At 44.7% G+C, this 143,846-nt stretch overlaps 4 protein-coding genes and 3 pseudogenes across 7 annotated transcripts; 3 read left to right on the top strand and 4 right to left on the bottom strand.

Annotated features, from left to right (window-relative positions):
• Positions 1 to 24,297: 24,297 nt before the first annotated feature.
• On the top strand, positions 24,298 to 25,419 carry LOC307063980 (large ribosomal subunit protein uL16-like; annotated as a pseudogene). The gene is made up of 3 exons: positions 24,298 to 24,354; positions 24,521 to 24,563; positions 24,837 to 25,419. The product of its transcript is annotated as a large ribosomal subunit protein uL16-like (transcript).
• Positions 25,420 to 28,941: 3,522 nt separating this feature from the next.
• NT5DC4 (5'-nucleotidase domain containing 4) lies at positions 28,942 to 38,719 on the top strand (the record flags this gene model as incomplete). Its single annotated transcript, XM_079720393.1, is given in 16 exon segments — positions 28,942 to 28,956; positions 29,282 to 29,341; positions 30,821 to 30,939; positions 31,021 to 31,116; positions 31,323 to 31,414; positions 31,886 to 32,015; positions 32,079 to 32,169; positions 32,412 to 32,478; positions 32,600 to 32,760; positions 32,764 to 32,770; positions 33,423 to 33,474; positions 33,856 to 33,916; positions 34,908 to 35,084; positions 36,796 to 36,873; positions 38,164 to 38,253; positions 38,693 to 38,719. Coding segments are annotated over 15 exon segments (1,296 nt in total). The 3' UTR covers positions 38,693 to 38,719.
• Positions 38,720 to 43,913: 5,194 nt separating this feature from the next.
• On the bottom strand, positions 43,914 to 74,152 carry CKAP2L (cytoskeleton associated protein 2 like; the record flags this gene model as incomplete). The annotated part of the gene is made up of 9 exons (XM_079720825.1): positions 74,108 to 74,152; positions 72,020 to 72,086; positions 70,656 to 70,707; positions 62,894 to 64,140; positions 59,094 to 59,301; positions 53,409 to 53,564; positions 47,818 to 47,881; positions 45,609 to 45,798; positions 43,914 to 44,139 (listed from the first exon to the last, which is right to left on the bottom strand). Exons 1-9 carry the CDS (start codon positions 74,136 to 74,138, stop codon positions 43,914 to 43,916), a joined length of 2,241 nt encoding a protein of 746 aa, XP_079576951.1. The 5' UTR covers positions 74,139 to 74,152.
• Positions 74,153 to 74,402: 250 nt separating this feature from the next.
• On the bottom strand, positions 74,403 to 91,086 carry IL1A (interleukin 1 alpha; the record flags this gene model as incomplete). The annotated part of the gene is made up of 8 exons (XM_079720392.1): positions 74,403 to 74,516; positions 77,581 to 77,710; positions 80,716 to 80,897; positions 83,096 to 83,217; positions 85,694 to 85,867; positions 88,244 to 88,466; positions 89,777 to 89,825; positions 91,040 to 91,086. 8 exons carry the CDS (start codon positions 91,084 to 91,086, stop codon positions 74,403 to 74,405), a joined length of 1,041 nt encoding a protein of 346 aa, XP_079576518.1.
• A 6,002-nt stretch (positions 91,087 to 97,088) lies between these two features.
• On the top strand, positions 97,089 to 97,691 carry LOC307064786 (5'-deoxynucleotidase HDDC2-like; annotated as a pseudogene). Its single transcript has one exon. The product of its transcript is annotated as a 5'-deoxynucleotidase HDDC2-like (transcript).
• Positions 97,692 to 110,732: 13,041 nt separating this feature from the next.
• LOC307064741 (large ribosomal subunit protein uL22-like) lies at positions 110,733 to 111,348 on the bottom strand (annotated as a pseudogene). Its single transcript has one exon. The product of its transcript is annotated as a large ribosomal subunit protein uL22-like (transcript).
• Positions 111,349 to 135,428: 24,080 nt separating this feature from the next.
• Positions 135,429 to 141,249, bottom strand: IL1B (interleukin 1 beta; the record flags this gene model as incomplete). The annotated part of the gene is made up of 6 exons (XM_079721021.1): positions 141,190 to 141,249; positions 140,600 to 140,648; positions 138,751 to 138,949; positions 137,796 to 137,957; positions 136,362 to 136,492; positions 135,429 to 135,641 (listed from the first exon to the last, which is right to left on the bottom strand). Exons 1-6 carry the CDS (start codon positions 141,234 to 141,236, stop codon positions 135,429 to 135,431), a joined length of 801 nt encoding a protein of 266 aa, XP_079577147.1. The 5' UTR covers positions 141,237 to 141,249.
• Between the last annotated feature and the right edge of the window lie 2,597 nt (positions 141,250 to 143,846).

The raw sequence follows: 143,846 nt of genomic DNA, 5'->3' as shown, positions 1-143,846 counted from the left end.
AACGTGCCATTGGTAATTTAATAGGGATTGCATTGAATCTGTAGATTGCTTTGGGTAGTATAGTTATTTTCACAATATTGATTCTTCCAATCCAAGAACATGGTATATCTCTCCATGTGTTGGTATCATCGTTAATTTCTTTCATCAGTGTCTTATAGTTTTCTGCACACAGGTCTTTTGTCTCCCTAGGTAGGTTTATTCCTAGGTATTTTATTCTTTTTGTTGCAGTGGTAAATGGGAGTGTTTCCTTACTTTCTCTTTCAGATTTTTCATCATTAGTGTATAGGAATGCAAGAGACTTCTATGCATTAATTTTGTATCCTGCAACTTTACCAAATTCATTGATTAGCTCTAGTAGTTTTCTGGTGGCATCTTTAAGATTCTCTATGTGTAGTATCATGTCATCTGCAAACAGTGACACTTTTACTTTTTCTTTTCCAATTTGTATTCCTTTTATTTCTTTTTCTTCTCTGATTGCTGTGGCTAGGACTTCCAAAACTATGTTGAATAATAGTGACAAGAGTGGACATCTTGTCTTGTTCCTGATCTTAGAGTAATTGCTTTCAGTTTTTCACCATTGAGAATGATGTTAGCTGTGGGTTTGTTGTATATGGCCTTTATTATGTTGAGGTAGGTTCCCTGTATGCCCACTTTCTGGAGTTTTTATCATAAATGGTTGTTGAATTTTGTCAAAGCTTTTTCTGCATCTATTGAGATGATCATATGGTTTTTATTCTTCAATTTGTTAATATGGTGTATCACCTTGATTGATTTGTGTATATTGAAGAATCCTTGCATCCCTGGGATGAATCCCACTTGATCATGGTGTATGATCCTTTTAATGTGTGTTGGATTCTGTTTGCTAGTATTTTGTTGAGGATTTTCACATCTATATTCATCAGTGATATTGGTCTGTAATTTTCTTTTTTTGTGATATCTTTGTCTGGTTTTGGTATCAGGGTGATGCTCGCCACATAGAATGAGTTTGGGAGTGTTCCTTCCTCCGCAATTTTTTGGAAGAGTTTGAGAAGGATGGATGTTAGCTCTTCTCTAAATGTTTGATAGAATTCATCTGTGAAGCCATCTGGTCCTGGACTTTTGTTTGTTGGAAGATTTTTAATCACAGTTTCAATTTCATTACTTGTGATTGGTCTGTTCATATTTTCTATTTCTTCCTGGTTCAGTCTTGGAAGGTTATACTTTTCTAAGAATTTGTCCATTTCTTCCAGATTGTCCATTTTATTGGCATATGTTGCTTGTAGTAGTCTGTTAGGATTATTTGTATTTCTGTGGTTTCTGTTGTAACTTCTCTTTTTTCATTTCTAATTTTATTGATTTGAGTCCTCTCCCTCTTTTTCTTGATGAGTCTGGATAATGGTTTATCAATTTTGTTTATCTTCTCAAGGAACCAGCTTTTAGTTTTATTGATCTTTGCTATTGTTTTCTTTATTTCTATTTCATTTTTTTCTGCTCTGATCTTTATGATTTCTTTCCTTCTGCTAACTTTGGGTTTTGTTTGTTCTTATTTCTCTAGTTCCTTTAGGTGTAAAGTTAGATTGTTTATTTGAGATTTTTCTTGTTTCTTGAGGTAGACTTGTATAGTTATAAACTTCCCTCTTAGAACTGCTTTTGCTGCATCCCATAGGTTTTGGATCGTTGTGTTTTCATTATCATTTGTCTCTAGGTATTTTTTGATTTCCTCTTTGATTTCTTCAGTGATCTCTTGGTTATTTAGTAACGTATTTTTTAGCCTCCATGTGTTTGTGTTTTTTACGCTTTTTCCCCCTGTAATTCATTTCTAATCTTATAGTGTTGTGGTCAGAAAAGATGCTTGATATGATTTCAATTTTCTTAAATTTACTGAGGCTTGATTTGTGACCCAAGATGTGATCTATCCTGGAGAATGTTCCGTGGGCACTTGAGAAGAGAGTGTAATCTGCTGTTTTTGGATGGCATATCCTATGAATATCAATTAAATCTCTCTGGTCTATTGTGTCATTTAAAGCTTGTGTTTCCTTATTAATTTTCAGCTTGAATGATCTGTCCATTGGTGTAAGTGAGGTGTTAAAGTCCCCCACTATTATTGTGTTACTGTCGATTTCTTCTTTTATAGCTGTTAGCAGTTGCCTTATGTATTGAGGTGCTCCTATGTTGGGTGCATATATATTCATAATTGTTATATCTTCTTCTTGGATTGATCCCTTGATCATTATGTAGTGTCCTTCCTTGTCTCTTGTAACATTCTTTATTTTCCAGTCTATTTTATCTGATATGAGTATTGATACTCCAGCTTTCTTTTGATTTCCATTTACATGGAATATCTTTTTCCGTCCCCTCACTTTCAGTCTGAATGTGTCCCTAGGTCAGAAGTGGGTCTCTTGTAGACAGCATATATATGGGTCTTGTTTTTGTATCCATTCAGCGAGCCTGCGTCTTTTGGTTGCAGCATTTAATCCATTCACGTTTAAGGTAATTATCGATATGTATGTTCCTATTACCATTTTCTTAATTGTTTTGAGTTTGTTTTTGTAAGTCTTTTTCTTCTCTTATGTTTCCCACTTAGTGAATTTACTTTAGCATTTGTTGTAGAACTGGTTTGGTGCTGCTGAATTCTCTTAGCTTTTGCTTGTCTGTAAAGCTTTTGATTTCTCCATCGAATCTGAATGAGATCCTTGCTGGGTAGAGTAATCTTGGTTGTAGGTTCTTCCCTTTCATCACTTTAAGTATATCATGACACTCCCTTCTGGCTTGTAAAGTTTCTGCTGAGAAATCAGCTGTTAACCTTATGGGAGCTCCCTTGTATGTTATTTGTCATTTTTCCCTTGTTGCTTTCAATAATTTCTCTTTATCTTTAATTTTTGCCAATTTGATTACTATGTGTCTCAGCGTGTTTCTCCTTGGGTTTATCCTGTATGGGACTCTCTGCACTTCCTGTAGTTGGGTGGCTAGTTCCTTTCCCATGTTAGGGAAGTTTTCGACTATAATCTCTTCCAATATTTTCTCGGGTCCTTTCTCTCTCTCTTCTCCTTCTGGGACCCCTATAATGCAAACATTGTTGTGTTTAATGTTGTCCCAGAGGTCTCTTAGGCTGTCTTCATTTCTCATCATGCTTTTTTCTTTATTCTGTTCTGCAGCAGTGAATTCCACCATTCTTTCTTCCAGGTCACTTATCCGTTCTTCTGCCTCAGTTATTCTGCTATTGATTCCTTCTAGTGTATTTTTCATTTCAGTTATTGTATTGTTCATCTCTGTTTGTTTGTTCTTTAATTCTTCTAGGTCTTTGTTAAACATTTCTTGCATCTTCTTGATCTTTGCCTCCATTCTTTTTCCGAGGTCCTGGATCATCTTCACTATCATTATTCTGAAACCTTTTTCTGGAAGGTTTCCTATCTCCACTTCATTTATTTGTTTTTCTGGGGTTTTATGTGGTTTCTTCATCTGGTACATAGCCCTCTGCCTTTTCATCTTGTCTATCTTTCTGTGAATGTGGTTTTTGTTCCACCTCAGTCAAGATTCTTGATTGGAAGCAACAGAAATCACTGTTTTCGGGTTTCCCTGTTGGCACAGTGGTTAAGAATCCATCCCGCCAATGGAGGGGACACAGGTTCAAGCCCTGGTCCAGGATGATCCCACATGGCGTGGAGAAACGAAGCCCGTGAGCCACAACTACTGAGTCTGCACGCCACAACTACTGAAGCCCATGCACCTAGAGCCCAAGCTCTGAAACAAGAGAAGCCACCACAATGAGAAGCCACCACAATGAGAAGCCCGTGCACCATAACAAAAAGTAGCCCCCACTGGCTGCACCTAGAGAAAGCCCGTGTGCAGCAATGAAGACTCAATGCAGCCAAGAAAAAAAAAAAAGAAATCACTGTTTTCTATTAGACAGTATTGGGTGCTTATGTAATCTCTGGATATCTCATAGCTGGGAGGCTCTGCAGATGAGACCACCCCCAAATCATGTCCCAGAGTTGGTGTGGTTAAAGTACAATGACCACCGACAACGGTGCTGGTGACTACAGCTGGCAACACCACCAATGCCCACTCTGGACCCTGGTTGCAACTGCCACCCTGGAGAGTGAATGTCCTGCCATCACGGCTGCTTCATGTTCCTAATTTCTGATTCGAACACTGGATGAGTCTGTCTGATTGGCGGAGCCATGCATGGGTCCACACCCTACCTGCAAGGTGAATTGGGAAAGTGATCTTCTGGCATCTTCTGCTTCTATTGTGAAGGGGATTCTGTGCCTTCTATTTCTTAAATATTTATTTATTTATTTGGTTGTGCCGTGCATCTTGTAGGATCTTAGTTCCCCGACCAGGGATTGAACCTGTATCCTTGGCAGTGGGAGCACAGAGTCCTAACCACTGGACCGCCAAGGGATTCCCAGGATTCTGCCATCTAAAGAGGAGGTTTTCTTGTCATAGACAGAAGTTCAGATGCTGAATGGCCCAAAGAAATGGAAATTGCCTTCTATGGTACCACTCTGCAAAACTCCTTAAAAATGCGGTACAGCATTATTGCAGGTAATCCAGACTGTTTCCTTGACTCTCCATCTCGCTCATCCCTCTTCTACTGCTTTGTGGGGCTCCCTTCTTCCTTAGGGGGTGCCGGGGAAACTTCAAATGCTTATACTTTTATAATTTTGTTCCTGCTACACACACATATGAGAGGAACAAAAGTTGTGTGCATTTTTTACAAAAAGTGGTATCGTACTCTGTACATCTGGCACCTTGCTTCTGATAGCACAGCTTGAGATCATTCCATTTCAATACAAATAGAGAACTGCTTGTTGCCTTTTGGTGGCCGAATAGTGAATGAACCATGATTAATTTCATACGTTGCCTCCTGATGGGCATTAAGTTGTCAGTCTTTCGAAATTCAAACAATGCTGTGTCCTTGTGCTTGTATATTACTCCCCTGTGTAAGTAAGGACATTGCTTAGTCCAGCTGGGGAAGAATTTTAGCCCTTCACATGCCCAGAGTGTGAAGTTATGGTGGGTTGGGTGGGCCTCCCAGGGGCTGCTTCCAGTCAGGGCTCCATATGCCTTGTGGGTGGATGTAGAAACCTGAGTGAGGTTTGGCAAGAAATCTAGTGAGAAATGTCACAACCCAAACAGTAACTATATGCACAGTGCTTTACATTTCTGGTTCCACTGTGACCAGCTGCCATTACCCAGAGCTAAAAGACTGAGTGAAATAGCTAGAGGAAGTGGTTGGAACTTGTTGGCAATTTGGCAAAATATCATTTGAACATTTGGATAGCCATTGAGCAATTCAAATTCTTAATTTTAGGGACAGATTCAGAGGTTTGTCCTTCCACTATCAGACTGGGATGAAGATTTTTGGTTGCTTGACCTCTTGGCATTCACTCTTTATTTTGGATACAGCAGCCCCATTTCCTTCTGGGGAAATACATGTCCAAGGTCGGGTGCCTTTAGGAAAGCAATCATCACTAGCCAAGGTGTGAGGCCATATGACTCCATCTGGGCCAATGAGACCGTCTCTCCTGGACTTTGACTCCTGCATGGGGTGACGTGAGAACCGGAGAAACGTGGCTGGTGCTGACCCATGCCAGAGGCACCCTGTTCTGGCTCCCTGAGCTGGCCCCTGCAGCTGCCCTTAGCCCTGCCTTTCTGACTTTAGTTTCTGCTGCTTCATTCTGTGAGCCCTCCTTCTCATCAATGCTTTTATTTTTGCTGAGGTTGCCCCTGTTGGCTCTGTTGCTAGGACCGGCAAATCTGAACTTGACCTCTGGCTTCTGCAGGGAGGCAGCAACAGTGACCACAGGCACCCTTCCCCCAACTCCCCATGGTCTGTATCCATCCTGCTTCTACCCTTTGGTCCAGCCTGGTCCACACTCCACCTCTGCTGCCTGCCCCGCCCCTCCAACATACCAGCTTCTCCCTCCTCGCAGCAGGCCCTGCTTTACCCGTCCCAGGCCTCCCTCACTCCTGCACCCAACCTGGGGACTGTGGTCAGAGCCAGCCTTGACCATTTTCTTGCGACCCCCTGTGCCTGCCTTTGCTCTCCCTCCAGAGCCCCAGTCTCTTGGACCTCCCCCAGATGAGATGCTGGGACCATCTAACCCCCAGAGATCGGGCTCAGTTTCTCCCCAACGCTATGGCTTTTCCTCTGGGCACTCTGAGGCTACTGTGGTCAGGCTGCTTGGGGAGCAGAGGGCAGAGCTGTGGAGAGGGAAGATGGAGGGACAGTGAGTCATGGGGAGAGGGACTGAGCCCCTAAGGAAGGAAATGAGTGTATACACGTTGGTGAGCACCAGGATTCTGTGATTTGAGGGTCCAGAAAGCTCTCCTTACTTAGCACTCTTTTTTTTTTTAAACATCCTTATTGGAGTATAATTGCTTTACAATGGTGTGTTAGTTTCTGCTGTATAACAAAGTGAATCAGTTATACATATACATATATCTCCATATTTCCTCCCTCTTGCATCTCCCTCCCACCCTCCCTATCCCACCCCTCTAGGTGGTCACAAAGCACCGAGCTGATCTCCCTGACTTAGCACTCTTTTACTAGCCTGGATTAATACAGGATCTTCATGCAAATGAAAATAGTGAAATGGCGAACCCATTAAACTCCAGACACTGTCATTTGCATTTGTTTATCATTAAGACCTAGCAAAGAGCCAGCACGAAGAAGATGGAACACAGGTGTTTTGAAAAAAAAAGAAAAATCAGAAAATCTGGATTTGAGACCCAGCCCCCCACTTACTACTGAGCCCCCTCAACAAGGTATTTAAACCTTCTGGATACCACGCTTCCCTGCCATACCAGGGCTATGATAATTATGTGTGTTCTTTATCCTACTGGATACTTGGGGGGGAGGCGGAGGGGATCAAATGGCACAGGAGCTTTGAGCAGCTTAAAACCGCACAGCGAGGTTAGTCATCGCTGCTATTTTTCTCCTGGGAAGAGACACAAACTCTCTGTCATCCCCGCAGGAGTGGGTGCGTGTCAACCCCTACTGCCGGCCCTGGTCCTTGGGCTTGTGGCTGGGGGTAGGGGGACAGGAGGGTGGAGGAGGGAGTTTTCTGGGCAGGATTTTCCGACAGGGTTGAGGAAGAAGAACTGGGGTGGGTATTCAGACCGGAAGCCTGTGGGGAGACTCGGGGCTCACAGAAACCGGTGCTTTGTGTGGGTCGGAGGCTCTCCAGACTGTCTCTGGTTGTTCTGTTTCCAAGCGTAAGTCCATTCTGAGGCCGAAGGGTTGTGAACGGGCCCTCAGGTCCAAAAGGGGAGCGCCCACAGTGTTGAGATTGGAAGGGCCCCCACTGCTCCGAATTTGGTCTGGACCACAGAGCAGCCCTGCCTGTCCCGAGGCAGAGCGCGGGCGAAGACCTGGGAGGGCTGGCGAGATCCCTGCCTGGAGCAGGGAGGAGTAGGTGGTTTTAATGAGCAGGAGGCCTGAGTGGCTGGAGCAACGTGAGCAAGGGGAGATGGGGTGATGAGAGGGGGCAGGGGCCCGGCTGGGAAGGGATGAAGCCGCCTACGGAGGTGAGGCTCTAACAAGTTCTTCACTGGGCTTTGGCAGCCTCTGCGGCTCCATCTGCAAAATGGGTCGAGGCAGGCGAAGGGAGCAATGGCTGTGCGGGGTGACTTGGAAGTGAAGCCGGGAGGAAAGGCGGGAGAGGCAGCCCCTCATCCACCGCCCATCCCCGAAGGCCCCAGCCTCCAAGCCCCAGCTGGGTCTCCAGGGAAATGAGGCAGCGAACCCTGCGCAGGCGCTCTGGGTTTTCCTTCCTCTGCATCTGTCATTGTTGGTGAGATGGAGAGTAAAGACCCAGCAAACTCGCAAAGCGCCTCCTGAAGTTCAGCCTGGCGGTGAAGTAGGGGGTAGGTAAATAGGTAAAATGCGGTAGCCTCAGGAGAGAGCTGCTCATTCTCATACGACCCAAAAGGGCCGAAAAGATGCCCCACTTAATAAGAAATCCGGCCGCTCGGCTCTTGGTGCCCCAAGCGGAGTCCTTTTTTTTTTTTTTTTTTTTTTTTTTTTGCGGTACGCGGGCCTCTCACTGTCGTGGCCTCTCCCGTTGCGGAGCACAGGCTCCGGACGCGCAGGCTCAGCGGCCATGGCTCACGGGCCCAGCCGCTCCACGGCATGTGGGATCTTCCCGGACCGGGGCACGAACCCGTGTCCCCTGCATCAGCAGGCGGACTCTCAACCACTGCGCCACCAGGGAAGCCCCGGAGTCCCTTTTTGAACCCATGGGACCCCAGGCTACTCAGGCAGATCCCAGCGGGGCCCCGGCAGCCGGCTGAGTTTTGTGCGCCCTGAGTTTCCAAATCTGAGAGTGTCCTGGGCTCTGGAGCACCCGCCCGGCCCCCGTGAGACCCGGCTGCTCAGGATCGCTGGGGGTGTTGGCTCCGGGGTGGGGGAGGGGTCGCCGTCCCGAGGTGCCCATGTTTTGCAGGTTTATTGCGCCTTTCTTTTCTTCTGCCTCCACTGACTGCAGTTTTTTTTTAACAAATGGTTAATGCATTAAAAAAAAGTTGATCCCTGATCTCCAGGAATTTGTAATCTAACAATATTTTTAGTGAGAGGAAAAAAATTAGAGACTTTCTTATTGAAGTAAAACGGTGGGATTCTAAAAATTCAATACATTTTTAGTTATAAAAGTAATACATGCAATGTGAAGAAGTTGGAATCCTTGTGTGTTGCTGCTGGGAATGTATCAATAAAATGGTGCAGCCACTTTGGGACTCAGTATGGAGGTTTCTCAAAAATTAAACATAGAATTACCATACGATCCAGCAATTTCACTTCTAGGTGGATAGCCAAGAGATTTGAAAGCAGGAACTCAAATAGACGGGTATATACCCATGTTCATAGCAGTATCATTCATAATAGCCAAAAGGTGGGAACATCCAAATGTCCATCCACAGATGAATCGATAAATAAAATGTGGCATATCCCTATAATGGAATACTACTCATTCATAAAAAGGGGTGAAATTCTGGAATCTAAAAAATAAAACTGAATTAATATAACAAAACAGAAACCGATTCACAGGTATAGAGAACAAACTAGCGGATACCAGTAGGTAGAGAAGGGTGGAATAGGGGCAAAATAAGGGTAGGGAATTAAGAGGTACAAACTATTATGTATAACATAAATAAGGTACAAGGTAGTAATGTGTAGCACAAGGAGTATAGCCAATGTTTTATAATAACTTTAAATGGAGTATAATCTATAAAAATATTGACTCACTATACTGTACACCTGAAACTAATACAATATTATAGATCTACTATACTTTAGTAAAAAAAAGTGTTATAACAGTGTCCTCAGGCATAGTCATATGAATAAAGTTTTACAGCATAAAAAGAAGGGATAGGGAATTCCCTGGAGGTCCAGTGGTTAGGGCTTCGCGCTTACACTGCAGGGGGCACGGGTTCGATCCGTGGTCCGGGAAACAAGATCCTGCATTCCACACAGCGTGGCCCAAAAAAAAGAGGTAGAATTCTGACACACGCTACCACATGGATGAACCTTGAAAAAAATTTGAATGAAACAAGCCAGACACAAAAGGACAAATATTGTATGTTTCCGTTTTCATGTGGTACCTAGAATAGGCACATTTATAAAGACAGAAAATTGAATAGTGGTTACCAGGGGCTGGGGGACAGAGGAGATGAGGAGTTATTGTTTAATGGGTACAGAGTTTCATTTTGGGAAGATGAAACGTTCTGGAGATGGATGGTCATGATAATTGCACAGCACTGTGAATGTACTTTATGCCATTGAACTGTACACTTAAAAATGGTTAAAGTGGGGCTTCCCTGGTGGCGCAGTGGTTGAGAGTCCGCCTGCCGATGCAGGGGGTGAGGGTTCGTGCCCCGGTCCGGGAGGATCCCACGTGCCGCAGAGCGGCTGGGCCCGTGAGCTCTGGCCGCTGAGCCTGCGCGTCTGGAGCCTGTGCTCCGCAACGGGAGAGAGGCCACAACAGTGAGAGGCCTGCGTACCGAAAAAAAAAAGTTAAAGTGGAAATTTTATATTATGTATATTTTACCATTTTACCATAATGAAAACAAAGTAATACATGCACATGGTAAACATAATCTGTTCAAAAGACTAATGTTTTCCAATCAGTCTTCCCCATCTCTTCCCCTTTTCCCCATTCTCAGTCTCACTCCTCTGAGTGACCCATTATTGGCAGATGTCAGTGGATCCTTCCAGACAATTTTTATAGACATGCTTGTCCTTAATCATATTTTATCTTTACACAAATAGGATTATGGTGTTTACTATGCTGCAACTTGTTTTTTCACTTGCTAATATCGCAGCCATCTTTTTGTTTTGGTGTAGACACACCTACCTCATTCTGTAGAGGGTTGCATTTTAGGGCACCTCATAATTTAACCAGTTTTCTATTGGTGAATATTTTTTTTGCTCTATAAACTATGCTGCATTAAAAATCTTTATATGCCGCATTAATTATCTTTTACATAGCTGTGGGAATATATCTGTTATGTAAATGCCCAGAAAAGGGAATTCTGGGTCAAAGGACATGTGTGTTAAAAGTGTTTATAGATATTGCAGAATTGCCCTGCAAAAAGGGTGCGCCAATTTACATTCCTATCCGTAGACTCATTGGTCCTCCATTTGCCCTTCCTCAGTTCCTTCCCTTCCCTTTCTCCCTCTCCGCCCCGCTTCCTTCCACGTAACAAACAGACAAGCAAACACTTTACTTTTTCCATAGTAACATGACAGGAATGAAAATAAAATGTATATCACAGTTTCTCATAGTTTGTTGGTCCAGCTGGTTCTCTGGCATCCAACTATTGACTATATTCATCTTTTTGCTTTAATTCACATCATGTTATTACTCTAGGAATAGGTTATCTTGAAATGTTTGGGTCTTATGTATGCTTTTTGTCTTGTCAACATAAAGTTAAAAATATGTCTTTCATTCTAAAGAATGACTGCTGGGTTCAGGGTATGATTTTGTTTTTGGTTATAATTGCACTTTCTTTATATGAAAATTGCCCTGTAGTTTTTAATTTAATTTTATGGCTCACAATCCAAAAATATGAGCTGGTGTCCTATGAAAAGTCTGTCTCTTTTCCTTATTCTCCACCTCTGGTTCCTACCACCTTCCCTGTCCTCTGAAACCTTGTTTTTAGTTTCTTATATATTTTTCCAGTGTTTCTTTATGAAAATACAAGCAAACAAATATGGATTCTTTTCACTCTCTTTTTACACAAATGTAGTACATTATTTGTTCTGCAATACATTGGAGATCTTTCCTTATTAGTAGATGGAGAGCTTCCTCATTCTTTTTCATGGTTGTGTATATATATATATATATATATATATGTGTGTGTATATATATATATATATATATGATATTCCATTATGGAGGGACCTTATTTACGTAACCAGCCCTCTGTTGATGAGTATATCCTATTTATTTTTACTATTATAAACAGTGTTGCAGTGTGGTCCATGTCCTTGTCCATGTGGTCATTTTGGATGTGTACAAGTCATTCTGAAGGGTCATGAGGAGCTGATGGGTCAAAGGATTTCTCTTAATTTTGTAGATGCTGCCAAATTGCCTTCCTGAAGGGGCTGTACCAGTCTGCACTATCACGAAGAATGTGTGAAAGTTCCTCTTTCTCCACAGCCTCACTGCATGTATTATCTTGTTGGAGTTTTGGCAATCTAATAGGTGAAAATTGGTATCTGTAGTTTTTTTTTTTTTTTTTTTTTTTTTTTTTTGCAGTACGCGGGCCTGTCACTGCTGCGGAGCACAGGCTCCGGACGCGCAGGCTCAGCGGCCATGGCTCACGGGCCCAGCCGCTCAGCGGCACGTGGGATTTTCCCGGACCGGGGCATGAACCCGCGTCCCCTGCATCGGCAGGCGGACTCTCAACCACTGCGCCACCAGGGAAGCCCGCATGTCTCTTTTTGAATTATGGTTTTCTCAGGGTATATGCCCAGCAGTGGGATTTTTTAGTTTTTTAAGGAACCTCTGTACTGTTTTCCATAGTGGTTGTATTAATTTACATTCCCACCAACAGTGTAGGAGGGTTCCCTTTTCACCACACCCTTTCCAGCATTTATTGTTTCTAGCTTTTTTGATAATGGCCATTCTGACTGGCGTGAGGTGATTCCTCATTGTAGTTTTGATTTCCACTTCTCTAGTAATTAGTGATGCTGAGCATCTTTTCATGTGCCTCTTGGCCATCTATATGTCTTCCTTGGTGAAATGTCTATTTAGGTCTTCTGTCCATTTTTTAACTGGATTGTTTGTTTTTTTGATATTGAGCTCCATGAGCTGTTTGGATATTTTGGAGATTAATCCTTTGTCTATTGTTTCTTTTGCAAATATTTTCTCCCACTCTGAGGGTTGTCTTTGTCTTGTTTCCTTTGCTGTGCAAAAGCTTTTAAGTTTAATTAAGTCCCATTTGTTTATTTTTCTTTTTATTTCTGTTACTCTAGGAGGTAGGTCAAAAAAGATCTTGCTGTGATTTATGGCAAACAGTGTTTTTCCTATGTTTTCCTCTAAAAGTTTTATAGTGTCTGGTCTTACATTTAAGTCTTTAATCCACTTGGAGTTTATTTTTGTGTATGGTGTTAAGTAACGTTCTAATTTCATTCTTTTACATGTAGCTGTCCAGTTTTCCCAGCACCACTTATTGAAGAGGGTGTCTTTTCTCCATTGTATGTTCTTGCCTCCTTTGTTGTGAATTAGGTGCCCATATATGTGTGGGTTTATTGCTGGGCATTCTATCCTGTACCATTGATCTATATTTCTGTTTATGTGCCAGCACCATACTGTCTTGATTACTGCAGCTTTGTAGTATAGTTTGAAGTCTGGGAGCCTGATTCCTCCAACTCCATTTTTCTTTCTCAAGATTGCTTTGGCTATTCAGGGTCTTTTGTGTTTCCATACAAACTGTAATATTTTTTTGTTCTAATTCTGTGAAGAATGCCACTGGTAGTTTGATAGGGATTGCACTGAATCTGTAGATTGCTTTGGGTAGCATAGTCATTTTCACAATATTGATTCTTCCAATCCAAGAACATGGTATAGGTATATTTCTCCATCTGTTTGTGTCATCTTTGATTTCTTTCATCAGTGTTTTTTTAAAATTTATTTTTATTTAATTTATTTTATTTTTGGCTATGTTGGGTCTTGGTTGCTGCACGTGGGCTTTCTCTAGTTGTGGTGAGTGGGGGCTACTCTTCATTGCAGTGCGAGGGCTTCTCCCTACAGTGGCTTCTCTTGTTGCGGAGCACGGGCTCTACGCGCACGGGCTTCAGTAGTTGTGGCTTGTGGGCTCTAGAGCGCAGGCTCAGTAGTTGTGGTGCATGGGCTTAGCTGCTCTGCAGCATGTGGGATCTTCCTGAACCAGGGCTCGAACCCGTGTCCCCTGCATTGGCAGGCGGATTCTTAACCACTGCACCACCAGAGAAGCCCTGGGAGGCTTTACTGAAGATTTGGAGCAGACATGGGGATGTAAGGAGGATGGAGCAGGGGTCTGGGCAGCCGGTGGCACAGCAGGCAGCCCTGTCTTTAGAGTGTCCTGTCTCGGGGGCACCACTAGCTTCCTTTGCACACGTTACTGCTTTCCTTTTGTCTCCTTTTCTCCCCATCTCTCCACCTTCCTCACAGGGGCAAGACTCCTGACTCCTGCAAGAGAATTATCCCTGTCCTTCGGTCTCACCTTACTCTGAGGGGCTTACCTGCTGGCCATAACAGAGCATGGCCTGCACAGCCATATGTGGGGGTGGTGTCTGATGCTATTTGCTCTTCCTGGGTTTTCCAGTGCTTTCTGGAAACTCTGCTTTTTAAGGCACAAGGCATGGGAATCTGGGCATGTCCCAGTGTGACAGCAATGAAGGAAGAACAGACAGAGAGACTGTGTAACATGGGTAAGAGCAGATTGAAAAAGGACCATTTAAAAAATTTTTAGTTAAAAAAATTTGGAGGCGGGGAAGCAATATAAACACAAGGAAAAAAATTCAAACTGTCAAAAAGTGTATGGTGAAAAACCTCCCCTCTTTGCCCTCAGTCCTTTAGTTCACTTTCCTGAAATAACCACTGTTACCAGCTGCTTATTGATTTTTGGGAAATGTTTTATGCATATATAAGCATAAATTATATGTATTATGTGTAAATATTCTCCCCCTTTTAACAAATAGTAGCCTGTTATACATAAGGCTTTTCTTTTAACTTTTGAAAATATAAGAATATATCTTTACTATTTTGTTTGTTTATTTATTTATTTATTTATTTATTTATTTATTTATTTATTTATTTTTTTTTGTGGTACGCGGGCCTCTCACTGTTGTGGCCTCTCCGGTTGCGGAGCACAGGCTCTGGACGCACAGGCTCAGTGACCATGGCTCACGGGCCCAGCCGCTCTGCAGCATGTGGGATCTTCCCAGACCGGGGCACGAACCCATGTCCCCTGCATCGGCAGGCGGACTCTCAACCACTGCGCCACCAGGGAAGCCCCAATATATCTTTACTATTTTAAATTGAGCTACTTATAAATACATGTACATAAATACACAGAGGCAAACACATATATATCAATATTTTCTTGTATTTGCACAAAAGGCAAACCTAGGTGACCTCCTTCATCTGTCAGCGGGAAGCCCTCTGGGGCACGGGAGTTTCCATTATGAAAGGGATTCTGGTTGCCAAACATTCCTGATGTCGTGTTCAGTCCCAGGATGTGATAACAAACACTAAGCACTGTTTCTGAGGGCTCAGAGCTGTGGTCGGTGGTATTCTTGCTCCCAGTTATTTTCTGTCCACTCCGTAGAGGGTTCTGCACACCTGGGTGTGAGCAGTGGTGCCTCCCTGTGGGAGGAATGTACTTCTTCCCCTCACTGGCACTGGACTGGCCACATCACCTCCCTGGGCCAACGGAAGTGAGTGGGAGTGATGCCTGCCACGTCGACATCAAAGCCTTAAAAGCCAGGGTGGGCTTCTGCTCTGTCTTTGTCCTTGGCCATGGGAATGGAGACAGGGCTTGTTCCTTCAGCCTGGGTCCCAGAACAAGAAGGCATTTGGAGTAAAGCCACAGCTGATCCACATCTTATGAGTAAAGTGGGTGAGAGAGAAAGCTTCCTCGTTGAAGGGTTGTTTGTTATAGCAGCCTCGCTTCCTGAAAGCTGACTCATGCTGGGGCTGTGCTTTGTTACAAGTCCAGGTGGGGCTCTGAGGAACTGGTATCTGCTAACACTGCCTCTGGGTTGGATCTGGATCTACCACCAGTAGGTAAAGGAGTTCTGGTTGTTATTACAGGAATTAAGATATGCCATGGGCACTATGATATCTCATACATTGCTCATAGCAGTGTCAATCACTTCCAATGTTCAGAAAGCTGTTTGGTCATGTATAATAAGAGTCCTAAATAATTTTTACTTCTGGAAATCTAGCCCAAGAAAAAAAGTCAGAGCTATACAGGGAGGTCCACTGTAAAGTTATTTTAAAAATTGGAAACAATGTAAATGCCCATCACAATGGAAGAATGTATACATTATCCTATATGATGGACACTGTGCAGTCATTAAAAATCAAATAGCTGAATATTTAATGAGGTGGAGGAGATGTTTGTGTTTTAATACTGAGTGAAAGAAACAGGATACAGAACTATATCCTTATGACAACCCTAACAAATTTGGGATCACACTGCTTATAATTTTGTATCTTTTTTCACTTACGTTATGTGAATAAACATTTCCCCGAAGGTCAAACATGTAAATATGTACAAAAAAAACACCATGAGGAAATAAGCAAAAACAGTGGTTATCTCTGGGTAGCATTTTTTTGTCTGTAATTTCTGTATTTTATAAACGTGCTATGATGAATATGTGCCACTTTAATAATCAGAAGTAAGTAACTGCTGTTTAAAAATAATTATTCCGGTTACTTCTAGAGCTGTGCCTTTGCACTGTGGCTGCCCAGGGGCCTTAATTGGGGCTCCTTGTCTAAGAATAAGCCTGTGTGTTTAATTAGGTCACTCTCCTGCCGACCTAGAATCTTTGCACAGGGCTTAGCTTGTGCTGCCCCGAACCCCTGGGACGTACCCTGTCTGAGCTGGGAGCCTCACAGGCAGGCGCCGGACTGCTGCCTGCCTTTAGCTTAGTCTGAATTTGAGAAATTTATGAACTGTCACCCTGATGCCTCTCTCCCTTAAAAATTAATTGAGACCTAGCAGTTTTATTCAAGAGAAAACGAAGACTCATGAAGGAAGCATTCCACCCGTTTGGGGTTGGTTGTAACCTTGGTGAGGACAGCTGCTGTGCCCGGCAGCCATTGTTCACTGTCCCTTGTGGCCTTCCAGGTCTGTCCCGTGTCACATACATGGAGGCCCTGGAGAGGCTGGTGAGCGGATGGGGGAATATCTCGTGTGTGAGAGCCAGAAGTCTCCTAAGGAAGAGCTCAATCCAAAGGAAATGGAGACCAGTATGACCAGGCTGACCCTAACCAGGGCCTCAGGTGTCAATGGGCCAGCCAGGGCCACTCTGTTCCTGTGGTGCCACTAAGCCTTTTTCCAGGTTTGGCCCTTGTAAGTGTGTGCGGTGTGTGGGCAGGTGGGTGTCCACAGTGTTTTCCAGCAGATGCTACAGTGGATTTGGGGACCAGACCTGGGGACAGACAGGGAAAGGGCGGCTGGGACCGACAGCCTCATTGGAACAGGGCCTGCGAATAAACTAGCACAGCACCATCCACTTTGCAAAATAGTTTTTCTTCACTGTTTCACAATCATTCACAATTGAATGACTTTCCTGTCCATGGGGCATGGGTTCCCTCCCCTCCCAGACTCCATCAGCCTCCCTGGGATCTGCTTCTCCCCTGCACCACAGGGCCTGGTCCTCTCCCAGGCTGCTCCCCATCTGCAATCTTCAAATCCCTCATCCTTAATTTTTTTCCTTGAGGTCTAATGTACATATAATAAAGTACGTGAGATTTTTAAAAAAATATTTATTTATTTATTTATTTTTTGCGGTACGCGGGCCTCTCACTGTTGTGGCCTCTCCCGTTGCAGAGCACAGGCTCCGGACGCGCAGGCTCAGCGGCCATGGCTCACGGGCCCAGCCGCTCTGTGGCATGTGGGATCTTCCCGGACCGGGGCACGAACCCGTGTCCCCTGCATCGTCAGGCAGACTCTCAACCACTGCGCCACCAGGGAAGCCCTATATATTATTAAAAATAAATTGATTTCTTTATTTTTGGCTGCATTAGGTCTTCATTGCTGTGCATGGGCTTTCTCCAGTTGCAGCAAACGGGGGCTACTCATCGTTGTGGTGCGTGGGCTTCTCACTGCAGTGGCTTCTCTTGTTGTGGAGCACGGGCTCTAGGTGCACGGGCATTGGTAGCTGTGACACGTGGGCTCAGTAGTTGTGGCGCATGGGCTTAGTTGCTCTGCGGCATGTGGGATCATCCCGGACCAGGGCTCGAACCCGTGTCCCCTGTGCTGGCAGGCGGGTTCTTAACCACTGCGCCTCAAGGGAAGTCCCAGTACATGAGTTCTTATGCTCGATATTATGTCTGTGAGATTCCCCCATGTTATCGTGGGTAGCACAGTTTATTCTCTTCCTTACCCCATTGGATGGATAGGGCGCCATGTATTTATCCTTTCTGGTCCTGATGGGCATTTGGATTGTTTCCAGTTTGGGATTATTGTGAATAAAGATGCCACGAACATTCTTATACAAGTCTTTTTGTGGACACACGTTATGTCTTTTAACCTGATTTCCATCCTTTGCCTTCTCTGTCATTTATTGAGACCCTTGGTCCTGCAGCCCCGAGGTCAGTCTGGCTCTGTAGCCCAGTCTCATTGCTTTTTTTGGCCAAGGCTCCTGCAAGGACAGGGCTTCACACGCTGCTCCCACCTCCCTGCCCTCTGCCCCCACGCGACTGTTGTCCCCTCTTGCCACTGATGCCCCACGGGTCCAGGTCTCCTGTGACCTTGGGCCTTTTCTGACCTTGGCTTTTCTGCAGTGGTGTCCCTGCTCACAGCTCTCTCTTTCTTCCCTGGGTTGCAGGGACAACTCTTCCTTCTACTTCTCCCCTGCAAACCTGGCAGCTCCCTCTCAGCCTCTTTTGTTGGATCTCTCCTGCCTCTGTCTCTACATGGTTGTTCCCAGGCCTCTGTTCTCAGCTCTCTTCTGCTCCCGTCTCTCCGAGGGGCCCTCCTGCCACTGGGTCTTCAGCTACCACGGATGCTGATGCACCATCCCTCTCCTCAATCCCAGGTCCCCAGACCCAAAGGATTCCAAACTTATTTGGTGGCAGCCTTGATCGTCTCCGACATGAGGTTGTTTATTGTCTTTGTGGACCCACTTCGTGTGAATGAATATTCATGGGTTGCCTGCACAAATGTCAGTGGATTTGATTATGGGCTGTTGCCCTAGACTCCACCCAAGGTGTGATCGTGCATATATACAGTAAATCATGTGTTACCTTCTTAAACTTAGAAAATATTGAATTCTGAAATATATCTCCCCCCCAGGGTTTCAAGTTAACGTCGGTGGAGCTGGAACTCTCTCTCCAGCTCGTGGATGAGGCCTTTGCTCTCCCAGTGAGCCCCTGCCCTTCCTGTGTCTCTGGGTTGGTGGCCACACACTCCTCTGGCTTCTCATTATCTCAGCCTCGTTCATCTCCGGGATCCCGTCCAGTTAATCAGTTTCCAGGTCCTGAATAACCTAATGACTCTCTGGCCGTCCCTCTCCTCTCCCTTCCCCACGAATTCAGGCGCTCACAGCTCCTTCCTGGGCCAGGGCTGGCAGCTCCCGTTGTCCTAGCCGGCCGAACCTTCCCTGCACTGACACCAGAGGCAGCTTTAACACCAGGTGGATCACGTCCTCATCCTGCTCAAAATGCTACTAGGGCTCCCCACCACCTGCTGGGTCAAGGTCAAGCTCTTTATTAGGACACAGGAGCCTTTGTAATCTCGCCTTCTCCCCTCCCCCACTCCCTTTGGGCCCCAGGAACGGTTGTGTGTTCATTACAGCCCTTCTCCCTTTCACGCCTGCAGTTGCTCTGCCAGGAATTCCTCATGTGGTCTCCGGGGAGCTCCTTTCACTTTTCAGAAGAGGCTGGTGGGCCTCACCTTCTCCTGGAGCTGCACTCACCCCCCCAGCAGATGTGCTCTCCTGTCCTTCTGGCTGGCTGCCTCTGGACATCACGGGCAGCGCCCTGCTGTGCTCAGGACACCCTGTGAGGTATCAGCTTGTGAGGTGGGGGTAGAGGTGAGGGATGGTACAGTCAGCACCGATGGGCTCATCCCTCAGTGCCCTGTGCCTGGCTCAGCAGGGCAGTGCTCATGAAATGCAAAGAAAAAAAAAAAAGTTTTACTCAAAAAAAAAAAAGGAATCAATGTATGTATCGTTTTGTGTTCTGCTGTTTTCAGTTCGCAGAAGCATTTCTTTTTTAAAATTTATTTTATTGAAGTATAGTTGATTTACTATGTTGTGTTAATTTCTGCCATACAGCAAAGTGATTCAGTTCTCTCTCTATATATACATATATATATATATATATATATACATATACACACACATTCTTTTTCATATTCTTTTCCATTATGGTTTATCACAGGATATTGAATATAGTTCCCTGTGCTATACAGTTGGACCTTGCTGTTTATCCATTCTGTATGTAATAGTTTGTGTCTGCTAATCCCAAACTCCCAGTCTAACCCCTCCTTCCCCCTCCCCCTTGGCAACCACAAGTCTGTTCTCTATGTCTGTGAGTCTGTTTTTGTCTCACAGATAAGTTCATTTGCGTCATATTTTAGGTTCCACATATGAGTGATATCATATGGTATTTGTCTCTCTCTTTCTGGCTTACTTCGCTTAGTATGATAATCTCTAGGTCCATCCATGTTGCTGCAAATGGCATTATTTCATTCTTTTTTTATGACTGAGTAGTATTCCACTGTGTATATAGCTTAAACATTTTTTGAAGTTTCTATGTCATTTTATGTACTTGAATCTTCATTATTTAACCACATGTCAGAAAATGTAGATACTGAAGATAAGAAGTTAAATACAGCCCTGCATTTTACCCAGACCCCTGGGGGATTCATATGCACATTAAGTCACTGTTCACTTGAGTTATTTTTTCCATCCTTTGTGTATGCATTTTGTAAATGGTCGACATGCCTGTGCAAACACAATTTTGGGTTCTGCTTTTTTCCCCCATGTGGGAAAAGCATTTTCACAGTTTCTGAGTTCATCTTCTTAACCACAATTAGCAAAGTTTGTGTAATCGTTTAAAAATAACAGATTCACTCTCCTCTAGTTGGACATTAAAAGGGCCTCTGTTTTTTCATGAGTCCTTTTCTTGCATTTAGCTTTTTCTATTTTCTATATTCTTTAAGGACAGATTCTTGGAACGAGATGGTTCAAACGAAATGGACATTTTCATGACCAGATCTGTACGTACCAAGTGGTTTTCTGAAGGGAAGCCTCATCTCCTCGGGAGAGTGGTTGATGACACAAACACTGTGTGCAGGAGGGGGTGGTCATTCTAGGAACATGACCCATGGGACAAGCCCAGGTCCCATCCTCTCTACAAGTCCTACCTGATTCAATAACAGATATGGAGCCCGGCCAGGCTTGGAGAGGATTTACCGGATGACAAAACATCAGGATGTGATCCCTCCCTCCTGCCCTCCGCTCATTTCTACCCTGAGCTGAGCTCCTGGCAATTGCTGGGCATTTCTGTTCTTAACCCTGCCCTGCATCTGGCTAATGGACCAAGTGTAAGAGGGACCAATGGCCCCAGAAGGGAGGTGACTTGTCTCCCTCCTTTGCCCCACAAACCAGGATGGGGTGGTGACTGATACCCAAGGGCAGACTGCAGAGAAAATGGCAGGAAGTGAATTTTCCTTCCTGAATCTTCCTACAAAGATGGTGGTGGTGTTGTCTGTGGTGGTGGCCAACCTTTAGGCGGAGGGGCAGTGACAGGACAGGTGAAGGCCCCAGGGAGTGACCAAGGTTTCTAGAGAAAGTCCTTCACCCAGCTCAGCCTTCGTTTCCTTCTCTAGAAAGAGGATGATAATAAGAGTAATAATATCTGTATCACAGGGCTGAGGTGAGAATCAAATGAGAAAATGAATTTAGGACACAGTCAGTTCTGTACAGATGCTGGATCCAGAGGGATGAGATTCCCAAGGCCTGGGGTAGGGCGGCCTCAGCTTCCTACTGCACCCATAACGTCTAGTGTTGGCTGGATTTGTCAAATGACTTTTTATTTTACTTTATGTTTTTAAACAGAGGCTATTTATTTATTTTTTAATTTATTCTGGCTGCACCGTGCGGCTTACGGGATCTTAGTTCCCTGAGCAGGGATCGAACCCATGCCCCCTGCAGTGGAAGTGCAGAATCCTAACCACTGGACCACCAGGGAAGTCCCTCAAATGACTTTTGAAAGCCAAGGTCCTGAAACTTTGCTGTACATTAGACTCACCTGGGGAGAAACAATGCCCGATGTCCGGGGCCCACCCTGGACCAGTTCCACGAGACTCTCAGGGAGGGAGGGGTCCCCCCACCAGGCTGTCACTCAGCCCCGGCTGTGGCCCTCCTTGGCTTGAATGTGCCCACCTGCCCTTGCCCGCCTGCTTCCCATTCATCAGAGGTCTTAAAGCTCCCCAGGTCATTCAAACGTGCTGGCTAATGCTCCACTGCTGTCACTGAGATGCGGTGAGACCGGCATTGCGCCAGTGATGATTTGGGCACTCGTTAGCAATACAGACTCCAGGGCCCCTCCCCAGACCTGCTGAGTCAGAAGCTGCCTTTTAACCGGACTCCCGGGTGATTCATGTGCACGTTAATGTTTCAGAAGCACTGACTGGGACTCTAAGAGCGCTGGTAAGTCTGCTGGGCACAGACCTCCTGTCCCGCTGGAGTTCAGCCTCCAGGCTCCATGGGGCACCTGCGAGGTGCCTCCCTCATGGGGTTTGGAGGGTCCACAGCTGCAGCCTTTGAGGGGCCCCCTCCTGAGGCCTCAGACTTGATATGGGGTCGGTCACCTGTGGTGTCACCAGGAAGGCACACGAAAGAAGCCACACCTGCACACGAAGAGCCATCCCTGGGAGCCCCTGAGCCGCCAAGGTCGCCAGCGAGGGGACCGCCGCCCTGGCCCTGCTAGTTCTCAGCCTGCGCAGCCAGCACAGGGGTTGGGCTGCCGTGCTGTCTGGTTGACGGGGTTTTCACTGCAGCAGTGCTGAGGCCAAGAACAGTCCCTGTCTCTACAGAGGCCTGTTTTTGGTGAAATACAGCCTCTCCTGTTGTCCCGCTTCTAGATTCTGCTCCCAAAGGACCAGGTCTGTGATGGAATGTTCTAGTAGGAGCTTTGTTCCTGCCACCCACCGCGGCGCCCAGCGCTCTGGGTTAATTCACTCCTGTCCTGACAACATCGTCACCGTCCTAGCCTGGAATCAGTGGTCGCACTTGAGTCTGGTACAGCCTCTCAGGCTCTGTCACCCCTTCTCACCCAGCTCACCCCAATAGCTCATGAATCTCGAGGCCTGTTTCCCAGGGGGCCTCTCAGTCTCCTCCATCACACCGTCTGTGTCCGGATCCCAACTCTATTGCCCTCCTCTGCTTCCCACCCCCGCCCCAGGAGCCGGGCCACCCCTGTGCCTTCAGCACAGACCAACGGGCTCCAGTCCTTATGTGCTTCCTCTCCTCGCCCTCATGGCTCATCCGTCTGTGAGCTGACCTGGTTTATTTCCTAGTGTTTCCCCCACCTCCTCTTCACCAGCATCACTCCCGTGGAGTGCGGGTTCAGGCGCTTAGCATCCCTTGCCCCATCACTGCACCAGGCGCCGGCCTGGCCTCTGCCGCCCGGCCGAGCCCTCTCACGTGTCTTCCTCCACCCTGAGCCACGGAAATCCACCCCTGGCCACGCGGGAGGGTCACTCTTCTCTTACATTCCTTCACTTTCATCACCTCCAAGAGAAAGTCCCTGCCTGTCAGTGTGGCCTGGAAGGCCGGCCACAGTGCGCCCCAGCTGACACCCCAACTCCCCACCGCAACCAAGCATGTCTGTGACCCCCACAGGCTCACCGGGCTGCCGCTCAGCGCCATTGGGGGCAGCCCTTGCGTGGCTGATTCCTCCTCCAGGAAGCCTTCCCTGACCTCCCCGGGTTCTAAGGGCACAGCTTTCTCTTTTCACTGTTTCCCACTAATGCATGTCGTCTGTCTCCTTTCTTGGACTGTCAGCTACTTAAGGGCAGGTAACACTTCCTCATAGTTTTAAACCCAGCTTCTAGCATAAGCTTGGCGTGAAGCGCATACTGAAGGAATGCGTGGTGTCTGACTAGATCGATTTATGTGCAGGAAAATACTGCACATAATACTGAAATACGCCCCATTCTGACTCCGGCGCAGCTTCCCTTTGCCCCGGGACCCTCTGCTCTGGCCTGTGCTCATCCTGCCTAGCCCCCTCCGGATTCTCCAGGTCGCAGCAAGGGCAGGTGTGGGTCTCTGTCAGGGACGGGAGGAGGGACCTGTCCCTGGCAGTGGCTCTTAAGGCCTCTGGCCAGGCCTCAGGCAGGTCTGGCAGGTCTCGGATGACCTTCCATCCTGTCCCAGACCTGGCTCGGGGCCATCGTGCACCTTCCCCACTGAGCTACACAGTTCAGGGACAGGATGGCACTGTCTCCCGTGCTTCAGGCTTCCTCTGCCTCCTGCCATCCTCAGATTCCCTGGGGACCCAAGGTCTGCAGGGCTGCACAGCTGCTGAGCTAGGGAGGCCCCCGGTTTCCCAGCTTAGGTGTAAATGAGACCTCACCTCACTCCCTCAGGGGCCCATTTTACCTGAAAGTGGAGCCCCAAAGTGTTGCATTGATGTCCCACAGGGGAGCCTTGGCCCCTGCCTCCCTGCCCCCATCCTGTGCACTTGCAGGACGGTCAGGTCGGCCGTGTGGGCCATCAGCGCACACACACTCACACCCACACTCACTCACACTCACATATGCACGCACACACCACAGACTCCCAGCGACTTCCTTTATTCTAATGGCAGGAGAGACAGGTTCTTGGAAGTTTCCTAACGTCTCACCCCAGATCTCTCCTTCCACACTGCCCCACCCATTCAGGGGGCCGGCCTTTGCCCTGGGTGGGGCAGGATTGGGGCGGAATTGTATGTGGGCCCTATGTCAGCCCCAGACCCTTCCAGCAAGTGGAGTCTACCCTCCAGTCACCGTCCCTCCCCATTCACCCCGGGACGTGCTCTTTGGCTGTGTGACGTGCCCTTTGGCTGTGTGGCCACATCGGAGGGGAGGAACCCTCCAGCCGGGATGGGCTCCCACGGCCACTGCCCTGGAGGCAGCTCCCAGCCTCTGCTGTTCCTGTGGGTCAGTTTCCTTCCAGCCCCTCAGCACTGGGCCGGCTGCCGGCTACGTGAAATCCCTTTCTCCTCTAAACTAACACAAATCCTACATTTCCTGAAGATCTCATCCAGGACGCCCCTCTGTTCAAAAGCCTTCCTGATGGCTCTTTCCCTTTGGCGCGTCACTGAAGATCCTGGTGTCGCTGTGGGCCGCCGCCCCTCCCGGTGTTACCGGTATGGTGAGAACAGACTGTACCCAAAGTCTCGCTTCTGCTGAGGTGTCCCTGATGCTAAGATCTGGATCTTGTTTTTTTTTTTTTTTTGCGGTACGCGGGCCTCTCACTGTTGTGGCCTCTCCCGTTGCGGAGCACAGGCTCTGGATGCACAGGCTCAGCGGCCATGGCTCACGGGCCCAGCCGCTCCGCGGCACATGGGATCCTCCCGGACCGGGGCACGAACTCGCGTCCCCTGCATCAGCAGGCGGACTCTCAACCACTGCGCCACCAGGGAAGCCCAACATCTGCATCTTTGACCTGGGATGGAAGAAGGCAAAAGTGGTTGGGCTCCCACTCTGTGGCCACATGGCGTCACACGAGGATGAGCAGCTCTCCTCCGAAGCCCCGGAGGCTTTTCCCGTATTTGTGCCAACGCGTATGTCATGAAAAGCTGTGGCAAAGATAGTTTTCACATCCGAGTGCAGCCCCACCCCTTCCACATCATCCGTGTCAACCAGATGTTGCCCTGGGCTGGAGCTGATAGGCTCCGGACAGGTAGGCGAGGTGCCTTTGGAAAGCCACAGGGCATGGTGGCCACGGTCCACAGTGGCCAGGGTCCACGTTGGCCAAGTCATAATGTCCATCCACACCAAGCTGCAGAACAAGGAACATGTGACTGAGGCCCTTGGCAGGGCCAAGTTCAAGTTCCCTGGCCGCCAGAAAATCTGTATCTCCAAGAAGTGGGGATTTACTAAGTTTAATGCGGATGAATTTGAAAACATGGTGGCAGAAAAGCGGCTCATCCCGGATGCCTGTGGGATCAAATACACCCCTAGTCGTGGCCCCTGGACACATGGCGGGCTCTGCACTCCTGAGAGCCTTGGTGCCGCCCCCTCCTTACTCACACCCACCGATAAATCCCACTTTCCTGTCCAAAAAAATCCAAAAAGCCTTCCTGATATACTGCTCTGGTCCCCGCCTCAGTCTCCCTGTACAGCCACCCCTGTGTGAGGAAGCCCCATCTCTGGGAAGCTTCTGGTGGTCTCGAGAGAGTTTCTCCAAGCTCAGGGGAATGAAAGGCCCCTCCAGGTCCTCGATGCTGTGGACCAGCTGTGCACCAGCTGTGTGAGCTGGAATAATGCCTCCGACTGAAGGTGGAGGTGAAGTGTGAGGGGCAACAGGTGCACCCAACACCCCGGGCACCTAGGATCTGGCCACCTCTCTGAGTGTCAGGCAGCCACGGGGAACAAAGCCATCACGTGCTGGGCCTGGACACTTTCTAAACAGGCACAGCCTGGGTGTGAGAATCAACAGGCATGAGGGCTGAGTGGTCCTGTTTCCACTCTGCCCCTGGGTGGATGGGAGGCGTCCAGCTGGGAGCTCAGAAGAAAGTGGGAGCCAAAGTGACTGTTCCTGGTGGTAACATGGGGGCCATGGGACTCCTTATTTAAAAAAAATATTTTTTAAATTTGGAAATAATTCCAAGTTTATGAAAAGTTGTAAAAATAAGACATAGTTCAAAGAACATCTTTATACCTTTTGCCAAGATTTACCGATTGTTAACATTTTACTCCATTTGCTTTATCATTTGTCTCCCCAAGCACGTACACACACACACACACACACACACACACACACACGGATGTCTCTATATGCATAATTTTTTCCCTGAACCATTTGAAGGTAAGTTACACTTTTACCCTAAATACTTCAGTATTTTCCAAGAATAGAGATTTTTCTTACGGTATCAACTTTACAGATTGACATTGAGCCAGTACTTTTAGCTGCTGTCGGTCGTCTAGTCTTATTTGTTGACCTAATGATGTCCTTGGGTTAAATCCTCTTCCCTGATTCAATATCTGAGAGCAGATACGGCATTCAGTTGTCACGTCTCTTTAGCCTCCTCCATTAATCTGGAACATTCCCTTGGCCTTTCTTTGTCTTTCATGCTGTTGAAAAGTCCAGGGGTTTTGTGAGGGCTCCTGGGCAGAGGTGGCTTCTCCCAGGGGTTGACAGCACAGATGCTGGCGCCTGGGCTCTGGGCTCAAGTCCACTCTGCCATTTTTCTTTGTAATGGTGGGCGAGATGCTTAGGACTTTGGTGCCTCAGTTTTGCCATTTGTAAATTCAGAGTAATGGAAGGCCTACCCCGTAGGGTTGTTACCGAGGCCTGGCACACAGTCAAAGTAATGCAAGGATTCACTTGTTGTTACTGTAACAAATCTCTTCTGGAGGGGGCTCTGAAATGTACCAAGTCCCACAAGGGTGCCAGTGGCCCAGGGGCCAGGCCGAGAGGGCCCTGTGACAGCCTGTGGTCCTCCCCAGCTGGACCTGCAGTCAGCCAAGGGGCACTGTGGTCTGGACAGGTGGCCACATCCTGGAATGGCACTACAGACTGGCCAGTTGAAGATCCAATGGGGATGTGGCCACCTTAGCACACAGCAGTGTGGGGATGTACTGGTTCCCCAGCTGTGCCAGTGCAAGTCACATGAGACCCCACCAAGAAGTGATGGGCAACTACCAGCTCCCAGCTACCAGCGTGTCTGAGTATAAACCCCATGCTGTTCAGTCAAGCCCAGGAGAGGGCGGGGAGTTACCTGGAGAGGTGGCCTGAGAAACCACTGATGTGACGGAGTGTATGTGAACATCACTGGGTGACTTCCTTATCCTCAGGTGGAAGAGAATCTTGGGATAGACCCCCGAGTTCAGCTATGGGAAAAGCAGGATACATTTTTGCACACTCACCATGTTAACACCCAGTGGGGGGGCTGAGGAAATTTCTGGTGACTTCCCATAACCGGGTATTCCTCCTTCTGTTTCTGACCCAGAGAGGAACTATGCACTTTTAAAAAGGTCTCCCTGAGATGAGCAGAGAGCACAGAATGGGTGAAAGGGACTCGGGAAATCCTGCTGGTTTCTGAAGCTTGATTCTCCTCTGATACCCTTAATAAAGGCTACCATATATAGCCCATCGGTCTGTCCATCCAACTGTCCTTCCATCCGTCCATCCATCCATCCATCCATCCATCCATCCATCCATCCACCGATCCATCCATCCATCCACCGATCCATCCATCCAACTATCCATCCAATGAGGTAATGTACCTCCTGCAGCCTCCATACTCTTGCCTCACCATCCTAACAGTTGCTCATCTGGAATTACCAAGGAAGGATCTATTTCACTGAAATACACTTTTTCCCCCAGATAATTTTTATCCCTTCAAAAGTGCCTATGGGCTTCCCTGGTGGCGCAGTGGTTGGGAGTCCGCCTGCCGATGCAGGGGACATGGGTCTGTGCCCTGGTACGGGAAGATCCCACATGCCGCGGTGCGGCTGGGCCCGTGAGCCATGGCCGCTGAGCCTGCGCATCCGGAGCCTGTGCTCCGCAACGGGAGAGGCCACAACAGTGAGAGGCCCGCGTACCGCAAAAAAAAAAAAAAAAAGTGCCTAACTTCATTAAGTTTGGCCATTTTGTAGAGAAAATTTTCTAAAATGTATCATAAACTGGTCTTCCTTTTTAAAAGAGGACATGCCACATCCTGTAAGTCTTTCTGGATGATCCAGGTCAAAACTCTGAATGGAAGTTGTTGTGCTTTGTTGCAAAACCAGCAATTGTGGACCCTTAGGGACTATTTCCAGTTCTACACAAAATGGTTCCAATTGCTCTGCTTTTTGACACTCACTTTTGTACTTTTTTTTTTCTGATTCTGAGATTCTAGTCACCTGCCACTTCTTATAGCTCCTGGTATGCTTCTAGCAATTACTTCTTTAAATGGCCTTGGGCTGGGAAGATTGATAACCAAGTGTGTTAGAATTGTGTGTAAAGCAAGAATCTTAAGTTCTTTCTTTCTTTATTAGACAGTTTTATTATTTTTATTTTTAAAATTAATTAATTAATTATATTTATTTTTGGGCCGCGTTGGGTCTTTGTTGCTGCGCACGGGCTTTCTCTCGTTGCGGCAAGCGGGGGCTACTACTCTTTGTTGCGGTGTGCGGGCTTCGCGGTGCGCGGGCTTCGCGGTGCGTGGGCTTCTCATTGTGGTCGCTTCTCTTGTTGCGGAGCACGGGCTCTAGTCGCACGGGCTTCAGTAGTTGTGGCACGTGGCCTTAGTAGTTGCGGCGTGCGGGCTCTAGGGCGTGGGGGCTTCAGTAGTTGCAGTGCTCAGGCTTAGTTGCTCCGTGGCATGTGGGATCTTCCCGGACCAGGACACTGGGATCAGCCCCCCAGACTCCAAGACCCAGGGCCTCGCGTGTGTCTGGGCACATGCGTGTGAGCGCGTGTGTGAGCACGTGCAGGGCTCCGTCTCGACGTGGGAGTGTGCTGGGGGCATCCCCGTGAGCAAGGATGTGCCGCTGTCTCTTTCCTGAGTGGGGTCACTGTGCCCAAGTTCAGACAGTATGCGTTTGTCACAGGTGGGCAGCACGTGTCACCCCGTCGGCGTGCGTGGGCGGAGAGCACTGCCTTCCCTGCCAAGTGTACACTGTCAGGTTTCCCTCTGACAGGTCACTGCCCACCTACAGAAGGATGTCCCCTTGTGAGTGCAGGGGCTTGCCTGTGTTCTGAGTGTCACCATCCCTGTATATGGGCTGCCGTGGTGTGTGGGATATGTCAGGAAATGGGGTGTTTGTAAGATCCCCCGACCTCCATCCCAAATGCCCATCTCACCGCTGGTGCCAGTCCTGCTCCAGGGCCTGTGTCTCCCCTCTGGGCGTCCCAGGCTCTCCCCTGTCCACACAGGCCATCACTGCCAGGAGTGGGGAGACAGTGGTCCCTTCCCCAGCTACTTGCCCGCTAGCAGTGAGGCCCAGCAGCTCCCGTCTCCCTCAAACACTTCAGACACCACTGACCCCGCTGGCGCCACCCTGGGCCCTCATCTCCTCCTTTGAAGGAGGAGAAAGCCAGGACAGTCTCTGGCATCCCCTCCCTTCTCTGAGAGAGAAAGTAGTAACGATCAAGGAAGAAGAATTCATCTATATTATGCCACCTCCACTTCTAGGGCTTATGCACCCAAAGACCTCAACCACCTAGAATGTAGCAGAGAACCCAGAGTGAAGCAAACATTGGGGTTACAAAGGCAGAAGACTCGTGTGCTTTAAAAATAAGAGTGTCGGGACTTCCCTCGTGGTCCAGTGGCTAGCACTCCGCGCTTCCAATGCAGCAGGGCTGGGTTCGATCCCTGGTTGGGGAACTAGATCCCACATGCTGCAACTAAAGCTCTTGCATGCCGCAGTTGAAGATCCCACACACGACAACGAGGATCCTGTGTGCCACAACTAAGACCGGCACAGCCAAATAAATACATACACATTTAAGGAAGAAAAAAAACATATGTCCACTCAAAATAGATCTTAAAGGACAAAGCAGTACATTGGTAGCTGTTAATAGCACAGGGCTAGCTCTGTCTATATAAATAGACAAATGGGCCTAGCCATAGAAGTTCAAACTATCTGGTTATCTCATGTATTAACACAAACTGGGTCTCAGTTCCAGTTGTATTTAATGTTTTATGATCTCTTAGACTTCCCAGGCCAGGCACTTTTTGACAAACCTTTGTCCTCAATTGAGGGGTTTTTGTTGTCGGGTTTTTGTGTTTGTTTTTGTGGGTATTTGCCTCATTCCATCCCTGAGCTTTGCAGCTAGACAGATGTGATTCAAAACTATGTTCTAAGGTGTTTCCTGTAGTGGAGTAATTGGTTTGCAATAGTCAGTCATGCTTTTCCACTAAAAGGGGACGGAGGCGTGGTAAGCCACGAGATAAGCTAAAGTTAAATTGTTAGAAGAATTCCTCGATCGGAAATTATAGCTTTACGTTTTGTTGCTCTATTTCCTGAAAATAACTTGGAGATGCCCCTGATTTGTCCATCTACTGCTTTGATTCCTTGGATACCACTCATTCTTTCACATTAAGCAAAAACAAGTAATTGTTGCAGAGGTCTCTGTATTTTGCAGCTGCCCTTTTGTAAGACGCACTTTTCCCAAATAAAACAATTTTAAAAACCCATTAAAAAATATGTCCACTCAAAAACCTGTATTTGAATCAGCTCAGGAAAGAGATAACGGTGCATCCTCGCTCACGGGGATGCCCCCAGCACACTCGCACGTTGAGACGGAGCCCTGCACACGCTCGCACACGCACTCACACACATGTGCCCAGACACACGCGAGGCCCTGGGTCTTGGAGTCTGGGGGGCTGATCCCAGTGTCCTGGTCCGGGAAGATCCCACATGCCACGGAGCAACTAAGCCTGAGCGCTGCAACTCAGCCCCCACGCCCTAGAGCCCGCACGCCGCAACTACTGAGACGCTGGCCTTCGAGTTGCTGCCGGAGCGCCTGGTGTGCGTCGGGTATCCACACGAGATCCTGCGCTGCACCTACGAACCTGCCTTCCCCACCAGGTGCGGGAGCCCGCGGGGCGGGAGGCTGGGCCCAGCCACTGGCCCTGGTGCCTCATCCACAACCTCTGTGCCCTCTCCCAGGGGGCTGGCGTTTGACGCGCTCTGTGGAAACCTGCTGAAGGTGGACGCCCGCAGGAATGTGCTGCTGGGCACCCATGGCTTCTCCTTCCTCCCGGAGTAAGGAACAGGGTTGCGGGCAAGGTTGCTGGAGGAAAGACAGTGGCGGGGGGGTGACTCAGGCACACCGCAGGGGCTCGGCAATGCCAGCTGGATAAGGAGGGCGAGAAGGATGGGTAGAGGTGGGAAAGAATGGCGGGGCCTGTCTGGGCCTCTGGGAGGCGCTGGGGAGGGGCATCACGGCACCCAGCCCACCCCTTCCCTAGGGCAGAGATCTGGAGCTTCTACCCCAGTAAGTTCATTCGGAGGGATGACCTGCAGCGGTTCCACATCCTCATCACGCTCTTCAACCTGCCTGGTGAGGGCTGATGGGGGTGGATGCGGCTGGATGGGGCTGGAGGGGCTGGAAGGGGCTGGATGGGGCTGGATGGGGCTGGATGGGGCTGGATGGTGCTGGATGGGGCTGGAGGGGCTGGATGGTGCTGGATGGGGGTGGATGGGGCTGGATGGGGCTGGAGGGGGCTGGATGGGGGCTGGATGGGGCTGGATGGGGCTGGAGGGGCTGGATGGGGTGGAAGTGGGTGAGGAAGGGGGTGAAAAGAGGTTGTAGCAGGCCTGGGGGGGGCGGGTGACACACCCTGCGGGGACCCGCAGGCAAGCGGGTGAGCGGGTCTCCAGCTCGGGGACTGTGCTCTTGTCCCGTGCCCCTGGGTCTCTGACTCTGTGCTGTGAGGGGTTCTGGAGGCTGACATGGTGCACACGACATCCAGCGCTGGCCTCCGCTGCTATAGCTCGTGAGCCCTCCGTGCCAGCGTGGCTGGGTGGCCAGGCTGCCAGGGTCCTGAGCCCCGGGACGTCTCACTCCTGCTGAGGGCCAGGGCCAGGGCGTGGCGGAGCCTGGGCGGGCATCCGGCCGGGTATGGCGGGGCAGGGGCTGGCGGGGACCTAGCTGAGGACCTGTGAGCCGCGGCGGGTCAGATTCCCAGGCTGAGCGCGTGTGTCTGCAACTGCCCTCCCCGCAGGCCCTGGAGGTCCTACTTTGACCTGATCGTGGTGGACACACAGAAGCCCTGCTTCTTTGCGGAGGGAACGGTGCTGAGAAAGCTCAAGATGGTAATGCAGGGGCCGAGGCCCGTCCACCTTGACCCGTGGCCCACGCTGTGGGGAGGGAGCCCGCCTCTCAGGCTTGACCTGCCCTTGGCAGCTGCTGCTCTGCTGTCTGTCTGTCCCGGGAAGCAGGGAAACAGGGGAGCCCTCCAGGGCCCTCTGCCTCCTTCTTTCCACCCCCCACGGTTACCCCTGCCAATCCCAACCCCCTGCCCTCTCTGGCCAGGGCACCCGTCTGTCCCCTCTAGGACACGGGCAAGCTCCGCGTGGGCACCAGCATGGGGCCCCATCAGCACTGTGCCGTCTACTCTGGAGATACCGGCTCCCCGCCCTGTCCTTCCACAGGCGCCACCTCTCAGCTAGGAGCCCATGTCCCCAGGCTGCCCACCAGGACAGGAAGGGCTGTGAGTGGGCCTGTCCTCCCATGGTCGGGCAGGGTCGTCGGACGCAGTGTGCGAGCTGCTCGGGGTGCGGGGGAAAGACATCCTGTACGTCGGGGACCACATCTTTGGGGACATCCTCAAGTCCAAGAAGCGGCAGGGCTGGCGGACTTGCCTGGTGGTTCCTGAGCTGTCCTGGGAGCTGGACCTCTGGGCCTGAGAGCAGGGTGAGCTGTGGGGGGCCAGCAGGGGGCACCATGGTCACATCTTCCCCTCTCTCCTGCGGGGGGTTGGTAGTGACCGTGATAATACCGTCCTCTCTGTGGTTTGTGAGAGCAGATCTATTTTATACACGAGGAAACAGAGACCCAGAGAGGTTAAGCGGCTTGCCCAAAGTCACACAGCCAGAAGGGCTAAAGTTGAGACTCAAATCCTGTCTCCTGATTCCAGAGTCCTGCGGTGTTTCTGTAGCCCGAGGTTTCCTTCCTCACGGAACCTACCCTCCCTACCCACCCTGAGGAATCTTAGTGAGAGGGAAGTCCACTCTCCCAGCCGGGAGTGACTTGTATCCTTGGGGTCAGGAGTTGCTATGAACCCAAACAATCCGGGCTTGTCCTAAGGGCTGGGTTTGAGTCATTGCCTTGTGACCTTGGTGGGTCACCTGACTCCCTGTCAGCTTCCTCAACCGTCCCTGCTCTGCCTTGGGTAGAGTCTCCCTCGATGCGCCCCCTGCTGGAGAAAGGGTGAAGGATGTTATACGCTCAGCAGGGGGAGCCTAGACCCCAGTGACCTTTCCACCCTCACCTCAACTAGCCGAGCTAGGCCTGGGACAAAGGTGGGCAGGGCTGTCAAGCCCCCTGTCCCCTGTCCACTTTTCAGAGCGAATGGAGGAGCTGAAGAGGCTGGACATGCAACTGGCGGACCTGTACCAGTGAGAGCCCTGACCTGTGACCCCTGCCCGGGGAGGGGAGCAGGATGGAGGGTAATGGTCCACGTCCAGGCCTGGCAGCGGGGTCCTCGCCAGAGTGGTCAGGAAATCACGATCTGTTTCAGGGTGGGCTTCCCTAGTAAACTGGACTTTGGGACCCCTCTGACCCCCTTGGGACACTCACACTGTGACCTCTAGGCCCTTCCTGCTGACCCCCCAGCCTGGACTGAGGATGCTTCCCATCTCACTCACGGGCACACACCCAGCCCAGTACCCCCCACTGGGTGCCCGTAGGGTGTCCCGAACTCGATCTGGGGAGGGTGTGCCTGGAGCCTGGGGGGCCGGCTCCTCTCTTCCTGGGTCATGTGGTCATTTTTGCACCAGGCACATGGATGGCAGCCGTTCTGGGCTGCCACTCATCAGCTCCACCAAGAGGGAGATTCGGGTAAGAGCGGGGTGCCGAGGGAGGAGGCGTTGGGCCCAGCGGGGCCGAAGGTAGGGCTTGTGCCTCCGGGCTGCCTGACCGGATCGCTCCGTCCCAGACCCCAGAGCCCAATTACGACTCCCCCAGTCTCCAGGAGCGCCACCTGGCCTTGTCAGCCAGCGCCCCCTGCTGGCCGTATTCCGAATGACAGCAGTATGCTCTTAAAAGGGCCTGCAGGGTGATGGGTGAGGCTTAGCCAGTTCCTCAATCCCCACCGTTAACCTTGAGAAGTGCCGGCCTCCTGGGTTGGGTCCTCATGTGACCGACTTCACCCGGCTAGCGTCTGGGGTCAGCCAGACAAGGCGCCTGAGAAGACGGGATCTAGGGCCGGTGGACAGGACATGTTCCCTTGTGGTGTTACTTGACCAGTCACCAAAGCTGGGAGAGTCCCACAGGCCAATCAAGGGGATTCAGGCCACTTGGCCTTCCCAGGCCCAGCTGGGACCAATAGTGAAGGATCGTTGCTGAGCCTCTTGTAGGGTATTTGATCCTCCCGCAGCCCCGCGAGGTGGGCTGGGCAAGGATCGTCACCCTTATTTTACTCACGGGGAAACCGAGGCACAGAGAGGGGAACTAGCATGTGCTGCTCAGTCACTCTGGGAGTAACGCCTGGACCAGTTTTCTAGACTCTAAAAGACGGGCCTGTGATGCGGGGGCGCCTGTTGGGGGGGCTGGAGTGGGGACTGGGCGAGTGGGCCTCCTGCAAAGCCCTCTGAGGAGGCATCACAAGGTAAGTGATGCTGAGAATTTAGTGCAGGGTGGTCGCTCTCCAGGGCCAGGCAGGAAACTAACTGTGAAGCGGGAAGTGGGGTCCTTGGCAAAGCGGGGAGCTGTCCCACTTCCCAAAGACCCCGGCTGGCCGGGCAACAGGGCGGCCCCTTCCCCGTCGTGGGCTGCAGGGGCCGGGGGTTGGGGGGAGGGGTGGGGTGGGCGGGGATGGGATCTCTGCCAGCGAGTCACCCAGGAGCTGGACCAGTGCTCCAGCGCGATGGGCAGCCTGTTCCGCTGCGGCTTCCGCCAGACGCTCTTCTCCAGCCGGCTGATGTGCTACGCCGACCTCTACACGGCCACCTGCCTCAGCTTCCTGTACCTCCCGCTCAGCTCTCTGTACCGGGCGGCCCCGGAGCTGGTGGGTCCCTGCAGAACCCCCCCCTGGCATCCCTGACCCTCCGTCCCAGAAGGATCCACTGGTCCCCAGCCCTGCCAAGAGCTTTTGAGGTCACCAGACCCACGCTCCCTCCTCTAGGCACAAGCGGGTCAAACCCTTGCAGATAACTGTCCACACGGTTAAAAAAAAAAAAAAAAAAAAAAGCTCTAGAGGGGTTGCGGTTGTATAGATACGATGCCTCTGCTGGGAAGTTTTCCTCCTGCCCTCCTGCTTTAAACTGAGACCACATTATCTCGCTAGTACATATGATACTGGTTTGAAGGAGGAAGGCTATGGTCTCCCTACCCTCAGTACACATACAGTGATCGCAGAGGAAGTGGACCAAACATCAGTCCATACAGTAAATGCTCCAGCTGGTTTTCCTCTGGAAGCCCTGGAGACACTTCTGGGGCAAGAGCTGGGAAGTGGAGGCGGTGAAGACGCCATGGAGTTCATGGGGGCCGTGGGACTGACCAGTGCAGAGCTCCCCGGAGGACACCCGTCCCTCTCCCAACAGGCGGTCATTATTTCCGTCGTAGATGGTGTGCCATCTGCACTCAAGGATCTGGACTTGAAACTAGTTCTCTGGGGCTCCCTGAGCCCTGCTTTTCTTGTCACTCTCAGCTCCCTTCCTGATATTTGAGAGGAGGAAAAACTATTTTGTTTCTGGGCTGGGTGTTTGTTTTTTAAAATCGATTCTGCTGAATGCTTAACTCAGCAAAGTAGGTTTTCTTCCCATTTTACCACTGGTGAATTTTACGTGCAGAGAACCTAAGTAACTTGCTGTCACACTGGTAGACAGGCTGCAGAGTCAGCATTTGAACCCAGGGCTGCTGAACTCAGGGGACAAGCTCTGCCGCCTGCATCACCCTGCCACATGCTGGGGGAACTGAGCTCTCACCGTGCAGCTTCATCCCTTCTCTGGGCATGCATGCATGCATGCATGCATGCATGCATGCATTTATTTATTTATTTATTTATTTATTTATTTATTCATTCATTCATTCATTCATTCATTCATTCATTCATTTATGGCTGTGTTGGCTCTTCGTTTCTGTGTGAGGGCTTTCTCTAGTTGTGGCAAGTGGGGGCCACTCCTCATCGCGGTGCGCGGGCCTCTCACTATCACGGCCTCTCGTTGCGGAGAACAGGCTCCAGACGCACAGGCTCAGTATTTGTGGCTCACGGGGCTAGTCGCTCCGCGGCATGTTGGATCTTCCCAGACCAGGGCTCAAACCCGTGTCCCCTGCATTGGCAGGCAGACTCTCAACCACTGCGCCACCAGGGAAGCCCCTCTCTGGGCTTTTAGATGAGCAGGGCTGGAGACTTCCTGTTGGCAAAGCTGGGGGTCCGAGGCATAGTTATAGTGCTGTTAGACATTGTTGCTAAAGTAGATACCAGACAGGTGAAGAAAAAAAGCATCCCGAGCACCCAGGTGAAACAGTTAAAAGAAACCTGACCTTTACCCCGCTGTGCTGCCTGGGATTTTTGAGGAAGTGAAGTCCATCTGCCAGAACCTTCCTTCTCCAGCTGACCCTCCCGGGCTCCTTTTTCTGTGACATCACTGGGCAGGAAGCTGGCAGCTGGGGGCAGAGGATGGAGCTGGGGGCGGTGTCTATGCATAACTGGGGACTCCAGGAAGGCCTCACCACTGACGGAGCTTCTCCACCTCCTGTTGCATTGGTCCCTACAGATGCCCCATGAGTCAGCAGCAGAACCAGAATGGGCCAGTCTGGGTCCCGCCGCCCACCTCCTCTCCTGCAGCCAGAGGGTGAGTTGCTGGGAAGTGGGAGGAGCCACCTGGCTGGCCCAGGAGCTCAGCGACTTAGGGGCTACCCCGGGGCTAGAGCAGGGGTCCCAATGGAGCTGTATCAACCCGAGCGGGCATCTGGGAGATTTGCAGGAGCTCTTTTGCCTTCCAAGTGCAATCATTCCTGAGTATTTACATAGAAATACATATTATTTTATTATACATTGCTTTTCATTTCTCCTATGTTATAGTTAGGGTATTATATTGATTTTTAAGATTATAGAGACAATCATATTATCTATGAATTTCAATTCAGGATAGAAAAGAAGAAATGAAAATATTTGTTTTATGTATTTTTTTAAAATTGAAGTACAGTTGATTTACAATGTTGTGTTAGAAAATATTTGGATTTAAAATGAGGCATTGGGTCCAAGGGGGCCGAAAACCACTGGCTGTCAGCCCAAACTCACAGGTTCTGCTCAGCGGGGTCAGCTGACTGTACTGGGGCCCTGCACCTCTCCACACCAGTTCTGGCTCAGTTCTCTGACAGATCCGTCTCCGCCCTGGGAGAGGTTGCAGAACGCTGGCTCTCCCTGGCCAGGCTTCCTCTCCAGGCAGCTTTTATGGACACAATGTGTAGGGGCTTCTGCTTTGACCCCTCTCTTACTTTGTGCTGCCTGACTGCCCTTTGAGTGCAGACTCCAGTTTTCCTGAGGGGCAGCCTCAGCTCCTAGCCTGGTTCTGTAGCCCCAAGCCCTGCAGGAGCGTTCCTGTTTCTACCCTGGCCTTCCTGGGCCTTGATTTTCAAAATGCCTGTCTCATTGGTTCCCCTTAGATTGGTGGCTTCGGGCTCAGTGTGCATTCTTCCCACTGTTTTTTTTTTTTACCAAGCACCTCCAGCATGCCCGACAAGGTAGAAACTGAATTGTAAGCCACTTTACTGCTGCCCAGGAGAAGCTCAAAATTCAAGCACTTCAATACTTTAATCAGTGCTTTGCAACTATTTTTCCCTGCCAGCCCACCAAAGGGCTGGGCCCACTCCCATCTGCAACTGCGCGTTCTCTGGGGATGTGTTGGTTTCTCTACCGCTTCAGCTCCATCCCAGCCCAGACTACGGCATTTTGACACATTTTCTACCCCTGGTTGGGAGTCACTGTGTGAACCTGGGAAAGTTCCATAACCAGCTTTCTTTGTTTCTTATAAGGCTGAGGGCAAAGAGAGAGGCGAGGACCAGGAGGGCTGCACGGAGGCAGCCTGAATCCAGGACACAGGCCGGCATGGTGGTCATCTTCCACTTGAAATATTTTTCAGATAACAGGAAAAATATGGAAGAGAGAAAAAGCAACCATATTGAAATCTCCTAAATGTAACAGATTTGGAGCCCAAGAGCACTTCTTTTAGGTAGGAGGAAGGTGTCTTGCTCTCATCCTGGAAGGCAACCCTCCCTGGCCTCTGGGCCATTTGTGTGTAACAAGTGGAATTATTTTGGCCAGTTCCCCTGAGTGTATCATTTCACATCCAATTTTATTTCTATCCATTTCTTTTTAAAAATATTATTTCTGGGACTTCCCTGGTGGTCCAGTGGTTAAGACTCTGCACTTCCAATGCAAGGGGTGTGGGTTCGATCCCTGGTCGGGGAGCTAAGATCCCACATGCCTTGCAGCCAAAAAACCAAAACATAAAATAGTAGCAATAGTGTAACAAATTCAATAAAGACTTAAAAAAAATGGTCCACATCAAAAAATAAATAAAAATAATATTTCTGTGCACTTTTGATTCCATTACTAGTAACAATAATACCTAATTGGCTATAGATGACCTCATTAACTGTTCTTTCCAGGTCACTATGAAAGACAGCGAGATGCCCAGAAATCTTTGAACTTGATGTATACATGCATTAAAAACTGTAAGTCCTACTCGTGATTTAAAAACTTGATTCTTTATTTTAGTCGGAGCTCCTCCGTGGTGTTAAGCCCTGGCCTTTCTTGTTCTGTGACTGATTTGAGTTCACGTTTCCTGTTAGTGTATCGTCTGGCATTAATATTGGAGGCTTAGAAGGAATATATTTACATGTTTGAAATGACAAAACAAACTCTTGAAGGAATTGGTCTGTGGCACAGCTCACTAGTTTTATTTTCTGTGGATAAACAAGGGAAACATTTGGAATATCTGAGGATAAATAAGGGACAACAGGCTGCGTGCTCAGAGAGTTCACAGTCTTTTTTTTTTTTTTTTTTTTTTTTTTTTTAAATCTCTGTGCATTTCAGAAGCTTCCAGGCCTTTCACTCTTCTTCCTGGGTTGACTTTTGGGTCTCAAAGTCCTGCAGGGGTAGGTTCTCCAGGCAAGAACTGGGTATGCCTGGCCTTTTGTCTTTAAACACTAGATTTTTATTCAAGGGGTAGAGGATAGTATTTTACCGGGAAAACTGCTCAGACCCTAGGGCCCATGCTTTTCTGGAAAGGTGCTGAAATACAGTAGTATTTCAAAAAGTATTTTGTAATGCTACAAAACTGAACCCTTAGAATTCCCTCCCAGGGTGGAGAGAATGCAGAAGGGCCTGGGGGTAATGGGCCTGGCAGCAGACCCCCAAGGGGTGTGAGGAAGAGAGTGAGGGAGAGGGAGAGGGGAAGGGGGGAAGGGACAGGGAGGGGAGAGAGACCTGCAACAGGAAGACGCGGCCAAAGGGCCCTCCCCGTGTCTTTCCTTCTGCCTGAAGCACCCCCATCTCTGCTCCCCCCTCACATCTCGGGGGGCCTCCCCACCTCCCTGACTGGATCAGTTCCTTCTCTTAGTCCCTCCCCCAGGGACCTCTTTCTCAGGATCATCACACTTTTTTTTTTTTTGCGGTACATGGGCCTCCCACTGTTGTGTCCTCTCCCGTTGCGGAGCACAGGCTCCGGACGCGCAGGCTCAGCGGCCATGGCTCACGGGCCCAGCCGCTCCGCGGCATGTGGGATCCTCCCGGACCGGGGCACGAACCCGTGTCCCCTGCATCGGCAGGTGTACCCTCAACCACTGCGCCACCAGGGAAGCCCAGGATCATCACACTTTTGACACTTGTGATTCTTTAACATGTGTCCCCATTGGACTTGAGGCTCCTTGGTGACAGGTCGTTTGGGTCATTGTATCTCTGGCTTCCAGTGTCCTGTATGTTTTACTGAGTGAACCATGTAACCTGATTTATTACTCTGGGTCAGCTTGTAGAACTGCAGGGGAAAGGGTGGGGCTCAAGACCTATCATGAGACGAGAGGAAGTGGGGAAAGGCTCTACAACTTTGGATTAGAACCCTCCTCAACTCTTAGGAGCTCATCTGAGGCAGGGTAGGGTGGGAGATATTTCCAGCTGGGGGTTGTTCCTTTGATGCAGTTTCTATTTTCTTAATCCTGTTGTCACCTCTGTCCTCATTTATCTGCACCTTAGAGATGTACTCCATTACTCCTAAGACTGTGGTAGGCACCGATAGTCATATCCCGTTTCTGGAAGAATTTTTACTTGGGCATGTGGCCACCCAGAAGACATTTCCCAGCCTTCTTTGAAGATGAGTGGGGACGCGTGACCCAGTTGTGGTCCCTCCCCTCCTAAGCAGAAATAATGCATCCAACTTCCAGGTTGTGACCTTAAAAGGAGAGGGTGTGCCTTCCACTTCCTCTCTTCCCCGTTCCCACTGGCTGCCATGTGAAACTGGTTGAGAGCCATGCTTGTCCACATGGATGAGGCTGCACCCTGGGGACGGCAGAGCCCCGAGACAGATGTGGTGTGGGCCTGGCACAGCTGAGCACTGGCTGTTTCACCAGGGTTGCTGATGGGCGAGAGATGCATTTCTAGTTGTGACTAGGTATACCGGCTGAATCGGTATCCGAATTCCGGCACCCAGTCCTGAGCAGGCAGAAATGAAGAGAAGCACCATCCCTGGGGTAGTGCTCTTGTGGTAAAAATGTGATCGGTCACCTCATCTGCAGGATAAATGACAGCACTTTGGCTATCACGGTGATTCTTATTTGGTAAGTTGGCCACAGTTCAAGAATTTCTTTCTCAGATTCGCTCCTTCCTTATCACCATCATAGTCCTCATTTCCATACTTTAGAGATAGGAGTTAAAAGCTCTGGACTTGGAGCCAGGCGCTCGGAGTTTGAAACTTCAGTCCTGCCTGTCATTAACTGTCTCACTTTCTCTGTTTCCATACCTATGCCATAGGGCTACTGTGGGAATGTAGTGAGACAATACGCCTGGAAGGCGGCCAGAGCAAGCATGAAATAGGAGTTTCCTCTACTACTGAATATATGTGCACTGGTCAGGATTTTTCCCTAGCAACTGACGGAAACCTAAAGGAGACTGGCTTAAGAATAAGGGAATCAATTGTCTCACATCACTGAAAAGTACAGGGCTTGGCCAGCTCCAGGCTTTAGCCAGGGATCAAATGATGTCACTGGATGTAAGCTTACTCTCTCCAGCTCTCAGGCTTATTCTGTGTTGGTGCCATGCTCCAGGAGGGTTTTTTTCTCCATGGTTATAAGAAGGTTTACAGATTTCCATCCTAGCTTTTCAGCAACTCTACCAGGAAAGGGGTCTCTCTCCCAACAGAAGTCTGGGAAACGAGTCTCGCTGGTTTTGAGCGAGAAATAACCCCATCGTCCAATCAATGCCGCTGGCCAGGATACTGGGCTCTGGTTGGCCTAGCCTGGGTCACGTGCTCATGTGGGTGGAGTCCGTTCCTGTTAAAGCGACAGATTGTGAGCGGGAAAGAGGTGGTCCTAAGGAAAGGAGGGCACTCTTATTAGAAGAAGGGCTACATGCCAAGCAGGCACAACAGATGTCTTTTAGAGCATGAGTACCTGTACCTAGTAAACGGTAATAAACGCGAACTGTCGTGCCGCCTCCTCTCCTCGTCTTCTGGCTCACGGTCATTCTGCACCCGGATGCCAGTATAGAACCATCCTTATTTATCTTCCTTTAACACTCCCTTTACACTCCCCCGCCCCGTCTAAGAAGCTGAACGTTAGACTTAATTTCTGCCGAGGCCCGTATCTCCCCTGCAAATCCCTATGAATCTTCCTCCCAAGTGATGAAGGGCCTGCTTCTTACCTTCCCTCTCTCCCTCCCTCCCGCTCCAGGTATCTATAGGAATAGCTATTTACTAAACAAGAGGGTTACTAAGAATCTACAAAGAGCTCCAGAATCACGGCGCCGTTTTCTGTAGGTGCTATTACCATCCCCATCACTTCCACATCCTTTTATATGCTGAAGATGCTACTTAGTCCAATCAGGCTGTTTAAAACCTCCAATTGGTCAGTTTGAAAACTATGCCAGTGGTTCAGCCTACATTGTTAGTACCCAGGGTGGTACTGTGAGACGTCCTGCTGGGAACTGGCAATAGCCAAGGTGTTCTTTTGAGAACTGAGCTGTAATACCAAGACGATGTTCTGAGGAGAGAGAGACGTAAAATCACCATAGACAGCTGATTCCCAGTCTGCGCGGGAGGGTGGGCATCAGGTGGCAAGGATGAACCGTGTGAAGCCAAAGAGCAGGTAATGCACAGAGGACGGCCGTGCAGGCCCAATCGGAGGACTGGTCCATGGATGTGAGACGGAGTGCCTGAGGTCCGAGGCAAGGCCGTTCCTGACAAGGAGGGACGTGCCTCAGGCTCTTTTTGTCTCGTGATTTTGAATAGCTGATTTCCCCAAGTCCCATTTTCAGCTTCCAGGACTTCTAAGCAACCCCTCGGGCATTATTTGGCTTTAGAGGGAAAGTGAGTCTGTCTAAAGGGAAGGGAACGCCTAGCTGTGTGGACTCCTGCATTTTGGTTGTGGTGGCAATCTATTTCTCATCAAAAGTTAGTCTATTAGCATTATGGTTTTATACCTCAGTTTGATGAACCTCGTTTTTATAAATCAGACTTAGAGAGATGGATCTGCTTCCCTCACAGTGGAAAAATCCACATCAAGGTGAGTTCTCCAGGGTAATGGGTGTTCCCTGTGAGGCCTCTTGGGATAGCCTATTGGTGTTCCCCAGACAAACCCCTAATTCTCTAGGCCAAGCCACCATCACTGTTTTCTGTAATAAATATGATAAATGAATAAGCAGCAATGAACAAAAGTTAATTGTTTTTTAGATGATACATAAATATTAAGAAAACCAAAATCTAAAATACGTTGACTAGGTTTTCCTATACATTATATTTACACAACGATTCTGATTTTACATTTCCACAAGCAGTTGCCCAGGAGGAGGGAAAGGCGAACTGTGATAGTCTCTGGGGCTCAGACGTCTTCTCAGGCCAGGTGTCCCTTAGCAGAGCAAAGAACTGAAGAGGCGAGGGTCCTTTCCCCACCCGTCTGCTGCTCCCTTTAGTTTTTATTTGAAGCATTTCTCAATAACAAATGCACAATTAGGTTTGAATATAAAAAGCTAGATGACCACCCCAGTTCAGGATTGTGTATCATTAAGGAGGCCAGGCCCAGAAGGGATGTGAATTACCTCTCATCTCCAAGGATCTGTGACGGAAGTCAAAGATCACACATAAAAGTCATCTGTGATCTCTGAGCGAAAGGCACAGCCAGCATAAACTCAGCTGCAAAATGAGAGGATTTGACCAGATGGTCTGTCACGTCCCACCTAGCGGGGAAGGCTAGTTTCTACGCTCAGATCTTCCATGCTGGAAGGACTTGCCCTCTCTGCTAAGGTGGATGCAGGAACGAAAGTCTATCATATTGTGGAATTGACCCCCCTGATATAAAAAGAAAACTATGTTGGGATTAAGGTAGGTCAATAAAATTCAAATTTTTACCATACTTGTGGGGTAAGTTAATTTTCAAAGTTTGAAATTTATGTATGCTGTAAAGCTGTGGCAAACTACAGTCTTAAATAAGCAAACTTTCCCATGGGGGTGTAAAATCTGAGAGTAAGCCCAGGGAATTACTTTCCAAGCCCTGGGGCCCGCAGTCTGCATCCACGATGCCCCTCTATTACACAGTTTCTCCCAGGCCACCTAGGTAAGTGCATTTCTTGTCTTGTGGAGGCTGAAATGTCTCTCTTTTTTAAAAAAAAAAAAAAATCAAGAAATTACGACTCAAGGACTTGAAACCCTAATGTTACCAGCAAAGCCTCATTTCTGCGGAATATAAAACACTCTGTCTCTTCCACTTCTAACAGTTCGTTGAGAGAAGCCACCACTAGGTCATGTTCCTGCAGCATTTCCGGGTAGCGGGACACTGCTCGCTCGATCCTGGCCGAACGCCGTACAGGAGTGATAAGCTTCATGTCTTGCACTTCCGGCATTCCGTTTATTCTGAGAGACAGCAAGAGATGCATTCAAAACCTTCTAACTTCTTTCAAAATTCTACTTGTTAGTCTTTATTTTTTTCTTATTCCCTAATAAAACACAAGAGGCATGTCTATAGCAGCTCTCGTCCTAAGATGGACTTGCCCTCATTGTCAGAATGAACTGGGTGGTGTCCATCTGCTCTCAGATGGTGTCTGATTTTATGATTTAAATCCCTAAATCATAGGGATTTAATTGAATGAAGTGTTAAGTGTGGTTTTATTTGAAGTCAGCTACTTGGCAGTTGGTGTTTGTTTATTTCATAAACTTTCAAAGAGCTGACACGTTTTGAGGAAATTGGGCCTAACACCAAATGAGGCTGGACTAATGAATTCTAAGATTCTTTCTAGCTTTGACAGTAAATTATTCAAAAAACATCTTTTAAGATGGTGGACCAAACCACAAGTTGAAACTGGAACAAATCAGGCATCTTCCTGGTAAACCTGAATGCATTCTAATCACAGGCAGCCTGGAGGGTAAGCTGCAGAGACCTTTCCACGCAGCGAATCCTGGTCACACATCACAAAACCACTGATTACATTAGCCTCACAAAACTCGTGGCCAGTCTGCTGAAAATGCTCGTCATCAATTCCGGAGACAGTAAGAGGTGGTCTTCACGTCAGCTGCCTGCCTTCATCCACCCACGAGCTGACTACAGTGGGGGAAATGTCAGGTCTGAGACAGGAGTTTAGACTGGAAGAGGCCCAGCTGTGCTTTCGAGAGAACGAAGATACAGAACTGTGGTCTTGGTGCTTTTGTTTGGAATTTTCCTTTTAAGAGCACGAACAGAGAGACTGATATTATACTAATGTTTTAGAAAATGACTTCGATACCCTGACACAGTTCCTTAAATTACTAGGGATTCTTAAACTTACACTTGTCTCAAAACCAAACACTTGTGATACTATGCGCAGTCTCTCACTAGTACGTGCCTGACCGCCTCCCTGTTCTTACAGGGCTATTCACAGCTCCTTCCTTCCCACAGCTCCAGAGGTTGCCGTGCTTGGCAGTTTGTGCAGCACCCCTGCTCCTGCCCCCCAGGACTGGCTGGAAAGGTGGGTGGGATCTGCAAGTGCAGCACAAATGAGGGTGAAGTGGGAGGACCAATGCCAGGAGGGAGGGGTCACCACTCCACTCCAGCAGCCATCCTGACTCTGGCAGCCCCTTCCTCATTGCAGGTCAGGTCTCCTTGGGGGTGGTGTGAGGGGGGTTGGCGTGTGTACTGAGAAAGGACACAGATCTTCCTGGCACTGGTTCCAACCCTCCCCTTCCCTTAGCTCCTTCCCTTAACACCAAAGATGGATTAGACCACCTGGTCCTCGTAGGAGGCAGAAGGTATCACTAATCCTGATGGTATCCTGGATCTGTGGAGGAGAAATTGAGAATTGGACTTGAATTAGACCTGTGAACACAAGCCTGCTTTAGAGTTTGCTTACCTAGGGATCGGGGCGATCTGTAATTTGATACCAGGATGATTATCCTGTTCTGACTTGGTTATTTGGGGTGTTGCTGAAACCTGTTCCCCCTCTTTTGGAGAAAGACAAGACGTCCCAGACTCCATCTTCTCGGCCAGCATTTCTATTGATGTTATATTAGTTTCAGCAGCTAAAGAGTCAGACGTAATTCCTGTGTATACAAGGTCAAAAAGAAAAGATTTAGCAATTTAATACTGAAGCTAAAAAATCAATCAAATGAAACAGCAGTTATCTACAATGATTTCTCAGTGATCCTTATGGATTCCGTATACTCAGTAAAGAGTAATTGATTTGGAGTGGGACTTACAACTAGTTTTCCCTGCTAAGCCCTGTAATAACACCCTGCTTCATCAGGCTATCCTCCTAACCAGCCCTCCAGGCAGCCTTGGGGTCTGTGACAATGGATCCCTGCTACCCTTTCAACATGCTGAACATATGCCCAATCTCTTATCCACTCTCCAGGGAGCTCCCTTAGTGACTAATCATTGGCCTCTTCTTACCCTTACATCACACCTTGGATCAATTTTCCTGACTCATCACTTGACCTTCTGATCCCTCCCTACCCAGGTGTGACCATATGGCTATCATCTTGGACAGCAGGTGAAAAAATGTCTTGTGTTGACACAATTTGCATGATAGCCCAACCATAACAACCAAAATTAAGGGAAGGATATCAGGCTGAGACAGACAGATACTGTGGCTGGAGGCTGAGACCCCAAGAGAGGCCAACAGGGGCCAAGAGGTGGGAAAGGCATGGATTCCTGTCTCCTCTTTTTTTTTTAAACTTTTTTATTTTTATTTTTTTTGTGGTACGCGGGCCTCTCACTGCTGCGGCCTCTCCCATTGCAGAGCACAGGCTCCGGACGCTCAGGCTCAGCGGCCATGGCTCATGGGCCCAGCCGCTCCGCGGCATGTGGAATCTTCCCAGACCGGGGCGCGAACCCGTGTCCCCTGCATCGGCAGGCGGACCCCCAACCACTGCGCCACCAAGGAAGCCCTCCTGTCTCCTCTTTTTATCCCTTTGAAGAACACTGCCACACATTATAAACAAATAACTGAACTGTAGCATCATTCTCAGCAAGAGGACCACTGAGTATAGGTACTCTACAACCTTATTCCCAAAAGTAATGGGTTAGTTGGCTGTAATTCCTCATGACTTGATTGTTCCCCAAAGGTTAATCTACCCCTTTGTTTGTTTTTTTTTTTTTGGCTGCATGGCACGCATGGGATCTTAGTTCCCCGACCAGGGATTGAACCCAGGCCCTCGGCAGTGAGAGCGCGGAGTCTTACCCACTGGACCGCCAGGGAATTCCCTAAACCTACACTTAAAGTTAAAAGATTTGTCACCTTCTAAGATTATAAAAATAATCCATTTTATTTTCTCAAGGTAGCTTTTCTTTTTCCATTCATATAACAAATATTATAATTAATGTGCCACTCACTGTATTTGGCACAGGTTTCACAGAAGAGTTCTCTAAAGGTTCTGGCCAATGACAGTAATGGTGAATTAAGTGAAATGATTCCTGAGATGGGTATGATTTAAAGGTATAACATGAATTTGGATGTATATGTGTTGGTGGGCTTGTTATGATGAAACATGTAACTTAAACCAAAGCACCTCTCCCATTTGCCTCAGTCTCTTCTGGTAAAGAATCACTTGCCGGGCTTCCCTGGTGGCGCAGTGGTTGAGAGTGCGCCTGCCGATGCAGGGGACACGGGTTCGTGCCCCGGTCTGGGAAGATCCCACATGCCGTGGAGCGGCTGGGCCCGTGAGCCATGGCCGCTGAGCCTGCGCGTCCGGAGCCTGTGCTCCGCAACGGGAGAGGCCACAACAGTGAGAGGCCTGCGTACCGCACAAAAAAAAAAAAAAAAAAAAAAAAAGAGTCACTTGCCTTCTCTCACCTTCTCTCCAGGGAAGCAAGACACCCTAGTCTAGGCTGCTCTGGTGGAAACCTTTGTTTGGTGTTGAGCAGTATACTTACTTGTAATAATAGAATAGAAATGAATCAGCTGATGATGAAGGACGAAAGGGCAGGCCATGGAAACCAAGAAGCAAGAGGCATTTCAGGGGACTTAACAGTTACAATTCTTTTTTTACCTGCTATGTGTTCCTCAATGACTTCTACTTGAGTGGCTGGAGGGAATGAATTTAAATACAAAATAGTAGTACCTTTTGTGGTTCTGTCTGGGTCTTGCAAAATATTAAGGACAACTTCCCGCAACTCTTGTATTGGCTGGAAGGAAGAAAATACATGAACAGTATTAAAAACATTCATGGGAAAAAGTGATCTAAGGAACTTATGATGTTGTTCAACATCAAATAGGCTTTTAATAACAAAAACATTTCCCTTTTTATCTCTTGTCTAACTATAAATAACATTTAAAAGGTTTCAGTTTTAGCTTTATGGGAAAAATAAAGGAACAAAGAAAATGTTGGTTAAATGCTGGCATGCTTTTTTTTTTTTTACACAAAATTGCAGATTTTATATGAAATCACACCAAGAGATACACAGTAAACTCAATAAAGTTAACTGTGGGAGGAAAAGAATGATAGTTGGGTACAGGAATAAAAGAATAAATAAAATGAGAGGCTTTGCATAGAACAACCATGACGATGTGTCACGAACTGTGAAATATGATCAGACCTCTGACACTCTGAGAGGTAAATAGGTACCTCTTATTTTTGCATGGGGGCTCACGTTCTCAGAGGGCTAAGACTAGTACGTATGTGGACAATGTGATATCTCTTCACGTCCATCCTGGGCATAGAAGTCTGGATGTGGCAAAACCTGGAGAAGTCCATTTTGTAGATGCATACCATACTGTGCTCCAAAAGTTAAAACTAGTCTGTGTTTGGGGTGCTGACCCTTAGCAGGCTGGACAAGTCCATTCTATGGATGACATATTTAGAGTCTCTGAGGGCAAACTAACCCATTCTTTCTTGATGGCAAGTTCAGAAACGAAAAGTCTGTCAAATCCATTCATTGCAAAGGTAGTTCACACACTCAGAAGGCTGAACAAGAACAAACTGTGGGGAGTGGGCTCAGACACTCTTTGCTTTGGATAAGTGCATTGATGTATTGTGGACGTCCTTTCTGTGGATCAAGCGTTCAGCAACTCTGAGTGACAGCAAATAATCGTTCTGTTGGATTGGGATTTACTCCTTCTGTAGACTGAAGCATCCTCTTCTGCAGAAGGCACCTCAGACGGTCTACTGGTGGGGAATTCGAGAAACTGGCTCCAGGCGGGCTTTATCAGGAGTCTTCCCACGCGGTGCCCTTCCCAGTCTCTCGGCTTCTTGGCGGTAGCTGTCTCTTCGGCCTTTTTACTTAATTGCCAGGTAAGCAGCGTGCATCTTGCGGAGCGACCGCTCCTCGCCCCACTGACGTGTGCCACGCCGGGCGAGAGCGAGGTGTGCGAGTGGGAGGAGTGCCGGCTTCTGACACGTAGACTTGGGCTTCTCCGGGGCGGGTGGGGGGCGGGTGGGTCCCGTGCTCCGAGGTGACACTTTTTGGTTGGTGCGAGGCTGGTGCGCTATATGCGAGCGCGAGGAATGCCGGGAGGGGCTAGCCGCGTGGGTGGTGGCAGTGACAGCGGAGACCTGGGTGGGGTGGGCGGTTTGCTCACGTGGCCGCCGCCATCTTGTTTTTGGCATGCCTGACTTTAACGAAGAGATGTATTTATGGAAAGTTGTCTATAATAAAATTTCTCTAAATCAATTTTCTTATTGACATATAATCCCCACTGAAGATGTGTTCCCACATAAAGATTCTGATCCAAAGATGTAAAGCGAGCCATACAGAAAATTTGGCATATATTTTTAGTGTTGTCTTAACTGAATTTTTTTAATTATAAAAGTCATAAATATTTTTAATTTTATTTATTTATTTTTGGCTGCATTGGGTCTTTGTTGCTGTGCACGGGCTTTCTCTAGTTGTGGCAAGCAGGGGCTACTCTTCGTCGCAGTGTGTGGGCTTCTCATTGCGGTGGCTTCTCTTGTTGTGGAGTACGGGCTCTAGGTGCACGGGCTTCAGTAGTTGTGGCACACAGGCTCTAGAGCGCAGGCTCAGCAACTGTGGCACACGGGCTTCGTTGCTCCACAGCATGTGGGATCTTCCCGAACCAGGGCTCGAACCGTGTCCCCTGCATTGGCAGGCGGATTCTTAACCACTGTGCCACCAGGGAAGCCCAAAAGTCATATATCTTATTACAGAAAACTGAACAATAGGTCAAATTTGAAAAGGAAAACCACCCATAATCCTATCATCTAAATATAACCTTTAGTTAGCATTCTGGGCAATTTCCCCCCAGCCTTTCCTTTCTTTCTTCTTTTATTTGGTAAAATAACATAAAAAACAAAACAAACAAAAAAAACTATTATAGAAGAGTAATTTTCTGATAAAATTATCTGAGATAGCCATCCTTTTTAAAGCATGTTAACCAGGCCATGAAGCAGAACATCATAAATGAACTGTACGTTCTCATAGGAACATAATATTTGGAGCCTGGTCTTCCTGACCTGGGACTCTGTATCAAGTAAATAACAGATACAAACTGACAACAGAGCATAAAAGCAAAGCTACCTATACATTTTTACAAAATCTAAAAGGCTGTAAACTTAAGAAATGGGAATAAATGTACAGAATATATTGCAAAAGGTCTTAATTATATAAAACACTCATCAAGTGTATTTTATATTTTCACAGGCTTCTAGCTAAAGACGACACATTGAGTACACATTTCTTTTCTTTTTCTTTTACACATTTATTTCTAATCACTCTAGAAACTCTACTGAAATTATAATAAAGGGATTAAAAAGGAGGCAATAACCACGGGGAAGAGAAGAAACAGCAACAAGATTTTGGAAGCTCGAATGTAGAAGGAAGAGGTAAGCAGTATGACCAACTTGAAAGAGCCAAATTCTAAGCTGGCAGTGTGGCTAAGAAAGAACCTGATTCAACCCCAGAGCCTCTGAAAGGCTGAGGAATGGATGGAGGGGTCAAAATCAGGAGGGCTCTTGAGCATCTGTCAAAAAGCAGTCAGGGGCTTCCCTGGTGGCGCAGTGGTTGAGAGTCCGCCTGCCGATGCAGGGGACACGGGTTCGTGCCCCGGTTCAGAAAGATCCCACATGCCGCAGAGCAGCTGGGCCCATGAGCCATGGCCGCTGAGCCTGCGCGTCCGGAGCCTGTGCTCTGCAACGGGAGAGGCCACAATAGTGAGGCCCGCGTAGAGCAAAAAAAAAAAAAAAAAAGCAGTCAGACCTGGGAATTCCCTGGCGGTCCAGTGGTTAGGACTCGGCACTTTCACTGCCACGGCCCTGGTTCAGTCCCTGGCTGGGGAACTAAGATCCCGCAAACCGCGTGGCTCGGGAAGTAAGCAAGTAAATAAATACAGTCAGACCTCCAAATCCACCCTGCATCCCTAAACTCCATACAGCCTGGTGACTGTGCCCCTCCTACCTTCATCCAAACAGGACACTGGGCATGTATCCTCCAAGTCTCTGGGGGATATCATGCAAGATTGAGGGTGGGAGTGCCTACTGAAAAAAGGGATAAATGAAAGTTTCCATGCTGAAGGTTGAGACACCCAGCTGTCTCCTCCCCCATAACACCTGGTAGCCTGGTTTCTAGTTCCTGGGAAGAAGACTGGATGAGGCTTCTTCAGAGAATATAACCAGTCTTAGAAGGAAGACCTGAAGACACTGATATTGAGGGTTCTTCAGTCAACTGACTCAGCCAAATCACCCTATGGTAAAGCCTCATCTGTGTCCAGAGTTTTTAACAAGCTTTTTAAAATCCACTTCTTATATTGAAACAGCCCAGTTTCACTGGCATCTGAGTAAAGCATTTCATGAACAATAGAGAACAACCCCCTACCCGCCAAAAAAAAAAAAAAAGTGGCGAGAGAAGAAAAGTATTGGAGAAGAATCAGGCAAAGCAGGAAGAAACAGGAATCTGAGGGTTTTGGTGAAAGGAGATCCCAGAATGACAGCCAATAAAGACAGGGGTAAAGAACAACCTGTCAAGCCTGGAACAGATCAAGAAGGGTCCGGGAGAAAAGTCTCTGAGAAGAAGAAATCAATAGAATATCTAATGGTTTGAAAGTATGGAGAAATTTAGATAATTATAGAAGAGTATGGGAATTAATTATATAATAAATACTCAGAAAACTAAGCAAAGGGAAAACAAGAAAATAATTTCAGGAAAATTATAAAACCGTACTTGAAAGGCAAAGTAATCATAGTGTATACCACATGGCTCAATGCATATTTCTCACATAGTCATAACAATATGAACACTGAATAGTGACCAGAATTTCCATATGACTCTAATGGAAATATGGAGGACAGTAAAAGTCTGCAGGGGTGATGGGGTGTCTATGTGTGTGTGTTGGGGATCTGTGTGGGTGTATGTGAGACAGAAGGTTAGATCCTCATCCTGTATAGTTGGATGTCTACAAACCATGTCTAAAGAGAGAAAAATCAAGAAATAGTAATATAAGCATGTTATCTGAAACTATCAAGGTAACAAAACACTCAGTTTGCTCTGGGAAGTGAGAAGTGGGAAATGGGAGGGAAGGGAAACAGAGGCCTTATGGAACAGACCGTATCACATGATTTATGTGAACTATGTCCATGTACAAGTCTGAGTCTGAACGATCATGGAAAAGGCATGGCAGAATATATGATGACACGGAAAGTGATATGATAGGGAAAAGGGGTATGAAACTATTTACTGCAGTCTTTGTTAAAACAATTATATACAGGGCTTCCCGGGTGGCGCGGTGGTTAAGGATCCGCCTGCCATTGCAGGGGACACGCGTTCGAGCCCTGGCCCGGGAAGATCCCACATGCCACGGAGCAACTAAGCCCGCGCGCCACAACTGCTGAGCCTGCGCTCTAGAGTCTGCGAACCGCAACTACTGAAGCCCGCACGCCTGGAGCCCGTGCTCCGCAACAAGAGAAGCCACCACAATAAGAAGCCCCTGCTCGCCGCAACTAGGGAAAAGCCTGCGTGCAGCAACGAAAAGCCAACACAGCCAAAAATAAAAACAAATAAATTTATTAAAAAAAAATTATATATAGACAGTGGTTTTACTAGGGTTTAAGATTAAAAGTTACTTCATAAAATAGCCCTGAATTATTGATTTATGGACATTGATGTGTTGGGTTTACTATATTTTTAGGTTTTTTAGGTGAGGTATGACTTTCTTAGTATTGGCTATTGACGTTACATTATAATTTTCTATGCTATTACTTTTCACAAGTGCTTATTTCTACAATGAGTGTAAAGTGAGACATATTCGCTTGACAAGAAAGTGATTCTATTGGTTTACATGTAACACTATATTCTACAAAACAAATTTTTTTTTTTTTTTTTTTTTTTTTGCGGTACACGGGCCTCTCACTGTTGGGGCCTCTCCCATTGCGGAGCACAGGCTCCAGACGCACAGGCTCAGTGGCCATGGCTCATGGCCCAGCCGCTCCGCGGCATGTGGGATCTCCCCGGACCGGGGCACGAACCCATGTCCCCTGCATCGGCAGGCGGACTCTCAACCACTGCGCCACCAGGAAAGCCCCCAAAATAAATATTTTAATTAAAATGTTCACAAAGGACATATTGTACTTCATATTTTGCATAAACTTTATGAAGTGAATTAGAAGCATCAACATTACATGACATAACCGCCATTTTGCAAACAACAGAGAAGTCATATGAAAGGGACGTGTTAAGAAGTCACCCACTCCAGCTAGATACTTACTCTGGCCCCATTTCTAATGGCCTCTTCATACAGCCCAATAACATCAAAGGTGCCTTTACTTGCCAGCAACTTTGCTTTGCAGATCCAGAATTTAGCAAATTTTTCAGCCTCAGGAATACTGGACAAAATGGCAAATATTTCATTAGAATGTACACCCTGGAAAAAAGAAAAATACCCAGAGGTAATTATTACTGTCTTGCTGTTATTCTCTCCTAATATGTATCATGGAAGGTATGCAGAAATCAGTCTGATCAATATTTTTTGAATTTAAAAAAAAATTCAATTTTATTGAAGTAATTTATACAAAATGCACCCGTTTAAATAGCATGTTTTGATGAATTTTGACACTGATCATTAAATTTTAAATTAAGAGACCAAATAGAAAAATATTTATCATAGTTGAAAGTAAGAAATATGTTCTACATTTTTATGCAAAACCAAAACCAAACCACACCCAACCCTGGAGTAATCAGCCATTCATGTATTGCTTACACATTCAAAATAATGTGAACACTGAATGGTGACCAGAATTTCCGCTTGACCCTAACAGAAGAATGAAGGATGGCAAAGGTATGCAAGGATCATGGGTGTATATGTGTGTGTGCTGGGGATCCACACAGGTGTATATAAAGATAAAGAGGGTTAAATCCCACAAAAAGGAACTTGAAAATGGCTTCACTGGTTTGGTTCCCTTCTGCCTTGTACCAAGAGCAGCGCAGTGACATGGACCAGGAGGAATATGAAGAGCTACCATGCCCAGAAACCCAGGCACTGGCACACTCAGCCAAGCAGCACCTCCTACTTCTCCTGAGACGGGAAAGACACAAGGGTAAGTTCACAGTCAAGAATCACTAATGGGCTTCCCTGGTGGTGCAGTGGTTGAGAGTCTGCCTGCCGATGCAGGGGATGCGGGTTCGTGCCCCGGTCCAGGAAGATCCCACATGCCGTGGAGCAGCTGGGCCCGTGAGCCATGGCCGCTGAGCCTGAGCATCTGGAGCCTGTGCCCCACAACGGGAGAGGCCACAACAGTGAGAGGCCCACGTACCGCAAAAAAAAAAAAAAAAAAAAAAAAAGAATCACTAATGTTTGAGAAAACCAACACTACATGAAAGAGGCATAAAACTCAATAACCAGAAGAATGGACACTGGAGCAAACAGCTGAGGGAGCAAAGAGAAATACATTTTAAGAGTACTGTAGTCAGGACAGGAATAAAGACGCAAAAGTAGAGAATGGACTTGAGGACACGGGGAGGGGGAGGGTAAGCTGGGACAAAGTGAAAGAGTGGCATGGACTTGTATATACTACCAAGTGTAAAATAGATAGTTAGTGGGAAGCAGCCGCATAGCACAGGGAGATCAGCTCAGTGCTTTGTGACCACCTAAGGGTGAGGGTGGGACAGGGAGGGTGGGAGGGAGACGCAAGAGGGAGGAGATATGGGGATATACGTATATGTATAGCTGATTCACTTTACTATAAAGCAGAAACTAACACACCACTGTAAAGCAATTATACTCCAATAAAGATGTTAAAAAAACAAACCTGTAGTCAATATCTTCAGAGTGATAAGAGAATATTACCATCATGAAACTAGAATGAATGCTATGAAAAAGAATCAATAGAAAGGCAGAACAGTGGCATGGACACTGCTGAAGAACAAAGCAGTGAGCTGAAAATTTGGCTGTGGAATTCTTCCAGAACCCAGTGCAACAGAACAAAGAAATGAAGAGTATATAAAAGAAAAGTTAAGAGTTCTGGAGGATACATCTATTACTCAAGAATTCCAATATCCAAGTAATAGAATTTCTAGAAGAAAAAGTAGAGAAAGAACAAAGCAGAACATACACTCAAAGCAGCTGTAGAAGAAAATTCCCAAGGACTGAACAAAGAAACAAGTGTTCAGACTGCAAGGTCCTCAGAGAGCCAAGCAAGATGGATGAAAAAAGACCCATACTTAGAAAACCAAGGAGGGAATTCCCTGGTGGTCCAGTGGTTAGGACTCCATGCTTCCACTGCAGGGGGCGTGGGTTCGATCCCTGGTCGGGGAACTAAGGGCCTGCAAGCTGCATGGTATGGCCAATTAAAAAAAAAAAAAAAAAAAAAAGGGATAAAAGGAAAATCTTAAATCTTTCCAGAAAGGGGAAAAAAAGGATTACCTATACAGGAATGAGAATTAGATTGACATGAGACTTTAATAAATCAACAATTCCAGATGTAAGAAAGAAAATGAAAGAGTAACTTCAAATTTTCCAGGGAAGACCATGTGGATTTAGAAATTTCCCCCAGCCAAACTATGAATCCAGCAGGAGGGTGAAATAATGACATTTTTACAAGCATAACAACTCAGAAAGTTTACCATTCAAAAACATAAAGTTACTAGTGAACAAACTTTAGAATTCAAGTGGAAGACTTGAAAGAAAAGTAACCATGAGAAGAATATATAACTTGCATACCATGTTTGAACTCACACTTACCACTTTCTTTTGTGATTTCAATTTATATGCTTTCGTTATGAAATAAAGAAAAACTGGATAAAGAGATGAGGGAAAATAAACCAAAAAATAATTCATGTAAATTGAATTACAAAATAAAGTGGGAGAGATAAAGTTAAACATATGAGTAATTGTTACAATAGATGTATATGGGCTAAATGCACTTTTTTAAAAGCAGGGAGTTCCAGATTTGGTCAGAGAAATTAAATTTTATGTATTCATGAGACATACCTTTATAAATAAAGGGATAGAAAAAAATTTACTAGACAAATTGTAAGAACAACAAAGCAGGTGTGGCAAGATTAATATCAGACAAAAGAAATATCAAAGCAAGTCATGAATCTTTAGTACCTAACAACATAACTTTGAAAAACAGAAAGTAAATGTTGACAGAAATACAAAATGAAATTATCAATCACAAATCACAGTGCCAGTGACAGACTCTGGCATATTTCTTTCAGAGAGCAGTGGATACCCACGTAGAATTTTCTGTTCAACAGAGAATACATATCCTTTTCAAACACTTTTGGAACATTCACCAAGACTGATCAGACATTAAGACCAGAAAGAAAATGTCAACATTCACCAACCATAATGCAGTATAATTAAAAACTGACACCCAGAAAAAACAAAAAAAGAACCCCAAAAAACCCAACACCAACAAAACCAACTACATATCTGGGAGTTAAAAGATACTCTTCTAAGATAATTTTTGGATTAAAGAAGAACTCAAAATGGAAATCTCAAACTAGAAACGAAAACGAGAACATGTCAGTTATTAGGCTAGGATCTCTTAGCTCTAAACGCACCTTTTATCCTCTGCTTTGTTGTGCAGAATTCTGTAAATGTGCTGGAATTCTGTAAATCACTTTCTGCTCTGACAGCAGTTCTCTGATGGGCTCGGCCAGTATGGGGCACTAGAGGGAGGTTGCAGGGCTGGAGAAGAGAGGGGACTGCCTCTTTCCCATTTGCTTTCATCACCCCAGCAATGGTCCTTCACTCTGGCAGCAGCAGTTGGTTCTAGCCTCTACCTTTTTTCCCTGGCATTCACACTCTGCCTCACTGTGCTCCTTCAGAGGCAAAAGCACCAACTGGGTAGCTAGCATCGTCTTCTCAAGGTCTGAATCCCAGCCCTGCAGGGCCTCTCCTCCAGCTCCGGTGGCACCAGCATTGCTAGTAGTATGCCCTCCCTAGAGTTGGAGTCCCACTTCCATCAGGGTTTGTCTCTCCTAGCTGCTAGGTTCGGATATCCCCAACCTCTCTTTGTTCCCCTTTCTTCCTTGAAGGGTCTGCTTCAAGGAAACTCACATAAGACACTGTGAAACCAACCTTCATATTACATTCTTTCTATTGAGATACCTTGTGTTTCTGTTTTTCTGATTTGACTCTAACTGATACAAAACATTACTTAGTCAAACATGAAGGATATGATCAAAGCTAAATTCAGAGGCAAACTGATAGCACTAAAAATATTTTCAATAAAATAAGACTGACATAAATGCTCTAAGCTTTCAACTAAAAAAGCTAGAAAAAGAAAAATAAACATAAAAATAGATGCAGACACTGATGCAAGAGAAAAAAATAAAACCCAAAAGATGGCCTTTTAAAAAGATGAATAGAGAAATCTTTAGCAAGTCTGATTTAAATAAAAGGCACAGAATTACTAAAATTGGCTCAAGAAATACAAAACCTAAAGAGACCAATGACCATGGAAAAATTTGAAAAAATAGAAAAATTTTTTCTATTTCTATTTTTCTAAAAAATCCCCCAAAGTCCAGATGATTTTATAGGTAAGTTCTTACCAAACCTTCAAAGAACAAAATAATTCTAATGAATCTCAATTGCAAATAAAGTATTTTCAGGGCACAGGAAAAAAGGAAAATACCCAACTCATTTGACAAAGCCAGCATAATACTGATACTAAGAAAACACAAGAAAAGACAACCAAAGAACCCACATAAAAATTTGAAATAATTGCAACTCACAAAACCATATACTTCATTTCTCTACATACCTATACTGTTAAGTAAATGCATAAAAATTGTCTGGAAGGATAATGGGCAGTAGTGGTCACCTCCAGGGAGAAGCCTGGGGTGTGTACCTTGTGTGTGTGCGCGTGTGCCTGCGCAAGTGCTGGGAGTAATTTACCTGTATTATTTGAAATGCTTTTAATAATAAAAATGTATTCAGGTATGTTTTTAATGCAATGAAAACAAGAGAAAGAACAAAGAACTGAAGTTTAATTCCACAAAAGAGAAGTAGTTAATGTTTAACTGAATCTAATGAAAAAACTGCCCAGAGTAGACCTAATTTGAAGGTTTCCTTTTTTTTTGCTGATATACAATACTACCAGTCAAACAACAGAACTGAGTTTGCTTCAGGCAAGGACCTTAGTATAAAAGTCTATCCAGCTATTTTTTTTTTTTTTTTTTTTTTTTTTGCGGTACGTGGGCCTCTCACTGTTGTGGCCTCTCCCGCTGCGGAGCACAGGCTCCGGACGCGCAGGCCCAGCCGCCATGGCTCACGGGCCCAGCCGCTCCGCGGCATGTGGGATCTTCCCGGTCCGGGGCACGAACCCGCGTCCCCTGCATCGGCAGGCGGACCCTCAACCACTGCGCCACCAGGGAAGCCCTATCCAGCTATTTTTTATTAATATATTTTTCCTTCAAGGAATATCCTAAGGATCATACCCTTTGCTTACCATTTACTTTATCCTTATCTGCAAAATCCAAGATACAATTTAGATGCCATTCATAGCTACCTAGAGACTTTAGGATAATCTAATTCTACATGAGGGCTTGCCTTTTGACTTTAGCTTCATATCTAAATGTCAAATGTTTACTCTTTGGACCTCAATACATGAAGAAGGCAGAGTTCCTTTTGAATCCCTCTGGAGCCAGACCACTTGGGTTAATTTCCCAACTTCTCTGTGCCTCAGCTTCATTTGTAAAGTGAATATCATAATAGTCATTATGTAATTGTATGAAATAATATAAGTAAAGTGCTTAGAACAGTACCTGGCATACAAGTCATTATTTAAGTACATGTTTATTATTAGTACTATCCTTCCTCTCTATTAAAAGGAGTTAAATTTCTGCTTAGACAGAGGTTATCTCCCCTACACTATATTTAACAAAAATGTTTAAAAAACTCTAAGATTCAGCAAAGCTTTGGGAGCTTATTGTTCTCACTCACCCCTTCAATGAGCTGCAGACATTCTGTCAGAGTGTTGTTGATTTTACTGGATAGTTCAAGTTGTGCTTTCTTTTCTTCCTCTTCTTTTTCCATACTCTTCCAGAATGAAATATTCATTTCCTCTATTATTTTTCTTTTTGTTTTAAGTTCCATAGGAGGCCGTTTATAGATCCTCCCCTTAGATTTCTGCCATTCTTCCAACTGTCTCCTGTTATACAATTAAAGAGGGGGATGGTTTTAGGGGTCTTTTTTGGTACATGGTTAAGCTTCTAAAGTATGACATGCATAGATTATCAATGAACACCTTCAATGAGAAAGTCAGGAGAATGTTTTAAAAATAATTTACCAATTGGTATTGGAAGCACTGGTTGCCCCCACCCTTCAGAAGGCAGATGCCAGACAGATTAGTCGGATTACAACAGGTGGTTAGCATCTCAGTCTTCAAACTCCCTAACTTCCTGATTATTCTTCAATATTTTTCTCTGAAAACTTTTACCTGTATGCTACTCCTGACAATTGCTGTCCTAAGACATCCCTCCATCTCTGAGATCATTAACTCAGCACTCCATGTCTCTTATCATAAGCTTTGTATCTGCCACTCAACCAGACTCACCAAACCTGTATTCTGCCCTCAGTAGGGTCTTGGCCACTCACAGTGACCCACTTTGCCCAGGTCCTTAGCCCTCTCCTACCACACATGACCCCCTCTTCCCCCAACGAGATCAATAATTTCAGGGCTCTTTTCTTAAGTAGCTGGTCTCTGATGGTGCCAAGTCCTAATCCTTGCTCTCCCCACACTGTTCACTCTCCACTCCTGCTCCTAGGCAGTCCATAGACTACTGTTGAAGGAGGCACCAAGACATGGAGGCCCAAGCATCTGAATGTAGGCTCTTCAGTTTCTTTAAATTACAACTACATGTTTATGACTCACAAACGTACACTTCAGCCCAGATCACTCTCTAGGGTCCCAAACTTTGTAAACTCCAGTGCCTAACTGATGTCTTTTATTTGATGTCTGGCAGGCATTTAAAATTTAATATTGTTCAAAACAAAGCTCTTGATTTTCATCTCCAAATCTTTTCCCAAACAGCCTTCCCTACACATTGGTAAACAGTGCCCCAATCTACCCAGTTGCTAGGGCCTAAAACGAGGAGTTGTCTTGAGTAGTCCTTTCTTTTCCCCACGTCCAACACATCATCATATAATCAGTATTGATTCTATCTCCAGTACCGCCATTCTTGTCCAGATCACTGTCACCTTCTGCCTGAAATGCTGCAGCAGCCTCCTAACTCATCTCCTTCCTTCCACTCTAACCCTTTTCAAATTCATCCTGTGCACAGCAGCTAGTGATCTTTATAATGTAAACCAGTCAGGGCCAGGAACTTTCCATGGCTCTTGGAATAAAATTCAAAATGTTCTCTGTGGCTGGAGGTGCAATGAAGGTTGGTTCCTGCCTAGTTCTCCAACCTCATGTCACACCACTCCCCGCCCCCACTCACTGCCTTCCAGGAGCTCTGGCATTTTTTCTGTTACTTGACCCAAGCTCATTCCTCCCTCAGGGTCTTGTATTGTCTGTCTTCAGTCCTCTGCTCAAATGATAACTCCTTGAAGAGGTAATTTTCTGTAATTATTCTGTCTTAATCAACATGTTGCTTTTCTATCTTTTCCACTAGAATGCAAGAAGTGTTTAATTACAGTAAAATTCACCTTTTTGGTACACAGTTCTGTGAGTTTTGACAAATGCATGAAATAATGTGACTGTGACTACAATCAAGATATAACACCCTCAAAAATGCCCGTGTTCCTCGGTGGTCAACCTTGCCACCCATGCCAGCTCCCAGCAGTCACTGATCACTTTGCTGTCCTTATAGCTTTGCTTTTTCCAGAAAATCAGTACCTATTTTTTAAAAAAATATTTATTTTTGGCTGCGTTGGGTCTTCGCTGCTGCACATGGGCTTTCTCTAGTTGCATCGAGCGGGGGCTACTCTCCGTTGCGGTGCGCATGCTTCTCATTGCGGTGGCTTCTTTTGTTGCGGAGCAGGGGCTCTAGGCGTGCGGGCTTCAGTAGTCATGGCACATGGGCTCCGTAGTTGTGGCTCGCGGGCTCTAGAGTGCAGGCTCAGTAGTTGTGGCGCACGGGCTTAGTTGCTCCACGGCATGTGGGATCTTCCCAGACCAGGACTTGAACCCGTGTCCCCTGCACTGGCAGGCGGATTCTTAACCATTGCGCCACCAGGGAAGCCCCTGAGAAAATCAGTAACTATTAACTCTCTTGTTTCTCCCTTGATTTCTCAACACAGTCCATACAGTGCTTATATTAGCCCTAAGTACTTCCCCTTTATGTTCACCGGCTTCATGATAGAAGCTGAGTCATCTGGCACGTGTTTCCCCTATGTTCCCAGCATTCTTCTTATCTCCTTAGCCTTGCTTCTAATCATAAATGAAGAGGGAACTTGCCTTTTCTAAAGCTAACGTATTCCTAGGACCTGGCTTTATTATTCTAGTACTTTCCATATATACACCAGAAAAAAGGTTCCATAATAGTAGACTATGACTGTGTGCTCACCATTGTATCTCCCAGTGTAGGTGCTAAAGGAACACTCGAGGAATGAGAGAGTGAGCTATCCTTCTCCACAGACTCCTCCTTTTTTTTGTCATCAAACTTGGCCCAACTGTAATCTGTCTTAGGATCCATCGTCTGTTATCTGGTCTACACTGCAAGCTCCAGGGTAGGGACCCTGACCTCCTCATTCACCAGCTCAAGGTCTTTGCATTAAGTTTTCTTTTTGCTCAGAAGACTCCTCCTTCTTCCTGTCACTGTTCTTTTCCCAGTCCAGATGTCACTGTTGAAAGTACCTCCCCTGACCTTTCTATCTAAAGTCATCCCAGCCTCCCTCTCTCAGTCGCATCACCCTGAATTAAGTTGTTTATTTTCTGTCTCTTCAGGAGGACAGAGAGCTTGTCAGTGGTGTTCAGGTCTGTATTCAGAGAATAAATCCTGCCCTCACTTCACTCTGCTATACCTTTTAGCTACCATCTAATTTTACACGTTGCTTTTGCCCTTGCCAGGAATCTCCTTATTCTCCTTATTATTCTCCTTAGTTTCTAATCATGTGTACAGAGGTGCTTCTACCTGGGAGGTTCACCACATCATGAGAATATGTCTGGTCCTGTTCAGAAAGTGTATGAAATCCTTTGGCTCAGTTTCAAGCACCACACATGTTAATGTTAACTCCCAGCAGCCTGAGATCCTGACTCCTAACATGTGAACTCTGTATGTGAACTGATTACTTCTCTCTGCCTTAGCGTACTTTCCAAAACTTGGCCTGCTCAGACTCAGAGAAGTTTCCTGCTCCTTCCTCTCTGATAACTTTTCGGATTTCACGCTAGTTGGCTTGACAAGGGACTACCATTTCTGCACTTCCTAGCGGTGTAAGTTCACGACTCTGGCTCCTCCTACCCTGCCTCTTCTGTTGCTGTTCAGTCCCTGCAGGGCACTTCTTGCATGAATGGTCTACCTCTGCAACCTCTACTTCTTATTCAACTATTCTGTTTCAATTTCTTTTTAAAAAAATAAATTATTTCAAGCATACAGAAAATTACAGAGAACAATTTGAACACATGTATGTACCACCCAGCTCTAGCAAGTCTTCATATTTGCTTTGTCTTTTTTGCAGAGTTACAGCTAAAAATTACTCAGGAGCCATTATTTATGACCCATCTCCTGACTTTAGCACTCCTGATGGCCAATTTGCCTAGTCATCTTAATTTGCAAAATTTTGGAATTAAAATAAAGTACCTTCGATCCTCTGCTGTGGTCTTCTTATTTGGATTAGTTTGGGCCCCATTTGGGAGTCCTCTTCCATTTATGGTTGTGCCACCAGCTTGAGTTCTGGGAGCTGTCTTGTTTAGAAAACAGTTCTGGGGAAGAGCCCTTTTCAACTTGGAGTCCAAAGTCCGTGCATTTTGTTGACAGCTGTTGTTGCATTTATTCCCTTTGGCTCCATTTGCTCTTATGCTAGGGGTGCTTGGAATGACTGAGTTAAAGCTGCCAACTGTCAAATTAGGCCTCTGGCTTATGGTTTTTGATTTTTGCAGTACATATGATGTCCGACGTCTACAACAAGCCTGCGTGGGTTTACGATCTTGCTTTGTGTTTGGATGTCTGTTGTTACATCCTCTCTGAAGCACTTTGGGGTATGTGCTGGGTTTGCCATGTTTTACTTTCTGTTCAGTAACAGTGCATGACTGTAACTTAGTTTCATTTGGTCTTTCATACTTACCCCTATTAACCTTTATATTCTTTATGTCTTTAACCACTGTTTTCTTTGATGCCTGAGTCCTGTTAAGTGTCTGGACAAAGTGAGAGGAAACTGTTTTTGGGGGTTTTCCCCCTGGTCTTGCAAGATCTGTTCCTCTAGAGAGTTGCTGAGACTTCTCTGGTGGAATCCTGATTTGTGTTTCTTCAAGAAATTGTTTATTAACTCTCTTTTTCAGAACAGCACTATTCACTGACCTTTTGCCCAAGACTTCTTTAGTAGGAGCCATACTGCTCTTGGTTTGATTAGTTTTTGGCTTACTTACGGTGCCTAATTCAGGATTTGGCTTCCTCTCAGAGTCTGGTAAGATTTGGGGCAAGTTCTCTTTATTCATCTCTTTTAGACAGCTACCCAAGGATTCATTTTCAACATGGGTATTGTCCACAGAGTCTGTACATTTAGCAATTCCTTGTTGTGTTACCTGCTGCTTTTTAGTTTTCAATTCCTGTATATTAAGTGACCCCATGGTTTTTCTTGACAGTTCTCCAGTAGTGGATGATCCAAATTCATGCTGTTGTTGACTACTTCCGGAAGGCTTACAGTTTGGGTTAGAAGAAACACATTCTGAAGTGAGCCTTTTTTTGCCCAGAAGTTTTGGTGGCTCCAACTTTGGCCTCTGGGACCCTGTGATACTGGCAGGTCTGGACTGATGTTTAATGCTGATGGGTCTTGTAGCTTTGACAGGCAAAGCAACATGGTTGGTAATATCCTTTTTAGGTCTAATAGTCTAAAAAGACAGAGAAAGATATAAAAAAAAGTAAACTCATAACAACAGTCCACTAAAAACTGGTTATTGTGTTTATAATTTCATTTAAGAAAACTGAATCCTGAGAAAATAAGACTCACTAATAGATTATTTTTATAACTGGAGTTCCTATTAGAAATATATTAGAATCTTTTAGCTTGATAGAATTCAGCAGAGATGCAGTGAACACATAAAAATTGCTGTTTAAAAAAAATAAATTTGGCCCCATCAAACAAGTACTTGCTGAATGCCCATTATAGCCAAATGAAGTGTCCTTCTAGGGACTCTGGAAAGATACATACATAATAAACTTATGTTAGGGTACCTCCCAAGTTCCTCCTAGTACTTTGTGTTGCTACACTAATTTTCTTAAAACAACACTGCCTTTGTAAAGGTCAGAGTGTCACTCAAGAAACTTTGTCTCATCCTGGAGATCAGTGGTATGGATATGTGGTAGATGCTGGGAGTCCTGAGATAGTCTGGAACAGTTCTGAATAAGTACCTAACATCTCAGCAGAAAGTCAGTCACATTTGTGAAGTCAGGAAAGGGTTTTAAGGTTAGACTGTACATTATTAACAAATAAGTATTTCAGTCATGTGATTTAATTTTGGATAAGAAAGGTAGGACTAGGTTGCAGAGAACTTTTAAAGCTAGGGAGGGGTGTTTAGAATTAATATGGTAAATAACAGGGACAGGCCACTGTGGATTCTGGAGCGTCTGCATTGAACGCAGTTACTCAGAAAGGAGAATTTGGCAGAGATTTGTAGACTATCCAGGGAAAGATATGGCAGTGCTAGAGTTACCGTTCTCTATTTTTGGTTTGATAATATGATGAATAATCACCATGTAAGCTTTGTGAACGTGTAAAGGACGTCTGTAACTAGAACCACTTGTCCTTAAGGGCGAAGAGATGGCCACCCTAGGATGGCCTGGGCGTGTGCACTGTTGCTCATGGGTACTCTAGGGGAGCGCTGGGGGCGGGAGGCAGAGAGACAGACGGTGTGCTCACGCGGCTACAGCTGGGTTACTCCTTGAGCCCCAACATTTACATTAACCTCTGCTCTCCCCATTATTGCTCATTACTGCTTACTGAAGAGGCAGGGATGTTGGTATAAACTTTCCAATTATGTGCTATTCCTTACTTGTTCTTTTTTGTATATTAAAAAAAAATCGAGATATAATTTGCACCCAATTCACCATTTTAAAGCGTACAATTCAGTGGGTTTTAGTATATTCACGAGACTGTACAACCATCGCCATTAATTCCAGAACATTTTCATCACTGCAGAAAGAAATCCCACGTTTGTTAGAAGTCACTCCCCATTTCCTCCTCCCCACAGATCTGGGCAACCAGTAATCTATTTTCTGTCTCTATAAATTTGTCTATTCTGGACATCTCATATAAATGGAATCATATAATATGTGGCCTTTCGAATCTGGCTTCTTCCACTTAGCATAATGTTTTTGAGATTCACCGTGTTGTGGCATGTATCAGCACTTCATTACTCTATTTTTTAAATAATAAACTTTATTTTTAGAGCAGTTTTAGTTCAAAGCAAACTTGAGTGGAAGTACAGAGTTCCCGTATATTCCTTGTCCCCACACAGGCACGTCACTACTTTTTATGGCTGAATAAATATTCCATTTTATGGCTATATCACATTTTGGTTATCTATTCAATTGATGGACATCTGGGTCATTTCCACCTTCTGGCTATTATGAATAATGTTGCTATGAATATTTGCTATAAGTTTTGTGTGTGTGTGTGTGTGTGTGTGTGTATAATTGCTGGGTCATATGGTAGCTCTATGATTAACTTCTGAGGAACTGTCAAACTATTTTCCAAAGGTACTGCACCATTTTACATTCCCACCAGTAATGCATAAGGGTTCTAATTTCTCCATATGCTCCCCAACACACATTATCTGTCTTTTTGATGATAACCATCCTAGTGGGTGTGAAGTGGTATCTCACTGTGATTTTTATTTGCATTTCCCTGATGTTGAGCATCTTTTCATGTCCTTATTTCCCATTTGTATACTTTCTTTGGAGAAAATTCTATTCAGATCCTTTGTCCATTTAGAAATTGGGCTGTCTTTTTATTGTTGAGTTGTAAGAGTGCTTTATTTATCTTGGGTACTAGATCTTTATCATATATAAGATTTGCAAATATTTTCTCTCTTGTATAGTTTTTTTTTTTTTTGCGTTATGCAGGCCTCTCACTGTTGTGGCCTCTCTCGCTGCGAAGCACAGGCTCTGGACGCACAGGCTCAGCGGCCATGGCTCACAGGCCTAGCCACTCCACGGCATGTGGGATCTTCCCGGACCGGGGCACGAACCCACATCCCCTGCATCGGCAGGCGGACTCTCAACCACTGCTCCACCAGGGAAGCCCTCTTGTATAGTTTTTATATCTTTATTTTAGATCAGCCTGGCCTTGCTAACTTACTGTAAGTGGTAGAACTGGTCATGCAGTTAGTTTCAAGCACTTCATTGAGAGAAAAACTAGGCTTAGAAGAGTCATTAGGCTAGCAGAATAGCCTGCAACCAATAGGCAAATACACACCATTCGAGCTGGAAGGGATTCTGGAGATCATTAAATTGAGCCCCTTCATCTGAGAGGGAACGTGAGCTGCCCAAGGTCAGGCAGGGTGTTAAGAGGCAGGGTTGGGGATAGAACTTCAGTCTCTGACTCCTGGCCTCAGACAACTCACATCAGATAGATCTGATAAAAAAAAAAAAGAAACAAAAAAACAAAGACAGAATGTACAAGAAGGAACAAGTGACACAAACTGAATTTGGTCACTTCATTCTGTACATATGAAGCCAGAGAAGGGAGAAAATTCACAAAGGATATGACTAGGGTTTAAATCAGGAGAGATTTACTGCGTCTGTACTAGGCACTGTGCTAGACTGCAAGGGGATACAGATGAGAGAAGATGACACGTGCCCCTGAGGAGTGCTAACAGAAAATTATGATACGAAGACATGAGGGCTGTAATAGGGCTGGGAGGGATTGTAGAGCTCATCTGATTGGTGGTTTTCAAGCATTTTTGTTCATATACTCCCAAAATAATTTTGACAAACTCGGTACCTTCCTATACTTTTAAAAGTTAATAGCTAACATTTTTTCATTGTTAGTTTAAATAGCTACGAATATGTAATTTCAGGCACACTGTCAATATTGACATTTCAAGATGAAATGAAATTTGATACCCACTATAATCCATTTAAAAACTATAGAAACATACTCTTCTTTAACAACTGAAAATATAATACCTTTCTTTTTTCTCCTGGTCTGTTCTCATTCCAGTTCACCCCAAAATTTTTATACTAGATATTTGTGCCTGGAAGTTTATAATCCATTACCCTATCATACTTCTCAACAAATATATGTCTATAAATTTACCTTAATCTGTATTTACCATAACTATAAATAATTCAGCAAAAGAAGATAAATGTTACCAATTTTGATCAATAATTATTAAACATAGAGAGTGAAATACATTTTCATAAAGAAATGGAAATATCTCGTAGTGAGTTGGCTGGAGCTTCCCCCCACAATTAGTTCATGTATTCACTGGAAGACATTATATTATTTATTGCTAGAATGAGAGAGAGGTCTTCATCAGTTTTATTCCTTTGGCTTTTTAAATAGAAACACAGAAAATTTGTTCACATTATCAAGTAGATGGGAATAGAAGATGTTTTGTTACAGCAATCACAGTCAATTCTTTGAACTCATCCAGAGGCATATGCTAAAAGTCATACAGTGATCTCTCAGCAAAAAATTATTTTTAATGTTCTTCCACATGACAATGTTGAATGCAAAGAACTGGAAGCTGCTTGAACTGCAAAGGGCTTTCTGAACATCACCACCATTATTTCAAACTGTCCCTTGATGTTGTACTTTGGAGGTACATAGTTCCATCCCAGGGCAAAACAAGCAGAGAAAGAACTGAACAGTGGAAGAAGGATGACAATGGAGTGTCAAGGGAGGTGGGAAAGGAGAAACTGAAGCACATTCGACGGCAAATCAGTTTTGGGCAAAAGCACATACGGAAGTTGAAGATGTGGAAGTTGGTTCTGTTAAAATGTGTACCTGCTGGAGATGCTTTATGCACCTCCAGAGGAACATATATCCCAATATGCAGACACTTCTAAACGTACTTCAATCTGCATTAACTCAATCCTTTCAAACAACTCTATGAGAAACCTCCTATTATTCCCATCTCACAGATGAAGTTAAATAACTTGCCCAAGGTCCCTGAGCTAGAAAACAAAGGAGTCAGGATTTGGACCAAGGCAGTTTCTTAACTATTATACATTACTGTTTCTCAATAAATCCAAGAAGATGGCTCCAAGGAATCTTTTCAAATATGTTAAAACTCCTGATAGGAACAGAAAATGAAACACTTCTTTTGTGTGTTCCTTTGTGTGCCAGAATGAAACCTGAAACAGTTATGGTGAGGCTGTTAATTTCAAATAGTGAGGCATGGTAACAGTACACTAAGAGTATGCCAGAAAAGCTTTGTTCAGGTCCTGAGTCTGACCCTTACTGGCTGTATACATGTGGCCAATCTCCTTGAGCCTCAGTCCTCTCATTTGTGAAATGGGAATAATAATAATAATAATATCTATAATCTAGGGAAGGTGCTATAAAGTCCTGGTTTTTGCAAGATAGTTTTGATTTATGCCTGTTGGCCCAACATATTAATAGCACTTCCTTTTACTCTCAAAGGTCTCTGGACATTAAATCATATGACCACCCTGCTTATAGCGTTGTTTTGAATATTAATTGAGATACTGTATGTAAGGTGTCTCATCCAGTATCTGGATAATAATAAGTACTCAAATGTTAACTCCTATGGTTATATATAAAAAATGTTTTATCAATTGTGAAGCCTTATACAATTGTAATGATGAGTTATTTGCCTAGTACGTTGAGTTTCTCCCAAGTTCCATAATTGCCTTCCCCACTTCATTTTTATCTTCACTACTGTGATACCTACCGTAAAGGGTAGGTATCACCTCATTTAAGAGATGATTTACTGAAATCAGTATTTTCAGCTTCGAGTGAACCTTCTGGGAGCTCTTAATGAGGGCCCCTTCCAACAGAGTTTTTAAGCCTTGCATGCTATACCAGTTCAATCTTCCTAAAGCAGAAGTCTAACCCAGGGGCTTCCCTGGTGGCGCAGTGGTGAAGAATTCACCTGCCAATGCAGGGGACACGGGTTCGTTCCCTGGTCCGGGAAGATCCCACATGCCGCAGAGCAACTAAGTCCGTGCGCCACAACTACTGAGCCTGTGCTCTAGAGCCCGTGAGCCACAACTACTGAGCCCACATGCCACAACTACTGAAGCCTGCGCGCCTAGAGCCCGTGCTCCGCAACAAGAGAAGCCACCTCAATGAGAAGCCCGCGCACCACGACGAAGAGTAACCCCCATTCTCCGCAACTAGAGAAAGCCTGTGCAGGAATGAAGGCCCAACACAGCCAAAAATAAATAAATGAAAAAAAATAAATCTATATAAAAAAAAAGTCTAGCCCAGTAATTCTCAACTGTTCACATCATCATGCACCACTTTTGCTTTCTATGCATTTTCTATCCTCCACAGTGTCTAATGATGTCACGTGTACACATAACATATATAGTCTACATATGATATATACATGCCTACGCATATAGGTATATATGTATATGTGTGTGTGTCTGTGTACACTTAATGACCGAATCATTAAAATTTATGAAAGCTGGCACCAATGTCACACTTTGGGCAACATTATTTCAATTACACTTTTGAACTTAGATAAAACTATGGTTTTAAAAATTAAAGTTGGGGTTTTTATTGATTATTTCATTGCAGATGAAGAATTTGGGCCATCTTCAGGAGGATAATTTCTCCCATTTAAACCTTAAGTATGTTAGGATCTTTTTATCATTCCATCCACAGTCTAGCTGAACCGAACTGACTGGGAAGCACAGGCTTGTTAAGTACCTTGGAAGATCCAACACAGATGTTCTCTTTTAATGACTACTGAGCTATTTAACTTCATGGCAGCATACCAAAGTAGTTAAGACCATGGGCTCACAGCCTATCAACCTATTAAGAGATTAATAACCATGTGACCTTGAGAACTTAACCCTTCCGTGACTCAGTTCCCTCATCTGTAAAATGGTCTACTAATAGTCCTACCTCATAAGGTTGTAAGGACTCAAGGAGTTAATGCAAGTCAGAAAAGTGCCAGACACATAGTAAGTATTCAGTAAACATTAAGAGGACCAAAGTGCACTTAAAGATTTGTTTTGGTTAATAAACTGAACTATAGTATGTTGTACTTTTCAAAAAATGACACTACTGCTTACTAAACCAAACTGTTCTTATATTTATGTAAATACCTTTGCAAAAGATGTTCTTTAGGTTGTTAGCATGTTTGTTATTTGTATTGCTAATCATCCAAAACGGATATTTTTTAAAAGACTAATTTCTACTTACAGATTTAGAAGGTGGAGGATTCGGGCAATTATTCTTGGCTTTTAGATAAGGCCTATAAAAGATGAAATAAGATTAATTCTTGGTACAGAAGAATCAGCAAGGCTTGGGAAGTACAGTGATTAAAAATTTTTACGGTTAGAATTTTAAATCATTAGAATTTCCATATACGGTAAAAAAAAATTCAATACGTGTTTTCTTCATATCTGCATAGTCTTACTCATTGGAACATCATTCCGGGAACACTGCAATGTGCCAGGCACTAGAGATTCAATGCCAAATAAGATAATTAAATGCTTCTTTAAAAAGCTTGCTTGTTTTCTATGTCTGTGAATCTGTTTCTGTTTTGTAAATAAATTCATTTATATTAAATCAACTATAAGTAAGAAAAAAACTTGCTTGTTTTTTAAGTATCTTCAAATAGTGAATTTTCAGGTGGGGAAAGTGATATAAATAAAAAATACTGAGGCACATATGAAATCTAGCTAGTGAGAGATAAAATGCAAAAAAAGAGAAAAGCAGAGAATTTAGACTCAATCTTCACGGATCATAAACTGACAAGACTAACAGGGACTTTGATCATGACTTGATGCTTGCTTCTCCCATCTTGGATGTAAGTCCTGGGAAGGCGGGGACCGCATACCTTCAGAAGCAAGAGTGACTGATACATTATAGGTATTAAATAAATATATGTTGACTACATGAATTAGGTTTATTTAATCAAGGAAATAGAGTCGAGTAAAAACCCAAAGTAAAAAGAAACTAAAACAAAGGGTGAAAGCTAACTTTGTAAAAATTGATTTTCAAATAAAAATTTAGCAACATGCTGGGTAGAAAAACATATCAATGCTAAGGCAAGTGAGATAACACCATTTAGATGACAAGATGTTGACAAAAGATCAAAGTGAAGCAGTCATATTCTGTTTACCTCAAGAGTAAGTGCTAAGAGGAAGACCAAAGAGCACTGTCAGGCTGGAGGATGTGGGTGTGCAGCTTATGGAGGATGGATTGAACCGGCTCTCCCGCTTTAGAGAGAAGCACCAGAACCAGGATCATTCAACTCCTCGGCCAAACACTGCCTTCACAAGAATCACTCTCCCAGGAAACGCAGCAGGGACAGGAAAAGCTTGCAGCATTGCAGGTGATATTGTAGACCCTCCTCTCCCGCCTTTGGAGACTGTCACAGTAGTAATGCTTAAATCTTTGCCAACATTTTTGTCATGGCTGGACTGGAAATGCCCTTTTGGAATTATCATAGGATCCCAAGGCAAGTCTGAGTAGACTGCAAACAAAAGGGCTATGTGTTGAAAAGGCTTTAAGTTGCTATTAGCAACCAGGGCAACGGAACTTGCATAACCGAAACTCACTTGGTGTTTTGGCACTTCAGTTTTCCCTTGGCTGCTAGGTACTCCTGGAGCTTTCTCTGCCGCTCTTCTGCAAAACAGGTGAGCAAACAAACGCGTGAGATTCTAACCAGTTCATTTATATTCTAAAAGATGACACCTTTCTGTAATGATTCTGGATTTGGACCATAAAACTATAAAGTCCCTAGCCCTACACATGTGCCTCCAAGTTACCATCAACATCAACAATATCATTTATATGCCACATACAAAGCTCTTCACACTTATATTACTTCCTTTCATCTGCACTATGATCCTATGAGGTATTTTACAGTCCGAAATTTAAAGAGGATAAATGATATGCCCAAAGTTACCCAGATAACATGTGGCTAAGCCAGGATTTGAAACCAGGTTTATCCAAACTCAAAGCCCTTGCTCACAGCCACTGTTCTCAGCTCCAACACATCAAGCTTTGCATGAAGAAATTCTGTTACTGGCCCACCTAAGCTGGCAAGCCCGGGCCTTGTTTTATTAATCCCTTCTAACAGGAATGATGATTTTTGCCCCCAAATCTTTACACGGTTTCCTTTGGTGCTAAGGACAAAATAGGCCAGGTTAGGGGGTTCATGGCAAACATCTATCCATATGGTGACTTTCAAAGCAAGGCATCTGTGAGGGAATGAAAAGTCAGTATTTCCATCTTCAAGAAGTTTCAATCTAGTAGTGGAGATAAAATAAACACAATAATAATTACAATATAAGGCAAAATCTAGGTGCCATAAAATAGGGTCAAAGAAAGAACTATGCGAGTCCAGAGGCAGAGACTGAGTGAGGGGACTGGGTGGTTGGAAAAGGCTAAAATTCAGTAATGGTTAAAAAAAAAAAAAAGCTATAAAAAAGCAAAACAACTCAACCTCATTTAAACTGAGTTGCCCTGTGTTTTTGGGGTTTTTTTTGTTTTTCGTTTTTGGAGTATAATTGCCTTACAATGTTGTTTTAGCTTCTGCCGCAGAGCCAAGTGAATCAGCCATTCGCATACACACATCCCCTCCCTCTTGGACCGCCCTCCCATCCCACCCAACTAGGCCATCACAGAGCAGGAGCTATCTATTTTCCACGTGGTAGTGTATTTATGACCTGTGTTTTCATATCTGGCTCTGATGCATCCCTAGGAGACAGCTGTGTCAAGAGGACTGTTGGAGGCTGAGAGATGGGGCTGGAATCCCAGCTCTGTGACTTCTACCAAGTTACCAAACCTTGCTGCTGCTGAGCCTATAAAATGGGGCAGAAATGCCCATCTTGAAGGGCTGTTGTGTAAAGTGCCTAGAACAGTGCCCGGGCCCCGGGAGACAGTCAACATGCATTATTACCGAAACCAACAAAACACTGTACGCATTTTGGAGCAGGTGGCAGGCACCTGAGCAGGAGTATGCTGAAAGTCAGCAAAGGGCTCCAGGCACATCTAAGAGGTCAGAGAGCCCGGAACCCTCAGCCTCCGCGCACGTTTAACCCATCAGCTTCCACCAGGGCGCACGGGCTTGCGAGGAGATGAGCTCCGCGTCGGGGTGAGACCCTCCTTGACAGCTGTCACAACTCGGGCGGCCGGCGCTGCCCCGAGGGCCACACCCGGGCTCCGCCTGCAGCCAAATATGGGCCGCAGGAGCGCCTGGCTTCCTACTGACTGTGCCACCCCGGGCAAGGGGCCTCAGGTTCTTTTTTTTTTTTTTTTTTTTTTGCATTACGTGGGCTTCTCACTGCTGTGGCCTCTCCCGTTGCGGAGCACAGGCTCTGGACGCGCAGGCCCAGCAGCCATGGCTCACGGGCCTAGCCGCTCCGCGGCATGTGGGATCTTCCCAGACCGGGGCACGAACCCGTGTCCCCTGCATCGGCAGGCGGACTCTCAACCACTGCGCCACCAGGGAAGCCCGGGGCCTCAGGTTCTTTACCCAAATAATAACAGCTTTTTGCAGAGCTGCTGCGGGAGTCACTGGGAAGATGCCTGGGAGGCACATGGCCCCGCGCACACCCTCCCCGACCCCCGGCACCGACTTCTCACCGGGGACGAAGGGACGCCCCCGCCCGTAAGACACAGCGGCTCGAAGTCATACTCACCCGCGGCGGCGGAGGGCTCCGGCAGCACCATGACTCCCCAGCAACAGTTCTTCTTCAAAGGCCGCGCCTGGAGTCAAGACCGGCGCGTCGCGCGTGCGCCCACTCTCATTGGCTCCCGTGGGTTTGAAACCCACAAGTCGGAAGCAGCGGAGGGCGGGACAAAAGGAAATAGGCGCGTTGTGGTTGGCTCTGCCAGTCAAATCACCCAGGGGGCCCTTTGATTGGAAGAACGTACACTTGAACGGGCAGTTGGCACTGAGGGCGGCTGGTTGGGTGGGAGGAGAAACCCCCCCTTTTAAGGATGCGGTTTCTGGGCTGTTGTGCTGTCACTTACGCAGAAGGCGGCGGGGATGGGCGATGGGGAAGCACCCGGGCCCCATAGACAACGCCTCCCCAGCCCCCTTAGATGCTAAGGTTCACATAAAAATAAGATAAAACCAAAATGATGAATTTGGCGGCTCCACATGAGTGTACATCTCCACCTGTTATGGGTCTCTAAAGCTAAAGGATCTTAGTGTTTTTTTTTTTTTTTTTTTTTTTTTGCAGTACGCGGGCTTCTCACTGCTGTGGCCTCTCCCATTTTAGAGCACAGGCTCCGAACGCGCAGGCTCAGAGGCCATGGCTCACAGGCCCAGCCGCTCCGCAGCATGTGGGATCCTCCCGGACCGGGGCACGAACCCGTGTCCCCTGCATCGGCAGGCAGACTCTCAACCACTGCGCCACCAGGGAAGCCCAAGGATCTTAGTTTTTAGTACTGCAGTGTGGCTCCTTTTATGTTTTTCACTGTGCTAAGATATACAAAACAAAGTTTACCATTTAAGCCATTTTTGAGTGTACAGTTCAGTGTCATTATGTACATTTACAAAGCTGTACATTCATCACCACTGTAAAAACTCAATAAACAGGTACCTCAAATAGAGTAGGGAGATCAGAAGGGGGAGTTCTCATATTCTGCGACCACAGGGAGCCCAGTCATAAGAAGAAAGACTCCAGCTTCCTGGCAAGGACTCGCCAATGAAAAGCCAGCGACTCTGTTTATTACAGCTCTCCCAACTTCCGTCTCCCCCTCTGTAAAAGCATTTTCCTTCCCTTGACTTCAATGTGGCTCGTCATGGTTGCAGATCCCAAATTGCAATTCTCTGCTGACCCTGAATAAACCCATCTCTGCTGGGAAACTATCTGGCAGTCTATTTCAGGTCAACACCATTATCTGTCTCCTGAGTTTTCTCATCCTCCTAAACAGAAACTCTATACCCATTAAACACTAACTCCCTGTTGCCTTCTCCCCCCAGGCCCTGGCAACCACCATTCTACTTTCTGTCTATGATTTTGACTACTCTGGGAACCTCATTTAAGAGGAATCAGACAGTATTTGTCTTTTTGTGAGTGACTTATTTCACTTAGCATTAGGTCCTCAAGGTTCATCCATGTTGTAGCGTATGACAGAATTTCCTTCCTTTCTAAGGCTGAATAATATTCCATTGTATGTATATACTACATTTTGTTCATGCATTCATCTGTCACAGACATTTGGGTTACTTCTACATTTTGGCTATGGTGAATAATGTTGCTTTGAACATGAGTGTACAATTATCTGTTTGAGCCTCTGCTTTCAATTCTTTGGGTATATAACTTGAAGTGGTATTACTGGATTATACAGTAACTCTATTTTTAATTTTTTGAGGAACCGCCGTACTGTTTTTGGGATGGCTCCTTTTTGATGTATATTTTTGATTAGACCTTATCAGCTGGGTAACCAAGGAAGGGACAATGGGGGCAGGTCCAGACCTCCTGAGTCCCTAGACACACCTCATTCCTTTTATTTCTGTCCTAAAACTTTTTCTTTCAAAAGTTTCCCCATTTTGGCTAGTCCACAGTTTCATGAAGAGGTTTGGGAAATGCTTCTGGCACTCTGTGTGTTAGGGTTCCACTTCCCTAGGTGCCAGAGAGGTGGTGGATAGAGAGGTGGAGCTGTGTCTGGGCCCATTTTTGCCAGGTTTGCGTCACCATTTGGGTGCTCAGCTGGGCATGAAGCCATTGGGGCAGCTCTCCTCTTTGTTTCCAAACAGGGTGTTCAGGAGGGAGCCATGCTGGGATTTCGGGATTTCTATATTTTGACACATTAGTAGTATACAAATATGTTTAAAATAGGACAACTGATAATTACTTAAGTGAAAAACTTGGACTCTTTGTCTAGTGCCATGAATCCTTGCCTAATGGTTAAATCTAGCAGCTGGGCAAGAATATTTTTGGTTAATGAGTAAGAAAGTGGCTCATGTACAGTTTCAGAAAAGTGAAAGGAGTTCTCTTGGTGTTTATAGAAGCTTAGTGATTGAATGGGTTGCAGATTGAGAAGTCATCTTGTCCACCACCCAGTGCTAGAGTATTCTCCAGATCCCATGTGTACATTGCATCTTTGCAGGAATACTGCTTGGGTCAGGGAGCTGCTCTACTTGTCCTGTTTTTAGACAATGCTGATTATTATGAAAATTAAAGAAAAAAAAGAGCTCAAATAAGCCTCTTGCTCATTGGTCCTTGTTCTCTGGAGCAACGTGGGCTGACTCTGCGCCCTTTTCTAAATTCTTTGGATATTTGAAGAACTATTTTGTAGGACACAAAATATGGAAAAAAAGCTAAATAGGTTTAACAATTCTCAACTCATCTAGCAAAGTATCCATCTTGTGGCTTGAATGGCTTCCCATTGCTCTGAGGCTAAAGTCCTACAACTCCTGCAGGGCCTAGCCTTTGCCTACTTCTACAACTTCAGCTCATACCACTCTCCCCTTGGTCACTGTAGTTCAGGCACTCTTGCAAAAATGTTTGTAACCTATTTTTTATACTCTATGATGTACTATGTACAAAATGAAAACATGCTCACCAAATTACAGATATCACAAAACTAAGAGGAAGAGTCAGTGTATAAAAAAATCAGAATCTGGAACAATCTAGAAAGATCTGGGGCCAAATAAAGATTAAAATTGAACAGGGATATATTTAAAGTTTTGAATTTAGGATGAGAACCTATAGGTCTTTGTTGCCTACAAACCCTATATGAATCAACAATGCCACTTGCTTCCAAAAAACTAATGTCACTTTCTTAAAACAGCATGGTGTCTAAAATTGGAAGGACAAGGTCCCACTCTAAGCTGTGCTGGGCTGGCCATATCCTGAATAGTATACTAATTTCTGGGTAACAGGTCTTATGAGAGGTATTGACAAGCCAACATTGGCCAAGACTCAAGAGGACAATTTTGACAAATGTATATGGTCATGAAACCACTACACAATCAAGGAATAGGTATAGATACACAAGCATATTTTACATCCAACACAGTACTTATTGTTATCCCAACTATTTCCATCATCCCCCAAAAGTTCAAGTGTAGGTATATGTAAGCATCAGAGGGATGATTTAATTGGGGGGAGGGTTAGGGAAATATCCTTTCCCTTTTCCTTCCATACCTTGGACTTACAGGTGATGTGGTTCTACTCTCATCAATTTGGAGACTGATGTATAAGACCATATTAAAGACATAGACTCCAACAAGTTCGGTGCTAGGATTGTTGAAGCTCATCATGGTGACCTTCTCACTGTTTAGGCAGCTGGGGAGTAGGGAGTAGGGGATATGCATAGCTGATCCTGTTAGAATAATATTTGAGGCCACTTCTAGAATGATTCAATATTCACTATTAAAGACTGAGCAGCTATGATGCTTTTTAAGATTTCTTGAATTGGTATTGCTTGCTCAGTGTCTTGTATTTCTCTAGTTCTTAAACTATTGATACCTAGTCTTACTCTAGCCAGACTTGGGGTACAAAAACCCTAGGAAAGTAATGGCAACTAGACAGAACAGTGTGAAACAAACAAGAGGACAGGTTTTTTCCTTTTCTCTCTGTTTTTCTGCAGCGCTCTGTATCTGTGTCTGTGTCTGTATTCTGTGGTGCTCAGTTAGGCTGAGTTTGGCTGTAAGTAATAGCAAACCAAATATAAATGATTTAAAACCACAATAATGGGACTTCCCTGGTGGTTCAGTGGTCTAGAATCCGCCTGCCAGTGCAGGGGACATGGGTTTGAACCCTGGTCCGGGAAGATCCCACATGCCCTGGAGCAACTAAGCCTGTGTGCCACAACTACTGAAGCCCGCCTGCCTAGAGCCTGTGCTCTGCAACAAGAGAAGCCACTGCAATGAGAAGCCCGTGCACCATAATGAAGAGTAGCCCCCACTCGCCACAACTAGAGAAAGCCTGCGCGCAGCAACAAAGACCCGACGCAGCCAAAAAAAAAAAAAAAAAAAAATCGCAATAATGTTTCTTGTGGTCTTAAAGTCTGGCAGTAAGTAGATTCTTAGTGCAACAATGTCATCAGAGATGCTGATTCTATTTCTCCTTCCATTCTGCCATCCTCAGCGTGTGACTGTGTCTTCCCAAGTGCAAGTTGGTTAGCACAGTTCCAAGCTCTACATCCTCACAGAACATTTCTCATGCAGGAAGGAAGGAAGAAAAAAAAGACTTTCTTCTACATGGCTCTTTTATCAGAGTAGAAAATCTTTCCCAGAAATTGCCCCCGGCAGACATCTCATTAGGCAGGACTCACTCAACGTAACTTAGTCATGGGAGGACAGAATGACCGTGATTGGTTCAGACCAATTGGACTCATTCTTTGAGTCCAGTTGGTCTAAGCCAATTCAAGACATATTTCCTTCTGAATGAAGTCAGGGTTCTGTCAGTAAGGAAGATGGGGAGATGGTGATTGGGTGGACAACCAACAGTGTTCATCATATTCTTCTCTTCTCTCTCTGATGTCATTTTTAGGATTTTACCTACTAAAAACCTGCTGATGTCTTCCAAGTCTGTATCTAGTGCTAACTTCTCTTGAGTTCCAGACACATCATCATCTGCCCATTGTACATCTGCACCTGGGTGTCCTGCCAGTAGCTCAAGTTACGTGTCTAAAATGGTACTCATTATATTTCATCCTAGAACTCCATATTTTCACCAAAATGACTGATTAAGACACCACCGCTCACCCACTCTCCAGTAGCAGGAAACTGGGAGTCATCTTGGACTCCTCCTCCTCCACTACTTCCCACATCTAATTCCAAGTTCTCTTGATTTCAACTTTTTCCAACTCAACATACTTTGTATCTACGCTTTCCAAAAGGATCCATTAGTCCTTAATGTGGCTCTGAATGTGTGAGTTTGTATGGACATATGAACACGTGTGTTGTGTGTAATATGAGCTTTAAATGAACCTGGGAATATTATCATTCTTAGGCCTTTTATGCATACTGGCAAGCTAACAAAGGGGAGAGAAAAACCATAAGGTCTTGGTATGGTTTTGTAACACTATTTATAGTTATTTACTTTTATTACCTGTTCCTAATTACCATGCTGTAAAATAATGATTAAGACAACATGTAATTATGTGCTAGATTTACTTTTTTCTAAATTATATTCAATTATGATTGATAATAATGTATCAGTTCACATTGTTGATGGTAATGTAACACTACGATTGGATCACAACTTCTAGAACCTAGAAGAAAGGTTGCTTATGTTCCAGAAAAGAAAGTTGAGATAACAGTTGTCCTGTGGTTGCCAAAGTTAGGTTCATCCCATTTCAGCTAGTAGGACTTGAGAGCAGGTGAAATTAAGTGACACAAGAATGACAAAGGCAGAGGAGTGAAAGATTTTAGCCAATTATCAGTTCAAACGAACAAGGTAATTAATATAAATTTATTATCGTAATTACAGAACTCCCAGGTACCAGAATATGGAGCTTCACAGCAATGGAAAAAGCACAACTTGGATCAAAGTGCCTTAGTACCTGAAACTCACTCAGCCTGGAAAACACTGTCTATTATTGTTGAAGATACATGGGCATACTCAGAGATTGCAAAGAATTGCCATAAATATAATAATGTTACAATTATCTTAGAAATAATATTTATAAATATATAAGTGTAATAAATAATAATTTAAAATAATATTGCATCCTTTGCCTTCTTCTTGAGGCTCAGCTTCAAGAAGTATTTTACTAAAACGAGCTCACGGATTGGCATAAAATACTGTTGAGGCAGGAAGGATATAGCCTTCACTCTCTCCGTTTTGAAGATAATCAAACTGAGGTCCCCGAAACTTACAGTGTTTGATAAAGGGTCCATCAGCAACTTAAAAGCAGAAGCTAAGCAGTTGGAATGAAATCCTGGGCCCATGGCTTCTCATTCCAAATGCTATTGTGGGTATTTCTTAGTAGTCTTATGCCTTAGTTAACCCATCTGTAATATGGGTAGAGCCTTTTTGGCAGCCACGGTCAGTAGCCCTGGCCCTTCCAAGATTGTATGCATAATAATAATTAAAATGATTGGTAGTTTGCAAAACATAGGGTGCTCTTTAAATAACAAGCAACATTATATGTTAGTGTTGGTTCTACTAGACTTTGTGCCCTCTCTTAGAAAGAGAGTAAATATTCATTTAGAGCTACAAAGGCTCAGCACATGCTCAGAGAATGACTAAGAGTGCAGGATTTGACTCCTTCATGTACATGGTACATACAGATTGTCAACACTTCACAAGTAAGTAGACTCCACAGTCAAGGCTGGTTTTACAATATCTCAAAGTCAGTGATAGAAGGCAGGCCCCTTGCCAGGTGCACCCGTTTTTCTTGCTTTGTGGCAAAATACAATTTTGGATGGGCAACTGATTTGAAGTAAGTCATAGAGCCATGAGATTCCCGGAAGAAGAGGAGATCGGTCTCATCTTTGATGGTTTTGGGTGTCTCAGGCATCTCCTAGGATAAGGAAAACAAAGATCTGTTAAAAGAGAACAGGAAGATGCTAAAAAAAGAACTGATGCTCAATCCCTTGGCATTTGGTCTTCATGAGATACACAGCACTTTAGGACTATGACTAGGTAACATGATGATATAGGTTCTTCATTCACTTGTTCATTCAGAAAGCATTTCTTACATGCTTGTTAGATGTATGGCCCCATCTATTCATAATAATTGATTTCCTCAGTTAACTGGAGAGAAATCCAATGTCATCATGAAGATCGCCAAAGACACTAGTGTCTCACTGTATCCTGACAGGTAGGGTGAAACATTCTTCTTGTCCTGCCTGAACATGGGAATAGAACATTTTGCATCAGATATGAGCACTAAGGACTCTTAAGACCTGGGAACCTTTTGACCTCTAACTGTGCAAAACATACTTTGGGAAAATAATTTAGAATTTAGACATGTTTATCTCTGTATTTAAGTCAACAATTGAAGACTAAAGAAACCCAAATCTCTCACACACACATACACAAAACTCCCCAGGCATATTAGAAGCTGAATCCTTTCAATACAATTTTTTGAAAATTGTGATCCCTTTAGACGACACTCCTCTTGTTTCTCTTGCGAGTATGAAAAAAATTTAACAGTACTTTCATGGAAAAACAAAATTCAAGTTCTAACTTAAGATGCATCTTCTCTATTCTTTTAATAGAAAAGAACTAAATACGCTTTTGAGGTTTCCTTGGGTTTTTCAATGTCAACAAGGATTTTATTTCTCAAACCTATTTCTCTCCCAGTTTCCCCCTCTTCCTCCTGTTGGTTCTATCTCCAAAATATAACCAGATTCTGTCTCCTTTCCACCTGTCTCACAACTCCCGCCCCCTGCCCACCCTGACTGTTACTACCACATCTTAATCAGATTTTCTCTATTGCCTCCTTTCTGATCTATTCTCTGAGTTAGAAAATATAAGTAAAGTCAGGATACTTCCCTGTTTGAAGTCCTTTCCTCTATTTATCTTCCCTTTTTTTCAGGGTGTCCCAGCTCCTTAGGTGTCCTTTCTGATCTTTGAAGCTGGCCTTGTAAAGTTCTAGGGCTGGGTGCACTCAGATCCCTTTGTTTGCAAAGCCCACCCCCCCGCAACCCCGCCCTTGATGGCATGCAGCTCTCATCTCTAGGGAGCTCTGTGTAAAAAGCATGCTCTCATTTTCTCTACCTCAGCACCCTGTTCATTGGCTTTACAGCATCTTGAACTTTTTGCTGGTTGTTTGGCTTGTCTATTATCTGTGCCCTTCAGAAGAGTGAGTTCTATAAGGCTTTGGCTCACCACTGTCTACTGAGCTGTTGACACTGCTTGAAAAATAGAAGCCTCTCAATAAACAACGTTTGTTGAATGAATTCACGAATGAAGCTACTGCCCTACTCTATAGACATCACTTTCATCTGACTTGATCCAGGAAGAGAGACACATGCATCCACATAAATCCTAATTAGGGTGGGAGCGGGGGTTGGATTACACATTTACTGAATAAGAGTCACCCACTAATCAGTGGAGAAAACATTTGGCTCTAGTGGGCATGTGTGTGTGTCTGTATGTTTGGAGGGGAATGTGGTAGTAGAGATGAGGCTGGGCTGAGAGAGAAAACTGGCACCAGTAAAGAGAGAGGCACTGCAGTCAGAAGGCCAGGGTTTGAGCCTTGGCTCCCAGCTTTTGCTTTGTACCCACTGGCAGGTGATTAATACTCTGTGATCTCAGTGGCTTATTTGACACTCTTGGAGGCAGGCCCCCTTGTCCTAAAGCCTACTGTCATGTAGGTCAGATAGTAGATGTCAGTAAAGCTCAAACAGGGATGGATGGGCTTCCCTGGTGGCGCAGTGGTTGAGAGTCCGCCTGCCGATGCAGGGGACACGGGTTCGTGCCCCGGTCTGGGAAGATCCCACATGCCGCGGAGCGGCTGGGCCCGTGAGCCACGGCCGCTGAGCCTGTGTGTCCGGAGCCTGTGCTCCGCAACGGGAGAGGCCACAACGATGAGAGGCCCGTATACCGCAAAAAAAAAAAAAGAAGTAGGATGGGAAGGCAGGTGAGCAGGTAGGACTGTGGTAGGAAGAATAGAGGACTGTGCCCTCCTGCTATGGGGTGTCTGCCTCTTGGGATCATCTACAAATGCATGGGTTGTAAATGAAGGTAAATTGGAGACTGAGAACAACTGACCTTTAGCAATACGGGTTCGTCTTCGTCTTGAGCACACACAAACATTCGAGTTTCTGAGATTCTTAGAGTCACAGGAAATTGAGAATCCTCTTCTGATGTGTAAGCACCAATGTCAAATTTCACTGGCAAAGAGAAAAGCCAAAAAAAAAAAGTAAATCCATTGTATTTGTGTAAAATCAAGTGTTTATGAAGATGTTGTGTGTGGACTTCCCTGGTGGCGCAGTGGTTGGGAATCCGCCTGCCAATGCAGGGGACACGGGTTTGAGCCCTGGTCCAGGAGGATCCCACATGCCACAGAGCAATTCAGTCTGTGCGTCACAACTACTGAGCCTGTGCTCTAGAGCCCGCGAGCCACAACTACTGAGCTCACGTGCTGCCAACTACTGAAGCCCGCGTGCCTAGGGCCCGTGCTCCGCAACAAGAGAAGCCACTGCAATGAGAAGCCCGTGCACTGCAAGGAAGAGTAGCCCCCGCTCACCGCAAATAGAGAAAACCCGCACATAGCAACGAAGACCCAATGCAGCCAAAAATAAATAAATAAGAAATAAATTTATATATATATGAAAAACAATGCTCTGTGTGTGTGTGTGCAGTTATGTCCCCAACTATGGTGTAAGTACCCAAAGGTCAGGAATGGAATTTATACATCTTTGTATCCTTCACAATGTCTGCCTTATTCACTAGGCAGGTAAATACCTGGTGAATGGTTTTAGAATTTTCTATGTTGAATGAATGCTTGGGGGCTGCATGTTTATTGAATCTCTTATAATTATATTAGTGAGATAAGACCCTGGAATTTGTGAAGTCATGAGTAAAATGGAGGGGTGTAGAAGCTGATACACTCATATGTTGCTAAGGATAGTGAAAGTAGCTCAGTTTTCCTTAGAGAACAATGCTTAATAAGAGCTGTAAAATTATTTATGCCTAGAAATCCAGCATCTGGGATACGTTCCAAAGAAATAAGCTCATAGAGAAAGAAATAATTTAAACAAAGACATTTGCAACTGAATTATTTAGAGCAAACCCAAGGCACCAGCATAGCCACATAATCGAATATTCTAGTGCCATTAAAAATGGCAAATACAGGGGCTTCCCTGGTGGCGCAGTGGTTGAGGGTCCGCCTGCTGATGCAGGGGACACGGGTTCGTGCCCCGGTCTGGGAGGATCCCACATGCCGCGGAGCGGCTGGGCCCGTGAGCCATGGCCGCTGAGCCTGCGCATCCGGAGCCTGTGCTCCGCAGCGGGAGAGGCCACAGCGGTGAGAGGCCCGCGTACCGCAAAAAAAAAAAAAAAAAAAAAAAAATGGCAAATACATATACTCTGTCAATATGTGGGAACATTGTGTGAAATAATATTAAGGAGGAAAGTAGAACACAAAATAATTTGTAAATGTCTTAGAGTGGAACGCATGTTAGCTGAAATACATCCAATCAGAAAGAGCCCTGCTTGTTTATCACAAAGTAGCCTCTTTGGATCTCTGAAGATAATTTTGTTTACTGATGACATGTCCTTAAGCTAAAATATGTACACCATGGAAATTGGATCGTTGTGACAAAATTTCTTGCATCCTAAATTTCATTCTTCAGAACATATTTGCAGCTTATTGGCTACTTTGCCTCACAATTATGTTATCAGAGATAATGATTCTTGGGCTTCCCTGGTGGCGCAGTGGTTAAGAATCCGCCTGCCAATGAAGGGGACACGGATTCGAGCCCTGGTCTGGGAAGATCTCACATGCCGCGAAGCAACTAAGCCCATGCGCCACAACTACTGAGCTCACATGCTGCAACTACTGAAGCCCTCGTGCCTAGAGCCCGTGCTCCGCAATAAGAGAAGCCACAACAATGAGAAGCCCGAGCACCACAAGGAAAGGTAGCCCCCCGCTCATCGCAGCTAGAGAAAGCCCGTGTGCAGCAATGAAGTCCCAACACAGTGGAAGTAAATAAATAAATAAATATATAAAAAGATAATGATTCTTCCTAGTTTGGTGTTATTTGGAAGTTTGATCAGCAGGCTCCTCATTGGCTTCTGAGTAAATTTGCATAAGTCACTGAATATTTCTGAAGCTCCGTTTATTTACTTTTAAAATCAAGGATAAAATTATCTCAGAGGGCTTCCCTGGTGGTGCAGTGGTTGAGAGTCCGCCTGCCGATGCAGGGGACACGGGTTCGTGCCCCGGTCCAGGAAGATCCCACATGCCGTGGAGCGGCTGGGCCCGTGAGCCATGGCCGCTGAGCCTGCGCGTCTGGAGCCTGTGCTCCGCAACGGGAGAGACCACAGCAGTGAGAGGCCCACGTATGGCAAAAAAAAAAAAAAAAAAATTATCTCAGAGAACCAAAGGAGACAGTAGCTCAGAAAGCTTTAAACTGCACTTAGAGCTTTCATAGCTAAGACACTTCTCTCTTGTTAAAGCTTCCAGATTTGGCTGAAGTTCCTGTCCTTGCCCAGAATTTTTACGGGGGGTGATGTGCTTCCTCCTATTCTAGATAAATCGTGCAAAGCCAGGAATCTAGAGAGGTTTATTCTTTAAAAGCAGAAAGCTTAAAAGAAATACAGAAATAAAAAGGGTGGGGGAAGATGACAGAATTGTCCATTTACCTGCCTGATCCTGATTATTTAATGCCACAGCTATGAGGTGTTGACCCGACAGATCTCGAACTATACTTTGTTTGAGGGCGTCATTCAGCGTGCATTGGTTGTAGATGAGCCTCGTAAAGTTGTATTTCATGTTGCTCTGGAAGCTGTAATGTGCTGATCTGGGCTTGATGATTTCTAAAACCGTTATCACGAGCTCAGATTAATGTCCAAGTACAAACATAGATGATATACATGCTCTAATACAAGCTATTGAAGGGACAGGAAGAATATCCCAGTCTAGGTGAGGAAACTGAGAGAGAAGTGAAATCACCCTGTCAGCAGAATTGGTTCTAGGATTATCCCTGTGGTTACTTATTTGTTTCTTTTTAAACTTAGATTCTTCAGGCAATAGTTTTTTTTTTTTTTAAAGATTACTTGTACAACTTTTTTGGTTGTTTGGAGGTTTGTAAGTAACCAGGAAGACTCCTTGTATTCTCCACCTATATTTTCAAATGAATGCACTCTGAGAAAAAAATGAATCCACTAGGAATTTTATATGTCACTGAGGTGCAGGTCTAAATGTCTGTCACCTTTTTTTTTTTTAAATCTTTATTGGAGTATAATTGTTTTACAATGTTGTGTTAGTTTCTGCTTTATAACAAAGTGAATCAGCTATACATATACATATATCCCCATATCTCCTCCCTCTTGCATCTCTCTCCCACCCTCCCTATCCCACCCCTCTAGGTGGTCACAAAGCACCGAGCTGATCTCCCTGTGTTATGCGGCTGCTTCCCACTAGCTATCTATTTCACATTTGGTAGTGTATATATGTCCATGCCACTCTCTCACTTCGTCCCATCTTACCCTTCCCCCTCTCTGTGTCCTCAAGTCCATTCCCTACATCTGTGTCTTTATTCCTGTCTTGCCCCTAGGTTCTTCAGAACCTTCTTTTTTTTTTTTTTAGATTCCACATATATGTGGAATATGGTATTTGTTTTTCTCTTTCTGACTTCACTCTGTATGACAGACTCTAGGTCCATCCACCTCATTACAAATAACTCAATTTCGTTTCTTTTTATGGCTGAGTAATATTCCATTGTATATATGTGCCACATCTTCTTTATCCATTCATCTGTTGATGGACACTTAGGTTGCTTCCATGTCCTGGCTATTGTAAATAGTGTTGCGATGAACATTGTGGTACATGACTAGTTTTGCATTACGAGTTTCTCAGGGTATATGCCCAGTAGTGGGATTGCTGGGTCCTATGGTTGTTCTATTTGTAGTTTTTTAAGGAACCTCCATACTGTTCTCCATAGTTTGCCACCTTTCTTTTTATTTTTTGAAAAAAATTTTTTTAATTTTGTTTTTTCTATCTACCACCATTCTGAACAGGGGTATATGTCAATAGCTTCACAAATCCTCATGGCTCTGAATAATTCTACTTCTGGGAATTTTTTATTCTAAGGAAATAAATGATAGAAATGAAGATTTATTGATATGGCTCTTCATTGTCACATTACTTATAATGGTAAAAAACTGGAGTTCTAAAATGTCTTTTATTTATTGACAAATGAAAAAAGTTGGATATTAAATTGTATGTAATACAATTGACCTAATAATATTTAACATGTATATTCCTGTGTGTGCATGCACATAGAAAAGACTTTAAGGAAAGTAACATAGTGCTGGCAGTGGTAAACTCTGAGGGGTAGTATGCACGGTTTTAATTTTCGTTCTTGTATTTTCCAATTTTCTAGGTGAACATGTGTCAATGTTTAGCTGTTACTTTAAAAATATTAGGTTTATATTTCATGTGGAGGCTTGTATAGTGAAGGTATGGGAGAAAAATCATGACTTCTATAGTCAGATAGAACTGATTTGGTTTGACACTTTACTACTTACACACTGTGAGATTTTGGGCAGGTCACTATCTCACTGAGCTTAATTTCCTCATATATAAAACAAGAATGTAGGATTGTTGTGAAGGTTAGAGATAATGCAGCCATTAGTAAGTTAGTAGTGTTGGTAGTATTAACAAAATAGTAGTAGTAATAATACTAATGCTAATAATAACAATAATAGCTAACATTTTTTAGGTATTTTCTATGTGCCAGGCATTATTTTAGCCCAGAAGCTTGCAAGTATTGACTCATTTAATCTTCACAACAGTTAGGGGATTACCTCCATTTTACAGTAGAGGAAATTGAAGTACAGAAAGGTTAAGTAACTTGCCCAAGGAGACATAATTAGTATGTGGAGGAGCATAACTTCCACAGTGGAAGTCACCCACTAACAGTATATAACTGCTTTCTGTCAAAAGGCTCAAAGTCACATGACCTTAAGAATATGGCCACGAAGTGAGCCTGTGAGCAGGTACGCTAAACTCAAGCCACTGCTGACCTCTTCCCACTGGAGAAGGCTAAAAATTAATTTTCCTTTCTTATAGTTACCAGACGAATGGTTGGTTGCCCTCTTGTTACTCAAGGTTTTTTTTCCCCCTGTACTCTGCTGTCCCCATTTGCTTAAAAATAGAAAACAAAGATATTATTGCACATGACCCCTTACCTTCTTCTGTGTCATTGGCAATGTCTTCCAGGTCATGATCCGTGATGAACTGATTTAAACTCAGCCATCTCCTCTTCAGAATCTTCCTGTTGGCTGCCACCATTGCCACACTTTCCTCGAAGGTACGCTTGGATGTCTTAGAGGTTTCAGGGGTATTCAGAGACATAAATTGATCCATGCAGTCCTCATGAAGTGGTTCATAGCTTGCATCATAGAAGGACTTCTGTGAGGAAGGAAAATGAAAACCGAGAGGCTGCCCATGGCCATAGAATGAGACTTCTTTATAATAGGAGTTTTATTCAACAGACTTAGAGAGAAGGATGTCCATTTTGGTCTTGGGTAACCCATGTTTCATCAGGCTTTCCCTCCTTCCTCCTTTCCCCCTTTCCTTTTCCTCTGCCTCCTTCCTCTTTACCCACTTCCTCCCATCCCTCCTTTGAGGATTTCCCTGAAAAGATGTGATCTCTGGGAAGGTCTTTGTCATCCAACCACAGACTCAAAAATGAGATCTTGTTATACTTAGTGAAGTAAGTCAGAGAAAGACAAATACTATATGATATCATTTATATGTGGAATCTAAAAAATAATACAAATGAACCTATATACAAAACAGAAATGGACTCCTGGATGTAGAAAACAAATTTATGGTTACCAAAGTGGAGACGTGAAGGGGGAGGGACAAATTAGGGGTATGGGATTAAGAGATACACACTACTATACATAAAATAGATAAACAACAAGGATTTACTATATAGCACAGGAAATTATATTCAATATCTTGTAATAACCTATATCAGAAAAAAAAAATGTATCACTATGCTCTCCTCCTGAAACTAACACAATATTGTAAATCAACTATACTTCAGTAAAAAAAAATGACATGTTGTAATGAAACAGGTCTACAAGTGATCTTAGTAAGTGGTAGCCTTCCAGTCGGGTCCCCCTCAGGAGGTTAAACATCTACGTGACAATGCTTAAATATTTTAGAAATACTCCTCTAGGTATAGCTTTTAGAACCAGTACTGAAGACACACAAAGCAGTACCTATTTGTGGCCCCCTAGCCAAATAACACAGCATGTGAATGACTGCAGATTTTTTACTTTCAACTGGTCTGCTTCCTCCACCTCAGCTTCATGGGCTATTACACTTAGAGGGCTATCTCTAATCTCTGGTGTTAGAGAAGGTGTCAACAACACGTCACTTAAGGAGACAGACCCCTGGTGAAGTGGCCCAAAGGGGCTGTCCCAGTATGGCATAACCAACATTCTGACTGAAGGCTGACCCAGGAGACTCCATTCTTGGAGTTTCAGGTTAGCTCTGCTCTGTTCTGGAAACATCTGGTGACCATGAATGATGCCATCAACTGTTAGTGCAAAGAAGCAGTTGGTCTCACTTATAATGAAGAAATGCATGTCTCTGGACTTCTAGTGAAGGTAAAACAAAAGCATCTAAGATTCAAGCCATTGTTATACTAGTAGAGAAAATACTGCGTAAACACAGCTATCTCATAAGAATTACAGTCATATGCTTACCTGATTCAGAGACAGATGGTCAATTTCGGAACTGTATTCTTCATTTTCACTGTTAAACAAGAGGATGAGAATTTAATTCTGTTTGTTATATCACTACAGTCACTGGGCAACATTTTTTTTTTTTTTTTTTTTTTTGCAGTACACGGGCCTCTCACTGTTGTGGCCTCTCCCGTTGTGGAGCACAGGCTCTGGACGCGCAGGCTCAGTACTTGTGGCTCACGGGCCCAGCCGCTCCACGGCATGTGGGATCCTCCCGGACCGGGGCACGAACTCGCGTCCCCTGCATCGCCAGGCGGACTCCCAAGAACTGCGCCACCAGGGAAGCCCTGGGCAACATATTTTAATAACTATATTAGCTTTGGGTAACACACCCACACACGGCCATTACAGTCATCTTTGAAAATTAAGGACCTCTGTGCATACACACCCATACAGTAATTTGTACTTGATAATTTGGAATTAGTAATCATCGGGCCAGGCCTTGAACTCTACTTGTGCTCTATCTATAAAAAAAGGCTTGGCTAACCAATTGAAGAGTTGTAATTGAATTTCGGGGAAAAATTTTAAGCTCCTCAAGAGAGAAGAAATACTTTTGAAGCACCTCATTTAAATTTGAACCAAATAGGTTATATGTTACACTTTGCTTTCATGTATTTACATGTATTTACATGTACTTACTGAAACAGATTTAATAATTTATACTTTGTGAAATATCCAGGCAACATTTCCATAGTCTAGTTTGTGGTTAGTGTATCTTAATAGGTAATGGGAATACCATGTTAGTTTAAAGTGTTCTACAATTTTAACTTTTTATTCATTATCTTTCTCCTATGTCTGAATGAGATTGACTGTGTATGTTTCACATGCTCAAATTGCTGTGAAGCCATTTCCTAGTCCAGATTGAGATCAAGAAGTTTTCCTGAGAAAGGTTTCTCTTTCTGACAATCCATTAAAACTCCTTACTGTATCAGGGCATGTGAACCAAACTGAAGCTGTGTCTAAGTAGATGTTGAAAACCACTAGGACTCAGCAGCCCTTAAAAGTGATCTTTCTAAAATGGCTGCCTCCCTGTCAATTCCACCTCAGTTTACATTCTGGATGCTGTTTCCCTGGGTCTTCACTGAACCTGCCCTGACTTCAGAGGTAGGACTCCTCTTTACAGCCTCTGCAGGTGTGGCCCATGCTGGTTACGGTAATCCCAGCTGGATTCTAATGTACCTTGATCCCCTCATTAAATCACAAGAGACAGAATCTCTTTCTTACCTGTAACAGTCCTTCAGGTCTTCAAAGATGTCAGGGACTTTGGTCATCTTCACTTCTGCAACAGAGAACACCAGTAGCTGTCAGCCCTGCCTCTGAACCAGGTGCTAGCAAGGAGAACCACCTCCCCTTTGTGTTTCTTGAGACATTTAATGAATGACTTAGCTCACACCCAGCATTCTTCTTTTCACTCCCTTGAATTATTTGCATATGTATTTGCCTCCTCTGCTAAACAGTAAACTACTTTTAGAATCCTGGTAACCCTTATGTGTCCAACCCAATGCACTGTATATGGTAGGCATTCAATGAAAGTTTGAATAAGTAAAAAACAAAAAACCCCAACAAGGATGAGATATTTACCTTACACAGATGCAAGACAGAGACAGAGTTAGAAATTCCCAGTTTTTTCCTAATAGTTTTTGGTTGTAGAGATTCCCTCCAAGGAAAGCCTTGGCTGCACCCTCCAATGCCCTCATATGTAACCAGTTCCTCTGTCTCAATTTCCCACCAGTAGAGAGAATCATTTTCTGAAATCTGACTGTGATTCTAACTCACACACCAAACCAGAGAGGGACGGGAAAGGAAGGAAGAGGCTTTAGTTTCAGAGAAGGCAGTTTGAGAGATCACAGCCAAGGAGAAAAACAAAAAAAATATTTTAAGAGCCAAAGATGTGATAAGGACAATACCTTTGCTGACTCGAGCGAGCGGCGGTGAAATGACTTGCTCTCTTTCCGTGTGGAGACTATAGCCCCAGTCAGCTTTCTTCGCCTTTTGTCTGCTCTGGAGTGGGTGTGGTCATGATTGCACCACTGGGAATTCACAGGGAAAAATTCTGCTTTGTATTTTTTTTAAGTTCATTCAACCTTATACTGGCCAAAATAATGACAAATAATATACTTGATCATAGCGTTTGCAGAGATTCCAGGAGTTTCTGACTTGGTTCATTTATGTATTGCTTTGCTCTAAACAATTATAAACATGTAGTCTTAGAAAAAGGGAAGAAGAACAGGAAACTTAAGTTTCTAAAAATATTTGGTGGGGGATGGAGGGAGAACTCTTAAAAGCAGAATTGTAGATGGTTAGAGTTGGAGGGGCGCTTAGGAGTTGTCGTTTGTGTTTTGGCTTAATTTGTTTATTGCACCCCAGGGCCGAGTATGAATTGATGGAATACTTGGCAGCCCCCTGGCAGCTAAGGGGTGGCTCTTGAGGGAAGACGATCCATCTTTTCTGAAGAGGGAGGTCTGCTTGAGTAGGCATACATCACTCTGGTATGGGGTGACAACCTCCCCTTAGGGCAAGGGTAGAGGAGAGAAAAATGATAGTCAACCACAGAAACCAATCCTTTTACTCCTCTGAATGCTCTCAATCCATTTCAGACAGAAGTGACAGAGCTTTAGGAGAAAACTCTCTTCCTGGCCATGTTTGGCTTCCACCAGAGCCCAAAGAGAAGAATGGTCTTCTCTAGGATAAACCCAAGGTGTGTGAGGATAGCTGCAGACTCAGAGAGGTATGGACAAGGCTGGAAGCCAGTGGCTGGATTCAAGAATGGAGATTGGGGGCTTCCCTGGTGGCGCAGTGGTTGAGAGTCTGCCTGCCGATGCAGGGGACATGGGTTCGTGCCCCGGTCCAGGAAGATCCCACATGCCGCGGAGCGGCTAGGCCTGTGAGCCGTGGCCGCTGGGCCTGCGTGTCCGGAGCCTGTGCTCTGCAACGGGAGAGGCCACAACAGTGAGAGGCCCGTGTACTGAAAAAAAAAAAAAAAAAAAAGAATGGAGATTGGGGGACTTCCCTGGTGGTCCATTGGTTAAGACTCCACGCTTCCACTGCAGGGGCCTGGATTCCATCCCTGGTCGGGGAACTAAGATCATGCATGCTGCGTGGCATGGTCAAAAATAAAAAAAGAATGGAGATTGAGAAAGGAAGGGACTCAGGGACTCTTATACACGACCCTGATTCAGTGTTGCCTGGCTGTTATCATCAAAGACTTTTTCAGTAACCTGAGGCTGGCCCAGTTCAGGTGGCAGACTCTTAGCAGATAAATGTTTCAGGTTTCCTGGTTGGAGTTTAAGCCATATAATTTTTTTTTTTTTTTTGCGGTACGCGGGCCTCTCACTGTTGTGGCCTCTCCCGTTGTGGAGCACAGGCTCCAGACGCGCAGGCTCAGCGGCCATGGCTCACGGGCCCAGCCGCTCCGCGGCATCTGGGATCCTCCCGGATCGGGGCACGAACCCACATCCCCTGCATCGGTAGGCGGACTCTCAACCACTGCGCCACCAGGGAAGCCCAGCCATATAATTTTAAATAAAGGAAATGGATGGGAAAAGAGGGTAGAGGAGGAATATAAAAAGTAAAGAGAGGAAGGCAAGACACCACAATGCAATATGATATTAAAAAGCAAAAAACTCAGAAGGGCTAGGAGTAAAGTGGTTTGGTATGAGTTGAGTAAAGTATGCTGTGTGGGCCTTGTTTAATGAAAATCATGAGGTTGGTTAGGCGATGATCATTAAGGTCTGTCCTAGGTGCAAAATCTCTGGTTCAGATTCTATTGTCCAGTTCAGTTCCTCCTCTTCACAGACCTGGTGTTATAATAGTTATAAATAAGAGCCACAGGAATAATTGTCATCCTGGATGCAGGCAATGTAAATGTAGGACCAGATTGGGACGAGCTTGGGTATCTCAGGATGGATCCTTTTGTGAAGGGTGTTGGCAGCTGATTCTCTACGTCTGTGCTTCTCTTTCAGGCGACACAGAAATATTAACACTCGTTACCCTCTCTGCCTCCTACGGATCTTGTGAGGACTATTACTAAGAAACAGTTGCAAAGCACATAGTGAATGTGGGCTGCTATGGAGATGCAATTAAACAAAAATAATAACAGCGCTAATGATGGCTTCTGTCACTTGGGACCCTGTATAGTCATCATTGTAATGCCTTAGTTCACTGAAGAAAATATAGTTCTTATGAAAATAATGACTTGAAACTTCAACAGGGAGGACATTTTCAGGTGAAGGCCTCCACTGAAACCCAGGGTGGGTTCAGTTTCTGGGAGGAATACATACCACCTCTTTGGTAATCCAGGAAAATACCCTTGGTTCCACCATCAGTGGCAACACCCATCCTGGCCGATGTCACATCTCTGTCATAGAAAATTACTCAAATGTGGTTGCTGAATTTCTCAAGGAGGGTCTGAACTGATTTTCTAGCCAATCAACTCAGGTTGAGTCTCACTTAACTTTTTCCTGGACAAGACCTTTTTGGAAACTGGTTTTTAAAGGAAGAACAAAAATGTGGGTGAGGTTTAGAGAGTGAGAAGTCCTTGCTTTGTTTTGGGGAACATGCTTTTCTGTGAGTGTGAACAAAGCTTGACTTGCAAGTAATTCTCAGCACCAGACCACCTCTTTCTAGGGAACAGAAAGAAGAACATACTGGAGCCCCAAGGGTCTTTGTGGGTTGTCCTGCGACTGGGAATTTGGGTGGTTTCCTGTATCCACTTCTTGACTCTGGGGAGGCCTCAAAAATCCTTCTTTAGTCCTTTTTATCTAAATCATTCAGAAAAAAGTTATTGTGCCCTTATTCCGTGCCAGGGGTTTTGCTGGGCATCAGTATCTTTCTTTCATGATTCACAAAATTATACAGGTATTGGGGCTTCCCTGGTGGTGCAGGGGTTAAGAATCCTCCAGCCAATGCAGGGGACACAGGTTCGAGCCCCGGTCCGGGAAGATCCCACAAGCCGCGGAGCGGCTGGGCCCGTGAGCCATGGCCACTGAGCCTGCACGTCCGGAGCCTGTGCTCCGCAACGGGAGAGGCCACAACAGTGAGAGGCCCGTGTACAGAAAAAAAAAAATTATATAGGTATGCAGGATGAGAGGATGTAGTATTTTGGCAGGTGACTGGATACGCTTTATGAGCTTGGAGGCTGTGGGTCTAACAGTCACCGTGGCGCTTTTCATTTGAAAACTGCTTTACATAGTTCACCAAGAACTCTCACCCACGCTGTCTCACTGGCTCCTCCCTTTACCTACGAGAGACAGTGATTACCACGCCCTTTCACAGCTGAGGACCCTTGAAGAGGTTAAGTGACCAACCTATGGTCACAAAACTGGCAGAGTCAGCACTTGAACTCAGGTTTCTGATTCCAAGTCCAAGCTTCTCTTTCCACTGCATATAGATGTGCCAGTCTCTTATCACCACCAACGCCAAGTGACAGGGCTGAAACTGATTGTCCTTAAAGGTCTTTTCTGCCTCAAACAGCCTATCATTCAGTGATTCTAAGGTTCTTTGTAAAATAAATAAATAAATAAAAATAAAAAAAAGAAATGGTTTGAAATAGCTTTCCTCTCTTCTTCTATGAAATCTCACTTTTTTCTTTGGAAATACAGGAAAGGGGTGAAGGCGATCAGCGTAATCGAGTACATGATCGTGGTGGAGTCTGAATGGGGACTTTGGTGATGCTCTTGTCATTGTATCACGAAGACAGGAATCATCTGTAAACATCTTGGGAACCAACTTTAAAATCACTGCATGTAGTTGGATGTGACGGGGTGACAGAGTGCTTGATTGAAGAGAGAAACACAGCTCTGCATGAATTTTCAGGGAACGCAATGATTTCTTTTTAGATGGTGGAAAGCCTCTTCAGAGATAAAGTGTGCGTAAACCATCACATGCAGAGATTTTTTGTCTCAACTCATGCCCTATTTAGTTATAATCTGCTTTTAAATTCCATGAAAGTTAGTGGGAAAGAGGAAAGGATCTAACAGGTAACCTAGTCTTTGAGGTTCCAGGTGTTATAAAACATTATCTCCTTTAATACTATAATCACATCTGTGAGGTCGGTATCCTTATCACATTTATAGAAGAGGAAGTCTAGGTCTAGAGAGATGGAGCAATCTGTCTAAGATCACAAGGTTACCAAGTTGCCGAAATGGAATTCAGATTCCAGAGCCGAGGCTCAGTCAACCACGAGGGATTCTCTTTTTCTTAGTGTGTGACCTCTTTCTTTCTTTTGCTCTTGTTAATTTCTAATTTCTTCTGCTTTGTCTTGTTAGTCTATCGAAGGACCTAGAATGATATGTTGGAGAAGGATGGACCTCAGACACTATCTAGATTAAACACTTCATAAAAGAGGAAGTAGGCTCAGAGAGGGGGAGTGTCAATGTCCCAAGGTCACATGGAGAGTTCATGATGAGAGTGGGAACGAAAAATGAAAACTCGCTGTTTCTTGATTTCTAGTTCAAAATATCCCGCTATCTAGTGACACTGGCTCTGTAGTAAAGAAAGGTAAGGTGAAGATATAATCTCTCTATGGCTCCTCATTAGTAAGTAAAAAAGGAGTTAAAAAAATGAAACCCCATTCAGTGAGCAAAACCAGCTATGGTTTCTGCTGTCCTGGAAGCTGACAACAAAAGTGTTCATCAATAATCCCCTATATGAGTAGATATGTACAAACTGAGATAAAAGTGTTGTGAGGGCATTGAACAGAGGAGCTAGTCTGAGATCGGGAGTGGGTAGTTCAATGGGAAGGGAAGAGGGAACATTCCAGGCAGAGGAAAAGTCATGGGGGTCAAATGATGAAATGAAAGTAGGGCATTGAGGCTGGAGCCCAGAGTTGAGGGGGGTTAAGAAGGTGGTGAGATGAGGGTGGGAAGGGAGGCAAGAGCCAGCCGGGCAGCACCTTGTGTCGACCCCACTAAGGTCTCTACCCATTTAATTTTGGGTGAACTTTGGGCAAGTGCTCTGGGAACTCGGAGAGCATAGGGATGGCTGTGGCTTGGAGCAGATGGAGAAATTCAAGTTGACAGGATGAAGAAGTGACAGTTTCATGGTCAGCCAGCAAATCCCCATTTAGCTGTGATCCCCTTTCTTCCCCTAAGCTTGTTTGTTCCCTGATGTATGTGCTTTTATTGTTTCTAAATTCTCTTTCTTTCTTCTCTTGAGATGGTGGTAAATAGAGCCGTGCCCCCCCTTTGCCTTCTCCATTGGCTCTGTGTCCTTTTTTCTCTCTTTCACAGACACACTTTAAAAATCATAGTTCACGATCGGGATCGGTAGCCGCATGACTGCGCCCATCTCGGGCCGCGGGGCCCAGAAACTGCTGCCGTTCCTGCGGCTGGTGGGGCAGCTCAGGAGAGTCCCACATACTGGCTGGGTATACAGAAATGTCCAGAAGCCAGAGAGCGTATCAGATCACATGTATAGGATGGCAATTATGGCTCTGGTGACCAAAGATGAACATCTTAACAAAGACCGATGTGTACGCCTAGCCCTGGTTCATGATATGGCAGAATGCGTCGTTGGGGACATAGCACCAGCAGATAACATCCCCAAAGAAGAAAAACATAGGCGAGAAGAAGAAGCTATGAAGTAGCTAACCCAGCTAATCCCAGAGGATCTCAGAAAAGAGCTCTATGAACTTTGGGAAGAATATGAGACCCAATCTAGTGCAAAAGCTAAATTTGTGAAGCAGCTGGACCAATGTGAAATGATTCTTCAGGCATCTGAATATGAAGACCTTGAGAACAAACCTGGGAGACTGCAGGACTTCTACAATTCCACAACAGGAAAATTCAGTCACTCTGAGATAGGCCAGCTTGTTTCTGAACTTGAGGCAGAAAGAAACGCTAACATAGCTGCCGCCACCAGTGAGCCACACTCGTGAGATGCAGTCCTGTAACAAACATTTTATTTTTCTGTTTCATGGTATTGTGTTTTGCCACTGTTGGTCTGTTGATTCCCCAGATGTGAGTCTGTTTATTTGCGATTGCCTGGACTCCAGCAAGAAACGTGATACAATTTGGACAGTAAAGGAAGCTACAGAACAGGGTGTGGCCCTGAAAATGCCATGGATGAAGACTTGGAGGGTGGGGTTTTTTATGAACTGAATAAATAAATTTTTAAAATCTTAAAAAAAATCATAGTTCATCAGAAAGCTTCCTGTGTGGCACAGTCATGTCTATACCTCTCTCTCATTTTCTTCTTGCTGGCTAATTGAGACTGTCTAATTAGAAGTGCATTCTTAAAAGATTTCCTTTTCTTTTGAGTCATTTTCCTTATGGGAGTCATAGTTATCTCTGGCCTGAACTTGTTTCTCAATTAAAAAAAAAACTTGTATTACTTTTTTGGGTTCTAAAACATGTTGATTAAATATTGCTAGGGAAATACAAAAAATACAAAGAAGAAAAAAGAGAGAAGAAGAAACTAAAACCCCCAAACAATTGAATAACTATTCAAAAAAAGTATTCACTATTATTATTTTGGTGTATTTCCTTTCAGTCTTTTTTTTTTTTCAAGGCATGTATACATTTGTTCTGATACAGATGAGATACTCCAAGCATTTCAATATTTGCTTTCCTGAAATCTAAAGAACATATATTTGGTAGACCATGCTAATCGAATATCCGTCTACTCATTTGTGGGATTACTTGATAAATGTCTGTCTTCATTTCCTGATCTCCCTTGCAGTTAGATTAGGGACACATGGTTTGTCTGGCCAATGCACTGTGAACAGGAAGTCAGATGTGATATGTTACCCCTGTAGGCTGATGCAATCGAGGGTCAGTACGTGCCTCTGTCATTGCCAACTTCCCCTGATGCAGCAACTTCAGAGGTCGTGTGTTCCTGAGGGTGTGGTTACAAATGCATGAGGTGTGGCTGTAAATGTATGAGACTAGAACAACCTGCATTAGTGTTAAGTTACTGAGATTGCAGGGCTTATTTTTTACTCTGGTACAGCCTAACCTATTCTGACTGCTACTATGGATGACTGTCCTTCCTTTATCACAAACTCCAAAGTGACACGCATTTTTTCCTCAAAATTCCTCTTTCACATAATCAATATCTTCTTGGACAGAAGTGTGTCTAGATTAGCATTCTTCTTTACCCTCTGGGAGATGAATTTTCCACTAAGGTCATTTTGGCCAAGTTTCAATTCCAGATATAAAGATCAATTAACTGTGAAAACAAAATAGCCAATAAGAAAGTTGAAGTAACAGCCCAGAATCAAAGCACATAATAATTATATTAAAGCTCTAACGTTTGTATGGTACTTTACAATTTTTCAAAGCATTTTTTATAAACTAAATATGAGCATTTAATATGATGTGAGACTGACTTATGCATGCAAATGGTCAATTGCAAAGGTCCCATGCCCAGTGCATGATTCTCTCCTCCCTCCCTTTGTTATGAACTCCTGGCTGCTGGAGAGGATGGGCCCCTGATTAGAGCAACTGTGGCCCAGGCAGGGTGTGGAGTGGCAGGGGTGGCAGACAGTGTGGTGGGAGAGGCAAGAGAGTTGGATCTGACTCTGACCCTGACCCTAACCAGTTGCGTGACCTTTGGCAATTCCCACACATTCTCCGGGCCTTCCTTATCTATAAAGGGAGGAAGTTGTACTGAATGACTACTAGGCTTCTAGCCCTGGCTGTCCATTCCATATTTCATGACTACCCTGAACTTGACCATGTTCTGCCTCATGGCAGCTCTGTGCTCTTGAAATGTTATGTTTGGTTACATAGAGCCCACACTGAACTCATTCCTCACTATCTTTTTTAAAAAAATAAATTTATTTATTTTTATTTATTTTTGACTGCATTGGGTGTTTGTTGCTGCGTGCGGGTTTTCTCTAGTTGCAGTGAGTAGGGGCTACTCTTCATTGCGGTGTGCGGGCTTCTCATTGCAGTGGCTTCTCTTGTTGTGGAGCATGTGCTCTAGGTGTGTGGGCTTCAGTAGTTGTGGCTCACGGGCTCTGTAGTTGTGGCACACAGGCCCTAAAGCATGTGGGCTTCAGTAGTTGTGGCTCATGGGCTCTAGAGCTCAGGCTCAGAGGTAGGTGAGATCTTCCTGGACAAGGGATTGAACCCTTGCATTGGTTGGGTTTGAATGATTGAATTCTCTGCATTGGTAGGCAGATTCTTTTTTTTTTTTTTTTTTTGATGTTGGGGTAGGAGTTTATTAATTAATTTATTTATTTTATTTATTTTTGCTGTGCTGCGTCTTCATTTCTGTGCGAGGGCTTTCTCTAGTTGGGGCAAGCAGGGGCCACTCTTCATGGCGGTGCGTGGGCCTCTCACTGTTGCAGCCTCTCTTGTTGCGGAGCACAGGCTCCAGACACGCAGGCTCAGTAGTTGTGGCTCATGGGCTTAGTTGCTCCGCGGCATGTGGGATCCTCCCAGACCAGGGCTTGAACCCATGTCCCATGCATTAGCAGGCAGATTCTCAACTACTGTGCCACCAGGGAAGTCCCCTCACTATCATTTGTAGAACCTTTCTCAGTCACATGTACAGTTGAGTCACAAAGAGATACCTGCTTTTTCATTACTTCAATGGCAAATTTGATTTGTCACTCTGAGTGCATATAGAAAAAAGTTCCTTTTCTAGTACAGAAATATATAACAGTTGCTGATAAATTAGAAGGAAATGGCAATTTTACTCCATCTGTTAAGTGATGATGACTCAGGCTTGTTTTCTAGAAAGCTTGATATACATGGAGGACCATCGGAGCCCTCGATTACCCTCAAGAAAAGGAAGTTTAGGTTTCTGAGCCTGAAAGGCTGGACAAGTGTTGGAGTATTTTGGTAAAAAAAGGAATATCCAAGGAAAAAATATGATCTTAATTTCCCCTTTTCGGGACTCTTCCATCCAGGAGATCTTCCATCCAGTGCTGTCCCCAAGTAGGCCATTCTATTCCCTGCAGGGTTGCTCAAAGCACTGTGGCTCCCCTGGAGGAGAAGCCTAAGAGAGCCTGGACTCAGGAGCGGGGCTTGGAGGCAGAGGGGAAAAGGTGATCCTATAGAGCCTACTTCCATGAAGCCTTCCTGGAGCCCTCTTGACAACCTGCTTCATGGTTCCATCATGTGTAAGGCATTGTATTGGAAGCCATGAGAAAGAGGTGGCAAAGAAATCCACTGGCCCTTAACAGACTTGGAACTTGTGGGCAAGACCCGTGTAGAAGACAATAGCACAAGCAGAATAAAAGAAGTGCTGTAGTAGAGACAGAAACAGACAGAAGGGAAGGGAGTGACTGAAGCTAACATCAAGAATTAGGGAAGCTTCCCGAAGGCTGCATTTTAGCCGTGTCTTGAAGAATTAGATTTAGATAGTGGAGAATGGATAGCCCAGGCTGACAAAATAGTCTGAGTAAAAGCATAAGGAGTAACATTTCATGTCTGTCTCTCCTACCGTGTGACCCTAGGCAATTTCCTTAACTTTTAGAACTTTGGTTGCCTCATTTGTAAAACTGGGCTAGTGATTCTTCCTTCACAGGACTTTGGAAGGATTAAATGAGGTTGTGTCTGTAAGAGTGTTCAGTTTAGTGTTAGTTTCCTTTCCCGTCTTTCCAAATGTCCAATGCTCTCCCATCTCTCCACATGTGCTCAAGCTGCCCCTTCTTTGGGATTTACCCACCTTCCTCCATCCATGGAATTTTAGACCTTTTTCTTACTAGTCCTGGTCTCTCCATGTTGCAGAATGGAAAGCATAGATTCGCTGCAGGGAATGTCACATGCGGCTAACCAAAAATCAGGTTACAGTCAAAGGAATTTAAAGTAGAATGCAAGCTTGTCTCTAGTGAGTATATTAGACTGGAATACTTATTAAAGTTATCAGTTCTTTCATTCATTCATAGAAGATGGGGATCTTTGGTCCAGGAACATGTTTGGAGCTGAGGCATGAGGTATGATGAAAAGAAACACTGTTCTGAATCTCATGGAGCATCTCTGCTAGCAGGGAAGCCATATCTTGCACACATGATCACAGTTGGGTGTGGTTATTAAGAAAAGGGTCGTAGGGAGATATCAATAGATGCAGTGGGAGGGGAGAACCTAATCTATTCTGAAAAGTCACGGAAAGTCTCTCTGGGAAAGCAACCTAATGGATAGGAAGGGGAGGGTTTAGCCAGATGAAGGTGCAGGTAGATGTATGGAAAGAGATTCACGTCTGGGGCAATGAGAACAGCATGCGTGGAGGCCCCGAAGCTAGAAGGACTGTTGTGTATTAGAGAAACTGGAAAAGAGCCAGTTTGGCAGAAGCCAAAAGAGTGAGGGGCAAAGTGGCATGAGTTGAGGGTGAAGCGGTAGGCAGGGCCAGGTCGCTGACAGCCTTGTAAACATACGAAGGACATTGGATTTATTCTGAAGGCATTTTGAGATATTTTAAGCAGGTAAAGTCAGGTTTGTGTTTTTAAAAGATCAGGTTTGTGTTTTTAAAGGGGAGAAAGCAAATGAGGGGAGAAGCCTATTGAATCCTCCCAGCGAGAGATGAGGATGGCTCGGACTTGGGTGGTGGCAGTGGAGGTGGAGAGAAAATGATGTACTGGAGTTATTAGAAGGCAGCATCTACATGACTTGGCTATTGGTTAGACATGGGGTGTGAGGAAGATAGACGGCCCCAAGAAAACTACGCACTTGGATGACTGATGTATTTGAGTTATCCATATTCTGGAAGGAGCCGCGAGGAATACCAAGGCACCACATTCTGAGAGAAATGGTGGCAGACTTGGAGAAGAGGCTGTGGGGTGGGAAGAGCTTATGAGCCGGGAGTTGCAGGCATGCGTTTAGAGCTCAGAAGAGACAGCGGGCTGGAGCTGGTGCTGTGGAATCCTTAGCAGTGGAAGACTTGAGAGCGGGTGAGAGGGCCCGGTAGGCAAACCGACTGGTCAGAGGGCAGGTGCCCAGGAAAGGGCGAGCAAAGGCAACTGGGAAGCCAGAGAAGTAAGGGAAGCATGGAGAGTGTGGGATCCTGGGAGGCAAGGGAGCTGCCGGCTCTGGTCCATCCACGTGAGGATACAGGTCCCAGTGCAGCCAAAACCGTTGCCGGCTCACCTTTGGTGTTACCGCTCCTTCCAGCTGGCTCTGACCTCTTTCGGCCCTTTCATTTCAGTCACCCAGTGCCCTATTCTGACCCCGGCTCTTTCTTGGCTTAGAGGAAAGTGGTCTGATAAAATCGCTGATGCAAAATTTCCGGGACCGAATATGGTGCAACTTGCAGACATTTATGTCTCTTAAAAGAAGAGCTTGGAAAAAGCAAGGCCTTACGTTGGGGCTGAGAACCGTGCTTTTGTGAGGGCTACTGACCCACTGAGAAAAGTAAATACATGGGCATTAAGGTGCAGTGTAATTTAAAATTTTAAAAATTAACAGTGGACACCGTCATACTTTATTCAATACTTGAATAAAGATGCCTAAATCCAGTTGAGACTGGAGGTAAAAGAGGAGAGAAATAACGAAATATTTAAGAGATAGACAGAGAGCTTGTGTCAGAGGAAGGAGAAAAGATTGAAGAGGTGGGTGGGATTCCCAAATCGCAGCGGGCATCGCTGAGTATTGATATTGTTGCCAAATCTGGTTCCCTGTGCACTGATGTCAAATAAAAACACGGAGACAGAGAATTGGAAGACAAGAAATAGAGAGGCTTTTTATTTTCTTTGCCAGGCAAAGAGAAGACAGAGTATGCTAACGCCTCAAGAACTGTGCCCCCCTCCTTTGGGAATCGGAGAAGATTTTATAGGTGGGGCTCGTAGTCCGGGTAGATGATAGGGATCAATTTGGTGAAGGTCTTTCATTTCTTTTCTTCTGCAAATTCATGGCCAAAGCTGGCATCCTTGAAGTTATCTGGTCTGGTGTCCTTGAAGTTATTGGCCCGTGACCTTCTTTCTGAAATGAAGAGTGCTACAAGGGAATGTAGGGGGAGAAGAAATGCCAGGTGCAAAGGGTAATTTGGATGGAGTCAGAGGGTAATCAGCTTTGTGAAGGACAAGTCTAGCTACAAGTGTTTGTTAGTAGTAACAGCTAAAGAATAACCAAGATTGCTTAACTCTTTCAGGCCTGTTTATGTTGTTTCCCCAGCCTGTTCATTGTTTCCTTATTTTCCTTGTTTATCAGAAAAGTCTCATTTCTGTTTTTGCTGCAACAATATGATATCTGGACTGTCGTTTATGAGCGAGGAGGAACCCCTGGAATGCTTGGAGCACAGCAATGCTGTGGTGGAGAAAAGTTTGACAGTGATTAGAACAGGAAATGCGTGAGGCAGGGAGACGAGTCTGTTCCTCCAGGTGAAAGGTGAGCAAGGCATGGGCTGAGAGAAGCCGTGATGGGACCAGATGAAGGGGCGGATCTGAGAGGCCCGAGTGGGGAAGGAGGAACTGACGTGCTGGGTCCTGGGTGTGTGAGAGAGAAGAAAGAGCACTCTAGGGTGACATCAAGATGTTGAGTCTGGACAACAGAAATGGAGAAGTCTGGAGGAGGAAATGGTTTGGGGAGGAAGATGATGATTTAGGCTTTAGACAGTTTGAGTAACCACTTAGGGTAGGTTGAACCAATAGCGTTTCCCAGATTTCCCCATTTTAGTTAGTTCTGCTTTGTCTGCAGCCCCGGGAATTTCTATACAATGGAACCAGTGGCCTTTCCTTGCAGAATTTGGAAAGAAGGAATTCATAACCAAAGTAAAAAGAGAGGAAGTGACATATTATTTGTCTCATAGGTTTGAGGGAGGAGACAGGATGTTCTGACTTTCAGTCTAAAATTTCCTGAAGTGTAGCCCGAACGGCAGTGGATTACATGTCAAAGCCAAACTTCCGGTATTTACAAGCAGAGGGGGAAAGCATGGATTAATTAATAAATGGTGCATTGGGAACTAATAATCCATTGGAAAATAAAAAATGAAAAGTTTGCATTTTTTTCCTCATGCCAAATTCAATTCCAAATAAATGAAAGGCTTAAACATTAAAAAAAATCATAAAATTATGAGAAGAAAATAAAGGCAAATATTTATATAATCTTGGGAATACATTTCCGTAGGATAAATTTTCCTCTGGCTAAATTTCTGAAAGTGGAATTCAGGGTCCAGAAGTTTATGGACTGTATTGCCAAATTGCCCTCCAGAAAGGTTGTGTCCATATACACTGCCACTAGCATTGTATGAAAGTGCCCATTTTCCCACACTTTCACCAATGCTATTCTCACTTTAAAAATTTCATTAATTTTGTTCATGATTTTTACTCTTTTCGATTTTTTATTGTTAGCTTTTAAAACCTCTTCATAAAATAGTAATGTAAACTCATTGACACGGATGAAGCAAATATGTTTTTTTCCTTTTGGCCTGTATTTCAGTTACTGAGTAGTATTTATGATTCTGTTTTATAAAAACAAAAAGACTGGCTGGATATATACCAGTATGTCAACAACAGAAATATTTTGCATTTTGAATCACAGATGTTTTAAATTTTCTTTTTTGTGCTTTTATTTATTTGAAAAATTTCTGCAACAAATCTATATTACTTTTGTTATAATAAGAAAAACATTTAAAAAATATTTAAAAGATTTAAAACATTCAAAAGAAGTCTTCCCAACTGGCTTATGAAAATTTTACAAAGAGATCTTCCTCTGGCCTTCAGTTCTTGGGACTTCTGTGGGCTCTTGAAGGGGGTAGGTACACCTCTTTTTGTTGGACACCTTGGTGGATTTTTGGGTAGTAGACCCCTGTATAAAAGTCCTTCCAGTCTGTTGCTCTCCAGCTGAGCTGGCCCCATGCTCAGCATTACTTAATATTCTGGGAAGTCTTCCTACTTAGCCTTCACCACTGTAATTGAGCCAGACCCTAGAACTTATTACTTCATTGCCATCTACTTGTGTTGTCTTTTTTTTGGCTTCATTGGGTCTTCGTTGCTGCGTGTGGTCTTTCTCTAGTTGCAGAGAGCGGGGGATACTCTTCGTTGCGGTGTGCAGGCTTCTTATTGCGGTGGCTTCTCTTGCTGTGGAGCACAGGCTCTAGGCACGCGGGCTTCAGTAGTTGTGGCACACGGGCTCAGTAGTTGTGGCTCGCGGGCTTAGTTGCTCCGTGGCATGTGGGATCTTCCCGGACCAGGCATCGAAACTGTGTCCCCTGCATTTGCAGGCAGATTCTTAACCACTGAGCCACCAGGGAAGTCCCCACTTGTGTTGTCTTAATGCAATCTCTATTAATGTCTAATTTGGCATTTCCGGTCTCAACTCTTCAGTTTCATTAAACAAAGACCTTAGAAAACTCCTAGTATGTGACCATACCTTCTACTTAGAATTTTGGAGCTGTTTTCCTAGTCTGACTCTTCCTCAGGGTGGCAGTAAGTACCTTCAGCTGCATTTCCTGCAGAGATGAGAGTGATTCAAGAGATGGGGTACCTGTAACTTTGTGAAGCAGCCCACTCTGCTGCTGGACAGCTCTGCTATTAGAATGCTCTCCCTTTTGGTGAACCAAAGACTGTAAGCACCTCTGTGAGTCCCTTCTGTTGATCCAGCGTATATCGACAAAGATGCACGGAAGTTATGACACCACAGCAGAGACCTTGAGGAAGGTGATGACATCGATCATGTGCCCCCTGAATCTTCTCTAACTGCTTTTCACATAGTTTGTCTCTCAGACCACTCATTGAGCTGGTTGCTCTCCTCAGTGACGACTCAGCTTGTCCATGGCCCTCCTGAAATATGGTTGACCCTGAATCCTCCAGGTGTGTAGGACAGTGTGGGCTGGTCTTTCTGCTTCTCATGCTCTGCTCTCTCCAGTGGAGAAGAAGTGAAGCACATTCTTCTTCTTTTCTTTTCTTTTTTAATTAAATTTTTTTTTAATTAAAATTTTTTATTTTTATTGTAGTAGAGTTGATTCACAATGTTGTGTTAGTTTCAGGTGTACAGCAAAGTGGTTCAGTTATAGATACATATAGATATATATTCTTTTTCAGTCTTTTCCCTTAGAGGTTATTATAAAATATTGAGTATAATTCCCTCTGCTATACAGTAGGTCCTTGTTGTTTATCTATTTTATATATAGTCGTGTATATATGTTAATCCCAAACTCCTGATTTATCCCTTCTTCCCCCTTTCGCCTTTGCTAACCATAAGTTTGTTTTCTATGTCAGTGGTTCTATTTCTGTTTTGTATATAAACTCATTTGTAACATCTTCTTCTTCTTTTAAATCCTCAGCAACTTTGTTTCTAGGCCTGATTGAGCCATTTGTGTTAAGGATTGGGTTGAGGATGATTGAGGGGATTATTATGAAACTGCAACTCTATTCAGTTTGGGGGACAGAGTGCACATACACAGGGGTCCTGAGTGATTAATGCATCTGTAGGGAACGAGTTGCTTCATTTCTCATTGCAGTAAGAAGAACCTGGGCTTTGGAGTCTGACAGATTGGTGTTTTCTAGCATCTGAAATGGGGTAGCTCTCCTTGTAAGGTAGTTGTGGAAATCAAACAAAAGGTGAATTTCCAGGTAAAAAATAAAGACTCAAAAATATTCAAGTTCTCTTCTTTTGCATCTGATGTAGTCCTTAAAATATTTGGAAATTTGCATCCCTCATAAAAATAAAATTTCTATTATATAGAAAAGTCTTCTTCACTGATATACATAATTTTGACCACCCATAAACTTTTGCAAATCAGTTATCCTAATGTTTCCCATTTTACAGATAGGAAAATTGAACCCCTGGGAAGTTGAGTGACTACTTAACTAATGGCTACTTAACTAATACTTTACTAGGTGATGGGCCAGGACTAGAGCCCAAGTCATCTCCTTACCAATCCCTTGCTCTGTCTTCTGTACCTCACTGTCTCTGTGTCTGTGCCTTTGATTAGGAACAGTTTAACCCGTGGGACTACCAGTTTGTAACTGATTCCATTTACTGAAAAAAACGGATCAATCAAGCAACAAGTATTTCCTCTAGGCCTGGCATTTTTCTTGGTGCCAAAGAAGATACCAGTGTAACTCCAGACTCTTTAGGTCTCATTGCACACAATGTCCAAAATGAAAAAGACTGACCATATCAAGTGTTGATGAGGATGTCAAAGAATAGAACCTTCATACTCTGCTGGTGAGAATGAAAAATGGTACAACCACTTTGGGAAACAAGTTGACAGTTTCTTAAAACTTTACACATATATCTACCACGTGACTCAGACCTTCCACCCTTTGGTTTTTATTTACCAGCTGTCCTCTGAGGACCCGTATGTGTACAGGCACCAAGGCTGTTCTGCATCAGTGCAGAAGAGGGAAGATCACGTGCCTACCCACTGCCTCTGTGTCCTGGGTACTTTTATACCCACGTCTCACGGAGTGTTTGATGAAATACTGCCTCCAAGCCCCTTCCCCGTGATTTCCTGTGCCTGAGCCGAGGCATCTACTAAAGAAGGATGCCACAGTTTCCTCGCGGGCAGATTCCTCTGATTAGATTGCCCCCTCATTCAAATCAGCTCATGCCAATGAGTGACTTCCTGCTGCTTGCCAAACCCCCTCATCTGACCTGCCTGGACCAGTTGTATCCAACTACTGGCTTGACCTAGGCCTCCGCCGGGCACACCTACCACTCAGGGCAGACTCGGTCTGGCTGGCAAACCCCAGACATGGAAGACTTTCCCTACTGCCACTACTTCTTCTTAGGCTCCAAATCAGGGAGGAAGGTAGGACATTGGAGGGAGGGGAAGGAGGAAAGAGTGGAGGAAGATACACGCCCCCCTTCCCAGAGCCACAGGCCAGGCTGAGCAGGGATCCGGAGAAACTTTGAATTCATTGTGGGATTGGTAATCTTCCTTCCTCCCCCTCAGTTCTCACCATGGAAAATTTCAAACATCCAGACAAGTGTAAAGAATAGCACAATGAACATCTGCACACTCGTCTTCCTAAAGCAATAGTCCTCAATGTTTTGTCACATTTGCTTCACACCACACACACACACACACACACACACACACACACACAGAGGCAGACTAACATTTAATTATTTTCTCTTTGTCCCTTTCAGAGTAAGGAATTGGTGTACTGGTCACATGTGAGACTGACATTTTGATTTTGAATGCAAGTTTGAAGTTCTGACTTAGATTGGTGGACTAACCTGGAAGGGAATCTAAAAAAGAAAAAAAATTTTTAAATTGAAGTATAGTTGATTTACAATGTTGTGTTATGGAAGGGAGTTTTAATGACTGAAATGAGACTGTTTAGACTTTTTCTTCTCCTTTTAAAATCTAGTTTTAAAAAATAGTACATGCCGTGTGGCATGGCCAAAAAAAAAAAAGAAAAAAATAGAGAATCTTTGAAGTAAGCCAGTAAAAAAAAAAAAGGAAGTACAGCTTTATTGTTTTGTGTGTGTGTTTTTAAAAGCAAAGTTCTGCATGTAAAGAGTCAAATAGTTCTAGAAGAGTTGTTAAATACTAATATATTATTATTAATAGATATAAATGTATATTAATCAATATAAATATAAGATATATTAAATATAGCAGATTCTTCTTCTCCCATCTCTATCATTTGGTACTTAATTCTTATTTTTAATGAGATACTTGCTTTACTTTTTCCTGAACTTTAAGTTTTAGGCATTAACGATGATCTTCCCACTTTGGAGAATGAGAATTTCAGTTCTCTGTCCTGCCCCAACTATCCTCTTTACCTACTTCCCAGTCCTCCTAATACAGTTATATCTTAATTTTCTTAGATTAATAATAAGAGTTTATATTATTATGAATATGTCAGTGCTATTCAGACCTAAGCCAATTAGTAAACTCTTCCTTTCCAGTTCAACATGTTATTTTCCCTTGAGTTAATAACTGTCTTTTTTTCATTTGCTTAGTTTTTATGTACTTATCACTGGGGCTGGATATAGTTTCTATTGGCAGCCCTTTTTAAGAAAACAAATAAAAATTACAAATACAGGGCTTCCCTGGTGGTGCAATGGTTAAGAATCCGCCTGCCAATGCAGGGGACATGGGTTTGAGCCCTGGTCTGGGAAGACCTCACATGTCGTGGAACAACTAAGCCCGTGAGCCACAACTACTGAGCCCATGTGCCAGGACTACTGAAGCCCGCGCACCTAGAGCCTGTGCTCCGTGACAAGAGAAGCCACCTCAATGAGAAGCCTGTGCACCGCAACAAAGAGTAGCCTCAGCTCGCTGCAACTAGAGAAAGCCCTGCACACGGCAATTAAGACCAAACGCAGCCAAAAATAAAGAAATTTATTTAAAAAAATTTACAAATACAAACTAAGCACAGGCTTTGCAAGGAACCTTGTAAATGAAGGGTCTTGAGATTTAAGCTTGATTAGCTTCACAGTAAATCCACCTCTGATGATTATTAATCCAACTCTAAATTTCCAGTAATTGTTTAAATTTTAAGACATTCAGATGTATTAGGCAGTTTCTTTTATCTTAGAAAAAGAATATTTCCTAGATTTTCTGACCTGATCTACCTTGGACTGGTGGCTCTCTTTACTGCTGCATACAGCTTCATCCTGAGATCTCCTTCACCATCAGGATTCCTTACACCTTACTCCTGCACTGGAGCCACCCTTTCCTTGTTTCCCATGTATTCTTCTATCTTGATTTACTCCCTTTAGTGGCTTCTTGGAGAAAGATGCCAAAGAAGTAAAAATATTTTTAGGAACCTACATGTTTGAGAAAGTCTTTATTCTACCTTGACATTTGGTTGATAGTTTGGCTGGATATAGAATTCTGGGTTGGATGGAATTAATTCTCCCTTGTGATTTTGAAGGCATTGCTCCCTTTTCCTCTAGCTTTCAATATTGCTGCTTGAAGTTTGATACCATTCAAATGCCCGTTATTTCCATGTGGCTGTGGTTTTCTGTCTGGAATATTGTAGGATTATGTCTCCCTCCCCAGTGTCTTGAAATTTTATGCTGTGGATCTTTTTTCATTCATTATGCTAGACACTCAATGGGCCATGTCCATGTGGAAACTCCTGTCCTTTTTTTTTTTTTTTACTTTTATTTGCATTTATTTTTTGCAGCATTTATTCCCGGGCCATAAGTTTTTGTTTCTTCAATTTCTTCTGGGATATCTTTTTCTTCTGGGCAACCTCCTCTTCTGGTTTAGGAACAACCTGTTCTTTTCCAGTAAGGATCATCTCAATGTGGCACGGAGAGCTCATGTATGGGTTGATCCAACCATGAGCTCTATAAGTCCTGCACCGCATCTTGGGGGCTTTGTTCACCTGGATATGCTCAATGACCAGAGAATCTACATGTAAGCCCTTAAGTTCAGCATTACTCTCTGCATTTTTGAGCATGTGCAGTAAAAATTCAGCACTCTTTTTGGGCCACCGACCCTGCGTCCAGCCCCACTGTTTGGCCTGGGCACACCTACCAACTCCACCATTGTAACGACGGAATGGCACACACTGCTTTTTTAAAGTGACATCCTTCAGATACTTGGTGGCTTTTCGGATATGCATACCCTTAATGGCCTGGGCTGTTTCACGAGTGTTCTTAAAGTGAACACGAAGATTTGAACCTCTCGACTTGCATGATTTTGTGGGATTTTTCTGGGTCGAGTGAATAGCGAACCATTTTTAGAGGTCACCTCAGGCCACTGACCGGAAAAGCTCCTGTCCTTTAAGTTCTGAAAACTTTATTAATTATTTGAGTAAGTGCCTTTCCTCTCTGATTTTTCCTCTTGTCTTTTCCTCTGGAACCTCTAGTTTTAGCTTCTGAGTCTCCTGGATCTTCCCTCTAATATTCTTATTGATTCTGTCCTATTTCTAAGTCTAGTCTTTTGCTTTACTTTCTGGGAGATTTGTTTAACTTATTCTCCCAACTTTTAAATTATTTTCATTTCTCTTACCATATTTTCTTTTTCTTTGAATATTCTCCCCCAACCCTTCTCTCATTCCCCCATGGTATCTTCCTCCCGTTTCACGATCCTACTATCTTATTATTTCGAGGACATTCATAATAGTTTTTATTGTTGTTGCTTTTAAAGTTTGATTCTTTTGCGTAGTCTCTTCTTTTCCCTCTGCTTTTTTTCAGCTGGTTTGTTTTTATACCCACCTTGCTAGAAAGTTCCTGCAGATGTTTAGTAATCCTAGATTTTCTGCTTATGTGCAAAAGTGGGTGCTCAAAAGCTGATTGGAAGCTCTGAGAATATGGGTAAGGCTTGTTGACCGTGAGTGTCGTCCTTTGATGCCCTGGCAGGGCCATTGGGTTGAACAAGCCCTAGTATCAGTATTGGCTTGATTCCCCAGAGAAGCCTCTTTTTGTCTCCTGCCTAAAGGATAAAGGCCTGGCCATCAGCCTTCTGCAAGTGGTATGTGTTTGGCAAGGGCCGGGATTCTCAGCATGATGCTGCATGCTGTCATTAATTACTCTGTTTGTGATACTTCTCCCACCTTCAAATATACCTGGTATTCCCTAGTTCAAAGACCCTTTATTTTACATGCTTTACAGAGTCTTCTTGTCTTCTTGTTGTCTTCTGTTAACATGGGAAAAGTCATCTGTGGGTATAATTATTTATTTTTTTCCCTGTTGATGTCATTTCAATTATTATCCAGATGTTAAATTACTATCATGTTATTCTTCAAAAACACTGAACCAGTCAGCAACAAATGAGAATGTCCTCACAGCCCTGTCAGTACTTCCAACAAACAACTTTACTAAGGTAAAACCGACATAAAGGGCTTTTCTGGTGGCGCAGTGGTGGAGAGTCCGCCTGCCGATGCAGGCGGAAAAAGTCATTTCTTGTTTGTCATTCATGAAGTTCAGACTGCCTGATACACTGGTTACATTTGGTACTCAGTAAAAAGTCATCTCTCCTCCTTCCCTCCCGCCTCTCTCCCTTTATCCCTCCTTTTCTCCTTTTACTTCAGCAGCTGCTTTGTGGAAACTTCTCAGAAGGAGAATGTGCCAGCCCACGGGTGAGGGCGACATCTTGCGAGGATAGAAGAGATGCTGCAGCTCAATTCAGGATGGTGTGAAGGTCAATGGAGGCACCTCAGGAGTCAGTTAGGGATGGATCTTCCTGCCAGGAAAAGGGGAGGGAGAAGGGGAGGGGAGTTAAGATAAGCCTCTGAGTATAGGGATTCCAGGGCCTGAAGCCCGGAAGAGTTTTTTTTTTTTTTTTTTTTTTCAGCCATACCACGAGGCGTGCAAGATCTTAGTTCCCTGACAAGGGATCGAACCTGTGCCCCCTGCAGTGGAAGCACAGAGTCTTAACCACTGGACTGCGAGGGAAGTCTCAGGGAGAGTTTTTAAGAGGCCTGGCCTGGCGGGAACTCAGCTGATGAGGAGCAGCCTGAAGGCCAAGGAGGACTTTTTGGTGACCAGGTAGAAAGTTCCTTCCTCATTCAGGGACGCCAGCTGCCTGATGGGTAAGGGGTTGTGGAGGGACAGCCTTGGGAAATAAGCTCAGGTAGAGAGTATGGAGTTCTTACAGATGAGTGTCTTTCATTCCGAATCTTAGAAAATGAAATTCAAGGCCTCATGTGAGTGGAGGGTGGGTGGGAGGAGGAAGGGTCTCTGGGGTTTAGGTCCTGGGAACCATGGAGCCACTGCCCAGCTGTCTCTCAGGGGCTCTGCTGAGGTCACTCCAAAGGCAAGAGATTCTTAGCCCTGCTGGATAGTACTGACTGAGGGAATCTTATTACAGCATATACTTCCTTTTCTTTCGATGAAAGTTTAAAGGTCATCATTTCTTCTTGCAAAGGAAGCTCCACAAATATTCCATTTCCTGCCTTAGAAATAAATAGCATGACATCAAGTTTATTGCAAACTTCTGGGGGAATTCCCAAGGAAGCGCAGGCAGAGTTCTGGGTGAGACAAAATGAATTCAGAGCGATTACTCAGTAGCTGCAGTAGGGACCAGAATTTCCCCACACGTTTCTTAGGCTCCCATTTGCCAACTCAGCCTGGAAGTATTTCTATTGGTGGGAAAAAAAAATAGCTGTGGGTGAAAGAATTCATTTTTCAGGCATGAGCCTCCACCTCTGGTTGGCTTGGAGGCCTGTTTTACCTTTCTCTGGGATGGCAGAGGCAGACGACCCTGATGTCATTATTGGAAATAGGAAATGCGTGGCTATCTAGGCTTGAGTTCCACCCACTTATAACAATAAATAGAGCTAAATGTCAAGTTTGTAGACATTCTACAGACAGTATTTGAACCCCAACCTGCCACTTCCGAGGCGTTGGTGAGGACTGTAAAAGGATCTGGGGCGTCCCTCCCCTCTTTGGGGCAGATAATCCAAAGCTCACTTTCTATGGATGGAGGGTCAGTGGTTAAATGTGAGTAATGCAGCTGTACTGGAGCCTGGAGAGTTACATGCCAGAATCTCACGCCATTCATCATTTGTCCACGTGAATAGCTGTGGTATCAGGTCCAAGGTTAAGGTCTTCCTACCATGTCTGGGGGAACAAAATTCCCCTACCAGGCTGAGACGTTTCTGCGATAGAGAAGCATTATGGGGCAGGGCGGGGGGAACTAATGTGTTATTTCCAGACGCTTTGTTTTAAAAATGTAGACTTCTTACTCAGGAGAGATAACATGGTGAGTCAGAGCAGGATCAGAAGGACCAGGACAAAAAGATGAGGGAAAAGCTCAGGACATTGAGTCTGACTGCATTTAGTAGGGTTAGGGGGAGAAAGCAGAATAGAGGGAGTAGTTTCACCTTCACCCAACCCCATGCCCAGCTGATAATCGTCACTTTGTGCTTTATTGAAACAACAAAGATAATAGGGCAGGAAATCTCTTATCTTCCCCCTGAAATACTGAACCCACCTGCCTTTGCTTCTATTACAGTGGAAGAGGTGTCCCTGGGGACAACAGTTCTCTTGAGCTCTGGCTTTTACTCCCCACCTTCACCCCACCCCTCCACAGCCTGCTCAGGACTCTTTTCTCACCTACATCATCCCCTCTTCCCTCTCTCCCAGGTCTTTGCCCAAGTGTCTGCCCTCATGAAGAAGTCCTCCCTTGACCCCACGTCTCTCTCCAGCCACCACCCCACTTCTTGGTGTTCCTTCCCAGGGGGTTGTACTTCTATCTTTTCTTCATTCTATTCCAGTAGGGTTGCCGTGTTCACCAATCCACTGAGACTCTCATACCAAAGGCAACCTTTGACCGCCATCTAGTAGCCACTTGTCTGTCCTCATCTGTCCCTGTCTCTCAGCAGCACTGGACACAGGTAGCCACTCCCTTGTTTTTGAAATCCTTCCTTGCTTTGGTTTCTTTCTTTCTTTCTTTTTAGAATATATTTATTAATTTATTTTGGCTGCGTCAGGTCTTAGTTGCCGCACGCAGGATCTTTGTTGCGGCATGCAGGATCTTTTGTCATGTGGGATCTTTTGTTGTGGTGTGTGGGCTCTTCGTTTTGGCATGTGGGCTCCAGAGTGCATGGGCTCTGTAATTGTGGCATGAGGGCTCTCTAGTTGTGGCTCGAGTGCTCCGTAGTTGCAGCGTGCGGGCTTCTTTGCCCTGGGGCATGTGGGATCTAAGTTCCCCGACCAGGGATCGAACCCACATCCTCTGCATTGGAAGGTGGATTCTTAACCATTGGACCACCAGGGAAGTCCCCTTTGCTTTGGTCTCTAAGACATCTAATTTTCCTCGTTTCCCTCTTACTTTTCCTCTGCCCCTGGCTGTCCTTTTCAATCACCTTTGCTGACTCTTCCTCTCCTACCTCTTAATGTTGGCATGTCCCAGGCTCAGCTCTGGGTCTGCCTTCTTCTCATGAGGTCTAATTTAGTCCCGTGTTTCATTTACCCTCTGTTTGCTGTCCATTCCTAAGTTTATATCTCCAGCCTGTGTTTATTTTCTCTGAGCTTCAGACTTGTATGTCTATCTGACTGTTTGCCACCTTCACTTGAATATCTAATTGGTGTCTCAAGCTAAACATGTCCTAACAAGAACCCTTGACTCACCACGTACTTTAAGCCTGTTCGTCTCCTGGTCTTCCTCAGTAAATGACACCAAGATTTACCTAGTTACTCATGAAAAATCTAAGAAGTTATCTTTGTTTTGTTTTGTTTTTTTTAAATTAATTTTTATTGGCGTATAGTTGATTTACAATGTTGTGTTAGTTTCTGCTGTACAACAAAGTGATTCAGTTATACATACACATATATCCACTCTTTTTTAGATTCTTTTCCCATATAGGTCATTACAGAGTACTGAGTAGAGTTCCCTGTGTTATAAGTAGGTCCTTATTAGTTATCTGTTTTTTAAAGATATTTAATTAATTAATTAATTAACTTATTTTTGGCTGCATTGGGTCTTAGTTGCGGCGCGTGGGATCTTTTGTTGCGGCGCAGGCTCTGCCTTGCGGTGTGCTGGTTTCTCTCTAGTTGTGGCACCTAGGCTCCAGAGAGCTTGGGCTCTGTAGTTGAGGCACGTGAGCTCTCTAGTTGCAGTACACGTATTAGTTGCCCCACGGCGTGTGGGACCTTAGTTCCCCGTCCAGGGATCGAACTGGCGTTCCCTGCGTTGCAAGATGGATTCTTAACCACTGGACCACCAGGGAAGTCCCTAGTTATCTATGATATATGGTAATGTGTATGTGTCAATCCCAATCTCCCGATTTATCCCCCCTCCCCCTTTCCCCCGGTAACCGTAAGTTTGTTTATTTAGAAGTTATCTTTTATTCATTAATTTTTCTCATTCCCACATCCAATCCACTAGGATGACCATTACTTCTACCTCTGAGTTAGTATCCAAACTATTTTTATTCTTTCTTCATTCTCCACTAGAGAAGATTCGATGTATGATAGTCCAAGCCACCACATTCCTTGGATGGTGCAATAGCCTCCTAATTGGTCTCTCAGCTTCCACTTCTGCTCCTGGACAGTCCATTTTCCACGCAGTGGTTATAATTATGTTTAAAAGCATATAAATCTGGTAATGTTACTTTTTGCGTAAAATCTTCCAATGGTTTCCCTATAATATGTTTTCTTAAAGATTTTTTGATGTGGATCATTTTTAAAGTCTTTATTGAATTTGCTACAATATTGCTTCTGCTCTATGTTTTTTCGGTTTTTTTTTTTTTTCTTTTGTTTTTTTGGCCGTGAGGCATGTGGGATCCTAGCTGCCTGACCAGGGATTGAACCTGCAACCCCTGCATTGGAAGGTGAAGTCCCATCACTGGACCGCCAGGGAAGTCCCCCGATAATCTTATCATAGGTCCAAATTCCTCAATGCGGCTTACAAAACCTGAGTGATGGTGGCCCTTATCTGTTTCTCAATTTCATTTCATACCACTTTCAGTCGTGTCCTGAAGCCACTTATACCTGTTCATGAGATGGCTGTGTGCAGGGCTTTCCAACTTTGCATCTAGTGACACCATGTTGATAGCTTTAAGTTGGCCATGGTGGAAATATTTACACCTTGGAAATTGGAAAATGCTACAAACCAAGATTTTTTTGTTTTTTTCTCAGAGGGTCAGTTGTTAAAACACCACTGATTCCCCCCTTTCTCATGATGCTCCAGTCACACTGACCTTCTAGCTTTTACTTGCACTCATCCAGCTGCCTCAGAGCCTTTATGCTTAGATAAACTTATAGTTCTCTCTAGCTGGGTTGTTCTTCCTTTCCATGGTTGGCTCCTTCTTATCATTTAGAGCTTAGTTCAGAGTCATTTCCTGGGAGACATCTTCCTTGATGAGCTTCCTTGGTGAACCCCCTTCTCAACTCTACCACATCACTCTGTTTTATTGCTGACACAGCATTTACCTTTAACTGAAATAATTAATTTTCTTACGTGGTTACCGTCTGTCTCGACACATTAAAATGTTGCATCCTGTGTCTCCAGCACCTAGAACAGGGTCTGGCACATGGCTGGTACTTACTAAACATTATTGAATGAATAGGTGAAATTTGTTAATTCTTTATCCTCTCTGGGCCTCAATTTCGTCATCTAAAATGGAATCATTGAGGTGATGTCACCAAGATGGTAATAGGAAACCCCATCCTCTGTCCCCCAACAAAGATCAACAATTAAATGGCTATCCATGAACAAAAACAGCTCTAAGAGAGCTCTGGAGTCCACTGAAGAAACTTCAGCAACACAGAAGAACAGGAAATCTGAGAATAACTACACAAAATGGGAAGGAAGAACAGTTTCATCTAGCTTGCATCATCCCATACCTCAAGTCAGCATTGTTCAGCACCAAGAGGGAACTCCCCAGCTAGAAAGAGTCCTCATCACCCTTTGTGGGGCACTGCCCGAAGGACCCACTTCATTTTCACTCCACCTAGAGACCAGACAAAATAGACTTTAAGTAAAAAACTGTAACAAAACACAAGATAATTATTTAATGATAAAGGTGGTAATTCATCAAGAGGATATAACAATTGTAAATATATATGCACCCAACATTGGAGCACCTGAACATATTAAAGAAATACTAACATATATGAAGGGAGTAATAGACAGCAGTGAAACAATAGTAGGGGTCTTCAATACCCCACTTTCATCAATGGATAGCTCATCTATACAGAAAAGCAATAAAGAAATATTGAACTTGAACTATGTTTTAGAGTAAATGGATCTAACAGACATATATATATAGAGCATTCTACCCAACAACAGCAGAATAGACATTCTTCTCAAGCATGTATGGAACATTCTCAGGATAGATCATATGTTATGTCACAAAACACATCTTAGCAAATTTTAAAAGATTGATATCATACACAGTAACTTTTATGACCACAATGGTATGAAACTAGAAATCAATAACAGGAGGAAAAAGGAAAATTCACAAATGTGTGGAAATTAAGCAACACATTCCTGAACAACAATGGGTCAAAGATAAAATCAAAAGGAAAATAAAAAATATCTTGAAACAAACAAAAAAAGAAACACAATATACCAAAACTTATGGGATGAAGCAAAAGCAGAGGTAAGAAGGAAGTATATAGTGATAAATGCCTACATTAAAAGAAAAGAAAGGGGGCTTCCCTGGTGGCGCAGTGGTTGAGAGTCCGCCTGCCGATGCAGGGGACACGGGTTTGTGCCCCGATCTGGGAAGATCCCACATGCCACGGAGCGGCTGGGCCCGTGAGCCATGGCCGCTGAGCCTGCGTGTCTGGAGCCTGTGCTCTGCAATGGGAGAGGCCACAACAGTGAGAGGCCCGTGTACCACAAAAAAAAAAAAAAAAGAAAAAAAAAAAAGAAAAGAAATATCTCAAATAAATAACCTAACTTTACACCTCAAAAAACTAGGAAAAGAATAAACTAAGCCTAAAGTTAGCAGAAGGAAGGAGATAACAAAATTCACAGCAGTAATAAGTGAAATAGAAATTAGAAAAACAATAGATGAGAGTGACAAAAGGAAGAGTTGATTTTTTGAAAAGATAAAAAAATTGACAATCCTTTAGCTAGATGTATTAAGAAAAAAAGAGAGGATTCAATATATAAAATTATAATTAAAGGGGAGACTTTTCAACTGAAATCACAGACATACAAAGGATCATAAGAGACTACTGTGAAAAATTATAAACCAACAAACTGGACAACCTAGAGAAATGGATAAATTCCTAGAGATGTATAATCTACCAATCTGAATTATGAAGAAATAGAAAATCTCAACAGATTGATAATGAATAAGGACATTGAATCAGTAATCAAAAGCTTTCCAAAAAAGAAAAGTCTAGGACCAGATGGCTAGTGAATTCTACCAAACATTTAAGGAATAATTAATGCTAATTCTTCTTAAAACCCTTCCAAAAAACAGAAGAGGAGGGAACACTTTCAAACTCATTTTATGAGGCCAGCTTTACCCTAATATCACAACCAGTTAAGGATACTACAAGAAAAGAAAACTACAGGCCAATATTCCTGATGAATATGAACGTAAAAATTCTCAAGAAAATTTAGCAAACTGAATTCAACAGCACATTAAAAGGGTCATACACTATGATCAAATGGGATTTACCCCTGCCTTGCAAGGATGTTTCCACATAAATCAATAAATGTGAAACATCACAATAGTAGATAAAAGACAAAAATCATATCATCTCAATAGATGCAGAAAAAGCATTTGACAAAAATCAACATCCTTTAAAAATAGAACTACTGTATGATCCAGCAATTCCACTTCTAGGTACTGTATATGTCCAAAGAAAATGAAGTCATATCTCAAAGAGATATCTTCACTCACATATTTGTTGCAGCCTTATTCACTATAGTTAAGAAATGGAAACGACTTAAGTGTCCATCAATGGATGAATGGATAAAGAAGACATGGTATTTATACACAATGGAATATTATTCAGGCATAAAAAGAAGGAAATCCTGCCATTTGTAAACACAGGCAAACTTGAAGACATTATGCTAAGTCAGACAGAGAAAGACAGATACTGTATGACCTCATTATTCTGTTGAATCTAAAAATTTCAAAATTAAAAAAAGTAAAAAATAAAAATTTCAAACTCATAGAAACAGAGTAGAATGGTGGCCTGAGGGTGAGGGAAATGGGGAGATGTTGGTCAAAGGGTACAAACTTTCAGTTATAAGATGAATAAGTTTCAGGGATCTAGTGTACATCATGGCAAATACAGTTAACAATACTGTAATGTATGCTTGAAAGTTGCTACGAGAGTAGACGTTTAATGTTCTCACCATAACAACAACAACACAACAACAATGAAATGGTAGTTGTGTGAGGTGAAGGATGTGTTAACTAACCTTATTGTGGTAAACATTTCATGATAGCCATGTGTATCAAATCATCACATTGTACACCTTAAACTTATATAATATTATATGCCAGTTATATCTCAATAAAGCTGGAAAAGAGTCACACAAAAAATAAAAGTGAGATCATTTTTCCATTGAACATTAATTAAGTCTTGTCCAGGGCACTGTTCCCAATGCTGGGTTGAAAATTAAACTCACTCCATGAAGACTAAAATGTAAAGCTTGTAAAAATAACATTAAAATCTATACAAATATGGCTATTCAATGACTGGACATTACAGGGGATTTTTAATCTTTTTTCTTTTTTTTTACTTTCTCTTCAGTGAGAGTATTTTTCTTGTGTAAAAAAATTCACAGTGTTGATTGTTATTATTATTATTGCCATTATAACTAGCCTACTTCACTTGCTTTTTTGTTGTCTCCAGGCTTTTCCAAGTCTGTAATCTGGACCCTTCTCATCCCCTAAGTAATTAAGGAGATAAAGCACTTTCTTAAGAGAGAAATGAAGATCAATGTTGGTTTCTTCAACAAAAAGGCTAGAGGAAGCAGAGATGAGAAGTAAATTGGCAAAAATGAATTTACTTTTATAAAATAGCAAAGTTAGACACAAAACAAGACACTAGTACCATTTATTTTTATAAATGGAAAGGACCTCAGATGCCATTTGGTTCAACTGAGTCCATTTTGTATTATTGTATTATTGTCAATTTCTCCCCTTATGCCTGTAAATATTTGCTTTATATATTTAGGTTTTCCTGTATTGGGTGCACATATGTTAATGAGTATAATATCTTCTTCTTGTATTGATCCCTTCATCATTATATGATGCTCTTCTTTTGTTACAGTCTTTGTTTTAAAGTGTATTTTGTCTGATATGAGTGTTGCTACCATTTGCATGAAATATCTTTTTCCATCTCCTCACTTTCAGTCTGTGTGTGTCTTTAGCTCTGAAGTGAGTGTCTTGTAAGCCACATAGAGATGGGTCTTGTTTTTTATCCAATCAGCCACCCTATTTCTTTTGATTGGAGCACTTAGTCCATTGACACTTAAAGTAATTATTGATAGGTATGTCCTTATTCCATTTTATTACTTGTTTTCCAGTGTTTCTGTAGTTCTTCTCTATTCTTTTCTTCTTCTTTTTATTTCTTCCCTTGAGGTTTGATGATATTTTTGAGTGGTGTTCTTGTGTTTCTTCCTCTCTTGCTTTTGTGTATCTGTTGTAGGTTTTTGATGTGTGGTTACCATGGGATATATATACATTGACCTATAACTATATCTATTTGTTTTAAACTGGAGGTCCTTTAAGTTCAAAAAGATTCTAAAAGATCCACATTTTTTACTCGCCTCCCCCACACTTTGTCATATTTTACATTTTCATGTTTATCCCTTTACTGATTATTGTAGTTGTAGTTGATTTTTACAATTTTTGTTTTTTAATCTTTGTACTAGTTCATTTAAGTGGTTGCTCCTCAGCCTTTACTATATATATTTGCCTTTACTAGTGGGATTTTTCCTTTCCTACAGATTCTTACTTCCTGTTATCGCCTTTTCTTTTCCACTTAGAGAAGACACTTTAACATTTCTTTTAGGGTAGGTTTAATGTTGATGAACTCTTTTAGATTTTGCTTGTCTGAGTTATTTATTTATTTATTTATTTATTTACATTGAAGTAATGTTAATTTACAATGTTGTGTGAGAAGTTCTTCATCTCTCCTTCAATTCTAAATGATAATGTTGCTGGGTAGAGCATCTTAGTTTGCAGGTTTTTCCCTTTCAGCACTTTGAATATATCATGCCACTTGCTTCTGGCCTGCAAAGTACCGGCAGAAAAATCAGCTGGAAGCCTTATAGGGGTTCCCTGTATATCACTCTTTGTTTTTCTCTTGTTGCCTTTAGAATTCTCTCCTTATCTTTAACTTTTGCCATTTTAATTATGATGTGTCTTGGTGTGGGTCTGTTTGGGTTCAACTTGTTTGGGGCCTTCTGCACTTTCTGTACCTGGATACTTGTTTTCTTCCTCAGTTTTGGGAATTTTTCAGCCATAATTTCATCAAATACATTTCAACTTCCTTCTCTCTCTTTTCTCCTTCTGGGACCCCTAGAATGTGAATGTTGATGCACTTGAAGTTGTTCCAGAAATCCCTTAAACTGTTCTCATTTTTTAAAATTTGTTTCTCTTTTTGCTGTTCTGATTGGGTGATTTCCATTATTCTATCTTCCAGTCCTCTTATGCATTTTCCTGTATCACAAGCCTGCTATTAATTCCTTCTAGGGTGTTTTTCATGTCAGTTATGGTATTCTTCAGTTCTGACTGGTTCTTTTTTGGGTGTTTTATAGTTCCTTGCTAAAATTGTCACTGTGGTCATATCTTCTTTTCCCTAATTCAGTTAGCATTCTTATTATTAATGCTTTGAATTCTTTATATGGTAAATTGTTTATTTCTGTTTCATTATTTGTTTTTTCAGGGTTTTTTTTTTCTTGCTTTTTCAATTGAATCAAATTTCTCTTCTCATTCTTCTTAACCTTCTGTGTCTCTAGGAAATTGGGTGAAACAGTTACCTATTGTAGTCTCGAAGGGGTTTCCTTGTGTGGGAGCATCCCTATACAGTTTGCATGTGCCCAGTGGCTTTGGTGGGAGAACCAGATGTGATGTGAACACAAGTCATGTCTTTCTAAAGGGTGTGCTGGCAGCTATCACCTTGGTAAGAGGTGGGGCTGGAGATGGAGGGGCTAGGATCAGAGCCAGGTGTGAGCTGGAGCTTCTCTTCTGTGACCATCACAGCCCTATCCGGGTTGGAGTCAGGTCCCAAGCTAATGTAGCAGAAGCTCTGAGGACTGGGTCTGAGCTGGCTTTGTTCCCTTTAAGTGTGGTCTCTCCCCTCTCCTGGCACCAGCACCCTCATCTCAGAGGGAAAGAGTGCTGGAGCAAGTGGGGCTGGTGGGGGTACTCGGGGTAGGTCAGGGTGCAGGCTGTGGTGGTCCAGTCACAGACAGGGATCAGGGCTGCTTCTGATGCTCTGCCTGTGTAAGCATTAGTAATGGCTATCCCCACCCTGCTCAGGTGTTGCTTCAGGTCTGAGCTACCTCTGTGTCTTAAAGCTGAACCATCACCCCAGGGTGGAGCTGTGTCATGAAGCAAGCGGAGCTGGAGTGTTCACTTGGCTTAGGTTGGGCTTCACACCGCGGTGGTCAGACACTGGTGCAGTTTTCAGTCTTCCCTTTCTGACCTGCTTTAGGAGCAAGCAGTCATGCACACACTCCTCACAAGTGGAGTCTAGCTAAGGGAGCTTGTCTTCTCTGGGTCGGACCCCAGGGCTGGGGCACCCAATCTGTGGCTCAAATCACTCACTCCCCAGGGAGGGTCTGTGCCTGTGTAATTTCTAAGTCCCTTCCTAGGGGCACAGGTCCAGATCTGATCACTTCTCTTCCCTTCCTACCTGGTTCTGTGTGGATCTTTCTTACAGCCTTGGTTGTACAGGAGTCTTCCTGCCAATCTCCGGCTGGTTTTCAGCGAGAATTGTTCCACATGTAGATGTATTTTTTGATGTGTTTCGTGGGAGGGGAGGGGAGTTCCATGTCCTCCTACTCTGCCATCTTGACCTCCTCTCATAAGTGGAAAAAACGGAGTGGAGAAGTTACTTGAGTGGTCACGGGTCAATCAGCTACTTTGCATAAAACCTGGGAATCCCAACCCAGTGCTCTTACCACTGTACCTCATGACTAACGCTGGGCGTTTTGGGGAGGAAGCTGAAGCTCTGATGTTGGTGAAACACATTGCTCTCGAGATAGTCCACAGAGGCTAAAATAGATGTGTTAGCAATGAAGGGAGCCCAAGTCAGCACACTTGGGTGTGAGCTTTGGCCCTTGTTTTGTGCCAAATCACAGTGCTACTGGAACAAGTCACTGCCATTCTCTGCACCTCAGCTTTCTTTTTCTTTGTAAAAAGGAGGGAATGGTGGGATGAAACTAGACGTTCAACAAACCCCTGTTGTCTTGGAGTCATGTTACAAGGTTTGGGGGTGACTAATTGGACATATCACCCACAATTAAAGCCAAACTGTCCTGTGGCATTCTCTTTCTTCCAAACACCAGTCTTATTTTCTACACTAGCCATGCCCCACCCCATGTCTAACTTTGTCTCCTGCAACCTCCCCACCCCCCCACCTCATCTTTGCTTCTTTTTCACCTACCCCTATGTCTGTTAATAGAAATTCTTCTTGTTTTTCAGGGCCTAGCTTAAATTCCACTTCTACAAAAATGTTCTTAAATCTCCCCCCTGCATCCCCACCCCCCAAGCCAAAGTTAATTTCCTTTTGTGGCCAAGGGACTGTGGTTGTATTGATAAATCTCTCATGGTAACTAACGTTGGGACCAAGGTCCTTAGACTTCACCAGCCAGAGAGGTAAACATCTATGTTATGTGGGCTTCTGCCTGGACTTGCTAATGCGTGGCCTCTGCCTTCTCGCCTAGCCTCTTCCACTGGTTCAGGAATCTCCCAAGGTCATGGCGCAGCCCATGAGCTCCAGGGCAGGTCCATATATGTTCTTGCTTCCTCTCCTTTGCACATGGCTTTCTTGAGCTCTGGTGGTAGTGGTGGTGGGGGGCGCCCAAAGCTGCTCCAGTCTGTAGGTTGAGTAGGGAGGGGACTTCAGTAGTTGTGCTGTCCTTTGTCTTCCCCCAAATAGCATGAAGCACAAAGACTCTCAAGAAATAGCTGTTTTGCTCTCTGGTACTAACTCCTCCCTCCTCTGAGGACTCAAAACCAGGCCCCCAGGCTGAGCAGACCATAGATGTATCCTATCTTCACCATCACATTTGTCTAATCTTTCTCCTTCTTAGAGCAGATATTATATATATATATATATAATACATTGGGGCTTCCCTGGTGGCGCAGTGGTTGAGAGTTCTCCTGCCGATGCAGGGGACACGGGTTCGCGCCCCAGTCCGGGAAGATCCCACATGCCGCGGAGCAGCTGGGCCCGTGAGCCATGGCCGCTGAGCCTGCGTGTCTGGAGCCTGTGCTCCGCGGCGGGAGAGGCCACAACAGTGAGAGGCCCGCGTACCGCAAAAAAAGAAAAAAAAAAAAAGAGTTGTTTGTGTGCATAGAAAAGCATTTATAGTTATTTGAGTCTAAATTTGTGTAGTAAACTATTACAGTTATATATTTAAAAACCAAGATTTTTTGGGCTTCCCTGGTGGCGCAGTGGTTGAGAGTCCGCCTGCCGATGCAGGGGAAACGGGTTCGTGCCCCGGTCTGGGAAGATCCCACATGCCGCGGAGCGGCTGGGCCCGTGAGCCATGGCCGCTGGGCCTGTGCGTCCGGAGCCTGTGCTCCGCAACGGGAGAGGCCACAACAGTGAGAGGCCCACATACCACAAAAAAAAAAAAAAAAAAAAAACCAAGATTTTTCTTAATAAGTTCAAATGACAAATCTTGCCATTCTATTTATAAAGCTAGTTTTTGGTACAACAATGAGAAAAAACACTTTCACTTTAAAAAATTAATGCTCAGTTATTCCATTGCTTTGATAAATGGAATATTGCCTGCCATATCAGTAAACAAAGGATGTCACAGTCATCAGCGACTGCAGCCACCACGGATGGTGAGCTGGTGAGCCCTGAGGGAGCTCGGGAAGGAGAGAACACCTGCCATCTAGCAGCCATCAGACTGCAGTCATTCCCCACGGTGAGCCCTGAGGAAACACAGGATGTGAAAATACACGATACTGGCCCCAGACTGCTGAGGTGCAGATCAAAGGAATGATTTCAGTGAGCCCAGACTCTTGCATCCTCCCATATATAGAAAAGCGCTAAATTCCTTAACTTGACATATCTAGTTTCTTTAGTTAACAGTAATATTTTGATGTTCCGGACTACCTGCCCTTTGGTGCAAAACCTCCTATATATCCTAGCTCTCCTCTGCCTCTTTGGAGCAGTTTCTCAGAGCTGTCTGAAATGCTGTCTCCCAGGCTGCAGTCCTCCTTTTGCCCCAAATAAAACTTAACTCGCAACTCTCACGCTGTGCATTTTTTAAAAAGTCAACAGCATAATATATTAAATCTCACTAAATATTTACCTCTCTTTTCTAGCACAGTTCATTGCGTTTTCCTTAAATATTTTAAACTACAAATTTAATATATCTACAAAATTAGTACGTGATTTTTTTTTCCAAACATTTCAAAAACCTGCCAGGGTGGATTAAAAAAAATCTAAGGAGCAAAATATTTCTAAGCACCTAAGTCATGCCTGTAACTCCAGAGAAAGCAAATAAAAAATGTAGTAAATCAGGCTCTGAAAATGCAACTGCAATCAAATTTTCTGTCCTTCAAATGAAAATCAGAAGCCTAATATCAATTGCACATTTCAAATCGGAATTACAAAGTTAATATGTCAAATTCTTTAATGTTTCAGTTTCTTTCATTGTTTCAGGCACATTAAATAACAAAGACAGATCACCAGGGGACTCTCAAAACTTATTTCTAAGCTAAACACAAAAATGTTAAAGCTATGGGTTTCATTTACATCATCAGCTCTATGCTTTTTTTTTTTTTTTCCTTTAAATACTTACGTGGTGTAGTCAAACCACTTAACCCAGGGGCACAGATTAGAGATGAACTATCTCAGTTGGCTCCTAGGTCAAAGATTCTGACCCTGAGATTCCTGCGTCAAAGATTTAGCAACTTGATTTGGGCTATTGGTTTGAGAATCTGAGACAGGGTTAATGACCTCTTGGATAACTCTTGACGCAAACCACAGGGTAACACGCTCAGTCAACCCTTAGTGTTGGATGCAGGCTGCTGAGTCAGAGGGAAGCCTTCAGACCAGGTTTTTTAGCTGTGAGTTGATGTCACAACTAAGTCCCATGGATGTCTTTCAAATGACACCCTTACGCAATTTTTATCTTAACCGCTTTCAACCTTTCACCACCTGTTGTAGATAGATAGAATCTTGCCTCTTGTGTGGATTGTAGTTAATATCTCTCATTGTTTTATCAGACTCAACTAATATCTTTACTACCTGATTTTTCCCCTAATGTTCACTGATGACTGCAACTCTGTACTCATTGTATTGATTAATAGGTACTTTGAAATCTCCGTCCTCTTATGCCTGCAATGGAATAAATTCTTATGCATTTATTGCCTGTGATGGCCAATGCTCACAGCCGTCGTGTAATAATGAATAAGGGGGAGATACCTTTCAGACTCTTCTGGAACCCAGTAGGACCTTAAAGGGGTTGTTGGTAAAGCACGATAGCATTTCGAGTTTGGCAGAAGATGACAGCGGCTGGGGCGGCTCAGCCTGTTTGACCTGAGAAGCAGTGATAATGGTCCTGCTCAAGAGAGGAGAACCCAGACTGGGCAGGATTAACAGCCTCAAGGACCTGGACAGCTAGCATCACTGAGCACTCTGAGCTGTCTCATTCAGAAGATGGGAGCAGTCAGGAAAGAGCCGCCTTGTATTTCTATCCCAGGAATTACTGACCTACTTGCATCTGTTCCCATGCACATCACTGCCCAGCATCACCTCCCCTACGGGATACCCAAGGCTTTGGCTCTTCTGATCCTCTTTCTCTCTCCCTCCTATTGACTGATGCACTTGAACATAAAAATCCGCTTTGGATCCCACAGTCCCCTCCAGCTACCATGGCATTTCTCTGTCCCCCTTGTTCCCACTTTTATTTTACTGCAAAATTACTCAAAGGAGCCTTGTCTACTCACTGGCTCCACTTGCTCACCTTTCACTGGAGCCCATTGCAATCACACTTTATTTTATTATATTATTTTTTGCGGTACGCGGGCCTCTCACTGCCGTGGCCTCTCCCGTTGCGGAGCACAGGCTCCGGACGCGCAGGCTCAGCGGCCATGGCTCACGGGCCCAGCCACTCCGCGGCATGTGGGATCTTCCCGGACCGGGGCACGAACCCGTGTCCCCTGCATTGGCAGGCGGACTCTCAACCACTGCGCCACCAGGGAAGCCCCGAGATTCCAATTTTATACTCTCATGGATGTCTAATATATATCTCAAATGAAACTTGGCCCAGAACAGGACTTTTGGAGCATCCCCTCCCCCCAGTATGATACTTGTTCCTTCCCAAGTCTTCCCCATTTCTGTTAAATACCCCCATTTGCCCAGTTAATCAGCTCTCAACCTGTGAGTGCCCCTTGATTACTCTCTTTCCTTTACCTCCCACATTTACTCTGTCAGCCAGTTCTGCTGTCACAATGCCCAGAACACCTCCCTTCTCACCTTCTCTGCTATTACCCTGGTCCAAGGTACCACTGTCTCCTGTGTAGTTCATTGCCACAGCCTCCTAACTGGTCTTTCTGCTTTCTTTCTTGACACCCTCTCCTCCTGCCCCCAGGGTCCATTCTTCACACAACAGCAAGAGTGATAAAACTTCTGTGAGGTCATCCCTTCCGTGTGTAGGATGCTTTGCATAACACACTAAGTCCAAACTCCCTACACAGAGACCTGGCCCTTGCCTGCCCCGCCCCCATCCTCCTCTCCAGCCCCCTCCCCTTCGCTCACTCTGCTTCCACCACATCGGCCTACTTACTCTGCAACTGATGGGGTTCAAAGCAGGCTGCCTTCAAATATGCCACTTTGGTATATTGACTATGTTGAAATAAAGTTACTTTGGAAACAGCCGGTGCAAGAAGAAGGCTCTGACCCTCTTTTGTCACCCCCCAAAACAGGAAATAAATCTCCCATGGGAAGATATCCTACCTACAGCAGAAGGATAGGAGGCATCTTTATGGCCAGAGATAGGGAATTCAAGGCCAAGAAAGATGTAGAAACAAACAAATTTTGTTATGTCAGTAATCTGCTGCCCCAAGCAAAAACCCCTCCATTTTGTCAAATTTTCACATATTTTCTTTATCTAAAAGGTATAAAAGCTGCCTACTTTGGTCACTTCTTTGAGTCTCATATCTTTGGAGTTCCTCTGTGTGTGAAATTAAATTCAGTTGGTTTTCTCCGGTTGATGTTTTATGTCAATTTCATTGTTAGACCAGCCAAAAAGAACCTGGAAGGGTAGAAGAAAAAAATTTCCCCTCTCCTATACCTCATACACACCAAGTCCATTTACAGCTGTATGTTACCTCCCCTTGGCATGCCATCTCCCCAGATCTTTGCAAGATGTGCACCCTCCCTACGTCTCTGCTCAAGCCACCTTCCCTGACCATCTCACATAAAACAACACCTCTCATTGCACCCACCCTTCATTCTCTATCCTAAGAAAGCTAAGCTACTTTCCTATCACTGATGATGAACTGAACCACAGATGCTAGATCTCCCTGCACCCCCATCATTTTTTTTTAATACGGCTGTAGACCACCCCCATCATTACAGATGAAGAAAAGAAGCCAGAGGTCAGAGTGGCCCCAGGCCTCCACTTCAGCCTTCTCCCCCTCACTGTGCAGCAGAACTTGATTAGGTGTTGTCACTGCCATCCCCTGACACCCTGATATGAGGCTGTCACTCTTGGCCTATTCAACCAGTCCAGTGAACACAGCACCAGGGCAGCAGCCCCATGAGTAGTAGAAAGGAGGCTGGAGTGACCTACAATGTCCTTCGTAGATTTTTAAAAATCGAAGTACAGTTGATTTACAATGTTGTGAGCCCCAAAATGTTCTGATTGGTTTCAGCATGTAAGCTAAAATATTTGAAGACTAACATTCCACAAGGATTACGGCCCCAGAAGGCCTTTTGGGAAGGGAACTGGACTTGCTGCTCTGGCAGGAAGGCTCACGGTAGACGGTGCAGCAGGAGGATATTACCTACTTGGGACAAGGGTCTCACCCCCAAGGGTGGGAGGACAGTGAGGCTCACCTTCCAAGTCCGACAGCTCTTCCAGGTGTTCCTGATATATTTTACTTTAAAGCCAAACCATAGCAACTGTAAATGCTCCTGGATTCCACACATCCTTCTGGTCCAAGGACTGATCCACACCCAACATTCACACGTAAACACTGTGGCCCCTTCTGGCCGGTGCTTCTTCAGGTTGACGTATAGCCTCAGGAACCTCAGGCAGTGGCTGGGACTCCCTCGGCCCACCTGATCCCTGGCGGGTGAAGGATTTCATACCCTTTGTCTCTGAGGGCTGGTGGGATTGGGGTGCAAGTACTGGAGGTGAGGGGCTGGAAAGAAAGAGAAGCACTGGCCCTTTCAAACAGCCTGTGGGGAAACTCAAGACTTGGAAGGGAGTGGCCAAATAACTGTCACAACTCACACCTTAGTTCCCAGAGGGTCCCACCTGCCCAGGACAACCTGGACCTCTCTGTCTCTAGCTGGCCCATTTGCCAGAAGGGAAAATATTCTCAGAGACAGTGATGTCCCTGATTAGAGAAGGTGGCCCAGGTCCCTGGCACCCTCCTTGCCCCTTCCTGTCCTACTTTTCCTGGTACACTTGCTGCATTTCATGCTTTTATGACCTGCTTTCAGAGAGGGATGTGAATTTTCATGATTCTTGTGTAAGCAAACAGTCATGCTTGTACAAGTAAGCAAAGGAGTGCTTCTGGACTTCCCAGGTAGAGAATTGAATCACTTGGCTTGCTTCCAAACTGCCAGTTTAGGAGGCAAGATGTGGTCCCACACCCCTGGGCGGGCATCTTACCAGTTCTTTAGGTCATCCTCACCCTGGCATCCAGTTGAATCAGACGGTTGTGGGTAGTTCAGCAAGTTTGTACTGGGGAGTGAGGAATGGGGTGGGGAGGAGGTCTGCACAGAAGGCACATGGACTTACCCTTGCCCCTCTGACCAGGATGTTGTAGCAGTCACCCACTCCTAACCTGTCCTTCAGACAAGGTATGCTCCCACCCACCGTTGCATCACTGACCTTCCCCCACCTGCTTATTGCAGTCCAAGCTTATGGGATGAGCCACACCCTAATCCTACTGTCTGCCTCACACAGAATCCAAGACATCAAGTCAAATTCAGAAGCGCTGACCTCTTACTCTCCAAGTACGTGGATGGGATCTCCTTGAAAGCTGGTCAGAGCTGTGCTGGTGTGGTACAGACAAACAGACTTCCCAGCCCATTGGAGAGCCTTCATACTTCTGGTTGTGTTTCCTGGGCTGGATCAAGTGTGGGCATGGGGAGGGCACTGCCTCTCCTCACTTCAACCATCTGACCCTTTCCATTTAGAAACAGGCCATTTTTCTTTTCCAGGATAAGGCTACCCAGGGTAGAGAAAGGAGAGCTGTTCCCAGGGAAATAATTTGGCCCCAAACCAGGAATAGAAGAGCCCTTGGAAGATCTATTTTAGTGTTTGGCTCAGGTCCAGGAATTGAAACACATTTCAAATTGAATATTTTAATGCAAAAGATTAAAATGTATATATATATATGTAATTCAGGAATATAGTCCTCTTGTAAAAAAATTCAAGCTTTATAAATAAAGCTAAAGTTCCTCGTGACGACCCCCTCCCAGCCCCATCCCACCTCAAGTAACCGCTATTTTCAGTCCAGTCCATACTCTTCCAGAGCTCTCTGCTAGCCGTGCTCTTAGAAGCACATAGCTATGCATTCTGGATGGGCCGTGTTTTTTTCTTTGATGTAAATGGTATCATTTTGTACTTACTGTTCGGCAACTTGACTTTTTCTCACAGTCATTTGCCTGGATCTCCTTCCATTTCAGAGCTCTCTTTTTCTTTTTAATTTGCCGTTTTATTTAAACTTTTTCCTACCAAAGGACATTTAGGTTGTTTCCAGCTTATTCTGTTAAACTTTTCCTAAACAATTCTAAAGTAAACCTCCTGAAATTTGTTTCTTTGGGGAAGACACCAAATAGTGGAACACGAAGTCATGTTAGAAATCAATTAGACACTGTCAATTTTTTCTCCAAAATGGGGGTACGAAGTTTCTCTCACAGAGATGATTGGGAATCTGGCTTCCTCACGAGGTGAGATGCCTTCACACTTTGTCATTTTGGCTGGTGTGTCTTCTCTTTTGGGCCTCAGAGAGGTGGGTGGAATTGTATCACTGAACCAAGGAAAGGGGATAGTATCGCTGCTGGGGCTCCCAGGGGCACCGCTGATTTCTCCCCAAAGCAGCTCCCTGCCTCCCAGGAGCCCTGTTACGTGTTAAGGATGGGTACCACTTGGATGCTTGCTGCTCATAGCCATCCCATCCTTTTGTACTGCAGTTAGGAAGCAGACTGAGCTGGGGGTGCGGCCCTGCTGGCTTTCAAAAAATTAGTACTAGGGCTTCCCTGGTGGCGCAGTGGTTGAGGGTCCGCCTGCCCATGCAGGGGATGCGGGTTCGTGCCCCGGTCCGGGAGGATCCCACGCGCCGCGGAGCGGCTGGGCCCGTGAGCCATGGCCGCTGAGTCTGCGCGTCCAGAGCCTGTGCTCCGCAGCGGGAGAGGCCACAGTGGTGGGAGGCCCGCGTACCGCAAAAAAACAAAAAACAAACAAACAAAAAATTAGTACTATTTTATTTGAATATGTAATATAGTCACATGATTCAAGAATCAAACAATATAAAAAGTATTAAGAGAAATGTCTTGCTCCCACCCTTATCCCCTTGTATCTTATTCCCCAACCCCTCACGGCTACTTTTTAAATTTCTTACGTATCTTCCAGAATTTTCGAAATCAGATAAAAGACATTGGAAAGGACCGCCTTATTTTCTTCTGCTGTTTGTTACATAAAAGCTAGCATCCTATAAACACTGTCTCTTGCTCTTATTTATTTATTTATTTATTTATTTGTTTGGCTGCACTGCGTGGCATGCGAGATCTTAGTTCCCCGACCAGGGATTGAACCCATGCCCCTTGCAGTGGAAGGGCGGAGTCTTAACCACTGGACCACCAGGGAAGGCCCTCCTGTTCTTTTTTTTAAGGCACATGTATACAGTGGAGTATTACTCAGCCATAAAAAGAAATGAAACTGAGTTATTTGTAGTGAGGTGGATGGACCTAGAGTCTGTCATACAGAGTCAAGTAAGTCAGAAAGAGAAAAACAAATACCGTATGCTAACACATATATATGGAATCTAAAAAAAAGATGGTTCTGAAGAACCTAGGGGCAGGACAGGAATAAAGACTCAGATGTAGAGAATGGACTTGAGGACACAGGAAGGGGGAAGGGTAAGCTGGGACGAAGTGAGAGAGTGGCATGGTCATGTATACACTACCAAATGTAAAATAGCTAGCTAGTGGGAAGCAGCTGCATAGCACAGGGAGATCAGCTCGGTGCTTTGTGACCACCTAGAGGGGTGGGATAGGGAGGGTGGGAGGGAGACGCAAGAGGGAGGGGATATGGGGATAAGTGTATATGTATAGCTGATTCACTTTGTTATAACGCAGAAACTAACACACCATTGTAAAGCAATTCTACTCCAATAAAGATGTTTAAAAAAAAGAAAAGAGTGGAGGTTTCCCCACAGTCTTCCCAACAGGGCCTGATGTTAAACTTTTGATTTTTGCTAATCTGATAGGAGAACACTGGTATCTCAAGGTGCTGGTAATTCAACGTTCTTATTATAAGTAATATCGAACGTATTCTACTCTGTCCAAGATCAGATAGTATTTCCTTTTCCTGTGGATAGCCTGTTCATACACTGTTTTGTTAAATTTCTGCCTGTTGTTTTGGTGGATTTTTGTTCTTGTTTTTCTCTAATGTTTTGAGGGAACTCTTTATATAGTAAGCAAATGATCTCTTTGTCTGAGAACACAATTCTTTTTTTCCCTGACTTGTGTTTGTGTTTTGACTTGGCTTCGGGTGACTTCTGCAATCCTGAGAATTTACGCCTGGTCTCGTTCCTCCTACACCCTCCAGGCCTGTGTTCATACAGTTCCCTCTACCTGGAGTACCCTTTCCTTTCCTTTGTGTGGGGAACTCCTGCTCATGCTTTTAGGCCTGATTGAAATGTCACCCCACTTGGCCCTCCGTCCCCCAGAGCAGATCTTTTCAACCCTCTTAGCTGCTCCTTTCATTTTTTGTCTCATCTACTTGTTATGCTGCCTTTTTTGTGTGTTTGTATATGTCTGCCTCTCCTATCTAACTAGGAACGCCTTACCTTTCCGGTTTCTGTACCCCCAGCCCTTAAGACATAGCTTTTGCTTAATACATGTTTGTTGGATAAACGAATAGAGAAATACTTGGCAGCTGTTACCACCAATGCTTACTCCCCATAATGTTTTAGTTGATCCTGTTTATCAGAGGAAGCTTGTGCACCAGATATACTTTTGATGAACAATAGAAACGAAAGGGAGAGGTATCAAGGCTGGTCTTTTCTGGCCAGTGATATTCCTAAGTATTTTGCATTCAGTGATGAGGAATGGGCTTCTAACTCCCCAAGGAGAATGCTCATGGCCCCATTTACCTTGACTCTTCTATGTCAGATCCAAGACAAGTCAATGACCACGTGGCAAAAAATTTGTTTTCAGTGAAATTTATTTCAAAATCATTGAACAATCTGATCATCCTTCCTCATTCATAAATATTCCTGTTTAAATGATCTGAGCTTAAATGTTTTCAGGCTTAGTGAAAGGACTTAATATCAAGATGGCACACTAGCCCAAATGAAATTGGTTCCATAGATGTCGAAGACTAGGATTTTTCACAGACTCTGCTGCTTCTTGGCCCCCTTGAATTAAATTAAATAGATTAACCCACCAATAAATAAATAAATAAATAGTTAAATTGTCACTCATCAGAAGCTGTGTGCAAAGGACAGAGGATTTCTTTGAACCTAGTGTGCCATGGTTTCTGCCAGGCTGGCTTTGAGCGAGTGGAAGAGGTGAGAGAGGGCTGGCTCAGTGGATGGGGTCTGAGGACAGGCAGAAGAAGAGTGGGGTTATTCCTGCTGGCTGGTGGGCAGGAGATCTCCTAGCACGAACATACAGAGGGCAGTTGGGCATTGATTAGACAACAGTGAAGTTCAGGCTGCAGCCATGCTCTTCGGTTCCCCTTCTGCCAGCCCTCAGGGTCATTCAGCCCATATGGACTCTGGGTGCAGCTTCCTTTAGGGAGAGATGATTTCCATGGTGAAGTCAGTTATATCATGGCCGCCTTTGGATTGTCCTAGGAAGATGGGCTTTTCTTCTGCTTGAGAGGTGCTGATGTACCAGTTGGGGTACAGGGCAGACTCAAATTCAACTACATTCTTGATTTCTGTCTTGTTGAAGACAAATCGTTTTTCCATCTTCCACTTTGGGTAAGTTTTGGGGTCTACCTCCTGCAGCAAAACAGAAATAAACATTTTCATGAGGGCAGGGACACAGACACTCTACTCTGATCTGGACAAAGATGTTCTCTGGGTCGGCTACAGAGAAAATGGATACGCAGGTCACAGGCCCAGGAGCCAGACTCCTGAGTTATCTTTGAGACCCCAGGTTTCTGTGTGGTGACTGAAGATGTCCCTTATCCTCTTCTGAAACTTAGCATCAAATGCTAGGGAGCATAACATAGGTGGGAATGTTTTTCAAAAGTGAAAATTAGGTTAAAGCTCCTAGGTGTATCTGTTTCCAGGGACTTTGCTGTATTTTTCCTCATGGCCCTTCAGCTTGGAAATGAAGCTTTTGCTGGGAAAGCAGATGAGGGGAGGTGTGATTTTGGGAGAGGGTTGGAAATGATGACAGGTGACAGGTCCCCTGAGCAGATTAAGTTCCCAAAGCGTCATCTATCAAGTGGAGCAACCTTAACAATGTATAATCTATTGGGTGGTAACAGTGGCGAGACACAAGAACATCTACATAATGATTTTTTCCTGTGGTGGGAGTGAACGTTGCACGCATTTAACACTTACATTAAACTTATTTACATCTATGCAAAGTTACCAAGTAGCCCTGCTCCCAGAATTTCTAAGGGGAAGAGGTAGTTGTCTTGGAAGAAAGTGATGGCTAAGGGTCCTTCAGAGGATCCTGAGAAGGGCCTTCAGCCCCTGGTACCCACTCACCTCCAGCTGCAGGGTGGGCCTACCGCCTTTCATCACACAAGACAGGTATAGATTCTTTTCCTTGAGGCCTAAGGCCACAGGTATCTTGTCCTCACTTTCATCTCCTTGCACGAAGCTCATGCAGAAAACCACTGGGAAGAGGAAAGGGGTCTTATGGTTAGGGACACACAGCACTGCAGGGATTCTTACAATTTAGCATCCTCTGCGGAAACCCACACCAAGGTTCCTATGGCTTAACAGACAGGGTAATGGGGCTTCTCGCAGATCATAGCAGGTTCAGTTGGTTGAATCAGGTTTTTCCTCAAAGAAGGTTTAGGGGCTTCTCAGAGCCTCACCACAGTGGCAAAGAAGAATCAGGGGGTCTGATTTTTAGAAACTGCAGAGAGTCATCTTGTCCCTGACGGGTGATGTGTCCATCCACAAGAGCAGAACAATTTGATCAACGTGAAAAGCGAGAAAAGAGAGAAAGCTGGGTCCCGGGAAAACATCGGGCACGGATCTGTTTCAGGAACGTAGAGAAGGAAGTGGGAAGAACCTGGGAAAGGAGCTTAGCTGGGAAAAGTGGCTGCAAAGAGAGACACGCATTTTTTTTTTTTTTTTAATGCAGTACGCGGGCCTCTCACTGTTGTGGCCTCTCCCGTTGCAGAGCACAGGCTCCGCGGCCATGGGTAACAGGCCCAGCCGCTCCGCGGCATGTGGGATCTTCCCGGACCGGGGCACGAACCTGTGTCCCCTGCATTGGCAGGCGGACCCCCAACCACTGCACCACCAGGGAAGCCCGAGACATGCATTTTAATCTTCCTTAGTCATAGGTGTCTCACTTGGAGGCCCCCAGGTCACGCTCACAGTGCAATTCTAAAGAAACAGGGCTGTCTTGGCTTGGCTGACACCAGGAAGATTTCCCCCAGTGATGCCTCTCTCCAAGGTCAGCAGCCTTGGAAGAGAACAGCCTGCTTCTTTCAGCTGCCCCCTTGACCGCACCCCTGCATACAGGATTCAGCCATGGTGGCAAAGTGCCAGGCAGATTCCCACAACCCATGGGCCCCCCGGACTTGAGACAACTGCCAGTGACAGTAGAGAGATAGAAGTTCCTGCTTGTCAGTAAGGTTTCCCTCTAAGGAACCATCTGGTATTGGGCGGGAAAGATGTTAGGGGTGAGGGGTCGGGGCTGGGAATGAGGTGGGGGAACAAATTATCTCCTCACCATTCTAGTTTCAACTCCAGCGACAGGAAGAAAGAACCCACAGGCAGTTAGGTCTTGTCCATCAAATGACTCTTTTCTAAAAGAAGCACTGACATGGCACTACCCTATCCTTTATTATATGTTATTTCACTGCTGTTGAGCCTTTGCCTGAATCATCTACTCTGTTGAAAGTGTAGAGAATTAGCAAGCTACCAGGAGGCCAAGAAAAGAAGCAGGGTGTCCCCAGGTACCTTCTCGGTCCACGTCCCGTGCGAGGAGGTGGAGAGCCTTCAGCACACATGGACTAGCCAGCACCAGGGATTTTTGCTCTTTGTCCTGGAGTTTGCAGTTCAGCGACTGCACACTCGCGTCGCACAGAAGTTCATCATTGTACGTTTCAAAGATGACAGGCTCTAAAATGTGGAGCACAGACGTCGTTTAGGTGGAAGCTCAGAAGGGCAGGCCTGATGCTGTGAAGCAGCAGAATTTGGTTCCTCGGAGGATATCTGAGCATGCACAGCCGAAGCTTGATTATAACATTGGTGGGGAGGAAGCTGGGGTGCGTCAGAACACTGGGCCTGGCACCCTAAGATTTGGGTTCAAGCCTCAGCTCTATTGATGGCTGTGGATGAGCCGTGGAGCTACCTATGTAAAATGGCAGTGGCAATAGAACTGGCCCAACAGGGATATTCTGAGACTCGCAGGAGATACATAAGTGAAAGCCTTCAGAATGATTGGGTGCTTTGCAAATATCAGTAGTTATCAAGGTCCTATTTTAAGGATAGTTTCAACAACTAAAAATGAGACTAAAACCATCACCAAATTGGATTGTATACAGTCGTGTCTTGAGATGTAACATTTTGGGTACCATTTTATGCGTGACTATAAATATATTCTGGAAAAGCTTCCATTCTTAAGATTAAGAGCACTATAGCCAGTTACACCATCATTTCAGTAAAGAATTCCTTAAAAAATCTTTTAAGTGAACAAATCAATCTGATGGAAGACAAAAAAAAAAAAAAAGAATAGTTTCAACTAAAGAGATGATTAATTGGGTTTCTAGGTGTCTCTGTTTGCCTCTCACTGCTGGGCCTTCTACTTTTAAAGGGTTTCAGCTTTAGGGAAGTTTAGTTGACTGCTGGGTTACGGCCTCTGAGAAGGAAGTGACCAGCAATCTTGTGTCTGCCCTCAGCTCTCATTAGGTACCTTCTTCAAAGATGAGTGAAAAGATGCTCCTCAGGCCATCGTCCTGGAAGGCCTGTGAGCAGGGAATCTTCTTCAGCTTCTCCATGGCCACGATGACCGACACCACCTGCCTGAAGCTCTTGTTGTAGAGCTGGTGGGAGATTTGCAGTTGGATGCTCCCATCTCCCACGGAGCTGAGGTCCAGGTGTTGGACGCAGCACTGTGGAGAGAATAAGGAAGTCAGCGTGGGAAGGTGCTTGTGCCAGAAAACTCTGGTTTTGACCTGAGAGAGGACGAAGGAGGGGGTAACAGAGCTCCTAAGGATAAACGTTCATCTCTCCGCAGCCCAGAGAGGTTAAGGGGCTTACCCAAGGGCACGTGGCAAGAGACAGGCAGACCCAAAACGAAAACGCTGCCTTTCTGATGCTCTATGTGGTATTCTTCTAGAATAAATCCCATTTCTACCTTCTCTCTTTTACACACGCTCCACCTAACCATAAACTTATACCTTCTTACACTTTTGATATTTTTGTAAATCTAATGCACTAACACTATGTAGTTAAGTTTTCATGGCAATGATGATCATCATATTTTCAATACATCTATGCTCAATCAACAATTATTCTATACAAGTTTTTTTTTTTTTTTCTCAAATGTTCTCTCATAAATAACCTGCCAATACTTTAAAAGTGGTTACTGTTCGTGAAATAGGTTCCCATTTCTACCTTCTTCAGAGAACCTGTATAACTAACTGCATTAAGGCTTAACTGAGGTTGCCCCCAAGGCACGATAATGGTTTAAAAGCTTGAAGGACAGCTAAAGAGACATGTAACAGTGCAGAGGAAAGCTGAGTGCGAGAGAAGTTCCTGCCCAGAGCAGAGGCCCCAGATGAGGGAGAGCCAGGCTCCCGGAAGAGACAACGGAGGAGGGCCGGGCACAGAAGTCGCACTCCACCCAGGGCCGGAGAAAACCAGTTACGCTGGTTTTAAAAACTTCAAAGAAATGTGCTTTTAACAAGCCTGATGAGGAGGCTGGAGGAGGCTGCCATGAACTAAAAAAGTAAGAGAGAAGTAGCTGCCTGCTCATCTGTACAACTGCATTAGCTGGGCTGATGGCTGGACACACTGGGAAAGTCATCAGGCCTCTTACAGAAGAGCAGAGCCAGCTGGAACATCAGCGAGGCTCTCTGTAAAGATAAGAGTCAGAGAAATACTCCTCTGCTGGGAAAGACTTAGCTCCTGTTGACAGTATTTCAGAACGGAAGGCTGCGGGATGCTAGGGTCTCTGACATCATCCAGCTCATGAGCCTTATTTTTCAGAGGAGGATCAGAGGGGTAAAATGACTTGACCAAGATCTACTGGCAAGTGAATAATTTTCTTGCCACCCCCAACTAAACTTTTCCTGTACATCATCCACTCCCTGTTATCATAAAGCTCCTCCCCAGGGAGCAAAAAACAACCCCACCCTTAAAGGATGCAGACATGTTCATTCTCAAGATCATCTTCTCTGGGTCTCAGAGTGTGACTTAAGTGATTAACGTAGTTTCATCACTCTTAGGGCTAAAAGCCTCTTCTAAAAGGAGAATCAAATTTGCATTGGAGCCTGGGCCGTCTTCCTAACATGAGACAGCAAACACTATCTCCACTGTAATTCCCCCCACCCTCTGCAAGCATGGCCACCATCACCAAGCCTCAGTGAACCACTGTGGTGGCGTGGGAGCTGCGTAGTGGCCAGCCTGCGTCTGTCTCACTGGAAGAGGAGAAAATCATTCGAACACAAAATTCCACAGGAACAAGGTGGACCCCTTTCCTTGAGTCTTTCCCATGTCAGAGCCCCTTCATGTGTTGAGAGCGAAGCCCATGGACTCACCTTCATCTGTTTGGGGCCGTCAGCCTCAAATAACAGGTCATTCTCGTCACTGTAATAAAAACAGAGAGATTGTTCAATTATGTCTCCTGGACAAGATTATTTTTCCTTCCCTGCAAACCATCTTCACCTTTAATAGGAAACTGCAAACAGCATGTTCCTTAGGGCTGCCTGAAGCTGCCAGGTTCCGTGGTGATATGCAATGGAAAAACAAATGAGGCAGGGCAGGTACCCCCGTTGCTGTCTGTTGGATGCTGAGACCTAACTTCCAGGCCAGTTAAAATCTGAGCTTTCCGACTCTGAGCTTGCCGACAAATGTGGCAAGGGATCCCTTGTATTGTCCACTTGGCGTCTTTCCTTCCTGTTTGCCCTCCGCAGGCAGTCCCTGCAGCAACATCTAGATGGCCTATGGGTGCCAAGGCCAGACTTATAGTGGGAAATCAGTCTTTAAACCAGGTTTGCCTTGGAACCCTGCTTGCCACTGAAAGAGGCAGTTTGGGGCGGCACATCTGGTCTTCAAGCACAGATGACACACTCCACACTCTTGAGAGGGGAGCCCTGTTCACATTACTGGTATCAATTTTCCCACTGACCTGTAGTAAGCCATCACTTCGTTGGCGGGTTCAGGTACCGTTGCCATGGCTGCTTCAGAAACCTGGGTAAAGAGGAGAAAATGAGTGACCGTTTGCCACGCCAGTCCCCACGAGGGCTGCCTTCACACGTGAATTGCCCTCAGCATCTAGTACCTGGCAGGCACGCAAAGAAGCAATCTTTTTTTTTTTTTTTTTTTTTTTTTTTGCCGTATGTGGGCCTCTCACTGCTGTGGCCTCTCCCGTTGCGGAGCACAGGCTCCGGACGCTCAGGCTCAGCGGCCGTGGCTCATAGGCCCAGCCGCTCCGCGGCATGTGGGATCTTCCCAGACCGGGGCACGAGCCCGTGTCCCCTGCATCGGCAGGCGGACTCTCAACCACTGTGCCACCAGGGAAGCCCAAGAAGCAATCTTTGAATGCATAAGTGAATGCATGAAAGAGTCATCGTTTGGGTCCAGAGTAAAGCATTTGCTAAATCAAGCCCAAACCAGAAGTGGATTTATTAGGAGATCTGGGGCAGAGGTGTGATGCTGAGCTCTCAGACACCAACTGCAAGATAAGCAGTATTAATCGGCAATATTTTGCAAGTTATGGCGTTATAGTACACCTGGCATTTGTGCAAAAAGCCCAGCCCTCAGGCCAAGACAGAAGGAGGGAGGGACGGGGGAGGGAGGGAGAGAAGGAGAGAGGGGGAGAGAGAGAGAGAGAAAGAGAGAGAGAGAGAGAGAGAGAGAGAGAGAGAGACTCTCTTAGGACCTAGTCATAAGGAAGAATTAAAGTGGTACCTGGGCAATGAAGGCTGCCTGGAGAGAATAGAATCCCTGAGTGGCCTGTTGTGCCTCCAGGAGGTATGCTGTCTGCCAGTTTCTCCCTCACTATTTTATGGCCTTCAAAAGCAGAAGTGAGGAGCTGAGAAATTTCCCGTTTGGTTAACTGATTTCACAACCAAGTTAAAAAAAAAAAAAAGAGGATGGATGGGAACTTCTGGGAGAGGGTAAACTGAAATAATTCTTTAATCCTTGGAAGGGCAAGTGGTAGCAAACTGTGACACATTTTTGCAAATGTGTCATCATGCAAATATATGTTGTTTTTTCTGACAACTATTGTGCAGATGATGTCAATCAAAAATACTGGGTTTTCCTAGATTAGAAGGACGTTTTAATTTAGGATCTCTGGGGTAAAGTGGAAGACATGCGGAGAGACACACACACAAATGCTCCCTCACTTTTTGCACATAAGTTTAGGAACCTTCCCACTGGAGATGGATAAATGGGCCTAATGAAGTAACAGTATCCCTGCCAGTTCTGCACCCAGCGTGCTGTCTTCTACCTTGGGGGCTCCGGGTCAATTACCGGAGCCTCTGGGGAGACACTTGATCTTGCTAGCATGAAGCAGAGAAAACACAGTAGTGCAGGGGTTCAGGCTCCAGATGGGGCTGGGGAAACCTTGGAGACAAGCTCATCCAACCCATTCAGACCAGGTGCTGGTACCCTAGCCAATTGCATATGGAATCTACATCAATGTTTGGTGAACAGTGAAATGAGCCTGGATTGAGAACATATTTGAAAAGATTGTGAATAAGTCAGGCTTCGTGATCACATTCCCTTTTTAAGATGCAGAGATGTTTTTTGCCTAAAAGAATTTTCTTCTGTTAACTCTGAAAAGTGAAAATTTTTGCAAATAAGAATATTCAGCTGAGGCTATATCCCTTGGTAAGTCCAAGAGTTATTAGACTTTGTTTATTTCTCTAGCTTTATTGTAATGCAATTCACATATAACGTTGTATAAGTTTAAGGTGTACAACATGATGATTTGGTGTATATATATATATATATATATATATATATATATATATAAATATATATATATATAAAAGATTACCACAATGAGGTTAGTTAACACAACCATAACCTCACACATATACATACATATACATACATATATATATGGTGGTGAGAACATTTAAGATCTACTCTTTTAGCAACTTTCCGCCATATGATACAGTGATACAATGTAGCTAATAATAGCCACCATACTGTACATTAGATTCCCAGAACTTATTCATCTTATAACTGAAAGTATGTACCCTTTGACCAACATCTCCCCATTTCTCCCAACCTCTAGCCCTTGGCAACCACTATTCTTTTCTCTGTTCCTGTGAGTTTTGCTTTTTTTTTTTTTTTTAAGATCCCACTTATAGGTGAGATCATATAGCATTTGAATTCCTCTCACTTATTTTACTTAGCATAACACCCTCAAGGTTCATCCACGTTGTGACAAACAGCAGGAGTTTCTTCTTTTTTTATGGCTAAATAATATTCTTTTATATACATATTGTATATCTCTACCTAGAGATATATATCTCTGTAATATAGTCTGAAGTCAGGAAGTGTGATGCCTCCAGCTTTGCTGTTCTTAAGATTGCCTTGGCTCTTCAGGGCCTTTGGTGATTCCATACAAATTTTTGGATTGTTTGTTATATTTCTGTGAACTATGCCATTGAAATTTTTTTTTTTTTTTGCGGTATGCAGACCTCTCACTGTTGTGGCCTCTCCCGTTGCGGAGCACAGGCTCCGGATGCACAGGCTCAGCGGCCATGGCTCACGGGCCCAGCCGCTCCATGGCATGTGGGATCTTCCCAGACCGGGGCACGAACCCGT

This window comes from Hyperoodon ampullatus, assembly GCF_949752795.1.
Source record: "Hyperoodon ampullatus genome assembly, chromosome: 15".
Lineage (NCBI taxonomy): Eukaryota > Metazoa > Chordata > Mammalia > Artiodactyla > Ziphiidae > Hyperoodon > Hyperoodon ampullatus.
Note: the sequence above shows the minus strand (reverse complement) of the source record. Positions and strands in the feature narration are given on the sequence as shown.